Source organism: Schistocerca nitens, chromosome 12 (genome assembly GCF_023898315.1).
Source record: "Schistocerca nitens isolate TAMUIC-IGC-003100 chromosome 12, iqSchNite1.1, whole genome shotgun sequence".
Classification (NCBI taxonomy): Eukaryota; Metazoa; Arthropoda; class Insecta; order Orthoptera; family Acrididae; genus Schistocerca; species Schistocerca nitens.
The window spans coordinates 188,108,589-188,252,767 of NC_064625.1; the positions used below are offsets into that span (position 1 = coordinate 188,108,589).

The window sequence follows — 144,179 nt, forward strand, 5'->3', positions numbered from 1 at the left end:
GGGGGGACGAAGTGTATATCCACCTGTGTTCATACTATAGTAGTACAAAGTAATATGAATGGAGATAAAAAGAAATAGATATTAAGTCAGAAGTATTGAGTCAAATAAGTTTCTGATGAATAATAGAATTGTGCAGACTGAATAGCATGAAGAAATGAAGTTACAACCACGGACGAAACATATTTAGTTATTATGGCTATAGCCGGCCAGGGTGGCCGAGCGGTTCTAGGCGCTACAGTCTGGAACCGCGCGACCGGTACGGTCGCAGGCTCGAATCCTGGTTCGGGCATGGATGTGTGTCATGTCCTTAGGTTAGTTAGTTCTAAGTTCTAGGGGACTGATGACCTCAGATGTTAAGTCCCATAGTGCTCAGAGCCATTTGAACCATTTTTTTTATTAAGGCTATATAAGTGAGCTGTAAGCAATAAACAAGGGAAGAATTTAAGCAGGTAGGCTGAAGGACTCAGGAGGAGGAAAGGAGAGGTAGAGAGGCAGGTAGGCAGACCCAGAGGAGGCTGACCTATACTGAGCGGGCAGGGTCACCAAAAAGGGGATTGACCTGTACCATAGTTTAGTATAAATGGAAGGGGTGTAGCTACCCAGGGATGAGGAAGATGATGTTTTCATAGTATCAACCGTTATGTAGATTGGAGCCCAAAGCGAAAGGGTGCTATAGTGACTTGAGATTGTAGTGGAAAGTTTCTCCTTGTAAATTTGAATTCTAAAATTTTTTTAAATAGAAAAGTACACAACAGCGATCTCAGAAAGGTACCAGTTAGTTGAATGTAGTCAATTACAGTCACTGGAAAAGGAATGGAAAAGGAATGGACAAGGTACAGGGACACAGTACTAGAAGGGGCTAAAGAATGTCTTGGAACAGTAGTGTGTAAAGGTAGGATGAAGCAAACATCTTGGTGGAATGACACAGTCAAGGCAGCCTGTAAAAGGAAAAAGAAGGCGTATCAAAAATGGCTACATACTAGAACTCAGGTAGACAGAGAAAGTTATGTTCAAGAAAGAAACAAAGCCATACAGATAATTGCAGCATCCAAGAAGAAATCTTGGGAAGACTTTGGAAACAGGTTGGAGACTTTGGGTCAAGCTGCTGGAAAACCATTCTGGAGAGTAATTAGCAGTCTTCGAAAGGGAGGTAAGAAGGAAATGACAAGTATTTTGGACAGGTCGGGAAAACTGCTGGTGAATCCTGTGGATTCCTTGGTCAGATGGAGGGAATATTTTGAAGAGTTGCTCAATGTAGGTGAAAATACGATCAGTAAAGTTTCAGATTTCAAGGTACAATGGGATAGGAATGATGATGGAAATAGGATCACATTTGAGGAAGTGGAGAAAATGGTCAATAGATTGCAGTGCAATAAAGCGGCTGGGGTGGATGAAATTAAGTCGGAACTCATCAAATACAGTGGACTGTCAGGTCTTAAATGGCTACACAGGATAATTGAAATGGCCTGGGAGCTGGGACAGGTTCCATCAGACTGGACAAAAGCAGTAATCACACCAATCTTTAAACGTGGAAACAGAAAAGATTGTAACAACTACAGAGGTATCTCTTTAATCAGCGTTGTGGGTAAAATCTTCTCAGGTATTGTTGAAAGGAAAGTGCAAGTATTAGTTGAGGACCAATTGGATGAAAATCAGTGTGGGTTTAGGACTCTTAGAGGCTGTCAAGACAAGATCTTTAGCTTACGGCAAATAATGGAGAAGTGTTATGAGTGGAACAGGGAATTGTATCTATGCTTTATATATCTAGAAAAGGCATATGACCGGGTTCCTAGGAGGAAGTTATTGTCTGTTCTACGAGATTATGGAATAGGAGACAAACTTTTGCAAGCAATTAAAGGTCTTTACATGGATAGTCAGGCAGCAGTTAGAGTTGACGGTAAATTGAGTTCATGGTTCAGAGTAGTTTCAGGGGTAAGACAAAGCTGCAACCTGTCTCCACTGTTGTTCATATTATTTATGGATCATACGTTGAAAACAATAGACTGGCTGGGTGAGATTAAGATATGTGAACACAAAAAAGCAGTCTTGCATATGCGGATGACTTAGTTGTGATGGCAGATTCGATTAAAAGTTTGCAAACTAATATTTCATAGCTAGATCAGAAATGTGAGGACTATGGTATGAAGATTAGCATCTCCAAAACGAAAGTAATGTCAGTGGGAAAGAGATATAAACGGATTGAGTGCCAAATAGGAGGAACAAAGTTAGAACAAGTGGACGGTTTCAAGTACTTAGAATGCATATTCTCACAGGGTGGCAGCATAGTGAAAGAACTGGAAGCGAGGTGTAGCAAAGCTAATGCAGTGAGCGCTCAGCTACGATCTACTCTCTTCTGCAAGAAGGAAGTCAGTACCAAGACTAAGTTATCTGTGCACCTTTCAATCTTTCAACTGACTTCGTTGTATGGAAGCGAAAGCTGGGTAGATTCAGGTTACCTTATCAATAAGGTTGAGGTTACAGATATGAAAGTAGCTAGGATGATTGCAGGTACTAGTAGATGGGAACAATGGGAGGAGGGTGTCCACAATGAAGAAATCAAAGAAAAACTGGGAATGAACTCTATACATGTAGCAGTCAGGGCGAACAGGCTTAGATGGTGGGGTCATGTTACACGCATGGGAGAAGCAAGGTTACCCAAGAGACTCGTGGGTTCAGCAGTAGAGGGTAGGAGGAGTCGGGGCAGACCAAGAAGGTACCTGGATTCGGTTAAGAATGATTTTGAAGTAATAGGCTTAACATCAGAAGAGGCACCAATGTTAGTACTGAATAGGGGATGGTGGGGGAATTTTATAAGGGGGACTATGCTCCAGACTGAACGCTGAAAGGCATAATCAGTCTTAAATGATGATGATGAGAAAAGACGAGTCCTACGCGAGGAGATAGAAAAAAGAGAAAACCCCCAGCACACCAATTTTTTTTTTCAGACCTGGAAAACCAATGGTTATCATTGCAACAGCTTGTTAAACAAAAATTAAAGACTCTACTCAGAATAACGCCTGAACATTGAAACTGGCTAAGGGGAGGGATTTGTTTTGGCTCAATCCTGGAAGTAAGAGAAGGTAAATCTATTGGAAATAGCTAATACTTGTTGTACTATTAGTTTATCATACTACTATGTCTATGAAAGATATTACCAACAGCTTAATGACCGGAGATTGAAGAGTTTTTGTACCTAACGTTTTTATGTAGTAAAAAGTAACAAGATAAGTGTTAAGAAAAAAAAATTATTAAAATATATGTTGTGTGCAAATTAACGAGTGAGTGAGCTAAGGGGAGGGATATGTAGTGCCCCCAGAATTTTACAAAAGTTTGGAGACACTTGTGTTGCAGCCATTTTGAACACGCGTTATTTTAAAGCAGGGCGTAAGGATGAGCATGGGGTACTGCACTCATTTATTGTTTGTGCAGGCGAAACTGGAAGGGAGATAATTCGTCGGCACTGGCAAGTGTTCAGTGCGACCTGCCAAGAACAAGCAAATACGGCCCGGAAGCTCCGGAGCCGCCTGCAAAGAGTAATGTAGTATTTTATTGTTGAAAAACAAATGGAGAGACTCGAAATAGTGACTGTTTATTAGACATTGAACTGCTGTTGAGAGTACGTGCACTGGACGTGGATAGTCAGCCACGATAAAAGCTTATGTATTAATTGTGTTGAAAAACGTGTAATTAACTGATTCTGGGTTCCCGATAGTGTGTGGGCTTACATCATAAAGTTTAGTTGTTGTTTTTTTGTACAAAGTGGAAATAAATATGTTTTTGTGCGTTGAATGATATTCCAAGAGTAGCGTATTTTTTAAATAAGAAGAGAGAGAGAGCGAGAGAGTGAAAATTTCCCCTTCCTAGCAGTGAAATCTTTGGAGAAGCATCCCGTGCTAGCAGAAGACATTGGCGCTGCAAGAAAGCAGAAACAGCATTCTTGAAGTAAGTCCACAAAAACGCTTAAGCTGTATAGTGAGCTTAACTTTACACCGGGCCACCGCAGTATGCTGGGGCTTTCTTGAAGTTGTTAACAGCTCTCATTGACATTCTGTCTTTATGTACCTTTGGTTGATTGCAGAGTGTTGGTGCTTGTGGAATTTTCTGTGTTATGTAGTATTTTTGTTTGTCTCTGAGTGTGTGTTCAATGTTTTTCAGTGTTTGTTTCATGTCGGCCTGAAATCGTGTAGTTGGATCTGATTTCAGTTTTTGTTTGGTATTGGAATTTATGTGTTCCTTGGTTTTTTGTGATGTCTTGCTCTTTGCCCATGAGTACTGTTAAATTTACCTTGTCTGCTCTTGTTATTAATATTTTGTTGTTAGTTAACTTTTGTTTTAATCTTTTCATGGTGGCTGCTTCTGTTTGGTTATTCTTATTGCGTGTCTGCTGTGTTTGTTTTATTATGCCTTTTATTTCTTTTTTTTTTTTTACTAGTTCTCATGTCAGTTCTATGTTTATTTCAGAATTTTGTTGTTTTTCTTCACATGAAGAGCAATATACCACAAAAACCAAGGAATACATAAATACCAACACCACACAAAAACTGAAGTCAGATCCAACTACACGATTCAAGGCAAACCTGAAACAAACACTGAAAAACATTGAACACACACTCACAAACAATCAGAAATACTACGTAACACAGAAAAAACCCCAAGCACCAATACTCCTCAGACAACCAAAGGTACATAAAGATGGAATGCCAATGAGAGCTGTTAACAACTGTAAGAAAGCCCTAACATAGCCAAAAACCTCCAAAAGTTAATTACAAAATGCTGTAGAGTATGAACAACAGAACAGTGTTAAACACAGGAAAGCTAATAGAACAAACGATCCCCACAACCATAAACTTGCAGCACCAAGACAAATGTTACATGAATTAAACAGAATGCCACTCAACAAGAGAAACTATGAAAAAGAAATGAGTACAGTCATACAAATAGCTAGTAATAATGGGTATGACACATGTGTAGTACACAGGCTCAATCAAAAAATAAAAACATAAATACAAAACAAACACAACATTTTCAGAATACAAGAGAACTCACAAGCTGCAAACTTACAAACACACACAATGACAACACTGCACAGAAAAGAACCAGATGCTACACCATGACTTACACACACAAATTAACACACAGAGTTGCAAACATCCTAAAGAGACAGGGCTTCCAAATAGCATAGAAGACTGGGCAAACCCCAATCACACCTAAGCCAACCAGCTAGCAAGAGGGGCAAATTCCAGCAATCAGGAATATATAAACTTGAATGTCAAAGTTGTGATGCAGTATACATAGGTACGTAGGCATGACATGCAGGAATTTAAAAACATGATAAAAAGAACATATCAGGTATTGGTAGTACGAAACAAACCATCCCATATTTGCAGAGCATTTAAAACACCACAACCACCATTCTACAAACATGGAACAGGAAATGAAAATAATAAGAATAAGCAACGATGACAAACGTCTTATACAATCGCAAGAAAACTTCCACATTCAGAAAGCCATAGAAAAAAAAAAAAAAAAAAAAAAAAAATGAACAACACACATCAGCACAGGCTCCCTGCTACACTTCATAAAAGAAATGATAATATATATGTATTATCTCGGCCCCTTCGCCTTCTGAACACACACACACACACACACACACAAACAGCTCAAAAAAAAAAAAAAAAAAAAAAAAAAAAAAAAAAAAAAAAAAAAAAAAAAAAAAAAACATGCAAGTAGCATGTATAAGAGGAGGAACGACACCAAAACTGGAATAGTAGCGTAATATGTAGAGAATTGTCCATGCAGCCTGTAACTACAGTTCAAAATATTACTACATAATAGCAAAAACCAACCACCAGAATTGTTTATAATCCATAGGTACATTGACCAAAATGGAATCTAAATAGCAAAAATATGTACATATTCCAGGCCACTGAAGATGCCTTGCAGAGAATAAAGGCGAAACACATATGGCACGAAGGTTGTGTTTCATTCAGTTGTAGTCAGACGGTCCATAAAGTTAAAATTATCAATATACCATAATGCCACTACTCATTTGCTAAGCCAAAACATAACTGATTTTGTTTAAATAGCTCTTCCAGCTAAGCAGGCACGGTTCCACACTGAGCTCATAATAAACATATTTTAGTCTGCCTCAATCTGAAACTTTTCATCTGTTCAGAGGTCATACACCTGGGTTGTGAGACCATCCCTACTTGCAGTGCAGATATTCACAATTTACAAAACCTAGGGCAAAGCGATGCACACTGTGAGACATCCTACAGCAACCAGGTTTTAAACTTCTGGAATGAAACATGGATAAGGAAAAATAAACACAACAAATCATTAACTGGAGTCTAACTTTTAATAAAATAATTCGGTATATACAATGCCCAAAATAAGGTACATATCAAAATTTATGACCTTGCACTGCAACATTAGCTACCATACAAAGTAGATAGAACTGAGGAGGACAAATTATTTGTGCACACTGTATTTTCATTCCAGTTCAAATTAATAAATATATATATATTTACATCCTATAAAATGTAGCAGAATGGAACTTTGTCATCTTCTGTCCTCTGCTACTGCCCAAGACAGTCTCTCTTTCTTTTCCTCTGTAACTCAATTTGAGTCACAAATCATATTATGTATACATTAAGTCTCTAAATACGAAGTAACCTAGATACCACAACATGTTAATTACCATTGAGAGGTGGTCATTTACAACTACAACCAAATTAATACATAGAACTAAACATACCATACACAATATATAAGAATAACCAAATAATTTCAGTATTGTATTTTCAGTAATAGGTATCAATTACATCTAATCACCTATGCAGACACATGTGTAATAAAATATCACTTTCTATACTAATATTTGAGTGAGAGAGAGAGAGAGAGAGAGAGGGGGGGGGGGGGGGAGGTGGGAGCGAGGAGGCAGGGAAGAAGGGGCTAAGGAGAGAACATGTAAAACAACAAACACCTCTTAAAAATAATGGACATATGTTTATGCTCTCTCTCTCTCTCTCTCTCTCTCTCTCTCTCTCTCTCTCTCTCTCATAGATCACTCTTTCTCCATCCAAAATGTAACAAGTTATTATAATATTTCTTGTCTGCATAGCTATGGATACAAAACATAGTGCAAACAATATTTCAGGAACTATGCGTTAACAAAACTAAAACCATCTATAATGCAAGAGCTATGATCAGAAAACTAACGTTATCTTTCTTTAAGTCACATTTTTCACAGATACCTAAAAGCAGAAACCCTGAGCTTGCTGCAGCACAAACAGCAAACCAAGTAGTGGAAAACTGAAGTATCAGTATCACCCAAATAACACCAACAGAGAACAGAACTACAAATAGTTCATCGTCTTGCTTAAGATATTAATTTGCTAATTTACTTACTCCTAAGTAGTACTGGAGATACAAAAATTTTCCTTTAATAAGTGGAAAAAGAAAACCCTCTTGTAATAATAATACAAATACTTTCTTCTTCTGATATACACTACATGAAATGGAAGAACTGAGCCCACATTTTAGAAATATTTATCAGCATGGTGATTACATTTATGAACAAGTCTCCTGTGAAAGAATTTACACCAAAAATCTCAGTCAGTCAGTCTTTTATTCAATACCACATCTTACTATCATTGAAGTATTTCTCCCTCCCAGACATTAAATGAAGAGTGTATACAAGGTGACTAGCTTTATAAAGGAAAAATCACATCTGGAAGATGGCAATTGCAATGAAAGTTGTAATGGCAGTGGTAGTACAACCAACACATGAAGAGGATTGGGGGGGAGAAGAGCCACAATAAAGTAAAAAAGGCAGAGAGAAACACCACATAACACACGCTCCAAGTTTTCTGCAGACTTGTTATCTCCACATGCATCTGCAGGAAAAGTACAATTAGCACAACCCTGCCCAAATGTGTAAACTTACACTTTCTCAACATTTATACATTCTGTGTCTTAGTATACAGCTATAAAATTGAATAATGGTTTAACTTACTGTGTGCTGCAATCAACATCTCATGAAGACAAAAATGGGATCTGAATATGGCACTAATTAAATAACTGAGATACACGTGTTTAAAAAACATGGGAGACTGCCCCCTATGCAGTCAGAGAACAGAAAAATGTTTAATAGTTCCCTAATTTCACCCAGTGCCTTTTTACTCCTTGTGGCTGTTTCACACATTCCAAATGTCAGACGAAGTTTACTCAGTTATTTGTTCACAGAATGAAAATTATATAACGGCAGATATTGTCATCGAGCTTTAAAAACTGACCCAATTTTGTTATATATTATTGAAAGTATTATCAAAGGTCATACATGAACAGCATGAACACAGACTGGAAAGTAAGTTTACATGGTCAAACATTGACAATGTCCGGAAACTGGGCTTTTTAAGGGACAATATGGCTTAATACAATTTATATACTTACTCTATTATACGTGTGGCTAAGCTAAAATGTAGCAAGGAAAGTGCCTACGACATAACAAAAAAATAGCTGAAGAAACGAATTTTTTAAAAGAAACACTTGTCCTCAAGCATTTGAAACATAGAACCACCTCCTAAATGATGTACTTGAAATAACATAAAATAATAGGGGATGAGGAGGGAGGTGGGGGGAGGCGGGCGGGGGGGGGGGGGGGGGGGGAGATTGGAGTGTGTTGGTGAGGGATGAAGACATTATACATTAAAATGGGTGATTACTGGCATCATAGTACTCCTGCTACATTTGATGGAATGATGTCATGATCTGGCCACAACCTCTGCTTAGCTTACATACAGACCCTTCATAAACCAGCTATATAGTGGGTACTGCAGAGAACTGTATTTCTTGTAGCAAGCTGTTAGTTTCTTATTGCAATGCTCTCTAAATGCATCTGCTATACTATGACCTAATGTTTTGCTGGAAGCAGCCAGTCAACTGTGCCATTTTTCCATGAGTTTATCTTGTTCACATGTCTAGTAATGGTCTTTCTAATAATACAAATATTCAATTTTTCAAAATAAAAAAATAACAATGTACTAAGTGCTTCATATACTCTTGAGATTTCACAAAGACAGAAACTAGCCTCAGACAAGCTGCTCTGTCTACACAGCTCACAGCTGAGTTGTATGCCAGTGCTTAACTGCAGCATAAACTACTTATTGCTTAGAAATAAGGCACAGAACAAATCTCCAAACATTCTAAACTTCAATCATACAATATGTAACATGAGCTAGTTCACAATTAACCATCAATGAACCATGTAAACAATAAAGTATTTGCTGCCTACAAGGAAATATGTTTATTTTTAAAATGTCTTAGACACACAGTTTTAATAGGCAAGCCTTTTTTTATTGCTTTTAATACCCCTACTTTGCAAACATACTTGTAAATCTGCCATAAAAAATACAAACACACAACTGACTCTGAGGTGGCTTTTGTTACAGAAAAAGCACAGAAGGGGAAATCACCACTCATCCTCCAAAAAAGTAAAATGTTTTCTATTTGGAATTATTTAGAAACTTCTATCATGCTCACAGAATCAATATGCCATCACACTATTCTTGGAAAGGCAGGATGCTATTTTTATTTCAAGAATAGTCATAAACAATACTCGAAATATGCTACACAAAGCTAACCACTGAAAGAAAAGAAAAAGCAGAAGGAAAGGGAAAAGGTCAGAAAGAAGCAATAAACTGGCATCAGCAATCACATTTGGACAAACATTCAAAGTGATATTACACAGTTATTTTACTTATGACCCGCTAAAAATCACCTACAAATGTTCTATACTGATGCAAGTATTACTATTAACGGTTGGCTCTTACGTTTATCACATAATGCGTACATTGCAGCATCAACATTCCAGCCAGAGGAATGAATTGTGCAAGGACAAAAATTATGCATAGTGACACTCATTTCCTAAACACTATTTTACGACTGCTTGCTTACGAGGGGGGAGGGGGAATACATCACTTATACTACTGCTAAACATAAGTTGTTCAAATTCTACAATATGTTTTGATATTAGGACACACATCAACTTGCCCAGAAACTGATTTCTATCACAGGAGCAAGCACGTATGTATGTAATTAAGCATGCATGCATGCACTAGATACCATATACAATTGAAGCAATTTGTCTTCCCCTGTTGGTTATTTAAACTACAAGTTATTGAGATGAATGTATTTATTTACTTTACATTAGATTTTATATATTCCCTTATTCAATACTAGCAGTGGATACAACTTTAGTCTGAAGAGTCCCTTCTCACGATTTTCTAAAGCCAAAAGTAAGATTCCATTAAAGTCAAAACCATTATTCATTTTTATGTATCACACACTACACACTCAGTAAGGATACGCTGATTTCCAAAATTTGTTTGGCAGGGAGCAATTTTAATTCTGCAGGTTTGGTTCTTCTGTCATTTCTAAAACCTGGCATGTCTTCTGTTTTCTCCCTGTTCTCCTCTTGCCTCTTACAAATCCCTATGAACTGCAACCTCTTCCCCACCTCATTTCATTCGAACTGATTGCTACTCAGGGGGAGGGCACTTTCTATACTTTTTAACCTACCACTTCTGTGATGACCCAACGACCTCTCCCGAGGACACCGCATCTAAAATAGTTGACTTGTCAATCGCCACCTTCAATCTATCCCACTCCCAGCACATGAAGATGAGACTGCTCAGGATTTTCTATTTCTAAGTATTTGAGTTGACACAACCGAGATGAGTATAATCAAATTTAACAGTCCTTGTTCATGCTTAATCACTACAGCTTGTGCTTTTATTTCCTTTGAGTATAAGGAATAGTATGTGACTATGTGACTAGAGACGTAAATTTCACTTGTTTTTTGCAGCATTTTGTTCTGTTTTTAAAAAGTACAGATATTTCAGGGTTTCCATAAGAAGGCACTTTGTGTAGTTTTTCTTAATTAATAAACCTTACATATTATCGCTACAAGACAAAATGTGTGTGAATCAGATAATTATGTTTTCACCAAATGAGAGGAGAAAGTTTCAGATAGAGAACAAAGTTAAAGACAATTTTAAAATCTCAAGAATCATCTCCCAAAAATTGAGTTACTGTAGTATGACAGACACACGCATCGCATCCCATCACATCACATCACAGTTCCTAAACTGCAAAGTGCTGTCAATATCTACAGAAACCTTGCTTCAAAAACTACTTGTTCCTAAAAATGTGTTAAACTCCATATATACATATCAATAAACTGTGTTAATAGCTATGCGGAAGAACCCTACCGGCACTTACATACGAGACTTCGGGATCCCAGTGCGATAACTCGACTCGAGTCAACTGCGAATCATCCATTACCCATCAGTCACCATATCGAGATGAACTATATCAACACCTGAAACACATCTTTATGAACAAATAAGATCTCTGAAATATATTTTTTCACTGTGACCACAAATTAGCACAGCGAAAGTTGAATGCTCTCCCTTTTTTTACACCATTCGACAAATGTCTACTATACGATAAGGATCACCCTGGAAAAATTCTGCACCTAATACTGAATCAACAATCCATCAATCCCAGCTTAGCAACAGTAGTGTGCTGAGAAACACTACAATAATATGGTTGTAAAAATACACAAATAACAGAAAATAAAGGTAAGAGATAAAGTAAAAGTATCTGAGCTGTGGTTTACAGCACTGCTTACAAAATGTGTTCACAATTGCATAAAATTGACATAACAAGGGTCCTCAGCAGAACAAGTAAATCGAGTACGGCAGACGAGCTGCGCCGACGAGTGTCCCACCCGGCGAGACCGCGGCAGGACCGAGCGGCGCTAGGACGGGATGTCACCGACGAGCATTCCGTTGGGCTGCCGATCCTCCACCAGCAGTTTCCGCAGCTGACCCGGCTCGACAACCCCGCGCTCCGTCACTATCGCAGTTACGAGTTCCGCAGGGGTCACATCGAATGCCGGATTCCAGCAAGCTATACCTGCCGACAGAAAACGGGAGGAAAGGTGAGCCTCGTGCATCCGGTAAGGTATAGAAAATAAATACAGGTTGTTTATAAATGAATATAGGCGTTTTAACGCTTTATAATATTTATTACGTTAAATTTACAGTTATAAATTATGTGTCAAATGAAAGAGCACCTCAAATAGTTTTACCTGCCTATTCAGGCTGTTTTAGTTTTATTTCTAAGACCGTGCCCTCTTAGACAAATTATAGATTCAGGTATATCTTCTGAAGAAGGCTCAATTACGTGGGCTGAAACCTAGGCAAAGGTCGGTTTCGTTACCACAATTGAGGCTGATAGTTTCTTATACATTATAAATGTTCAATGTGTGCACCGTATGTCACACGGCACACATCAAGTCTACAGCCGAGTTCTTCCCAAACGTTGATAAGTGCGTCTTCAGTGATTGTAGCAACAGCTGCTGCAATCCGGTTTCTTAATTCAGGGAGGTCTGGGGTAGCGGAGGCACGTGCACACGATCCTCGATGGAGCCCCAAAGGAAAAAATCGTATGGCGTTCGGTCGGGTGAATGTGGAGGTCACGCAAAGCGAGCCTGTCACTGGGCCCCTTGTGGCCTATCCAGCGCTCGGCTACCCTCGATGTGTTCTGTGTGACAAATAGTGCTCACATTGAACATTTATAAGGTTCTTGGTAAAACTGTTTGAGTTGCTCTTTCATTTGACATATCATTTATACATGTAAGTTTAATAAATATTATAAAGCGTTAGAATCCCAATATTCATTTATAAACACCCTGTACAAAGCAACTGTCAGCTTTTCGAGGGTGAAAGTTTATAGTGCAAACAGTGTGTGACACCTCGGTCATTTGCAGCCGTGTCATGTCTTCTGTGAGACGAATAAAGACGAACTGCACTTATCTGCCCCTATGGGACTGGAAGCACGATTGGAATGCAAAATAGCTCTTTTATTGGCCCACGTCATCACACTACAGTGCAGTACAACTTAAATTTTCAGCTGAAAATACTGCCTGACATATTGTTTCATGCTACAAAAATTACACGAAGGTGTAATGTACAGCACAACTTGAGGTGTAAAATATGTCTGTATTGTATGGAAAGATATTGTTACTGTGAGTGAAAGTTTGGCATCTGTATATACTTTACCATAATACTGCATTGACACAAATGATTTGCACTCAACTGTTTAAATCACGCTAATCGCTAAATTGCTCAGCAGACAAAGACCTTCATTTTGCCGTGATGATGTGCCATTTTCTAATCCACAAAATACCTGCTAGAGTAGGCGTTAAGCTTTATTTGATGTATTGAAGGGCTATATAAAATGCATTTTTAGCATCAAACAACAAACAGGTAGGAATACCAATAATATAGGGAAAGGCGAATTCTTACTTACCATAAAGAATACACATTAAGCTGCAGACAGGCACACTTAAAAGACACTTACTGAAAGCTTTCAGCCACAGCCTTCATCAGCAAAAGAGAAACACACACAACTCATAAACACATCAAGCACACACGACTGCCAACTCCAGCACCTCAGGCCGGAATGCATTTGATACCGTTTCACCAACTCTCAACAGAGCTGTCACCTTTCAACCTAAACTAGGCCCCAGGCTATGCTACAGATCAGTTTGTTGCTACCTCTAAGATTTTGTCTTCACACCCATTGACACAACCAAATTGTCACCTTCCAACCCACCTTACAATTCCCTACACCTTTCACAACGGCCTACATTCAAAAAACTAAGAGAGGCCCAAAAGAAATAGTGTCAATGTTCTCACCGACCACACCGAGAATCGAACACAGAGCCTCTTGATTGAGGACTGGACTATTTACATTACGTACAGAGGCATTTAAGACTCATTCTTCCCACACACTATATGTGAATATGATAGGAAAAATCCCCAACAACTGCTACAACGGGAAGAGCCCTCTGCTACTTCACAGTGGTTTGCAGAGAATGGATGAAGAACACATGCCACATCATTATAGTATGGGACAAAGGAAACATCTGGTGTCAATAGGTTCAGTAGACCAAAATGTTTTACCAAATTGTCAAAGTCGCGAAAGACTTCATAACATCTTCAATTACTGCCAGTTAAAGAAGTGGTGCCAATTCTTTCATTACATAACAAACAACAAATTATTCTAATATTTACCTACTGTCTCACTCCCTGTCTAGCTCATATATGGTGCTGTGGCAACCACTATCTTACTTCCTTTTACAAAACTGAAGAAAGTGAGAATTTAAGTATGTCAAGTTCAATGTGTGTAAAATACTTGAGCATATCACAAGAGTATGACACATTTATATACTCTCTTCACCATAAGAATGATGTAAACAAATACATACATTACTGGTCAGAAGCCGTAGCACATGTATACTGGTTGTGTTATGTTCTTGGAAGTAGGTCCTATTATACAGGGTGGTCCATTGATAGTGACCCGGCCAAATATCTCACGAAATAAGCATCGAACAAAAAAACTACAAAGAACGAAACTTGTCTAGCTTGAAGGGGGAAACCAGATGGCGCTATCGTTGGCCCGCTAGATGGCGCTGCCATAGGTCAAACAGATAACTGCGTTTTTTTTTAAATAGGAACCCCCATTTTTATTACATATTCGTGTAGTACGTAGAGAAATATGAATGTTTCAGTTGGACCACTTTTTCAGTTTTTGATAGATGGCGCTGTAATAGTCACAAATGTATAAGTATGTGGTATCACGTAACATTCCACAAGTGCGGACGGTTTGCTTCATGATACATTACCCGTGTTAGAATGGACCGTTTACCAATTGCGGAAAAGGTCGATATCGTGTTGATGTATGGCTATTGTGATCAAAATGCCCAACGGGTGTGTGCTATGTATGCTGCTCGGTATTCTGGACATCATCCAAGTGTCCGAACCGTTCGCCGGATAGTTACGTTATTTAAGGAAACAGGAAGTGTTCAGCCACATGCGAAACGTCAAACACGACCTGCAACAAACAATGATGCCCAAGTAGGTGTTTTAGCTGCTGTCGCGGCTAATCCGCACATCAGTAACAGACAAATTGCGCGAGAATCGGGAATCTCAAAAACGTCGGTGTTGAGAATGCTACATCAACATCGATTGCACCCGTACCATATTTCTATGCACCAGGAATTACATGGCGACAACTTTGAACGTCGTGTGCAGTTCTGCCTCTGGGCACAAGAGAAATTACGGGACGATGACAGATTTTTTGCACGCGTTCTATTTAGCGACGAAGCATCATTCACCAACAGCGGTAACGTAAACAGGCATAATATGCACTATTGGGCAACGGAAAATCCACGATGGCTGCGACAAGTGGAACATCAGCGACCTTGGCGGGTTAATGTACGGTGCGGCATTATGGGAGGAAGAATAATTGGCCCCCATTTTATCGATGGCAATCTAAATGGTGCAATGTATGCTGACTTCCTTCGTAATGTTCTAACGGTGTCAGGCACTGCATGACAGAACGGTGATGTACTTCCAACATGATGGATGTCCAGCACATAGCTCGCGTGCGGTTGAAGCGGTATTGAATAGCATATTTCATAACACGTGGATTGGTCGTCGAAGAACCATACCACGGCCCGCACATTCATCGAGCTGACGTCCCCGGATTTCTTTCTGTGGGGAAAGTTAAAGGATATTTGCTATCATGATCCACCGACAACGCCTGACAACATGCGTCAGCACACTGTCGACGCATGTGCGAACATTACGGAAGGCGAACTACTCGCTGTTGAGAGGAATGTCGTTACACGTATTGCCAAATGCATTGAGATTGACGGATCATTTTGAGCATTTATTGCATTAATGTGGTATTTACAGGTAATCATGCTGTAACAGCATGCATTCTCAGAAATGATAAGTTCACAAAGGTACATGCATCACATTGGAACACCTGAAATAAAATGTTCAAACATACCTACGTTCTGTATTTTAGTTTAAAAAACCTACCTGTTACCAACTGTTCATCTAAAATTGTGAGCCATATGTTTGTGACTATTACAGTGCCATCTATCACAAAGCGAAAAAAGGGGTCCAACTAAAACATTCATATTTCTTTACATGCTACACGAATATGTGATAAAAAATGGGGGTTCCTATTTAAAAAAACGCAGTTGATATCCGTTTGACCTATGGCAGCGCCATCTATCGGGCCAACCATAGCGCCATCTGGTTTCGCCCTTCAAGCTCGACAAGTTTCATTCTTTGTAGTTTTTCGTTTGACGCTTATTTCATGAGATATTTGGCCCAGTCGCGATCAATGGACCACCCTGTATATTAGATATCTTCTTATAAGTTATGTCAAATGGAACTTTAAGATATTTAATGTATTAACAGTCATCAACATTTTTCTTAATCATGCTTTAGCTATGTAGTTTTTATTTCAAATATCATGTATAGTCACAGTCTCTGTACTGTTGTGCTCTCAATGTTGCGCTGTTAATACGCAGTATGAAAGTGGCTGAGCCTGCATGGTGCCCCAAAGTGAAACAAGTGTGTAACATGGTTAAAAAGTGCTGAGAAATAGGTCGTTCTTAATGTTTTTCATAAATTAACAGAAAAAGTCAGATTTGAAGTTTTCTGAGGGATTGTGTTTGATACAGTTGAAGAGCAAATACACATTGGATGTATAATAGAACCGGTAGCATAGTAAACTGATAATCTGTTGCAGTTTCTGGATCGACGGTTCAAGTCGTGCCTTGGTCATTCTTTTTTTTTTGTTCAATTTTAAATACCCACATCTCGTAATTGAAAAATTCATCATCATTTTTTATGAATAATGCATGTCTTTTTGTTTCTAATTACATATTGCATAAGAAATTTCTGTTCTCATTTGAAACATAAATTATTACTTAACGATATTTTATGAAAGAGTGTTAATAAAGGTTACTTAAATTAAGAAAACAATATAATTTTAGATCAAATATGAAAAACCAGAGACTCTTTATACCACAGAACTAGTCTCTCACGAACCAGAATGACAAGTGTCATAAGAACATGAGAAACAATCATTTTCACAGCATCGAGCACCCCATAAAAATGCTACACGTCTATATTTGCCACTGTACCATTACAATATGAAACCAAATGAACTGATCTGGAGCAAGTTAAGGATTCCATGAGAAGTAACATGACTGTTAAGCTGCCAGATGTACTGAAGCTAATTCATGCAGCTGTTTCACACATCACTGCCAAACACTGGCGGGCTATAGAACGGAACCTCGTGAAAGAAGAGGAGAAAATGTGTCAGCTGGGTGGCTTTGTCGATTCTGTTGTTGATTGACTAGTTATCAACATAGCAGATGACAGTTCCAGAACTGAAATGTATTTCTCAGATTCAGTTAAGGAAGGAGCTAAGAGATTATCGGACAACTGGCTGTAATTAACACTTTCAGTGGCTTCGGTATTCAACAATATCGTGAAATCCCTGCAGTATGCTTTTGAATCACTCATAGCAGCTCAGAAAAATTACCTTGGGTTTAAGCTAGAAATTTTCATAATTCTTGTTTGTAATTAGAATACTACGTTAGGTGAGAATGAGGGCATTTTATACTTTCCGTCTGGTCACCTAAGAAGCGTGCAGTAGTGCTGGAGTTTTGCCAAATACTATTTCATTCTCTTTAAACATTGAATTATATTCCAAGCTATATTGTTTATTTACTCTTTTCTTCTTACATCTGAAATGCAACTGCTGACATCATTGCAGGTTAATAGACCAGCTGGCTGGCCTGTGCTGTCCATGTTTAATGTGCCGGTAAAGCAGTTGTACAAAAAAATATCCTTACGATTAGTTGGCTGTACTGACTCCACGGAAACGAAATCCAATGAGAGACGAAATCCAATGAGATTCGAGCAAACACAAAAGAATACACGGTGTAATGTTTTCATTGGGTTTATTCTATGATGAACAGAATATAGAAGATGTGTATATTGTTCTGTTTCCAGACTGTTGTAGGATTTGAATCTGGCTGTAAAAACAACTTTCCTTTTGCCCTTTATCTGGTGCACAGAGTCGTGGAACTGACAGAAGAACTAGTTCCACTGTTGTTTCAGTTCCAACCTCAACTGAGAGGCAGTCCTCCAACTGGTCGGTCGGTCTCATTCTCAAGATGGACGAAGACAACACGAGCGACCTTCATGTCGGCTGCAGCTTGAGGTTTTCATATAATTGGCCTCTGCAACTGAAGATAATCTACACATAAAATTCTATTCCAGAACTTATTTCACATGTGGCAGTACTATTCCCTTCCTCAGTAAATTATCATCAAACACAGTGCACACAAGCAACAACAAACCTGAGATGATTTCAACGCCACAGTACAATATTACATAATATGCCACCACAGGAGGTGGTATGCATCTACTTCTGTTATGAACGGTACAGAAAGATTTTTAATAAAACTAGGTGAGATATTGTTGCAGCAATCAGTGACTTAATTTATTTAAAGCCCAGAATTTCTGCCACGAATTAGCACTGCCATTTGCGTAAGCATCTGTGATGATCAGTTAACAGCTAGAAGTTGTGTAAGAACTATGCAGATGACAAGGAAGATCAACATATCTACATTAAAAGTAAAACGTGTTTGGAAATAATTAATGTGGTTGACAACACTGTGCAAGAACATACAGCACTCTCTGTGGGTGCCATTAAATCGGTACAAGTTTGACCTCCCTGTAGTGCTAATACAAGTGCGAAGCAGTGTTTGTCAAGTACATTACTAATGTGGGCTGTACGAGTGAGATGCGCTGTCATCAAATTTTGTACAAAGCTCGGCAAAACCACTACTGTGATGCAATAAATGTCAGAAGGGACTTACTATAGAACAGTCACCATCCAGAGCACAAGTGCTCAGATGATACAAGTCCTTTTTAGCAAGTAGTAGAAACCAAAGCTTGTGTGGGAAGACTTTCCACCTTGAAGACAGGTGACAATGTGGAAAGAGTTAAGTGTCACATGAGGTCAGATTGTCGAATGACAACAACAGTTATTGGCAGCAGCAAAGGATGTAGTGAAACTGTTTCACTCCACGTTTATGTTGTAGGTGCCCCTTTGCAACTGGTTCATGGGTGTCATCTCAGCATACTGCACAAGAATTGCTTGTCATTGCAGATGGACTGTCCACGTCTGACCAGACTGTCTGATGGGCAGGGAGCAGAGGGCAGGGGGCACGGGCCCAAATGATCACTCCCGGTTGCTGGGCCATACGGTGGGTGACAGTCTCACTGCCGACGGGGGCATCACCTGATACACCTTTTCTGGTCACTGTGTCATTCAAAGTGAGACTAATCACTGAAGACAATTCTACTCCAGTCAACGAGGACGTGAAGACGAGTGGCAGCATATCGGACTGCATATGTGCCAATCCAAACAGGTAACCTACATAAATTAGTATGTTAAAAGCCCTAAATTAGTATGTTAGGAGCCCTCAATGATCATATATAGGACACTTGCTGACTGAAGTATAATAGTCTTCGGTGATGAGGCTCGCTTCAAACTGAGTCCCACTGACCGGTGAAGACCTGTCTGGGGATGACCAAAAGTGCAGTGGAATACCAACCTAACTGTCACCCGCCGAACACCCTGACAACCAGAAGTGACGGTCTGGGCCCCTTCGGTCGTCATCCACGGCACCCTAATGGCACGGCATTACGTCGACAACATTCTACACCTAATTTTGTTGCCCTTCGTGGCAAGCCATTCTGAGCTTACATTTCAGCAAGATAATGCCTCCCTATATGTTGTGAGAATTTCTACTGCTCGTCTTCGCACTTGCCAAATCCTATCTCGGTCAGCACGGGCTCGTCTCTCTTCCCAATTTAGAATCTTTGCATCGTTAATGGCAGGGTCCTCCAACCATCTCACGATTTTGACGATCTAATGTGCCAATTACACAGAATTTGGCACTAAATCTCCGAGGACAACATCTGACAAAACTATCAATTGATGCCGAGCCAAATAACTCCTTGCATAAGGTCAAAGGTGGGCCAATACATTACCGGACTGCTCAATTTAAGAAACACCCTCTCTCTTGAATAAATCATCCATTTTTTCTGAAATTTTGTATTTTGTAACATGTACAGCACATCTACCTATTTCCGACCCATTTGGATAATTCCTTCACGATGTGTCTTTTTTGTCTTATGAGTGTATTCAATTTGAAAGGTCTGGCAGTTGTGTCTGTAAGAAGCATTGGAAATGTGGAGGTCAATATCCAGGAAGGTTGCATGCTGGGCTACAGAGGAGCCACGGCAGTAGATGAGAGGCCAGGTATTGAGGCCATCCTGAAATGAGGGTGGAGTGTCTTCATCCTCGCTCCATATCATTAAATGAAGGGGTTCAGGAACCAGACAAGGGTTTTGGAATATTGGGTGACTAGGAAGGGTTCCCCTAGACAGCCCAATAACAAGTTGGTGCCCAAGGTCGTGCTGCAGATTCTTTTGTATATGTTCCTCTCAAAGATGAAATAATCACTTGTACGGAAACAGTTCATCAGAACATGTCGATCTGAAGGCTGTAGAATGTTGGGAGAGGTAGTGTTCCATGGTGGCGGGCTGTGTGCACTGGGTGTGGTGGCAATAAGGAGTTCTCACAGAAAAATTTTCAGCTCCTGTTGCCTAACAACTCCAACCAATTGCCCGCTGTCTACCTTCCCATATCAAAGAAGTGAACTCCTTCACTCCATCTCTCAACCTCCCCCGCCTGTATCCTGTCTTAGGCATGTCCAGGCCAACCAGAGGCACGACCACCTGTGAAAGCAGTCGTGTCATATACTAGCTCTGCTGTACCTGCAGTGCAAATGTATACCACCAATCAATTACCCACACAAGTGAATAAAGTGATTGGCTAGTGACCTAGAATACAGGCCGACTACTCTGTGGCGGAACTTCTGAGGACAACATTGTCAATTTCAATACATACTGACAACCTGTGCCACCTAACATCTACACTCCTGGAAATGGAAAAAAGAACACATTGACACCGGTGTGTCAGACCCAGCATACTTGCTCCGGACACTGCGAGAGGGCTGTACAAGCAATGATCACACGCACGGCACAGCGGACACACCAGGAACCGCAGTGTTGGCCGTCGAATGGCGCTAGCTGCGCAGCATTTGTGCACCGCCGCTGTCAGTGTCAGCCAGTTTCCCGTGGCATACGGAGCTCCATCGCAGTCTTTAACACTGGTAGCATGCCGCGACAGCGTCGTGGGCGTGAACCGTATGTGCAGTTGACGGACTTTGAGCGAGGGCGTATAGTGGGCATGCGGGAGGCCGGGTGGACGTACCGCCGAATTGCTCAACACGTGGGGCGTGAGGTCTCCACAGTACATCGATGTTGTCGCCAGTGGTCGGCGGAAGGTGCACGTGCCCGTCGACCTGGGACCGGACCGCAGCGACGCACGGATGCACGCCAAGACCGTAGGATCCTACGCAGTGCCGTAGGGGACCGCACCGCCACTTCCCAGCAAATTAGGGACACTGTTGCTCCTGGGGTATCGGCGAGGACCATTCGCAACCGTCTCCATGAAGCTGGGCTACGGTCCCGCACACCGTTAGGCCGTCTTCCGCTCACGCCCCAACATCGTGCAGCCCACCTCCAAAGGTGTCGCGACAGGCGTGAATGGAGGGACGAATGGAGACGTGTCGTCTTCAGCGATGAGAGTCGCTTCTGCCTTGGTGCCAATGATGGTCGTATGCGTGTTTGGCGCCGTGCAGGTGAGCGCCACAATCAGGACTGCATACGACCGAGGCACACAGGGCCAACACCCGGCATCATGGTGTGGGGAGCGATCTCCTACACTGGCCGTACACCACTGGTGATCGTCGAGGGGACACTGAATAGTGCACGGTACATCCAAACCGTCATCGAACCCATCGTTCTACCATTCCTAGACCGGCAAGGGAACTTGCTGTTCCAACAGGACAATGCACGTCCGCATGTATCCCGTGCCACCCAACGTGCTCTAGAAGGTGTAAGTCAACTACCCTGGCCAGCAAGATCTCCGGATCTGTCCCCCATTGAGCATGTTTGGGACTGGATGAAGCGTCGTCTCACGCGGTCTGCACGTCCAGCACGAACGCTGGTCCAACTGAGGCGCCAGGTGGAAATGGCATGGCAAGCCGTTCCACAGGACTACATCCAGCATCTCTACGATCGTCTCCATGGGAGAATAGCAGCCTGCATTGCTGCGAAAGGTGGATATACACTGTACTAGTGCCGACATTGTGCATGCTCTGTTGCCTGTGTCTATGTGCCTGTGGTTCTGTCAGTGTGATCATGTGATGTATCTGACCCCAGGAATGTGTCAATAAAGTTTCCCCTTCCTGGGACAATGAATTCACGGTGTTCTTATTTCAATTTCCAGGAGTGTACATCTACATCTACATCTACATCCATACTCCGCAAGCCACCTGACGGTGTGTGGCGGAGGGTACCTTGAGTACCTCTATCGGTTCTCCCTTCTATTCCAGTCTCGTATTGTTCATGGAAAGAAGGATTGTCGATATGCCTTTGTGTGGGCTCTAATCTATCTGATTTTATCCTCACGGTCTCTTCGCGATATATACGTAGGAGGGAGCAATATACTGCTCGACTCCTCGGTGAAGGGATGTTCTCGAAACTTCGACAAAAGCCCGTACAGAGCTACTGAGCATCTCTCCTGCAGAGTCTTCCACTGGAGTTTATCTATCATCTCCGTAACACTTTCGCGATTACTAAATGATCCTGTAGTGAAGCGCGCTGCTCTCCGTTGGATCTTCTCTATCTTCTCCATCAACCCCATCTGGTACAGATCCCACACAGCTGAGCAGTATTCAAGCAGTGGGCGAACAAGCGCACTGTAACCTACTTCCTTTGTTTTCCGATTGCATTTCCTTAGGATTCTTCCAATGAATCTCAGTCTCGCATCTGCCTTACTGACGATTAACTTTATATGATCATTCCATTTTAAATCACTTCTAATGTGTACTTCCAGATAATTTATGGAATTAACTGCTTCCAGTTGCTGACTTGCTATATTGTAGCTAAATGGTAAGGGAGCTTAGTTTCTATGTATTCGCAGCACATTACACTTGTCTACATTGAGATTCAATTGCCATTCCCTGCACCATGCGTCAATTCGCTGCAGATCCTCCTGAATTTCAGTACAATTTTCCATTGTTACAACCTCTCGATATACTACAGCATCATCCGCAAAAAGCCTCAGTGAACTTCCGATGTCATCCACAAGGTCATTTATGTATATTGTGAATCCCTGCCTCTTCTCCTTCCCACCTGTCAACTGCTCTTCCCAAGCACTCCCTCCCACTCACTCACTTCAACTGCTCTTCCCAAGCACTCCCTCCCACTCACTCACTGCAACTTCCTTCCCCTCTCATGCCATCCAACACCACCCGTTGTCCCAGTTGAGCTGTAATGTCAGAGTGATATATCTGTGTGGGTGTCTATGTATTTTATAGCTCTGAAGAAGGATTCACTCGAAAACTACCAACAATCTCAGTCTCGATCATGTGTCTAATGACGACTCTGTGCCTCAACTGTATGGTAAGTTACCTTTAGTCCTTCAGTTTTTTGTATTTGGCCCAAAATTTTTATTACAGAACCTTTCAAACATACAAGAAAAGGTTGCCAAATGTTCTATCAGATAATGCATGCACTTTGATACTGTATCATAACAATCCACCACGTCAATTTCGTACATTAAATTATAAGTATCTGGCATTCCTATGATTACTGCAGTGCAGTGGCTGAGGCACTGTAATGACAATCAACAGCACAATCAACTGAGAACGAACTCACAAACTGCAATTAGTGTTCCACAACAGCTATAGAATATGTCAGAACAAATTACAAGTTTGTTCTTAATTGAATGCGGATGTTGCTTGTCAACATGCAGTCTCAGACAGTGCTCTCCATTATTTCATGCCACAGCAAGGCAATAATGAGAGACAGCAGTGTCTCACCCCATGTGGGACACACGGTAATATAATACAAGCACAAGGGAGAGTAGACACCGGGGCAAATTGAGATTTGGGTCACTTCTAGCAGTGTGCTCAGATAGTCGAAGTGGTCAAGGCGATTGCTTGCACAAGCAGGAAATCCGTGTTCAAGTCCCGGTCCGGCACAAATTTTCAGTTGTGCTGAGATATTCTACAGCCGATGCAGAACCATAATCGCAATTTGCGAGTTTATTCTTAGTTCCTATGATTCTTCAGCACTCGTACTTTCCAAATCTCAGTCTCTGTGAGCTGTTTTTATCTGCTGGTTCAAAAACCATTGTAAGTGGTGTCACTTTACATGAAGCGTTGTGCCTGCTCTTTTGAACACTTAACTGATTCGCCTAGATGGGCAATGAATCCACCTCCTTCAGGAATCTCAGAGTAGCGAGCACAGAGGAAATGGAGAGGGACTACAGACAGGAGGCAGCCAGTGGGAATACGGGTCAGCTGTGGGGCGTACCAAGATAGTGCGTGCAGTTGCGATAACAATGTGTCTCGGATGGTGCAGTAGTTAACACACCTGCCTAGTAAGCGGGCATCCCGGGTTCAAAGCCTGGAGCAGTACACATTTTCGCCCATTGTCACTGATTCTGCATTACATCTCGATGTAGCTAGCATCACTAATCCTTTTCCTTTCTAGCCCCTCCACATGTTTGTATATGGTGTAACTCTGCTACTGTGTACAATATCCTGAGTTTAGCCAATGAGGTGAAATGCATTCACACATCAGCAATCCAGAACAGCAACAAAGCACGGAAAAAAATGCTTCCTTCACTGCATAACTGCCAAAGGGAATTATTGTAAAGGGGACAACTGTCAAAACTTGTTCATTATTCTTTTTTCTTGCCTTTATCCTGTATCTTCAAGGGGTCAGCATGTTGAGTTTTGGATTTGGCAAAGTTGGTGCCATCCCTGACACCATGTACTGCTCTGGGGACAGAATTTGTGTATCTCAACTGCCTGTGACTAGTTTTATCCCACTTTACAATGTGCAAATGTTTTCTACATGTTTGTAAACCGTGTAACTGAGGCCCAGTGCAATGAGGGAAATCGCCTAAAGGTCAGATCTGTCCTGGCTATAATACAGGCTGTCATCATTAATCTGCCGGGTGGATTCAATCTGGGGACCAATGTGACTCCTCAAATCCCAGAAGCAGCGTGCTAACATGCACGACAGTCTGAGCAGGTCCCAAAAGTAACTCATTACTTTTCTGCAACACATCTCACGTAAACTACTGTACAGAGCATGGCCGAGTGTTTGTTGACCTTTACTATGAAGGACACAAACCTGGTCTGGACGGGATAGATTCAGAATTGAGATAACACATTTTTCACAAAGGACATTGATTTCTTCAAGATAATGTCATAGGAAGATACTTTTAAATGGTACTGTCCATGCTTATATGGCACATTTCACAAGGGAACAGACCAAGAAGTATGAGTGACATTTGGTAATTTACATATCTCCAGATCTGACTCCTTCCAACCACCAGTTACTTTTGTTTTATCAAGCCTAGAATGTGAGGGAAGAGAAAGACAACATAAATAGAAATTACAAAAAACACTAAGAAACACACACACACACACACACGAGTTTTTTTTTTTTTTTTTTTTTTTTTTTTTTTTTTTGGCACAACAAGCCCTTGCATCATTATTAATCAGCAAAGTAGTGTGTGGAACTAGTGATGTGGAATTCTGAGGACAGTGAAGCAGATGTAGGAACCTGGAAAATGAGCACCACATTTCTTTAACATCTCTACACATTATCAATCTCTTCCTGTGAAGAGATCTGAAGATTCACTTATGCTGATGGCAGTGTTATCACAGGGCAAGAAGTTTCAGGTAGGTGAAAAGCAACGGAAGACTTGAAATAAAAAAGGCTGTACGTGCCACGATAAGGAATTTTGAGATTTTTTGTGAAATAGGATCTACATACCGAGCCCAATAACATTTAAAAGGCTCAAACTGCCACAAACAAAAATGTAATCAACGGATGGAGTGTGGTTTAATAGCTACTGATGTTTACATATGGAAGGCTATGTTCCATGTCCTTATTCCTTAGTGTTAGATAAAATAACAGAAGCAGCAGATGCTTGTAACAGTTTGTGTGGAAGGAAATGACAAATTGAAGGAGATGATACTGTGACAGCAATGAGGAAAAAATCTGAAAATGGAGAGAATGAATATGTAAGTTCAAGTAATAAATATATTCCAGCAAAAGCTTGTCCAGCACAGGTTTCATCACTGAATGCTAACCTACACTATAACTGCATTGAATATTCATTCTTGAATTACCAAATGTATTGTTCTAGAATTTGTAAAGGGCATGATATCGCAATCAAGTCAAATAAACCCATTTATGATCAGTAACATAAATGCATCTGACTTATTAAATGTTCAGCACAGCAGTGATTGTAATATACATACAGCAAATCTAAGCATTTCCAAAGTACAGTGGCTACGGTTGAACAAACATACGTTCATGTAGTTAACACCACGAGAAGCTTAAATGAAACCGAGACCTGAGAAGGTATCCCTATTTTGAGAAAAGGCGTACAGGTGCAACTACCTGCCCTGGATGTTACAAGAACCATCTTTGAAGAAGAGAAGATAGTTTTGATGGAAATGATACAGTACCTTTCAAATAATGACCCCACACAGTTTTACACAAACAGCATGAACTTTTACTATCTTTTTGCTGATAATTGAACCACAGTAATTCAGGCTTTTCACTGCTGCTTCTACTACACTTAACTTACAAATAAAACACATTAATAGTGCAATTATGACCATTAATTTACCTAGTATACTCAAAATTCATTTTCGCCAAACTCACGATTTTGGCACTTGGAGCCTTTTTTTCTTCAAGTCTTTGACTGTAGACAGGCTCCAACTCCCTCTCTCTACATACTTACACATACGTGTGGCTTTTGTCTGAGAAAGAGATGCAAAAATGAGACCTAACATCTGCCTGACCAAAAAACACTGCACAATTTTGAAGTACCTAAAACTTACACTATACTGCACGTTGACTTTTATGCAGCACAATCTAAACATCCTCTTGAAAGTGGGTGCCAGAAAATAATGTTGTGCATAAACTGACAGGAACAACTGGAGGAGACCAACCACAAAGTGTAAGGGCACGTGTACTCACTCTGTGCAGCACTACCGCTGAACACATCTTGTTCAGTACACATCCCACCATACCAACACAACAGTTCTGTAGTAGCTATCGACGAGATGTTGCATCGTTACATCGCAGTCTACAGTCCACAAAATCTCCTGAGAAGCAATGCAGTCTCATTGGGTTCCCTACTCCTGATATAACAAAATGTTGCAGCCAGAAAAAGAGGATACCAAAGCAGCAGAAGTCCGTCCTCCATTTAGTTACCAGCAATCATAGTCAGGAATGAAGCTGTGAAAGAGTTCCCTTAAGCTATCTCAAGAGCTAACTGCATCACAAGAGCAAACAGGCTACAAACTGTTTGTACCAGAAACCAGCATCTGGAAAGATGGGACCATATCTGAAGACTGGCTCCCTCCTGGTCACACAGACTAATGAGTCAGTGACTACAAAGCCAATTGAATCTGTTCTAGTAGTAGTAGTAGTAGTAGTAGTAGCAGCAGCAGTAGCTTTATTCATCCATAGATCTCTTTTTACAAGGATATAGGACATGTCAAAGTATTTGCAAATGTAAATTAATGATATGAATATAATAGAAGGAAACATTTCACGTGGGAAAAAAATACATCTAAAAACAAAGATGATGTGACTTACCAAACGTCGATAGACACACAAACACAAACATACACACAAAATTCAAGCTTTCGCAACAAACTGTTGTCTCATCAGGAAAGAGGGAAGGAGAGGGAAAGATGAAAGGATGATGGTTTTAAGGGAGAGGGTAAGAAGTCATTCCAATCCCGGGAGCGGAAAGACTTACTGTAGGGGGGAAAAAAGGACGGGTATACACTCACACTCACACACACATATCCATCCACACATATACAGACACAAACACCTAAGGTAAGTCTTTCCGCTCCCGGGATTGGAATGACTCCTTACCCTCTCCCTTAAAACCATCATCCTTTCGTCTTTCCCTCTCCTTCCCTCTTTCCTGATGAGGCAACAGTTTGTTGCGAAAGCTTGAATTTTGTGTGTATGTATGTGTTTGTTTGTGTGTCTATCGACGTTTGGTAAGTCACATCATCTTTGTTTTTAGATGTATTTACAAATTTAGATCAATTTAAAATAAGCTAATTCATATACACATATATTTACAGACTTCTAGTTAGAGACAATCTTTAGATTTATTCCTGGTATAAAGCACTTTGTTTACAAATAACTTATTAAATAATGTAATGCCACATTGTTCACTCATATCTCACTATCAGTCACTGCACACACTATACACACTGTTTCGTAACACTTCACTACACACACACACACACACACACACACACACACACACACACTGGCGATCTATGGGCCATTTTCTGTACCGCATGTTCTCATCTGCTTTCCCGAAAAATTGAGTCAGCAGTCCTCCATAATGAGTGAGGTGTTGAGCTCAGAAAGAGGAAGATGTGTTAGTACTGTGCTATGCATAGCTTGGGACTAAGTATTTCTAGAAAGGAAAAAAAAGAAGGAAGACAACAAAGTGAAGGTGTTATGTGGAATGCTGGATATTTTATAATCATTATTATTGTTATTATTATTTTCGATTATTCCCATTCAAAGAGAGCGTTTGAACTTGAATTCCTTTATGATGATTGTTTCTGTTTTTTCTGAGCCCAAATTTTCTTCATATGTTCACTGTGTCTTCATGTGTTCACTGTGTTGTTTCTTTCGCTCTGCTGTCCATTTGCATCCTGGTCTCTTCTGTGTTGTGGTGTCAAATTTATGTTTTTTGATGATGTTTCTGAATTCAGTTCTATTTTCTGCATCGTTTACTGTTATGTGTGCTTGTCTGAGGTCCTCTTCAACTTCTTTTATCCATTTTGTTTTTCACCTGCCTGAGTTTATGACTTTAAGAATTCACTTTGAAATTCTGTTTTCATTCATCCTGTGAATATGTCCGTATAACTGCATTCTTCTTTTCCTTATTGTATCCGTAATCTTGTCTGTGTATTTATATAATTCTGATGTTGGTCTCTTCTTCCAGATTTCTTGCTCTTATTATTATTATTATTTCTTTCTTTTCTCAGACGTTATGTCTGGTTAAAAATGGAAAGTGACACGGAACTTGATCAAGCGTGACTTCCTTTTAACTGTACAGTATATGTTATATTGCATTTAGGAACTTTCGGGTAATTGAACATGTATCAATAATTACGGATTTCTGTAGTTGTATATATAAGTTTGGATGTAGCTGTATTGCGTTGATGTACTGGTGGATGTTGTGTGGTATGACTCCTGTAGTTGATAGTATAATTGGTATAATGTCAACTTTATCCTGATGCCACATGTCCTTGACTTCCTCAGCCAGTTGGATGTATTTTTCAATTTTTTTCTCCGGTTTCTTTTGTATATTTGTTGTATTGGGTATGGATATTTCGATTAGTTGTGTTAATTTCTTCTTTTTATTGGTGAGTATGATGTCAGGTTTGTTATGTGGTGTTGTTTTATCTGTTATAATGGTTCTGTTCCAGTATAATTTGTATTCATCATTCTCCAGTACATTTTGTGGTGCATACTTGCATGTGGGAACGTGTTGTTTTATTAGTTTATGTTGTATGGCAAGTTGTTGATGTATTATTTTTGCTACATTGTCTTGTCTTCTGGGGTATTCTGTATTTGCTAGTATTGTACATCCACTTGTGATGTGATCTACTGTTTCTATTTGTTGTTTGCAAAGTCTGCATTTATCTGTTGTGGTATTGGGAGCTTTAATAATGTGCTTGCTGTAATATCTGGTGTTTATTGTTTGATCCTGTACTGCAATCATGAATCCTTCAGTCTCACTGTATATATTGCCTTTTCTTAGCCATGTGTTGGATGCGTCTTGATCGATGTGTGGCTGTGTTAGTTGATACGGGTGCTTGCCATGTAGTGTTTTCTTTTTCCAATTTACTTTCTTCATATCTGTTGTTGTTATGTGATCTAAAGGGTTGTAGAAGTGGTTATGAAATTGCAGTGGTGTAGCCGATGTATTTATATGAGTGATTGCTTTGTGTATTTTGCTAGTTCTATAAAGAATTTTCTTAAATTGTCTACCTGTCCATAATGTAGGTTTTTTATATCAATAAATCCCCTTCCTCCTTCCTTTCTGCTTAATGTGAATCTTTCTGTTGCTGAATATATGTGGTGTATTCTATATTTGTGGCATTGTGATCGTGTAAGTGTATTGAGTGCTTCTAGGTCTGTGTTACTCCATTTCACTACTCCAAATGAGTAGGTCAATATTGGTATAGCGTAAGTATTTATAGCTTTTGTCTTGTTTCTTGCTGTCAATTCTGTTTTCAGTATTTTTGTTAGTCTTTGTCTATGTTTTTCTTTTAGTTCTTCTTTAATATTTGTATTATCTATTCCTATTTTTTGTCTGTATCCTAGATATTTATAGGCATCTGTTTTTTCCATCGCTTCTATGCAGTTGCTGTGGTTATCCAATATGTAATCATCTTGTTTTGTGTGTTTTCCCTTGACTATGCTATTTTTCTTACATTTGTCTGTTCCAAAAGCCATATTTATATCACTGCTGAATACTTCTGTTATCTTTAGTAATTGGTTGAGTTGTTGATTTGTTGCTGCCAGTAGTTTTAGATCATCCATGTATAGCAAATGTGTGATTTTGTGTTGGTATGTTCCAGTAATATTATATCCATAATTTGTATTATTTAGCATGTTGGATAGTGGGTTCAGAGCAAGGCAGAACCAGAAAGGACTTAATGAGTCTCCTTGGTATATTCCACGCTTAATCTGTATTGGCTGTGATGTGATATTATTTGAATTGGTTTGGATAGTAAGTGTGGTTTTCCAATTTTTCATTACTATGTTTAGGAACTGTATCAATGTAGGATCTACTTTGTATATTTCCAATATTTGTAGTAACCATGAGTAGGGTACACTATCAAAAGCTTTTTGGTGATCAATGTATGCGTAGTGTAGCGACGTTTGTTTAGTTTTAGTTTGATATGTCACCTCTGCATCTATTATCAGTTGCTCTTTACATCCTCGTGCTCCTTTGCAACAGTCTTTTTGTTCTTCATTTATAATTTTGTTCTGTGTTGTATGTGTCATTAATTTCTGCATAATGACTAAAGTTAATATTTTGTATATTGTTGGTAGGCATGTTATGGGGCAATATTTAGCTGGGTTTGCTGTGTTTGCTTGATCTTTAGGTTTCAGATAAGTTATTCCATGTCTAAGTGTATCAGGCAATGTGTATGGGTCTGCAATGTAACTGTTAAATAATTTAGTTAGATGTGAATGTGTTGAGCTGAACTTCTTTAGCCAGAAATTTGCTATTTTATCTTTTCCAAGGGGCTTTCCAATTGTGAGTAGAATTAATTGCGTGGGTGACTTCATGTTGCAAAATTATCACTTCACGCATCTGCAGTATCATCTTGTATGTGTCTGTTTCTGCTTGTATCCACCGTGCATGCCTGTTATTTTGTACTGGGTTTGACCATATGTTGCTCCAGAAGTGTTCCATGTCTGTTATGCTTGGTGGATTGTCTATTTTAATGTGTGTGTTATCTATTGTCTGGTAAAATTTCTTTTGGTTTGTGTTGAATGTTTCGTTTTGTTTCCTTCTATTTTCACTTTTTTTGTATCTTCTAAGTAGTTTGGCCAATGCTTGTAATTTCTGCTTCTTTTCATATAATTGCTCTATCGCTTCTTGTTGTGAGGTTTTACCTAACCTTTTTCATTTTTTTTTCTGACATTTCATTTCCTATGAATTGTGTTAGCTGTCCGATGTCTTTTCTCAGTTTTTCTATTCTGATCTGTAGCCTGTGTTGCCATGCTGGTTTTGTGGGTTTATTCTGTGTGTTGGTTGGTTCTGATCTCTGCCTAGTGTGTATATTTAGTGTAGTGAGTGCTCCTATACAAACCAGTAGTTGTAACTCTTCCATAGTTGTATCTTCATTTATTTTGTTGTATATGATTGTGTTGATAGTTGTTATTGTTGTTTCGACTAGTGGGTTATTTGGCGGTCTATGCAAGAATGGTCTAATGTCTGTATTTGTGTCTTTGTATTCTAAATATGTCAGCTGAAATTTTTCTTCTATATCTAACATGTGTGTCACTTCGTGTTCTATTTGCGCTTGTTCTGGCGGCTGTCTTAAGATTTCGTTTTCCTCCAATTGTTTAATTGATGTGTGTTGTTCTTTGTTTGTTTGCTCAGGGATGTTTGAGTCCATTACTGTATTTTCTTCTTCTTCTGATTGCACATTATTTTGTTCCAGTATTTGTTGTACTTGTTGTTTGATGTTTTCTAATTCTGACTGGGGTATCCTGTTATTTTTTATTATTATTCACCGAACATAAACTTCCTTGAGAGCTTAATTTGCTTTCTCGGCAAGGAGTTCTCTTGTTTTCTCAGAGACTATAATATTGCTGTCAACAGCGAAGAGGATTTTTTCACCATGAGTAACACTACTGGGAAAGTGACTGATGTATACCAGGAACAGTATTGGTCCTAATATGCTACCTTGTGGAACCCCTATATTAATGTATTTTGGTTCTGATAAGTGTTTTACTAAATGTTTAAATCTATTTGAAGTACGTGTTATCTCTACTCATTGTACCCTATCTGTTAGGTTTGATCGAAACCAGTTGTTAGCTACCCCTCTTATTCCTAATGCTTCTAATTTATTTAATAGAATATTGTGGTCAACTGTATCAAACCCCTCAGAAAGATCCAAAAATATGCCTGTGACACACTCATCTTTATCAAGAGCATCAAGGACAACTTTTGCGAATTCTACTACGGCTGACTCCGTATTTTTGCCACTTCGGAAACCAAACTGTGATTCGCTTAAATGATTGTATTTATTCATGTAATTCATTAATCTGCCTCTCATAATTGCTTCTATTATTTTTGAGAATGCTGACAGCAGGGAAATGGGCCAGTAATTTTCTATGTCTTCTGCATTACCTTTCTTCAGCAAAGGTACAACTCCTGCCTGTTTTAACTGCTCTGGAAATGTCCCTGGTGTGAAGGATTCATTTATTATATTTATTATGGGGCCTTGTATAATCCCTATGCATTGTTTCAGTACACACATAGGTACTTCATCTAAGCCTACTGATTTTTATTGTTTGAACTGTTTTACTGACTTCATTCTCTGTGGTTGGAAGTAACATCATTTTATTTAATGCAACATTATTTACAGGTGTTATATTTGTTTGGGGGAATTTTTGCCGTAACTTCTCTGCAATACTTGAAAAATGCTCATTTACACAGTTTTCTAAGTGCTGTGGATCATTTATTACTTTATCCCCCTCCTTTAGTAATATGTTATTCTGCATTTGTTTGCCTCTCGCCGTTTCCTTTTTCATAAAATCCCAGACTGCTTTGCTTTTATTCTCTTCATCATATATTATTTTGTCATTAAATGACTTTTTTGCAGCGATCAGCACCTTCCTATAGATCTTTTTGTATCTACGATAGAAATTTAAGAATTCTGGATCACTGCAAATCTTTTTCATGGAACTGAGGTGTTTAAGTGTTTGGGAGGACTTCTTAATACCTGCTGTTATCCATCTGTTTTTGTTAGATGTTGATACAGACATGCATATGTTTGGAAATGCCTTTTCAAAGTTCAATTTAAACAATGTGGAGAATTTCATATTGACATTGGTTTCCTTATATACTTCATCCCAACTTTGTTTTTCTAGTTCTTTTGAAAAATGTTTTATTTTGATTTCTGATAGATGTCGTTTGTAGGCTCTTAGTTTAGGGAATGATTCGAAGCCTGACTTTACTGTTGTTATTTGACAGAGACGGTCTGATAGTCCGAGATCTTTTACAGCTACATCACATTTTTCCCTGTCCATATTTGTGGCCACACGGTCAATTACTGATGAAGTCGTCGTAGTAACCCTTGTTGCACTATTGACCAATAGGGATATGCCAAAACTTTGAAGAATGTTTATGAAGGTGCTGCTGGATTCATTTATGATATTAGTGTTGATGTTAATGTCCCCACACAGAATTATGTTGACCTTTGTGCTTGAGACTTTATCTAGAACTTATGTTCACTTACTGAAAAAAGTGTCCACACTACTACTGGGAGATCTACACACTGGGAGACCTAGTGTCACAAGAAGCTAAGCTAATCTCCATATGTGGGTTTCTGTGTGAACTCTGTGTTTTACTAATGTGGGGCCGTTAATCAGACATCCACCCCTTCTCGCAGTGTCACTTACTCCTTATCTCGTGCACCAAAGAAGACTCAGCAAAAGCTATTACCGACACAATTAAGGTTGCTTTTAGTCTGCAGTTCTTTGCTTTTGACATATAAATAAATAAGAACTATACTTTGCAAAATTTAGGATGAATAATGACCACATGAATTAGGACAGACTGCTACTTGTGATATAAAGCAGGCACTGAGCAGTACACAGGCATGTTGAAAAAACAGACTGTTGGACACTATTAAGCTATCAGACAAAAAGAGAAAAAGAAGTGTACACATCTGACTATACTATATGTCAAGTCTGGCTCCGGGGATAGAAATTAGAATTTAGCACCCACTGATGAGGTCATCAGAAATGGGGCAGAAGTCTGCACCAGGATGGGAACGGAAATTATTTGTGTTACTGTTCTAAAGAGCCATTCCCGCATTTTCCTTATTTGGTTCACGAAATCCACACACAAAACACCTGTATTGTTACGCAGGGATCACAACATCACTCCTGAATACCACAGTGAAATACGTATCCAAAAGCAGAGGATGTCTGACCACCCAAGCAGCGGTACTACAGTACTGCTGACACTGTGCCTGCAATGGTAGGATAAATTTTTTACAGTGTCGGTGAAGGTCAGAAATGGTGTCTAACCCAAAGAGAACATTCAGTTGGACTACTGGCATGTTATACCTGACAGATTTCCGGATTCAGGTGCAAACTCAAAAAAATTACGACAAACTAGGACAGAAAACTCTACGTAGTCACACTGCTACAAATTTATTTACTGAAGCTTCAGTGGTTGTAAAATCTCATAATGTAAACTAAATATAAAGTAAAATGTATTTGTAACTGGCTTATGATGTGCAGAAAAAGCTTCAATTATAATGAGCCATCCTAAAAAAGTTTATTTCTCCAACTACAAGAGATCATCCAAACAGATGAAGAGAGCAGCCCGATCCCTCATCACAGTATAATCGTAAATGATCCGCATGGTGCAAAGTGTCAAATGCAATCTGAATTAAACACAAGTAAGTACTTCAGCAACTTGAAAGTACCATATTTACTCAAGTATCACACAATCCTGATTATAAGCCGACCATGACAACCCCTCCCCTTTTTTTTTTTGCAAGAGGCTTCTTGACAATTTTTTTAAAACATTTTGTGACTAACCAAAATTACAACCTGTTTTACTGACTAAGTATGTGCCTAAAAAGTTAACATTATACCTATTCTAAATTTATAGCATTCCAAACATACGCAAATGGCTTGGAGCTAAGTCTGGTCTGTATGGCAGTTGTTCCAGCAATCTGAATCCCGACTCCTTTATTGTTTCGGCCGTCCATTTGGCAGAATGTGGCCCAGTGTTATTTTGTCATTAATGAATATCTTCATAGTCAGCTCCAAGCAATACTGAGTATCTTTGGTCGGAATTTAAAGGTATTGTCCACCACATGCTAGAGAAGTACGTGCCTAGTAAAAATATAGGCAAGGGAAAGGATCCACTTTGGTTTAACAAACATATTAGGAAGTTGCTCAGAAAGCAGAGAATTTTGCACAGTCGTTTTAAACGTAGTCACTGCCCCTCTGACAAACAGAAATTATGTGAAATGAAACCAGCTGTCAAAAGGTCAATGAGAGATTCTTTTAACAAATTTGAAAGCAATATTTTATTTGCAGATTCTTAAAATAACCCGAAAACATTATGGTCACGCGTAAAACCTATGAACGCTACAAGTAATTCGATACCTTCTCTTGCTGACAGTACGGGTAATGTAACTGATGGTGATAAACAGAAGGCAGAAATTCTAAACCTAGCTTTCAAAACCTCATTTACGATAGAGGACTGCAGTTCCATTCCCCTTTCAATTATCAAAAGGATGGCTGACAGTGTTTAGTGCATCTGGGATTGTAAACAGTTAAGATCCTTAGACGCCAGAAAGGCATCTGGCCCAGACGGTATCGCTGTAAGATTTTATGTTGGCTATGCTACAAATATAGCACCATTCTTATCCGTCATCTATCAGAGATCACTGGAACGGTGGAAAGTTCCACGGGACTGGAAGAAGGCCCGGGTTATAGCAATCTATAAAAAGGGTAGAAAATTGGATGCACATACAGGGTGTATACGTGGACAAGGAAAAAAAATACCCGGATTTGCCGGGTAAAAATCACTTTCAACCAGATGAAAATACACTTTTTTCGTGATAAGTAACACTATGCTTTTCCTCAGAACTGTAAAGTTTATCAATCCTTTCAATGGTTGTGGTTTTATAAACTGGCGTAGAATTTTCCAGCACTTTAGAAAATGAAACTCAGGGGGAAAAACACGTTTCTGAAAGATGTCTCATGTGCAGCAACATGTACACTGCATATTTTCGTATTATGAAAGTATAAATTCGAATTTCACCAAACACCGCACGTTTCTTTCCGAAGGATTGAAATTGAGATTGCAATGCGCTTTTGTAAGCCAGTCGTAGCTGATGTCAAGCGATCTCGCTAGCCGATGACAGCGGATATTCGGAGCATAGGAAACGTGATGTAGTCAGCCAATAGCAGCATCACCGTTAAGTAGCGCAAACACACAAATAGAAGAAGGTAATTGTTTAAATTAATATACACAGTGTCGCTACAAGAAACGCTAAGCTTCACACATAATGTCGATCTTTTTTGTGCATGTTACTCTTTAAGATACATCACTCAAATGTGCCAAAAACTTTTTAACAATGACATAAATGTCTGATCTTCTGGGCTCGAAAATATTCTAAATGGTCATCCTCAAAGAAATTATTTTTGAAGGAGAGTCAAATGCCCTGTTATTTAAGAAATTCACTGGACATTCACGCACAGAGTTCATCTTGCGTAAAAGTAAATTTACTTTGAAAGTAATGCTTTTCAAACTATCATTCAGAATATTTTCCCGTGACCTGTTAGAAATAGATTCGTTTCAGCAGTTGCCAGAGAGCACCAAATAACATGCGTCACCACACTTGCGCAGCTACAATGATGCAGGAAGCCCTTACGTATTTGTAAAATATTAAAACATCTTACATTACCAGCGAAGAAAAATTTCTACTCACCACATAGCGGAGATGCTGAGTCGCAATAGGCACAATAAAAAGATTCACACTATTATAACTTTCGGCCATTAAGGGCTTTGTCAGCAGTAGACACACAGGACACGCGTGCACACGCACTCGCACGCAACTTGCGCACCCGTCTGCAGTCTCAGAGAACTGAAACCACACTGCAAGCAGCAGCACCAGTGCATGACGGAATGATGGGAGAGGCGACTGGGTGGGGGTAAGAAGGAGGCTGGGGTGGGGAAGGGGAGGGATAGTGTGGTGGGAGTGGTAGACTGAAGAGTTGCAGTTTAGACGGAGGGCAGGAGAGAAGGTGTGCAGAGGGGGGAGGGGGTAAGTAGCGGAAAGGAGAGAAATAAAATGAAATTAAAAGACTGGGTGTGGCGGTGAAATGACGGCTGTATAGTGCTGGAATGGGAACAGGGAGGGGACTGGATGAGTGAGGACAGTGACTGACGAAGGTTGAGGACAGGAGGGTTACAGGAACGTAGGATGTATTGCAGGGAAAGTTCTCACCTGTGCAATACAGAAAAGCTGGTGTTGGTGGGAAGGATCCATATGGCACAGACTGTGAAGCAGTCACTGAAATGAGGGGTATCATATTTGGCAGCGTGTTCAGCAACAGGGTGGTCCACTCATTTTTTGGCCACAATTTGTCGGTGGCCATTCGTGCGGACGTACAGCTTGTCAGTTGTCGTGCCTACGTAGAATGCACCACAGTGTTTGCAGCTTAGCTTGTAAATCATGTGACTGGTATCACAGGTAGCCCCGCCTTTGATAGGATATGTGATGTTAGTGACCGGACTGGAGTAGGTGGTGGTAGGAGGATGTATGAGACAGGTCTTGCATCTAGGTCTATTACAGGGGTGTGAGCCATGCAGCAAGGGATTGGGAGCAGGCGTTGTGTAAGGATGGACGAGTATATTGTGTAGGTTCAGTGGACGGCAGAATACCACGGTAGGAGGGGTGGGAAGGATAGTGGGCGGGACATTTCTCATTTCAAGGCACGACGAGAGGTAATCGAAACCCTGGCGGAGAATTAATTCAGTTCCTCCGGTCCCAGATGGTACTGAGTTACAAGGGGAATGCTCCCCTGTGGCCAGACTGTGGGACTTTGGGAGGTGGTGGGAGACTGGGAAGAAAAGGCACGGGAGACTTGTTTTTGTAGAAGGATGGGAGGATAATTATAGTCAGTGAAGGCTTCAGTGAGATCCTTGGTATATATTGAGAGGGACTGCTGGTCACTGCAGATGCGACGACCACGGGTGGCTAGGTTGTACGGAAGGGACTTCTTGGTATGGAATGGGTGGCAGCTGTCGAACTGGAGGTGTTGCTGGTGGTTAGTAGGTTTGATATAGACGTAGGTACTGATGTAGCCATCTCTGAGGTGATGGTCAACATCTAGAAAGGTGGCTTATTGGGTTGAGTAGGACCAGGTGAAGCAAATGGGGGAGAGGTTGTTGAGGTTCTGGAGGAATGTGAATAAGGTGTCCTCATCTGCAATCCAGATAGCAAAGATGTCATCTATGAATCTGAACCAGGTGAGGGGTTTAGGATTCTGGGTTTTTAGGAAGGATTCCTCTAGATGGCTCATGAATAGGATAGCATAGGATGTTGCCATGTGGGAGCCCATAGCTGTACCGCAGATTTGTTTGTAGGTAATGCCTTCAAAGGAGAAGTAATTGTGGGTGAGGATATAGTTGGTCATGGAGACTAGGAAAGAGGTTGTCGAATTGGAATCCATAAGGTGTCTGGAAAGGTAGTGTTCGATAGCAGTAAGGCCATGGGCATTAGGAATGTTAAGTGTACAGGGAGGTGGCATCAAGAGTGACAAGCAGGACACCGTGTCGTGAAGGGACAGGAACTGTGGAGAGTCGGTCGAGGAAATGGTTGGTATCTTTTAAAGATTGAAGGTGTTGGTCCACGAGAGCAGAGATTCTCTCAGTGTGGGCACAGTAACAGGCCACAATGGGGTGTCCTGGGTGGTTGGGTTTATGGACTTTAGGAAGCATTTAGAAGGTGAGAGTGTGGGTAGTGGTAGAGGTAAGTGGAGAGATGGTCTCTGGGGAGAGGTTCTGGGATGGGCCTAAGGATTTGAATAGTGACTGGAGATCCTGCTGGATTACTGGAATGGGATCGATGTGGAAGTATCTGACAGCTGATGGAGTCCTTCTGCCATGTAATACTTGCGGTTCAAAACAACTGTGGTCGAGCCTCTGTCTGCAGGTAGGATTATAAGGTCGCGTTCAGTTTTTAGATGGTCCGCATGAATGGGCACCGACAAACTGTGGCCAAGAAACAAGTGGACCACCCTTTTGCTGAACAAGCTGCCAAACATGATATCCCTCATCTCAGTGACTGCTTCACAGCCTGTGCCATACGGATCCTTCCCACCGACACCAGCTTTTCTGAATTGCACAGGTGGGAACTTTCCCTGCAATACATCCTACGTTTCCATAACCCTCGTTAGTCACTGTCCTCACACATCCAGCCCACTCCCTGTTCCCATTCCAGCACTATACAGCCGTCATTTCACCGCCACATCCAGTCTTTTAATTTCGTTTTATTTCTCTCCTTTCCGCAACTTACCCCCTCCCCCCGCTGCACCTTCTCTCCTGCCCTCTGTCTAAGCTGCAACACTTCACTGTCCGCCACTCCCACCATACTATCCCTCCCCTCCCTGCCCCTGCCTCCTCCTCACCCCCACCCAGTTGCCACTCCCATCATGCACTGGTGCTGCTGTTCGCACTGTTGTTTCAGTTCTCTGAGACTGCAGTTGTGTGTGTGTGTGTGTGTGTGTGTGTGTGTGTGTGTGTGTGTGTGTACTGCTGACAAAGGCCATAATGGCCAAAAGCTATAATTGTTTGTATCTTTTTGTTGTGCCTATCGCGACTCAGCATCCCCGCTGTATGGTGAGCAGCAACTTTCCTTCTCTGGTATTGTTACATTCAATCCTGGATTTTCCATTGTTTGAAAGATCTTACATTATGTCATAAAAGAAACAAGACATTAGAGGATATTCCAAGAGCATGGGAATTTTGAGAACCATACTAAAATGCATAATATGGCTTAAAGTGCACATTTGTATGTTCAGATTCAGATGTAAATTTTCGTGGAGTACTGGCACTGTATTATCTCATGCTTGGTTCTTTACTATGGGATAATGTCATATGTGCTAGAAGATGAAAAGGTGAACATGAAACGCAGCAAACAGTTGAAACTAGCCAATAGTGTGAAATTAAACATTTCGTTTCAAATAAAATGACTGCCTCAACAGAAAAGATGAATAAAGGTCAAATTTCTTTAACAAACCGACAAAAATAACTTCATTGTTCTGCAAGGCGATTAACGTTTTACTGTCAGAAAAGTGGGAACAAAATAAAATCTGAAACTAATAACATTTTTAGCCTTCTGTAATTATGTGAATGTATTTTAATTCACTTGATAGCTCCCGACCACAGAAATCCATTTTGTTTTCATTTGAGATGAGAGCAATAAACGAAGAGGAAACAGCAAAATCACTTAACGTAAACATGGGTCGCGTGGAGATTGCCAACTCCCCACTACAACTCATACTGCTCTGTGCATCAGGTCCGGATCTACGATATTCCTGATCCGGGGCAATATTAGATAGTGGCGCTCCCCTTCCCTTGAGCGTTTGAGGTAGGACGCAAAAAATTAAAAAAAAATCGACTTTTCAAAAATATCTTCATTTTGTAATGCACATCTTTCTGAAGAGTCTGATACATAAAACACATGTTCGAGGGAACGTAAGACATGTTATTTGGTCTTAAGTGTGCCGAAGTGCACTGCCACGCCTCTTCACACAGCATTCTTCCATCACATGTCTCTGTATTTCGCTCGGTGGAATTCAAACGTGTAATATTTGGTAATGGGTGTCATCAAATTATATTCAGGCCAGTGGAAATTAAAATGTCCTGTGGTGCCTCTCCTGCTCCCAGTCAGCCATTTTGACATCTTGGCCCCCCTTTAAAAAAATCTTGCAATTAATACTGGATGGGATTACTTGTAACCAGCAGAACAAGAACTCTTCAGCAAATTTGCAGTCTTTACTGCCTATTAGCTAATAACTTGCTGTTTTGTGTGACAGACAATTAAATATAGGATACATGAAACGAGTAAAGACAAAAGACAAGCAAGACAGTACACACTTCTTCATTCCATAGAAGTCCTAGCTTTCTGGGGAAAAAATCTATTACCTCATCAAAGTTCGTCAACGTTTTGCTACATGATAAAACAAAATGTTGTTGTCTAATACTAGAAAAGCTATGAATACAAGTAGTAGTAAGAAATTTTCATTGGAATTGTCATATTCTTCTGTTATTTGAGTGACTCCTCATTTCTTCTCCTTCCTTGATATAACAAACAATCTTGTCATCACTAATTCTGTAACTATCCCTGCCAGTGTCAAAATTTATTCTCTGGTTAACTTCACTAACCCTGCCGCCATCACCAGTTTAGTTTTACTGCATTTATTCTCTGGTTAGACATTATTAAGTGTTCGTACAACGCATTTTCCACGCTACTCCCAGAATATAACATTAGCGGCTGCTAGCCAGGGACTGTATAAACTAGTCCTTCGTAGTGTAGCGATCTGGCAAAAAATTTTCTATCACAATTTCATTTTCTTGGATACACGGAGAAGACAATACGTAATCTTCGTTGCCTGCTATTCCTTTTAGTTGATTATTTCCATTCTATTAGTCTGAATCTATGGAATTCGCTAGTAATTATAACAACACTGATCATTTGCAAACCCAGTCAACCACATAAACAGAGACTGGCATTCACCCATTTGGCTTTATTCCCTTTTGTCTGCAGGACAGTTTATTTCTAGATGTGACGGGAATTCCCCCGACAGACATTACGTACACTATGCACATATTCAAACATCAACTTATGATTCAAAAATCAACTTATGATTCAAAAATCAACTTATGATTCAAAAATCAACTTATGATTCATACAGAAATCAACTTATGATTCATACAGAAATCAACTTATGATTCATACAGAAATCAACTTAGAATTTGAAACTTCCTGGCAGATTAAAACTGTGTGGCCGACCGAGACTCGACTCGGGACCTTTGCCTTTCGCGGGCAAGTGCTCTACCATCTGAGCTACCGAAGCACGACTCACGCCCGGTACTCACAGCTTTACTTCTGCCAGTACCTCGTCTCCTACCTTCCAAACTTTACAGAAGTTCTCCCGAGAACCTTGCAGAACTAGCACTCCTGAAAGAAAGGATACTGCGGAGACATGGCTTAGCCACAGACTGCCAGGAAGTTTCATATCAGTGCACACACCGCTGCAGAGTGAAAATCTCATTCTGGAAACATCCCCCATGGTTCCATTAGATTCACCTGGTCCTACTCCAAATCCCATGCCACTTTCCTTGACGTTGACCTCCATCCGTCCAATGGCCAGCTTCACACATCCGTCCACGTCAAACCCATCAACAAGCAACAGTACCTCCATTATGACAGCTGCCACCCATTCCGTATCAAACGGTCTCTTCCCTACAGCCTAGGTCTTCAGGGCAAACGAATCTGCTCCAGTCCGGAATCCCTGAAGCATTACACCAACAACCTGACAACAGCTTTCGCATCGCGCAACTACCCTCCCGACCTGGTACAGAAGCAAATAACCAGAGCCACTTCCTCATCCCCTCAAACCCAGAACCTCCGACAGAAGAACCACAAAAGTGCCCCACTTGTGACAGGATACTTTCCAGGACTGGATCAGACTCTGAATGTGGCTCTCCAGCAGGGATACGACTTCCTCAAATCCTGCCCTGAAATGAGATCCATCCTTCACGAAATCCTCCCCACTCCACCAAGAGTGTCTTTCCGCCGTCCACCTAACCTTCGTAACCACTTAGTTCATCCCTAAGAAATCCCCAAACCACCTTCCCTACCCTCTGGCTCCTACCCTTGTAACCGCCCCCGGTGTAAAACCTGTCCCATGCACCCTCCCACCACCACCACCTACTCCAGTCCTGTAACCCAGAAGGTGTACACAATCAAAGGCAGAGCCACGTGTGAAAGCACCCACGTGATTTACCAACTGACCTGCCTACACTGTGAAGCTTTCTATGTGGGAATGACCAGCAACAAACTGTCCATTCGCATGAATGGACACAGGCAGACAGTGTTTGTTGGTAATGAGGATCACCCTGTGGCTAAACATGCCTTGGTGCACGGCCAGCACATCTTGACAGTGTTACACCATCCGGGTTATCTGGATACTTCCCACTAACACCAACCTGTCAGAACTCCGGAGATGGGAACTTGCCCTTCAGTATATCTTCTCTTCTCGTTACCCGCCAGGCCTCAACCTCCGCTAATTTCAAGTTGCCACCGCTTATACCTCACCTGTCATTCGACAACATCTTTGCCTCTGTACTTCCGCCTCGACTGACATCTCTGCCCAAACTCTTTGCCTTTAAATATGTGGCATGGGATTTGGAGTAGGACCAGGTGAATCTGATGGAACCAAAGGAGTTGAGGTTGGAGAGGAAATTCTGGAGTTGTTCTTCACTGTAAGTCCAGATCATGTAGATGTCATCAATAAATCTGTACCAAACTTTGGGTTGGCAGGCTTGGGTAACCAAGAAGGCTTCCTCTAAGCGACCCATAAATAGGTTGGCATACGAGGGGGCCATCCTGGTACCCATGGCTGTTCCCTTTAATTGTTGGTATGTCTGGCCTTCAAAAGTGAAGAAGTTGTGAGTCAGGATGAAGCTGGCTAAGGTGATGAGGAAAGAGGATTTAGGTAGGGTGGCAGGTGATCGGCATGACAGGAAGTGCTGCATTGCAGCAAGGCCCTGGACGTGCGGGATATTTGTGTATAGGGAAGTGGCATCAATGGTTACAAGGATGGTTTCCGGGGGTAACAGACTGGGTAAGGTTTCCAGGCGTTCGAGAAAGTGGTTGGTGTCTTTGATGAAGGATGGGAGACTGCATGTAATGGGTTGAAGGTGTTGATCTACGTAGGCAGAGATACGTTCTGTGGGGGCTTGGTAACCAGCTACAATTGGGCGGCCGGGATGATTGGGTTTGTGAATTTTAGGAAGAAGGTAGAAGGTAGGGGTGCGGGGTGTCGGTGGGGTCAGGAGGTTGATGGAGTCAGGTGAAAGGTTTTGTAGGGGGCCTAAGGTTCTGAGGATTCCTTGAAGCTCCGCCTGGACATCAGGAATGGGATTACCTTGGCAAACTTTGTATGTGGTGTTGTCTGAAAGCTGACGCAGTCCCTCAGCCACATACTCCCGACGATCAAGTACCACGGTCGTGGAACCCTTGTCAGCCGTAAGAATGATGATGGACTGGTCAGCTTTCAGATCACGGATAGCCTGGGCTTCGGCTGTGGTGATGTTGGGAGTAGGATTAAGGTTTCTCAAGAAAGATTGAGAGGCAAGGCTGGAAGTGAGAAATTCCTGGAAGGTTTGGAGAGGGTGATTTTGAGGAAGAGGAGGTGGGTCCCGCTGTCATGGAGGACGGAACTGTTCCATGCAGGGTTCAATTTGGATAGTGTCTTGGGGAGTTTGATCATTAGGGGTGGGATCAGGATTATTTTTCTTCGTGGCAAAGTGATATTTCCAGCAGAGACTATGAGTGTAGGACAGTAAATCTTTGACAAGGGCAGTTTGGTTGAATCTGGGAGTGGGGCTGAAGGTGAGGCCTTTGGATAGGACAGAGGTTTCGGATTGGGAGAGAGGTTTGGAGGAAAGGTTAACTACTGAATTGGGGTGTTGTGGTTCCACATTGTGTTGGCTAGAATTTTGAGGTGTTGGGGGGGGAGTGGAGCTGGAAGCGGGAGACTGAGTAGATGGGAGAGACTGGGTTTGTGTGCAATGAGAGGAGGTTGAGGTTTGTTGGAAAGGTTGTGGAGGGTGAGTGAGTTGCCTTTCCGGAGGTGGGAAACCAGGAGATTGGATAGTTTTTTGAGGTGGAGGGTGGCATGCTGTTCTAATTTGCAGTTGGCCTGTAGGAGGATGCTATGAACAGCCGTTGTGGATGTGGGAGAGGAAAGACTGAGGACTTTGATTAGGGATAGGAGTTGACGGGTGTGTTCATTGGCTGAGTCGATGTATAGGTGAAGGATTAGGCGGGTGAGGGCTATGGATTGTGCAGTTTGGAACTGGTATAGGAACTGATGGAAAGAAGGATTACAGCCAGAGATGGGAACTTTAAGTGTGAGGCCTTTGGGGGTAATGCCAAATGTCAGACAAGCCTGAGTAAATAAAATATGGGAGCATAATCTGGCTAGGGTGAAGGCATGTTTGCGGCGGGAATGTAAATAAAATTTAATGGGGTCGTTGTAGGGATGGTGTGAGGTTGACATGGTATTAGAAGATGGAAAGGGTAACATGAGACATGGGTCGCTTAGTGGAAGCCTTCTTGGTTACCCAAGCCTGCCAACCCAAAGTTTGGTACAGATTTATTGATGACATCTTCATGATCTGGACTCACAGTGAAGAACTCCAGAACTTCCTCTCCAATCTCAACTCCTTTGGTTCCATCAGATTCACCTGGTCCTACTCCAAATCCCATGCCACTTTCCTTGACGTTGACCTCCATCTGACCAATGGCAAGCTTCACACATCCGTCCACATCAAACCGACCAACAAGCAACAGTACCTCCATTATGACAGCTGCCACCCATTCCAATGGAAACGGTCCCTTCCCTACAGCCTAGGCCTTCGTGGCAAACGAATCTGCTCCAGTCCTGAATCCCTGAACCATTACACCAACAACCTGAAAACAGCTTTCGCATCGCGCAACTACCCTCCCGACCTGGTACAGAAGCAAATCACCAGAGCCACTTCCTCATCCCTTCAAACCCAGAACCTCTCACAGACGAACCCCAAAAGTGCCCCACTTGTGACAGGATACTTCCCGGGACTGGATCAGACTCTGAATGTGGCTCTCCAGCAGGGATACGACTTCCTCAAATCCTGCCCTGAAATGAGATCCATCCTTCATGAAATCCTCTCCACTCCACCAAGAGTGCCTTTCCGCCGTCCACCTAACCTTCGTAACCTCTTGGTTCATCCCTATGAAATCCCCAAACCACCTTCCCTACCCTCTGGCTCCTACCCTTGTAACCGCCCCCGGTGTAAAACCTGTCCCATGCACCCTCCCACCACCACCTACTCCAGTCCTGTAACCCGGAAGGTGTACACGATCAAAGGCAGAGCCACGTGTGAAAGCACCCACGTGATTTACCAACTGACCTGCCTACACTGTGACGCTTTCTATGTGGGAATGACCAGCAACAAACTGTCCATTCGCATGAATGGACACAGGCAGACAGTGTTTGTTGGTAATGAGGATCACCCTGTGGCTAAACATGCCTTGGTGCACGGCCAGCACATCTTGACAGTGTTACACCATCCGGGTTATCTGGATACTTCCCACTAACACCAACCTATCCGAACTCCGGAGATGGGAACTTGCCCTTCAGTATATCCTCTCTTCCCGTTATCCACCAGGCCTCAATCTCCGCTAATTTCAAGTTGCCGCCACTCATACCTCACCTGTCATTCGACAACATCTTTGCTTCTGCACTTCCGCCTCAACTGACACCTCTGCCCAAACTCTTTGCCTTTAAATATGTCTGCTTGTGTCTCTGTATATGTGTGTGTGTGTGTGTGTGTGTGCATGTATACCTGTCCTTTTTTCCCCCTAAGGTAAGTCTTTCCGCTCCCGGGATTGGAATGACACCTTACCCCCTCCCTTAAAACCCAAATCCTTTCGTCTTTCCCTATATATATATATATATATATATATATATATATATATATATATATATATATATATATATAAAACAAAGATGATGTGACTTACCAAATGAAAGTGCTGGCAGGTCGACAGACACACAAGCGAACACAAACATACACACAAAATTCAAGCTTTCGCAACAAACTGTTGCCTCATCAGGAAAGAGGGCAGGAGAGGGAAAGACGAAAGGATGTGGGTTTTAAGGGAGAAGGTAAGGTGTCATTCCAATCCCGGGAGCGGAAAGACTTACCTTAGGGGGAAAAAAGGACAGGTATACATGCACACACACACACACACACACACACACACACACACACACACACACATATATATATATATATATATATATATATATATATATATATATATATATATATATATATAATTTGCTTTTACAGCCTAACTGGACCACTTTAGTCAATCATTTCCTGGTCCTCTTCTTCAGTAAACACATGTTTTGTTCTTTCTTAACTGCCCAGTATCTTTTCACTCGTTCTGATCTTTCTTGCCTTTCCTTATCTGTAAATATCCTTTTCTATGCGAGTTATTTGTCTACTTTTAGTTTAACCCTTTAATTGCTCTGGACGTGTTGACGCACACCTTTGTACCTGTCCGTGTGCTCTGAATGTGTTTATGCGTGCCACAAATCCTCCTACCTGGTACTCTGAACGTGTGTACGCCTTAGTGACTCCTGTGTCCTCCTGACATGTTGAGACACACTGCCACTTCTTCCCCTGTGGCCTCTGTATGTTCGTGCAGAGTGCCTAGTAGCTGTTCAGCATTCCGCCGGCACAGTTGAAGCCTCGTGAGTGTTTGCTGCTGTGTTCTCGTGTTGCAGTTTTCGTCTGTAGTTTAACTGACTGTTGACACCGTTAACGTTTTAAGAAGAAAATGAGATGCCGTCGTGGTTGTACAGACGACGAAATCGTTGAAATTTTCACTAGAATTCACAGAGAGAATAAAATTTTTGACAGTGATGGTAGTGATTATTCTTCAACTGAATCTCGAAGTAACAGTCCTGTGTTGTTTAGGGCAAGATGGAAGTGTTTTGTCATATTTCCTGATATTTTTAACGGAAGAACTGATGAAGTTTGTAGCAGATGAAACCAACAGATTGTTATATATATATATATATATATATATATATATATATATATATATATATATATATATATATATATAATAGAAGGATACATTCCACGTGGAAAAAAATATATCTAAAAACAAAGATGATGTGACTTACCAAACGAAAGTGCTGGCACGTCGATAGACACACAAACATACACAAAATTCTAGCTTTCGCAACCAACGGTTGCCTCGTCAGGAAAGAGGGAAGGAGAGGGAAAGACAAAAGGATTTAGGTTTTAAGGAAGAGGGTAAGGAGTCATTCCAATCCCGGGAGCGGAAAGACTTACCATAGGTGCTTGTGTCTGTATATGTGTGGATGGATATGTGTGTGTGTGCGAGTGTATACCCGTCCTTTTTTCCTCCTAAGGTAAGTCTTTCCGCTCCCGGGATTGGAATGACTCCTTACCCCCTCCCTTAAAACCCAAATCCTTTCGTCTTTCCCTCTCCTTCCCTCTTTCCTGTCGAGGCAACCGTTGGTTGCGAAAGCTAGAATTTTGTGTTTATGACAGCTGCCACCCATTCCACATCAAACAGTCCCTTCCCTACGGCCTAGGTCTTCGTGGCAAACGAATCTGCTCCAGTCCTGAATCCCTGAACCATTACACCAACAACCTGACAACAGCTTTCGCATCTCGCAATTACCCTCCCGACCTGGTACAGAAGCAAATAACCAGAGCCACTTCCTCATCCCCTCGAACCCAGAATCCCCCACAGAAGAACCACAAAAGTGCCCCACTTGTGAAAGGATACTTTCCGGGACTGGATCAGACTCTGAATGTGGCTCTCCAGCAGGGATACGACTTCCTCAAATCCTGCCCTGAAATGAGATCCATCCTTCACGAAATCCTCCCCACTCCACCAAGAGTGTCTTTCCGCCATCCACCTAACCTTCGTAACCTGTTAGTTCATCCCTATGAAATCCCCAAACCACCTTCCCTACCCTCTGGCTCCTATCCTTGTAACCGCCCCCGGTGTAAAACCTGTCCCATGCACCCTCCCACCACCACCTACTCCAGTCCTGTAACCCGGAAGGTGTACACGATCAAAGGCAGAGCCACATGTGAAGGCACCCACGTGATTTACCAACTGACCTGCCTACACTGTGATGCATTCTATGTAGGAATGACCAGCAACAAACTGTCCATTCACATGAATGGACACAGGCAGACAGTGTTTGTTGGTAATGAGGATCACCCTGTGGCTAAACATGCCTTGGTGCACGGCCAGCACATCTTGGCACAGTGTTACACCATCCGGGTTATCTGGATACTTCCCACCAACACGAACCTATCCGAACTCCGGAGATGGGAACTTGCTCTTCAATATATCCTCTCTTCCCGTTACCCACCAGGCCTCAATCTCCGCTAATTTAAAGTTGCCGCCACTCATACCTCACCTGTCATTCAACATCATCTTTGCCTCTTCACTTCCGCCTCGACTGACATCTCTGCCCAAACTCTTTGTCTTTAAATATGTCTGCTTGTGTCTGTATATGTGCGGATGGATATGTGTGTGTGTGTGTGTGTGTGTGTGTGTGTGTGTGTGTGTGTGTGTGTGTGTGTGTGCGCGCGCGCGCGTGCGCGCGAGTGTATACCTGTCCTTTTATATATATATATGATGTGACTTACCGAACGAAAGCGCTGGCAGGTCGATAGACACACAAAAACAAACACAAACACACACACAAAATTCAAGCTTTCGCAACAAACTGTTGCCTCATCAGGAAAGAGGGAAGGAGAGTGAAAGACGAAAGGATGTGGGTTTTAAGGGAGAGGGTAAGGAGTCATTCCAATCCCGGGAGCGGAAAGACTTACCTTAGGGGGAAAAAAGGACAGGTATACACTCGCACACACAAACATATCCATCCACACATATACAGACACAAGCAGATATATATATATATGAACGAAAATACGCCAGGATCAGAGCATTCTCGTTTGTCCAGATGGAAAGAAACAAGTTTCGAGGAACTGTATTCCTCAGTCACTGTATGCTAATAGCTCGTGATTTTGGAATTTAGTGAGCAGCCCCTTCCATTTAGCACGTCGTCTGTCTGCAAGTGCGGCACACTTCAAACTTTCTATGAGATTTGTAACGCTCTCGCTATTTGCTAAAGATGTAGAGCATATATCATTACCACCAACTTTCAAATCGCACAATGATCACCTTTCAGCTTTGTGACACGAGCCATGGCTAAATGCACCAGTCACGGATCTAAAGACAACATATTTGTATACATATAGCGGGCAGTTTTTTTGAAGTTTTCACCTCACTTACGGAACTGAAAACGACAAAAAAGACTGCCAGCCATACGTGTGCTAATGAAGAGAGGGAAAGCAGTGGTTTGCAAAGGATGTAAACATGAAGCAGGAAAACCTGTGAACACAAAAGATGCTTTGTAGCCACGTACGGCAAATGTGGAACCGGCAGAGGACAACTGATTCCCTGCGAGAGGCCTGCACGGTAGACTTCCAAACATTCACAGTCTCCTTAATGACGTGCAGTTTGTTGTGCGTGCTGTTATGCCATTCCGTCTCCCAAAGCTGGAAAACCCTGCCATGTAAGACAGAATACAGGTCAGCTTCGGAGATGCCTATCTCCAGACGCGGTTTCCACGTCGCCTGTTTGGCCAGCCTGTCGGCAAGTTCGTTGCCGGGGATTCCGACGTGTCCTGGGGTCCACACAAACACCACGGAATGGCGGGACTGTTCCAGGGCATAGATGGACTCCTGAATGGACCCTACCAGAGGGTGGCACGGGTAGCACTGGTCGATAGCTTGTAGGCTGCTCAATGAGTCGGTACACAGGAGAAATGACTCACCAGGGCATAAGTGGATGTACAAGATAAGGCCGCCAGCTCCGCAGTGAAAACACTGCAGCCAACTGGCAAGGAGTTCTGCTCAATATGTCCTCTGCGAACATATGCGAGGCCTACATGACCGTCAGCCATTGAACCGTCGGTGTAAACCGCTTCAGACCCCCCCGGAGCACGCCGAGAATCTAGAGGAAGTGACAGCGGAGAGCGGCGGGGTTAACAGAGTCCTTAGGGCCGTGCGAAAGGTCCAGACAAAGCGGCGGCCGAGGTGTACACCGTGGAGGTGTATGTAAACAGACCACAAATAAAGGTGGTAAAGGGAAGGATTCCAGTTCAGGGAGAAGGGACCGCACGGGAACCGCAATTGTTAGCCCCGACCTGGGACGCCAATGCAGGAGATGGACTGTCATGGGTGGGAAAAGGAGATGGTAATTCAGAAGCTCAGGGGAACTATGAATGTGCGCTGCGTAACTGGCGAGCAGTTGCGCACATCTGATCTGCAGTGGAGGGACCCCAACCTCCACCAGTACGCTGGTCACCGGACTCGTCCTAGAAGCTCCTGTCGCTAATCGAACCCCACAGTGGTGGACAGGGTCGAGTAAATGCAATGCTGAAGGCGCTGCCGAACCATGAACCAAACTCCCGTAGTCAATTTGGGAATGGACAAGGGCTCTGTAAAGCTGCAGCAGCGTACAGCGATCTGCACACCAATTGGTTGCTGCTCAGGCAACAGAGGGCATTGAGGTGCTGCCAGCACTACTGCTTAAGCTAACGAAGATGAGGGAACCGAGTCAATCGAGCACCGAAACCAGTCCTAGGAATTGATATGTCTCCACTACAGTGAGTGGATCGTCATTAAAGTGAAGTGCGGGTTCCGGATGAACAGTATGATGCCGACAGAAGTGCACGACACACGACTTTGCTGCTGAAAACTGGAAGCTGTGGGCTAGAGCCCGTGACTGCGCCTTGTGGATGGCTCCCTGGAGGCTCCGCTCAGCTACAACAGTACTGGAGCAGGAGTACGAAATGCAAAAGTCGTCTGTATACAGAGAAGGTGAGACAGATGGCCCGACAACTGCTGCTAGACCGTTAATGACCACTAAAAATAGAGACACTCAATACAGAGCCCTGTGCGACTCCATTCTCCTGGATACGAATGGAACTACGGGCGCCACCAACTTGGACACTGACAGTACGGAGCGACAGGAAGTTTTGGATAAAAATTGGGAGTGGTCCCCAGAGACCCCACTCGTACAATGTGGCAAGGATATGATGTCACCAAAGTCATGTCATATGCTTTACGTAAGTCAAAAGAGTCGGCAATCAGGTGTTGCTATCTGGAAAAGGATGTTCGGATCAGTGGTAGAGCGACCCTGGCAGAAGCCGCCCTGACACGGAGTCAGCAAGCCACGTGACTCCGGGACCCAACCCAACTGCCGACATACCGTATGTTCCAGCAGCTTACAAAGAATGTTGGTGAGGCTGAAGGAGCGATCGCTATCCACATCAAGCGGGTTGTTACCGGGTTTGAGCACCGCAGTGGTGGTGCTCTCCTGCCATTGCGACGGAAAGACGCCATTGCTCCAGAGCCGGTTGAAGATGACAAGAAGATGTCACTTGTAGTCAGACAAGAGATGTTTAAACATCTGGCTGTGGATGAGATCAGGTCCAGGAGCTGTGTCAGGGCAATGTGCAAGGAAACTGAGGAGCTCCCACTCTGTAAATGGGGCGTTATACGATTTGCTGCAGCATGTAGTTAATGAGAGGACATTCCCTTCCAGCTGCCGTTTGAGTGTGCGAAAGGCTGGGGGATAGTTCTCAGAAGTAGAGGCTCGAGCAAAGTGCTCGGCAATTGCGTTTGCGTCGGTACGTAACTCGGCATTTACCGTAACACAGGGGACAGCTGTTCTCGCCTGGTACCCGAAAAGACGTTAAGACATTTGATCTTTGCCCAGACTTGGGAAGGTGGCATGTGGCACTCAATCGTGGAGACATATCTCTCCCAACACTCCTCCTTCCGTTGTTTGATAAGGTAGCGAACACGGGCACAGAGCTGTTTAAAGGCTACGAGGTGCTCCAGGCAAGGGTGCCACTTATGCCGCAGTAGAGATCGCCGGCGCTACTTAATTTCTTCAGCAACTTCCGGTGACCACCGAGGGACTGCCTTATGCCTCGGGCACCCTAGAGAGTGAGGGATTGCGTTTTCTGCCACAGAAACAATTGTGCTAGTCACCTGCGCAACCATCACATCGACGTTACAGTGTGGGGGTGATGCAGCGGTGACAGCAGAGGTGAAAGTTCCTCAGTCCACCTCGTTCACAGCCCATCTGGGCAGGCGTCCACGCGCCTGACGCTGGGGCAGTGACAGGAAGATGGGGAAGTGGTCACTACCACACAGGTCATCATGTGCTCTCCAGTGGATAGATGGGAGAAGTCCTGGGCTGCAAATTTATAAATCAATGGCTGAGTAACTACCATGAGCCACACTGAAATGTGTGGTGGTCCCAGTACTTAAGAGGCAGAGGTCGAATTGCGACAGTAAAGTTTTGATCTCTCTGCCTTTGTCCTAAGCACGGTGCCACCCCACAAGGGGTTATGGGCATTAAAATCTCCCAGAAGTAGGAAAGGTTTAGGAAGTTGATCGATCAGTGCATCTAATACATTCAGGGGTACTGCACCATCTGGAGGGAGATATACTTTGCGGACAGTTATTTCCTGTGTTGTCCTTATTCTGACAGCGACAGCTTCTAGAGGGGTTTGAAGGGGCACACGTTCACTACAGACCGAGTTTAGGACATCAACGCAAACTCCACCTGACACACCATTATAGTCGCTACGGTTCCTGTAATATCCCTTATAGCCGCGGAGGGCAGGGGTCTGCATTGCTGGGAACCATGTTTCCTGGAGGGCAATGCAGATAGCAGGTGTAAAGCTCAACAGCTGCAGTAGCTCAGCCAGGTGGTGGAAAAAACCACCGTGATTCCACTTGAGAATGACATAGTGAGACTGGGAAGGCACGGAACATTCAATGAGGCAATTTACGTCTCAGAATCACCTGCTGCAACCGATTTATTGCCCGAGCAGTCTATATCCATTGTGTCTGAGGGTCTGGCGAGATTTAGGTCCTCAGTGGACAACAAAATCTCCATTCCATCCTCAGCTGCAGAGCTTGCAGGTGGCAGTGGTGTGGGTGTCACCGCAATTTCTTTCGTCTTAGGAGTTCTCTTTTTGGATTTCTCTCACTGCTCCTTGGGTTTCCCTGGCTGGGAGGACTTCACTGGCTCAGTCTCTGGGACTGAAGATGAGCATGAAGCCCTACGACCAGCTGCTTTCGGGCTCTTCAGCCACTGGCGGGTGTCATCTTTCCCACTGGAAGAAACCTGGGAAGGAAGTGACCCAAGAGACGTCTTCGTAGCGAGAGAAGCCGAAGACTTACGCCTTTCCGGCTTAGAAGTGGGGACAGACGTTCCCGATGGTTGGGGGTGTTGCCCCCAAAGTAGGTGGTGCAGGAGCAACAGGCAGCAAAGTGCCCCCCCCCCCCCCACCATCAAGGGGGCAGATGTAGTCCTCTGGCCCTGAGAGGTGACCTGGGTTGGCAGAGCTGATGGTGCCAGAACAGTTGTAGCGGCGGTGTAAGACAATGTCATACACACAGGATGCAGGCGTTCAAATTTTCTCTTAGCCTCAGTGTAGGTCAGTCTGTCCAGGGTCTTGTACTCCACGATTTTCCTTTCTTTCTGGAGAATTCTGCAGTCAGGCGAGCAAGGCGAATGGTGCTCTCCGCAGTTGACACAGATGGGAGGCGGGGCACACGGAGTTTTGGGACGCGATGGGCGTCGGCAATCTCAGCAAGTAACGCTGGAAGTACAGCGGGAAGACATATGGCTGAACTTCCAGCACTTAAAGCACCGCATTGGGGGAGGGATATAGGGCTTTACATCACACTGGTAGACCATCACCTTGACCTTCTCGGGCGATGTATCACCCTCAAAGGCCAAGATGAAGGCACCGGTGGCAACCTGATTATCCTTCGGACCCCAGTGGACACGCCGGACTAAAATTACACCTCGCCGCTCTGAATTATCACACAGATCATCGTCGGGCTGCAAAAGAAGGTCTCTGAGAAATTGATACCCTGGACCATATTTAAGCTCTTATGCGGCGTGATGGTTACAGAGAGATCCCCCAGCTTGTCAACAGCGAGTAACTCACATGACTGAGCAGAGAATGCTGTTTTGATCAAGACTGACCCAGATCTCATTTTGGACAAGCCCTCCACCTCCCCGAACTTGTCCTCTAAATGCTCAACAAAAAACTGAGACTTCATCGTCGTGACAGATTCCCCATCAGCTCTCTAACATACAAGGTACCGGGGCAAATAATATCCGCTGCCATCCTTAGCCTGACATTCCTCCCACGGTGTAGCCACGGAGAGGAACGATTTGGGGTCGTACGTATGTGCGCTCAATTGAGCTCGTTATCTCTTAGAGACTGCTGGTGTTTCACCACCAGCAAGAGATGATGGACTACGCTTCATTGCATGTCATCCGCCCTGATGCCACCCACTCCGACCAAGGGCCCTCCCCAAGGGCGCCACCCAGACGCAGCAAAGGCCACCTGGCAGGATGGCCAGTGGTGCGAGTCCCGATGCCCCAGGTGGATGGGCATCTACCACTTGGCATACGTGGGGAGTTAACGGTGCAGGCATCAACACAGTGATCCCTGTGTGATCAGGGGGGCTACAACCAACAGTGTACATGGTGGCCCCACCACAACAGACTGGCTACCGTGCTGGATATCAGGTGCAAAGAAGTCATCGGTCATCGTCGACACAGAAATCGACACTGCATAGTGCACGGTGGAAAACGCACCCAGGAAGATATCCTCGCCCAAGAGATGGAGAATGGGCAGGACTGCAATGCAACAACAAGAAATTGGGTTAAAGATCTCAATGCACCATGGACACGATGCACCTTGTAAGGCACCCTTCCCCAATTGGCTCGCTCTTCGGGAAAATTTTGAAGAATGGAGGTCAAACCCTACAGGGGAAACGTGTGAAACTCCTTTTAGTCGCCTCGTACGACAGGCAGGAATACCTCGGGCCTATTCTAAACCCCAGACCCGCCCGCAGGAGGGGGAGGGCTGGGGATGTATAAGATTTCACAACTCTTGTAAAATCCTCAGCTTTCTGAATCACAGCGATATTTGGTCTGGAAAGATTGTTTTGTAGTATGGTGCTTCAGCAGGCCTCCTACAACATTACAAGGCCCCTTCCCCTGACCAGTAGCATTGTACGAGGGCCGTTCAGAAAGTAACCTCCGGTTGATTTAAAAAAAAATACACCAAGTTAAATAAAAATATTTTAATATATACATCTTACAACTACATCTTTGCACTATTTTTCTACATAGTCTCCATAGCGATTGAGGCACTTATCGTATCTCTTCACAAGCTTTGAAATTCCTTCTGCATAAAAATCACCCGCTTGTGCCTGGAGCCAGCCTGTGACCGCATCTTTGAGCTCTTCGTCGTCATCAAACCGCTGTGACCCGAGCCATTTCTTCAAATGCATGAAGAGGTGATAATCACTTGGCGCCAGGTCTGGGCTGTAAGGTGGATGGTTGATAACGTTCCACTTGAAGGACTCAAGAAGGGCCGTTGTTCTGCGAGCAGAGTGAGGACGGGCGTTATCGTGCAAAAAAAACGATACCGGAAGTCAGCATACCACGGCGTTTGTTCTGTATAGCCCGTCGTAACTTTTTTATTGTTTCACAGTACACGTCTTGATTAATGGTCGTACCACATTCCATGAATTCAACCAACAACACCCCTTTCGCATCCCAAAACACCGTTGCCATCAGTTTTCTGGCAGAAAAATCTTGCGAGGCTTTTCTTGGTTTGGTAGGCGAATTTGAATGTGCCCACATCTTTGATTGTTCTTTTGTCTCAGGGTTCACGTACTTAATCCAGGTTTCGTCACCGGTCACGATTCTGTTTAACAATGGTTCTCCTTCGTCCTCATAACGTGACAGAAAGTCTAATGCAGAGGCCATTCTTTGAGTTTTGTGGTGGTCGGTAAGAATTCTGGGCACCCATCGTGCACAGAACTTACGGTAACCCAATCTCGCTGTCACTATCTCGTACAAGAGAGTCTTAGAAATCTGTGGAAAACCAGTAGACAACTCCGACATTGAGAAACGTCGATTTTCACGAACTTTTGCATCAACTGTCTGAACGAGTTCGTCAGTCACCAATGATGGTCTACCACTCCTCTCTTCATCACGAACGTTTTCTCGTCCACTTTTAAATAAACGTACCCATTCACGGACAACTCCTTCACTCATAACTCTTGGTCCGTACACGGCACAAAGCTCACGATGAATAGCTGCTGCAGAATATCCTTTGGCTGTAAAAAACCTTATGACAGCACGCACTTCACATTTGGCGGGGTTTTCTATTGCAGCACACATTTCAAACTGCCACAAAAACTAAACTAGCGCAGGTACGACGTTCACTCGACCACGGCTTGATGCCGACTGACCTGTTGAGTGCGTGAACGCACAGATGGCGTCGCTACTCCCCCCACAACCCGCACTGTGACCAATCGGAGGTTAGTTTCTGAACCGCCCTCGTATACCCAGTCAGTTGGCACAAGTGACTTAATTCAAACAGCTGGTAACAGTTTTTAAAATGACTAGGAGCACCATCAGAAATAATAATGATCTTCTCTGCCCCCATTTGCAGTTGAAGAATTTCACACATTGCTAGCAAAGCATGTGCTGAGTCATGTCCTGTGCCATCACTTATAACTGCAACACTTGTGGTCTTGTTGAGAAAATATGTCACTCCTGTAAAAATTCAAACCTGGTCATTACTCCAATGATACCCTTGTACTTCTTGTGGGAGAATTACCGACCAGTTCTCAGCAAAATCACAGTGAAGCACTAAACATAGTTCTTCAGCCTGTACAGACCCTTTCACTTCTACAATGTGGTCGTGTTGCAATTTCTTTAATGCTGGTATGTTACTGCTTTCACTGACCATTTACCAAGTTGATCAATGAAACTGTCAAAGGCAGCAGTTTTCTTAATTAGTTTATTTTTCTCCCATGTCACATATGTAATTTGTGCAGAGTTATCTGCTACATCTTCCAGGCAAAGTGTCTTTACAGGCAGTCCTCCCTTTCCAGGGCAGTCACCACATTCTTGAAACAAACAAATCTCTCGCTTTACGGCACAGACTACTATGACTTCAAACGCCCAACCGAGGTGTCATATGTCACGTGTTCCAGTAAGTTATTCAAAGGTAACGCACAAAGTTCAAAATTCGCACAGACATCTCTAGGTGGTTGTGGAACTACCCACTTAGGTCATAGTGCATAAAATTTTGATCTTCCAATATGTGAAGTTGTATAGTTGCTCTTATAAATTACAAAAGTTTCTTTAATACTGCCAGTCATGTGCATCTTCACTTTCACAACTTTTTGACCTTCGACTGTTACAGTTTAAGTGTCTTTTTTGTTGGCACTCTGGCAAGAACAGTTCAATTTCTCTTCCAGATAAAATGACTGCACTATTTGAACTTGAGCTGCTTCTACAGAATGACCATAATAGGGGTCTGGTCTTCCAAAGCCTCCTTTTACAGACCTCATATTTCTTGATTTGTTTACCATGTGCTTTGATACTGATGGAACATGGTTCAAAATTGTTTCCTTTGAAAATATTTCTGGAATAATAGTTAAAACTTGCGTCTTTTCACTCTAGGATGCTCAATATTCAACAGCTTACATGATAATTGTGAAAAATTCCTGGCAAGAGATGCAAGAGTGCTTTGGTTCATTTTCTTCTGAAGATGGAATTTCTACTTTGAAGAGTGTGGTCGGTTTTGCTGTAGTGTATTCATCCATAGCTTTAGTATTCTCTCTGCACTTTCTCGATTCACGAGAAGAAATGGTTTACATTAATTTGCCAGCCATTTTCTTTCCTACGTGCTCCACTTACTAATTCTATCATCTGTGGTATTCCTAATTTTAATTATCATCATAATAGAACAGCTGAGAAAGTTTAGTCTTTGTTGTTACAAATATTTGGCCGTTTCTTCCAAATACGTTGTGATTTCTGAGGTTGTGGTTATCATGGGACTTCAAAACGCAACTGTTTTTATTTGAATACATATCAGATTTCACTTCTATACTGACGTGAGAATTTTACAATGTCTCTTGCTTACAAAGACACTGTGTGCCTGCCGCTCTTTCATTGGTTGCATAGCACCCTTTCACTCGGGTCATGCGTCACAGCGAGCACCAACAACTCTGCAGCACGAAACATGTAAGTGAGCCACTGGGTCCATATCGAGACATTTACAGTCTTCTGCAGACATGACTACTATTGTTGAGTATTTGTCCAATTTTAAAGTCAATTCAGCTACTACTTCAGGCAATCTGCAGTTTACATGTGGCAGATGTTCCTATAAAGCCAAAGTATACAGTATAGATTCCAAACACTGGAAATATGACAATTTTTTGTCCACTCACTACTCTCCACTCATAGCAGTTCTAAGCCAAGCTGGTGTCACTGTTCCCCCTCCAACCCTTCGGCAGTGCTGTGCCTGAGCAGCCTCGAAACAAAAATTTTAATATTCTAGGGTGCAAGCCATCTGTAGCAACAGCAACTAATACATAAATAAAAAATCGCAGTCCAGTTTGCCAGTTTTCACTCGTTCTGTGAACTCGTGATGTCTGTTGATACTATCTCCACGACAGGTCTTAGTGCTGTAATTTATTCTCATGACAAGTAGTTTAATATGATTTATCTCATTTCTTAGACATTTCATTCTGGATTAATTTTCCTTATTGTTTCATCTGAGTGTCACCATCATGTTTATTATTCTGAATCCAGAATCAACTAATATTTTTTGCAGGACAACATTCCTGCTTTGGAATGTTACCTTTACTTAAAAAGCAGCATTAATGTTTGTGCACTTTTATTGCAAATCTGTTCAAATACAACAAGAGTTTGTAAATGATAGAATTTAGTGCTATTTACTCCTGTGTTTCACAAAATGTCAACGGTTAAGCAGAGCAACAGATTGTTACAGAGGCTAGCTCACAGTTTCTCACACATCCCTCACATTAGTGCTGCGCGAGTCAAATGTCAAGTGACCATTCAAGCTATGCTGATACTATTTCTGAGCGCTTCAGGAAATCTTCAGCCTGTTCGAATGAGAGTGTCATTTGCCCAACACTGACCTTCAATTCTTCAAAATAAATCCGCATGTGACCTCACTGACAAAGTTTCATCTGTAAGACAACCCCTACACACCATTAGACAACATAAAACTGCTAACTTCAGCAGCAACAGTTTAATCTGTGAATATACGATGACCCTGTGTTTTTTGAACGACGAATTTGGAAAAAACCTCATCTCACAATTAGGTAAATATGGTAGTTTTGCTGTATGAGGTGTAAAACACTGACAAGCAGGGCAACAGATATTTGCCCAACGATATTTGTGTAAAAGAACTTGCATTTACACATTGTATGCACGAGTTGACACGAGATTCCTTACGCTCCCAAGCACCACCAAAGAAGTGCATCTGATCTAGAAAAAATCCCAAGCAATTCTGATCTTAAAACTAGGTAAAAAGGAGACAATCTTAAAAGCTATCTCACAACTGTGACACTTATGCAAAGTTCTTGAAATAATGCTGCTACTCCTCAATCTTACAGAGATAATCTAGCCATCTCTGAACCGACAACAGGCCAGCTTGACGTACAATGAAAGCATTGAAATTAATGCGGCACATCGAGGATTGTTTCGAAAACTGACAACTCACAGGGGTCACCTTTCTCGACCTTTCAGCGGCATAAAATACAGTCAACTACTAACTACTCTTACAAGGGGACAGTGCCCACACCTCATCACCAATTTATCTAAAATTTATGGTGCACGCACGGCTTGGCCACAGATGAGAATGATAACAATGGAAGCTCCTGACACTAAGCGTTTAGACAAAAAATATCATTTTCGGCGTGGGTCAGGCGAGGCACGAGAGACTCCTGTCTGTGGTGAATGGAAAGTGTAATGAATGATAATCAGACGGCTGTGGCTTAAAGAGTCCCTATGGAGTAACTTTCTTTCCTTGTTTTATTTCCAATTTTATGTTACTTGCACTGCAAATAAATCAAAATAATGCTAAGTATATTGTATTTATAAGAGTTTCATGGAAGGCATGAAAAGGAAAAGCAAGGGAAAATTTGCAAACAGATTTTTAGGAAGGGATTGCAAAGTGTACATGAGAACTTACGTACTTTCTTAATTTTACAGCTGATGATTTACAAGAGCTGGGGTGATATTCACTGTAAAAACAGGGCACTGTAGCGAAGATGCAAAGATCTACCTATCGACTTTCGTGATCATTCAGTTCACAACGTGTTGTGAGAATGAGACATTCAAAACAATAACATTCGCCTCAATTAGAGAGAACTGGAGGATACAGTTTTCATTTACTGCAAAATACATTAATCTCAAAGTTATATTGGTATGGACTGTGCTGTGGGTAAGGAGAGATTAAAGTGTTTGCAAGAGTCCCGGAAAGAATTAATTTCAAAAATTACCACACTGAAAATGTATTCTAGTACGCCTTCACCCACCCCGAAAGTAAGACGTCCGAAAGACTGTCAAGCAAGAAACAAGCTGGAGCCAGTCAGTAATGAATCCAATAACTTATATATTCATCGGTGTTCATTAAGAAGTTTCAGCATCATAAGTTTATTTTTAGAATCTCTCACAATTAGTTGCAAGAGATGATCTATAACTAGTGACTGTGGACAGTCATTCTAGTGAACAATCTAAAGCAGTAGCTCATAGAACTTATGTCCCATGAATAAACACTGTTTCAAAACACCACCACACTGAGGGCTTCTTGAAATGCATCGGTATTGGCAGAATTTGTTGTAATAAAATGACAAAAATGTCATATTGGTGGTTGAAAATGCTCTTCAATTGAAGACCTTGTTGGCAAAAGAAGTGTCCCAAAAGAATTAGCTCATAAATTTGCTTTTATGTTTTATAGATGACAGAGATCAAGTTACCTTTCTTTCTTTGCAAATGTGTCAGTCTTTTATTATAGTGGTAGTTCGTGTTACCAGATGATCAATGTGTCTTGAATATTCAGTCCAATTCATGTCTGTTATAGAGAGAGAGAGAGAGAGAGAGAGAGAGAGAGAGAGAGAGAGAGAGATTTCTTATATGTACATAACATTGAATATCACACTTCCATTAAATTAATACAAGAGATAAAGCAAATGGATATAGCAAGACATGAAGCAGCTACTTCACACTTTTTAATTATACACTTTTAACCACTAGACCATGCTGAACTTTTGAAACTTTTGACTGTATCCTGTAACTTCGAAGTAACATAGGCTTTAGCTGCCAATATTTCATTAATCTACTTTTATTATAAGAAATCATATCAAGAAAAGGTTTTTGTAAATTTCCAATGTGTCTTTCATTATTTTATTATAACAAATTTTACCAACACAGATGTGTTTTTAAGAGATACTACTCTAAGTGTTGTGAAACAGCATTTACACACATAGGACTTAAGTTATTAAATAAACCCATCAAATAAAGGCTTCAACTAAACAGGACGAAATCCAATGTGACGTCTTCCTACCTCTGAACAATCACGAAAGTCGACAAACAGCTTCTGCCGTTTTTTATACAGCGTGTGGTGTCAACACGACATCTCATTTGCTTCAGATGCTGCGAGTTTGTGTTACCTACACTACTAGACGAACAGAATGTGAGAGACTGCCGACACCTGCAGACTACCACCCTACTCTCATTGTGTGAGCTGTGTCCAAACACCTACATAACGGAGGCCAGCACAAGCACATTACAGATAGCCAGATTTTGTTCCAAGATAATACGATTCAAAATAATGTACGGTTTTTAAATAAACCAACTAAGTTGCACAAAGAAGTTATTTTCATCAAACCCTAGTAACTATTAACAATGGTTTATTTAGTATCCCCACCGACAGAATCACAGCAGAGGCAGATGAGCTGGGACTGGTGGCCCAGCAGGCAGAGCGGAAGCCTGTCACACTCGACACACTGTACGGGCAGACCTGCTGGCGGAGGTGTTTACCTGCGGGTGTCAGTAGGCCAGACAGGCCATTGCTCACTCAGAGTTTGGCTACTGCGTCCCTGCCAGTCGTGCGGGGGACTGACGACCTCAGAAGTTAAGTCTCTTAGTGCTCAGAGCCAGTCGTACGCCGAGTTCTTCCCGTGCTCGTCTATACGTAGTTTGGACGCTCTCTTTCCCGTACGTTGACTCGTACAGAGAGTTCGCTTCCCCCCACACGGGGCTCCGAGCCACGGCTATTATTGAGCCACTATCGGCCCGTGTAAGTATCTGCGTCAACTGTGTAATGAAGTGGCACTCACTTTTCAGGAGGTACAAAAAAAACATTGCACTTCTTAAAATAATGCTGAAATTCTGTTTTTCGCCAGTTTCCATTATGATAAATGCAGAGAAAAGAATGCCAAAGTACTGTAGACAATCGTGATATGTTTTCTTGATGTTGGCCAACTGTATCTGCTATATAGTACACGTTCTGAAAGATTTCTTCTCATGGTAGGAACGGAAGAAAACACCTTAGGCCATGCATTTTCTTATCACTTACAGACATGTATCGATTATTTTCTCTGTTTAAAACATCTCTAATAACATAAAATGTTAAAAAAGCCCATATCTTTTGTACGTGTGGGAGTTTCTCTGATACAATGGCTGCATAACGACACAGAAAATGCCAGAACATGTAGTACTGTCATTTTATCTTAATTTTTTTAAAGTGGTAAGGCCCTATGAAAAATATATTTTTTCATGAATAATTCTTAAACAGTAGAGAACAAAAAAATATATCTAATAAACCAAAAGTACTGGAGACCTGGCAGACGTCTTGCATTAAAGCTCCCTCTTAATGTGTTGAAGTAAAATCAGCCACATCACAGAATACTGACACATTAGCTCTTCATATCAACTTTGCTAAGAACTGGTCTGTTGCTTTGCAGAACAAAATTCAAAGTTACCTTTGGCACAAATCACAGATATCAATATTCAATGAGTTGCTCACTTCCTTGAAACATCACACTGTTCTGCTAATGCCAGTGATGATCTCATTCACGACAGTGCACATGTGTGCTCTGCTATCAGTATGATAATTGATGACATACCATCTAGAGGCCATGTATTTGCTAAACATGTGTATGTAACTGATGGCGCAATATCTCATTTTAAAAACCACTTTCAGCTTTATGAGCTTGGTCAACTCTGTAGTACAGGAATTAAGATAAAAAAAAAACAGATATTTTCAGCAACAGGTCATGTAAAAAGGACATGTGATGGGTTCGGAGGTGTCTGTAAACATCTTGCAACAAGATCTAATCTCCATCATGAAGCTGTTGATGCTTACGAGATGATACTGGATTTGTACACACCATATTAACAGTAGTAACAAACATGAAACTCTTAATTCTAAATGAAAGTACATTAAGGGAATTCTGTAAAGAAAAAAAAAAAAAAAAAGAAAAAAAAAAAAAAGAGAGAGAGAGAGAGAGAGAGAGGAGTGGTCAGCTGTAAAGCCTGTGGTAGGAATTCAAACAAGTCACTACCGGGTTGCATCCCGGAGTGGCACATACATTGCAAGAATAGTTCTCCATGAAATGCAGCCTGTTACTGTGTGTGAAATGCAGAGACCACGGCATACATTACAAGACTTTGTAGTGAGCCACTTCATTTCTTGTGTGTATGACGATCAGTGGTGGGTAGGACAGATACCGGTAATAAGGGACTCTCATGAGCAGCAAAACTGTCTCCTTTATTACTCCTCATAATCCTATTAACACTTTCAATTGGCCCTCATCAAAAATCAGTGTGCAGTTCCCATTTCCCAAGAACTGCTCTTGTTGGATCAGCCTTGTCCGTGTGCAAATTCAGCTCGGCTTCAATGAGAAGCAGATGAAAAAACCAAAATAACTCTTTTCAATAGTGCAGTGTTGACTGTTACATTTTAGGCAATTTTAATTCATGGAAAGTTGTGAAGGAGTAAAATCATGACAAAAGACAATAATAATTTGTGAATAGTACCATAAAAAGAAAAATGGGTATACATATTCTATATTTCATTTCTGTTATAAAATGTTTTTGAACAAAATTATGAATTGTTTTCCCAGTCACTTATAATGTTGTGAAGTAATTATTCTGATTCAGAAACACCAGTTTTGCATGACATTTACTTAAAATCAGTGATCAATTTAAATATTTAAGTGTCCACGATTTTCTGACCTTTCAACCTTAAAAGTTTCCACATTTTGTTCAGACAAGTATTGCCCACTCTGATAGCACATTCCCTAAGTACAATGACCAACTACCACAACATGAAATTTTTAAACATTTAGGATGGGGGTTTGGAGAAAATAATTTCTAAATAACCAAAAAATTTCAGATTCTTTTCATCTGTATGTGCAAATATTTTTACAGTTTAAGAATTTTATGGATTAATGTCATAACTGACAGCAGTCCTTCCACTTTGTCATTTCTCAGAACAGTTAAAATACTATGACTATTCATATTTTCGAGACAATTTTGAAATTCACAAAAAAGCTACAAATTTTCATAGTTTAATTTTTTTTTAAAAAAGCTATGAAGGGGGTATGTATAAATCACGTCTCATAATATTGGGAACAAAGCATTTATTGAAAATAAATTCAGATCTCTACCACTTTTGGTTTCTTTATTACAATTTTTCCTTTCGTTACGACATTTTGACACATACTCTCATTTAGAGAGGTCTGTAGCATTTTAACAAATCATCAGAAAATCTCAATATTGTAGTTTTGGAGAGTCATCTTGTGGAACTTCAACATATATCTTTTTCAGCAAACTTTGAAGTAGTGATGTGACACATTCACTCTCGACCTGTGTGATCCGAGATTGCCCAACATGTTTAAAAAAAAAAAAAATCATAGGTAATGCAATTTCATCAAAAAAGGGACATGCGGGGTTTTCTCAAAATTCCCATTCATTTGTGGGGAGTACAGCTACGTAAACAACTACTATGTGTATTCCATCATGAGGGAGAGGCTTCAGGTTGTACACTACCTGGAAAAACTGCTTCTTGCAGGATACCTTTTTAAAGTATGCTAACAACAAATTACGACTAGTGCTAATCTACTCACATTAATAATTATATGTATTACTTCTAGATTATTTTATATAGTATATGTATTTGCAAGAAAGCATTCACTTTGAAAAAGAAACACCGCTTCTAATGCTACTACACTAATCAACTTTTATCTGTATGTAACTTTCAGCAGATCACTATTTGCTGTCTGTACAGGCTAACTGACAATTGTAGGTACAAACAAAAGGGAGGAGTAGAGAACAATGAAACTACTAAATAATCCTAATAAACTTGGGTCCAGAAACAAAATGCTACACACGGCCATGAAGGTAGGCTCTACATATTCAGAAATCCCAGGTGCATTCTGAATGCACCGACAGCATCCACAATGTGTTTCTGGAGTTCATCGACACTATCAACCGGTCGGAAAAATACCCAGGATTTCAAACATCTCCACCACCCTCCACACACTTGCACACAAACGCGCGCGCGCGCCTTACCTCCTGTGCCCCATTATTTGAACCCACTGGAATGTGTGTGTGTGTGTGTGTGTGTGTGTGTGTGTGTGTGTGTGTGTGGGCGCGCGCACACACACACACACACACACACACACACACACACACACACATTCCAGTGGGTTCAAATAATGGGGCACAGGAGGTAAGGTATTGATGAGTCACTGACGAACACGCTTCTTGTCAAAGATTAGTGCTACATATTCCCCAACAGCATCATAAAAGTGTCCCACGACACATTCTTTCACCACAACTATCATCATCCAATTAGCCCATTAGTTTGTGTTGTAGGAAACAGAGATACATGTGACTTCTAAGTCAGCCAAGAAGGAGATGTAGCCGTATCCAGGAAACTGTCACAGTTTCCGGACTTAAGCTTATTAGGATTATTTCCCATTTTCACTGTCATCAACTCATCTCTTTCACTTGTACCTATAATAGTCAAACCCATATATACCCAGACTCAATATCTGTTCGATACTAAAACTAGAAGTAAAATCCAATAACTGCTCGAGATTTAAATACGCAAAATACTTAAATATACTCACACTAACCTTGTGCCGCTATGCGAACATCTCCCACGTGTGTCATCTCCTTCTCTGGTCTTTCCTCTATAACAATTCGCTCACCACTAGGGATGCTGAAGTCGATGGACGTAAGAGGCGCTGCTACGAAAAAAGGCACGCCGTGGTACTTTGCTACCACAGCTATCTGAAACAGTTTTGCAATGAACGTAGTGCTAAATAGTGCTGTAAAATATTATGCTTGTATTTTATATGTGGGAAATGGTATAGGGTGATAACGAAGAATAATTTACAAAAATGGGACAAAGCATTTAAGATTTGTATTTCCAGACTGGGTATTTGTTACTTATGGTCTTCAGTCTGAAGACTGGTTTGATGCAGTGCGCTCGCTCGCGCTCTCTCTCTCTCTCTCTCTCTCTCTCTCTCTCTCTCTCTCTCTCTCTCTCTCTCTCCCCCCCCCCCCCCCCCCCCACAACTGTTTACGACCACACTTACTTCCATTACAAGATTCACACTTCCTTGATGTCTCGCGATGTGTGCTATAAACCAATCCCTTTTTTTTGCTCAACTTTTTCCTCAGTATCACCAAATTTCAGAAGCTTCTAGTCTCCTCATGTCTAAACAGTTCAGCACCCACGTTTCACTTCAGTAAAAGGCTACATTTCGTACAAATATTGTCAGAAAAAGACTTCATAACACAATTTTTTTCTAGATGTTAACAAATTTCACTTTCTACTTGCACGTATGGATGGATCGACATTAATGGCAATTGGCAGCTGTGGAGTATCACCTCCTACCTCATCTTAGGAGGCTGCCTACTTTTCAGCGTCCTCCTATAGCAGCACACCTCAAACAAGCACATGTGAAAGGCTGCATGCCTCTCCTACACCTTTCATAGCTTGGGCACTTCGTTCTTGGTGTTCCATTCTTATTTATCCTCTCTTAGTTCTTCTAAATGTGCCACATTATCCACCTTTCCCCACAGTTACACCTATTTTCCCAAAAATTTCGAATACTTTGACCCATTTAACACTGCTGAACACTTTTTCTATAGTCTGATTAAAATTACTTGATAGCTGACACATCACACGTTGTTGCTGCTATCCTCCAATCAGAGCGCTCAACGTCATGCCCAAACTGTTCACCATTGCCAAACGGCCATAACAATTAGTTCGCTTCCAATTTCTTCTCCAGCTTTCCTTCTTGACCTGCTTGTATTTCAAATCCCGGATCTGGCCCTTTTATCACACACACACACACACACACACACACACACACACACACAATGGCAATGAAATGAAACACTATTGGATCCTTCTGCACAAATACACGATTCAGCATCATTTATACAGTTATTACATTCAATCAAAGAGATCAGCTCACATTACATAAGCTTCGCACGACATTGCGTGATGCCGAATGTTTGAAGGCTGTCAATCATTGCAACTGGGGCACCAAACTCAAACACAACGGTATTTTGCAGTTTAATGGCATAGCTTAATGGTTAACGTATAAACCTGGATGTAGAAAGTAAAAGGTTCAAATTTCGTCAAAACAGAATTTTTTAAATCTAATCGAGAGACTGATTATAATTTTTTTCATTTCTAATACTCTGCCATGTCATTTTCATCATCATGTTGACTTTTTTATCTGCTTTTCTTTTTCTTCCTACTGTTTCTCTCTCTCTCTCTCTCTCTCTCTCCCCCCCCCCCTCCTTTATCTCCTTGTGTCGCCTATAATCTGCAATCAAATGCCAACCAGGACTGCTCATCCGTTGCTAACGCGGAATCCCATGTAGCAGCGAAAGTGTAGTTTCAGGTAACCAATGACAATGAGAGATAACAGTCTGCTTTTACCACAAAGACTCAAACTTCACTGCAGAAGACTGTTATCGAAACAAACATTATGAAATATTTCTGTCTCGAGTTTGCTAGCAGAGGTTAGCTGTGAACAAAGCAATCTTAATTTTAACAGATTGTCGATCGTCGTCTTCTCGGATACATTACACATCATGGGGATGTGGTTAGGTTAGGACACAAGTTTAAATTCAGGGCTACAAGACAAGTTGCCTCCCACAGTTCAGTCACTGGTCAATTAAAATCAGACTGACAAATCATTTTTCATTTCTGTCATACATTGCGGCAACCACTTCAATCATTCTCCTGCTTTACACATTAATAGCATTTGTGAAGTAGCCCACCGCGTTCGTACGTCACCTATACTTGAGCAGTAGATGTGGCAACACTGTATCGGCAAGTGACAGACATCAAATATAAAGTAATTTTAATCTGACTGTAGACTGACAAATCCTACGAATGTGTCTCGATTTTTCTTAACTGGCCACTATGACATGTGAAATTGCCCTTGCCTGGCTCCATATAGGGCATTTTCTTAATGTGGCGTATCCATACTTCAACACCACATTTTAAATGATTTGAGAGGGGGGGGGGGGGGGCATCTGCTGTCTTTTAGAGACATGTATGGGCTGCATTGAGTCTAGTTTTCTTTCTAAACTCGTAGGCAAATAATTTTACAGCAATGGCTCATTCATTTATAGTCCAGTGATAAGCAAGAATATGCACTGACTTCGGCTGAAATGTTATAACAACTGATTATCCCATATGACGTGTGTTTTGAAACTGAATGTTGAAACTTTAGGGTGTACCTCTGTATAAGCATTCTGAAAGAATGACTTTATGAAATGAGTCAGAGAGAGTAATCTAGGTTTGTTATTTGGACAGCAAAATAAATGACAATGTCTGAAGTAAAGCATATAAAGTCTGTACAGTCAATAATAAAAGCATTTCTGAGAAAGTGAAATTTATTCAAAATAAATTCACTGAATACCTTGGCATCAGCTGTGTTAGGTATAACTATACTGCCCATTAGTGACATCAAAATTTGTGCCAGACTAGGTCTTCGACCCAGATTTCCCACTTATCACGAACGGTCACCTCAACCACTTCGGTTATCGGTGAACGCCTCCTGGACAGACTCAAACTTCCACATGTCACACTGTCTACATCCTTATACCATAGCCTCCTACATTTATCATTTAATGCTCACAGTTTTACTCTGTATTCCCGTACCGGTCAAAACGAGACTACGAGGAATTGTAAGTTGTTTGATTATCTGTTATCTGAAATTAGAGACACCAACCCAAGATCATTCCCAACCCTACTCAAGTGTCGGCGAGTTATCCGACCGACCTTCACAACATCCTTGTCCCTCCCTGTATCACTTCCAATCCCTACGGAAGACTCAGGTGCAAAACGTGCCCAATCCACCACGTTGCAGTTCCTACTCCAGTCCCGTCGCAGGCTCGCCCTACCCCATCAGATGCCGGACCACCTGCGAAAGCAGCCATATCGAGTACCAGCTCTGCTGCAACCGTCGCTCAGCTTTCTGTATCGGTGCGACTACCGACCGGCTGTCCGCCAGTACGGACGACCGCCGCCAAACGGTGGCCGAGAGCAGAGTGGACCACCCTGTGGCACGACACGAAGCCGTACGTAACGTGCTCGATATCGGTGGCTGCTTCACAGCCTGGGGCATCTGGATCCTCCCCTCCACCACCAGCTTTTCTGAACTGTGCAATGGGAGTTCACATTCTCTGCTTCCAAAGTCATCCTGGCCTCAACTGACAGTAACCTACTGTCCACACAGTTGTCGCTGCCTCTGTCCCGTCACCTCCTCCCTATTCACATCCTCTCACCCCCACTGTGTGCCACTCTCCTGTCTTTCCCCTTCCCTGCTCCTCTCTCATCTCCTTTCTGATCTCCCCCCCCCCCTCCAACACCCACTTTCCCGCCCCCACAGCCTCCTGGTGCTGCACCTGGCAGCCGTGTCCTGCCACCTGCAGGCACCACTTTGCAGTGCAAATTCTTCTTCCCCAATCCGTACCCTGCTATCCTCTCACCTTCCCCACTACACTCCAGATTGCTGCTCCCATTTGATGTGTTTCTGTATCAGCCTGATCGGTGTGGCCAGAGATGGAGGTCCCGTGTGTGAGGCGTGCTCGCTTGTGTCAACGCGTGTGCATTTTTCTTTTCTGAAGGAAGCACTGCCCGTCTGCAACTCGACGTGTCTCTTTACGGTGAGCAGCAATCTGATCTTTTCGTAATATTGTCGATATTCCAACCTAGACTTTCCACTGTTTGTATAAAAACTTAAATCAGTTAAAATAAAACATGGTGCCAAAGTATGCATATGCCCCATCAGAAAAATGCCCTATGTAGAGCTGGGCATGTGAAATTTTTCATATCTTAGTAAACACTTAAGAGAAATCGATACACATTTAGAGGATTTGGCAAACTAGAATAAGCATCTGACAATGTAAAATTCTCCGGAAAATAGGCGTAAGCCACAGGCAAAGACATATAATATAGAGTATATACAAGAACCGAGAGAGGAAAAATAAGATTGGAACACCGCGAATGAAGTGCTTCGATTACAAACAGTGTAAGACACGAGTGCAGTCTTTCACCTTTACTGTGTTTGAGATGTGGTGCTATAGAAGGATGTTCAGAATTATGTGGCCTCCCAAGATGAGAAATGAAATAGTTCTCCAACGAGTTGGCACGGAGAGGAACCTGTGGAAATCACTAACAAGAAGAAGGGATGGATGATAAGACATATATTAAGACACTAAGGCATAATTTCAATGGTACTAGAGGGAGTTGCAGAAGATAAAAGCTATAGAGGGTAAAAACTGTGGAGACAGACGGAGACCTTGATATATCCAATGTTGAGTGCAAGTGCTACTCCGGTTTGCGAAGTTTTGCACAGGAGAGGAATTCTTGGTGGGCCGCACATGAAACTCATCAGAGCACTGCTGTTGAGTTTTTATTTTTTTACCGGTGTCAGAGGAGGGAGAAGAAAGAAAGAAAAAGGCCAGGTGTAAGAAGGCCACACCTGGGCAATGGATTCACTGTTTCTTGTTGTCCTGCAATCTGGGGTATACTTCCCCATCCATATTCCCTGGATCTTTCTTATGGGTGAAACAAACTGGAGCGTGAGTAGGGGAGGGGGGGGGGGGGGTTAGAACAGAAATACTGATAAACTAAAGTTGTGTGGGCAAGCAATGAACCACATTTAGGCAACTTTAAAAAATAAATAGATAAAATAAATAAATAAATAAATAATAAATTCGTCGCCAAAGGATAGCATTCAAATTACAATCTATGAGTGATTTCAAGTTACTTAAGCCTTTAAACTGTGCTCATTCTTGGGGATAAAAAGAAACTACATTTATATCACTGAGCACAAGAAGGTAGCCTACTTAATTATTTCTCAGTACAAAAATACGTAGTTTTATTTTTCTTATCAAACTGTGCACTGTATCACCCACACCTGAAGAACAGGTGGGATTAACCTCATTTTGATCATAGCTAAGGAGCTATTCTCATGCTGGAGAACCTCTGCGATACTGGTGCAAGTGTGAATGGGGAACAGCAGTGGGCTGACGTGTGAGCTGGAATTTATATTAGTGATGGAGATTTACTAGGGTATTCTGTGCAGCTGTGGTTGCAGCAGTACCAGTGCGGTGAAGCGGATGGATTATTTTCCTAGTAAGCAGAAGATCCAGTTTTGAATCCCACTGCTGGTTATAAATTTTAATTCACTGCTTCTGCCTACATCATTACTGTAAATCTATAACTGTCTATTCTTCTTCTTCTTCTTCTCCTCTCTCTCTCTCTCTCTCTCTCTCTCTCTCTCTCTCTCTCTTTTTTTTTTTTTTTACAACAGCACATTTAACAGTAGAGATTGTCATCCAGCGAAATAAGAAAATTCTGGGAACTTGATCAGATTTTTTGATTCACTATTAGGAGAACAAGGGCATAAGAAATAGAAACAAGCGAGAGTACTACGAGCAGAGACATCGTGTCATCTCCTCTCCCCCATTGTAAGTAAATTTGCTGCTTCATTAGGGATTTCATTTCTGTTTACATCTCTTGAGGTATCTGATTTTAACAACCTTATTCTGCCACTTATTTGGGGAGCAAAATAACTGATGATGGTCGAAGTAGAGAGGATATAAAATGTAGACTGGCAATGGCATGGAAAGCGTTTCTCAAGAAGAGAAATTTGTTAACATCGAGTATAGATTTAAGTGTCAGGAAGTCGTTTCTGAAAGTATTTATATGGAGTGTAGCCATGTATGGCAGTGAAACATGGACGATAAATAGTTTGGACAGGAACAGAATAGAAGCTTTCGAAATGTGATGCTACAGAAGAATGCTGAAGATTAGATGGGTAGATCACGTAACTAATGAGGAGGTATTGAATAGAATTGGGGAGAAGAGGACTTTCTGGCATAACTTGACGAGAAGAAGGGACCGGTTGGTAGGACATGTTCTGAGGCATCAAGGGATCACCAATTTAGTATTGGAGGGCAGCATAGAGGGTAAAAATCTTAGAGGGAGACCAAGAGATGAATACACCAAGCAGATTCAGAAGGATGTAGGTTGCAGTAGGTACTGGGAGATAAAGAAGCTTGCACAGGATAGAGTAGCATGGAGAGCTGCATCAAACCCGTCTCAGGACTGAAGACAACAACAACAACAACATTTTGCCACTTTATTACCAACACAACATGACGGGACTTCAGACACATGACTGTTGTAGTAATCATATAAAAGACTGTTACAGTGTTTCAAAATGTGAGCTAGTTTTAAGTATTCTTATTATCACATAAAACTGGTGTGACAGTTTCACATTTTGAAGAAGTGACATTTTCAAATTTTGGAGAGCCCCTTTCAACCAGCACATATCAGTAGCTGCTTATTCCAATTATTGATCTCTATCTCTCTCCCGCTGAAGACGCTTTTAAAAATTCAGTGAACTATAGAATCTACCTAATGGGGTTCTATTTCAGATTAGAAATTGTTCATCTTCAGCAATACGGAAGTTTTGTGCTATGATCTGTATTTACTCAATTATAAGATGAGGTCGTTTCCCAAATTCGTCATTAAAAAATACAAGGTCATCTTACATTTTCACATTACACTTTTAGTGCAGAGGTTAACATTTTTACATATAGCAGTCATATTACATTTACAAATGGAGTTTTGCCTCTTGAGGTCAGGTGCTGACTTATTTTGAAGAATTCAGAAAGGCAGGACTGGACAAATAAAACTCACGTTTGAACAGGGTCAAGATTTCCCAAAATGTCGAACTGCTTGATAGAACATTGATGTTGCACGAACTAACGTGATATTCGACTCTTGTGGTGCTAGTGCAAGGGATATGTGAGAAACTATTAACTAGCCACAACAACAATCTATTGCTCTGCGTAAAAAATGGACAAATTTGTGAAACACAGGAGGAAATAGCAGTGTAGAAACTGTGGGCGGTCACGATCAGCTCGCACCTGACAGCTAGCGATCAGCTGATTGTGAAACGTCAGTTGGACAAGGAGCTCTAGGCAATTGATTGCTATTTGCTGAGATGCAGACGACCCATGCAATGAATTTTTCTTTGCTTCTTAGTTTTACTCTGCTGTGGACAGAGACTGTACGGTTAATACTGACTGCTTAATTGAATATTACTTTTTTTCCTTTTACTATGTCATATATACGCCACACTACATGTCATCAGAAACAAAGTGTCGAATTTAATTGTGCACGCAGTCTTCTTCCATATACGGACACGATATCGGTTCGCTAGTGTGTCAGTTCAAACGTAGGCAAGTGACACCGGATTAGCGCCGTTACACGGGCAGTCGACTCAATGCAAATGGCCAAAGGCTAAGAATCCGACACCGAGCTTCGTGATTGTCCGGGTGATGCTGCATCATACTTACAGCTCAAGCACGAACTTCCATGCTCAGATTTTTATCGTGAGGTATCTCGAGGCAAAACCAGCCCGTTTGTGCCAGCATCGCTCCACAGACAAATATTTTAAACTATGCATAGCCTGTGCCACCCTGGAGTTAAGGTGAAGGTGAAATCAGTCTGCAGCCTTTACATCTAACCTGGAGAGGAGATGAAATTCCGACAGTTGAGCCGCATGTGTACAGTGTCAGTGTATACACACTCACCAGTACGCAGCTTCCCCAACACAACAGTAAGATTTACACACACACACACACACACACACACACACACACACTGACACGGTCAGACCATTCCCTCAGGGTAAAAATCTTACCAGTGTTTAATAAGCTTGAGAACAGGACGGTGACACTCAGATGAAACAAGAAGTAAAATTAATCGACACTGAAATGTCTAACAAATGATATAAACCGACTAACTGTTTTCACGAGAATAAATTACAGCGACAAGATCCATTGTGGTAACAGTACCAATACATGTCACTAATCGCGGGATGGAGCAGAAATTCAAGAATTGCACTGAATCGTGATGCAAGCTTTTATTTATGGATTAATTGCTGTTATTACATAGGACTTGCACCCTAAAAGATACTGCAGTCAGAGTTTCAAAGCTGCTTAGGCACAGAACTACAAGAAGTTTAGCTGAGAACTATAGTCTGATCTACAAACAATGGCGGTTCGCCTGTGTCGAGGCACGGATGGGGACTGCACTGTGAAGATACCGAGCGACAGTTGCGGTACGCGCATGCACGAGCTTTCTGCTCGAAGAAAGCGTACATCCTGCACATTACGTCTCTCGCTCGCCTTTGAAGAACGGATCACTTAACACAACTCGCAACAAGTGGAATCGAAATTCACTAAACAATTCGCTACGACCACATTTAATGCTCGCATTAGCTATACCATTCACAGCACAGCACTCAGAACATACTGAAAGCTCGTTAGCTGTCCGAGCATACATGACGTAGGTGCGCAGAGCAAGCCTAAATTCGACTAACGTCGTTCGTGACTCCGACTATAGGACGAGTGCGGGGAAGGAAGTAGTGAGTGGACAGCAAATTACATACTACCAACCGTGGGAATCTATACTGCATACTTTGGCTTTTTAGGAACATCAAACCACGTTTAAAATGCAGTTTGTAGGAATCCATTCATTGTAGAAATAACTATAAAATTGGACAAATACCCAACAATAGTATTCATTTCTGCAGGAGACTGTAACAGTCTCAATACGGCCCAGCGGCGTACCCACGCGGTTAGTGCTGCACTCGTTCACACTCACCGCGACGTATGAAGAATGAAAGGAGGTGTGTCAGCTGCTGGCTCTAAGGTGCCAATGAGAGAGTGACGGGCAGATGGTATGTTCGGAAACAAGACACACTGTAATATTCTCACATCAGTAGAACGTAATCAGATACGCATTTAGATAAAAACAGTTGTGTTCTCTCGTCTCACGGTATCCGTAACCCCAGAAATGGCAACATATTCAAAAGAAATGATGCAAGATAGGAATGGATGGTGGTGTTCACGAGCCAACTGACGATGAGCAAGCAGAGACATATATGGCTACATGCTTATTTTTGTGACTTTTGGCTTAAAGCATGCTGTAACCGTAAACCAGATTTTTGAACCTTCCCCACTCCCTGTAAATGTCACATAATGGTAGAGTGATCACAGTCGACCACATTTGCCAGTTCTAAAATACGCTGCCGCGTATCACAGCGGATTAACGCATTTAAACTATCTCCGTCAAATCTCGAAGGTCTTCCTGAACGTGGAGAGTCACTAATGTCAAAACAATCATCCTTAAAATGAGAAAACCATTTTCTTGCCACGCTCTGTGCAACGGCATTATCCCCATACAATGATTCTGGCTGCCTCCACTGCTGTCACCCCTCTATTGAGCTCAAACAGAAGAACACGTAGGAATGTTCCGATTTCTAGTGTTTACAGTTCCACTATCTATCACCAAATTATAGAATGGCTATATGTAAACTCAAATAGCAATAGTCAATTACAAATAAAAAATGACAATCGATAAATAAGCCCATACCAACTGAGATACCAACACACAAAAAACAAAACAAAACCATACAAACTAATGTACCAGCCTAATACTTGGTGCATTCAGTGAGTAACTTTTTGGTGCTTGAACTGCCAATGAACACACAGTCCCCAAATCCCACACTATCTCTCACCTGGTATGTACCAATTTTGTTGGCAGTGTCACCGTTGGCAGCCACACGGTCGGCGCCCACAACGACAGCCGAGATGGAACGCACCTTCATCAGAGCGGCAACCATGCTGTCACACACCAACGTCGCCGGGATCTGCTCGTGTACGAGTTCGTATGCGGTGAGGCGGGCACCCTGGTTGTATGGGCGAGTTTCGGTGCAGTATACGTGGTCTGTTGGGGAAACAAGAGAAACAATGTAAAATATATCCTCAGTCGATGTAGATGAACTGCATTTCTTGTTAGCCAACTCAGCTGACTGTTGAATATGATAAGCAGTTATTCGAAACTTGTATCTAAACTATGCTTTACACATACGCCCATGTAACATTATTTTTGTTTTACATCCAACTATATAGTACTATTTTCTTTTTGCATCCAAGTGGGACTTTTAAGTTGAAGTTACACCAAACTGTGGGACAATCACACCTCTCCTGATAACCCTAAAAATACAAGACACATACAGCACACTATTTTTCTGTCAATTTTCAAGTCTCCATAAACACATTTGAATGTTAAATTAATGGCCCAACTGCCTTTCGCGTAACTTATTCCTAGGCAATGTAGTCAATGAGATACAATATAATCTGAGCATAACTGTAATTTTAGCATAAAGTGCTGCAATTTCTATACATTTATTAAATGCTTCAAGCTAATGAAAGAACAGAGCACCACAATCTAGTGACTCCAACCAAACATTTTAATCTAGAAAACAGAGTACTGCACAAATAAACTTTGAAATACATCCCTTTCACCATAATTTTTGTATTCTAGTTATTCTTTATGCCATATCTATATTTCCATACCTATTTATTTCTCAGTTATCATGGATCTATATGACAATTACTCAGTTATGAAATGGGTCACTATCTGTAGCAGGACATAGATTACAAATCATACAAAAAAAAAAATCAGAACTACAATGCAGCATCATGTTCTGAACTAAATAACTAGGAAGAACTGTTTTAGCAATTAAAGAGACTTTAAAATAGGTCCAGTTTAAGTTTGTGAACTGCCATTGCAAATATTTCTGAGTTGTCTAGCTAAGAATGCTTCTATGGAATACCATAACACCCCTGAAGAGGATCACACATACTCTCTTATCCTCACATTTTGCCTCCTCTTAGAGTGTCGTTACAATACCAAGGAGAAAAATTGCTTAAGAAGCCTATAAAATTATGGGACAAATTGGCTGGCCAAGTGTACTTCCAAGGAAGAAATTATTAGTACTGCCAAGAGACACACAAAAAATTGTAACTATGTCATCTTATTGATTAATTATTCGACAAAAGCTACTTTATAGTAGGATTTCATTTCACCAGACTAGTTTCATGCATTGCAATCTCATAAGCAATATCTGTATTACACAAAATACACATACTTCTAACTTTACGTTGCTTACAGTGCATTTTGTTCTATTTTATGCACATATGGTTTTTCAGTTCTTTTTACAGGTGACGATATCTAGCGTATCCCGATGACAATATTTTGTAATGTTCATGTAATCACATGATTACATTATTTACATATATGTAACCAGCATATGGATTTTCTTTTTGTAAAATATATGCAGTTGTCATTGCCAATTGGTGTACATGCAAAGATTACTTTTGGTACACATCGTAGAATATATACAATATAATGCTGCTTCTAACATGTATTATCTCTGTTAGCAGAAAAAAGAGATGTGTTTTCACTGAAGTATACTAGCAAAATGTTCGATGATTTTTTTATTTTTTTTTTATTTATTTATTTATTTATTTATTTTTTTTAGTGGGCAGTTCGTTTTAATAATGTTAGCATGGATGACGATTTCTTCGGTCTCCAGCCGGGTTGTAGCATTGATAGCTTCTTGCGACGTTTCGGGAAGTGTCATACTACCCATCTTCTGGCGAAGATGGGTAGTATGACACTTCCCGAAACGTTGCGAGATATCAGCGCTACCAGCCGGTTAGAGACCCGAGAAATCTTAATCAATAGTTTACGCCGGGAAAGCCTACAGCCGCATATAATGTCAGCATGTTTCGTTGTATATGTGAAAAATTTATTTCTTTCTTCCAAAATATTTAGTGAGCTATCTTTCTTCACCAATATGTAGGACTGACAGGCATTGTATTGTGTCACTGGTTGGGTGGTTTGTTGTTCTAAGTGTGTACTGAATAAAGAGAGGTTCATGCCACTTACACAGATATGTTCTTCAAATCGTGATTTGAAATTTCATTCAGCTTTTCCTGTGTAAATTTTTACTGTTACTTATATGTTAAAATGCGATAACTGTGGGAAAATGTTCATAGGACAAAATTTCAAGACAAGATTTAAAGAACATCTGGATGCAACTGACACGAGACTGTCTTCGTTTAGTACACCTTCAAAATAACAAAATCATGCAACCAGTACCAACACAGTGACTACCAGTCTTACATATTGCTGAAAAATGCAACTTACTCAATATCTTGAAAGAAATAAAAATTTTCACATACATAACGAAACATGCTGACATTATTATAAATGAACTGAAACATCTAAAAATTCATCAAAAATTTTTCTAGTACACCTCAACAAAAACACATTTCTTTTTTCTGCTAACAGAGACAATACATATTAGACCTAGTATTATATATGTTCTATGAAGTATACTGAAAGCAATCTTTGCATGTACACCAACTGGCAATGACAACTGCATATATTTCATAAGAAATTCCATATTGTGATTACATATATCTATATACAGTCAAGTAACAATATTATGAAAAGGATAGTTGCTTCTTACCATATAGCAGAGATAATGAGTTGCAGATAGGCATAACAAAAAGACTGTCAGAAAGTGGGCTTTTGGCCAATAAGGCCTTTGATGAAAATAACAAACACCTCACACACACACACACACACACACACACACACACACACACACACACACACAAAAAACCACAGTCTCTGGCCACTTGGCCAGACTGGCTTCAGCAGCTAGAGACTGTGTGTGTGTGTGTGTGTGTGTGTGTGTGTGTGTGTGTGTTTTCGATGAAGGCCTTGTTGGCAAAAAGCTCACATTCTGACAATATTTTTGCTATGCCTACGTGCGACTCAGCGTCTCCACTATGTGGTGAATGGCAACTACCCTTCTCATAATATTGTTACGTTCTGTCCCGGATTTTCCATTGTTATATACAACCAAGTACCAGTATGATTACATGAACATCACGAAGGGGAATGAAATGAGCATATGGCATCATCGGCTGGGAGGCCTCATCCAGGGAAGTTTGGCCACCAAGTGCAAGTCACATTTCAGTTGACGCCACACTGGGTGACTTGCGCGCTGGTGATGATGATGAAATGCTGACGAGAGCAACACAACACCCAGTCCCCGAGACAAGAAAATCTCCAACAAGGTCAGGAATCGAACCCGGGCCCGCTTGCATGGGAGGCGAGCACGTTACCACCCTGCTAAGCAGGTGGACATCATGAAGGAGAATATCACATATAAGGCAAATTTAACAAAAAACTTAAAAATGATATGCATAAATCACTAAAATCTGCACTGTAAGTACCTTGTAAGAAGTAAGACTGTATTGCTTTTGTGTTATACAGATAGTACTGATGATGGGAAATGTCCAAACGTAGTCCTGTGAAATAAAATACAATGGAGATTTTGTTGGACAGTTATATATTATAATATGCCATTCTTACAATTCCTACAAGCTGTGGAGCTCCACATGCACAAGCCATATAAAATTACAAAAATTGTCTTAATTTTTGGGGCTGTTAGTTCCTTCCTCTGAGAAGAAAAAGAGGGACAGAATGGGGAAATAAACCAATTGAGAGTCCAAGATAAAGTAACCAGTGGAAGAATGCTCCTATTTTAGCACAAAAGAGGCAAATATGCTCCTGTTTTAAAGACTGACTGGAAAGTGGGGTACCAGCTGCCTCTTTCTACATTCCTCAGAGCCCTTAAATTTTTTCCCAAATATCTGGGTGTGCGAACATACTTGTGCTCTTTCTAACATGCAACTCACTTCTCACTCCCACGAGCTAAACTCTCCTAACCGTAACTCACTCACAACCACTAGTCCATTGTCTAAGTCACTCATACCCATCCACTTCCACTCGCCCATTCTCTCTCAGTCAGTCAGCCGAACTCGTTGTCACTACAACTTTGTGGCTCTCCAACTATCATTGTCACAGTCTCCTTCGTTCTGTTCTACTAGTACCGTTTCCCCTCACTGCCACTGACTCCCTTTTCCTTGTCATCATTGTCATATTCTCTGTCTCTCATTACCACTGGCAGTCACAGGCTTCCACTTTCTCTATCCCTTTATTCCTCTCTCACTGGCACTGTCTACTTCACTCTTTTCCTAACACTGTCAGCTATGTTCCACTGCCACATCTTTCTTTCTCTCATACTGCCACTGCCTCCTTCACTCTTTCTATACCACAACCACTGTCTACTACCTTCTGGTATTTGTTACTTTTTGATCTCTTTCCCACTGCCACTGTCTCCTCCTCTTTGAGCATAAGAAGCACACACATGTTTGCATGCCACAAGTTGGTAGAAATTTTTTTAGAGGTGCTGAGGAAGGTAGAATAAGGCAGCAGGTATCTCTTTTTCAGGCAGAGTCTTTTAAACAGGAGCATATTTGCCTTTTTGGTGCTCAGATAGGGGCACTTTTATGCTACCCCTTCTTTTCCCTGACACAGAAGGGCATGTCACTCCTTCAGTACAACAACATGGGGTTCCCAGAACCCTTATGATAACAACAGAGATATTTTACAAGATATTTACCCGATACATATTACTTTATAAACTACATTTTTAGCCTAACGCCATATTTTACATGTACAAGTAGGGTAACTTCGAGCCGCTGTATATTGGAAACAGGAAAAGATACCAAGAAAATTTCTAAGATTGTTCAACGTTGGGCTCTTAGGAATATATTGCAAGGATTTTACTCATTTCCTGCACATCGCTCTCTCGAAATCCGTGATCTGTTTTGGTACGAAAAAATAGTAACAAAAATCCTTTTTTTTGTGGGTTTCTAACGAGCCGTTTGTGAGCTAATGGGGCCTCCTTAAGACCCTTAGACGCCAACTGCTGGCCACGTGGAAAAAGAACCAACCAATTTGCTAAGTTTGCCTATGCAGGAACTAGTGTGTACTATTCCTACTTTGACTTGTACTGTAGAATAGTGACACCAAGAGGATCCTTCTGCTGCATATACAAATGGTCTCTTGCCCAAGGTGTATCAAAAACACTTGATCCCCACCTTTCCATCAGCAACAGAGCCCAAGGTACGAGCCCCAGATCTCCCCATTTTCACGTGCCGTTTTGGAACATTTTACGTAGTACATCCTGTTGCATGCATATCAGTAGTAATATGAAAACGACAGATTTTCTGCTCTCCACAGGGGAGGAACACGTTGCAGACACGCACATTGAAAATAAGCTATCAGACCAAGTACATCAGAGTCCTGTCATATCTGGATGCTACGGCCTGACTACCACCGTGCCTGAGGTGAGCAGAAGTGTCGCTGAGGTGGATAGTGGGGATATGGAAGAGGGATGGGGAGAGTGGAGTGACAGCGCGAAAGGAATGTGCGGAGATGCTAGTGCTGCCAGTGGGAATGGGGAGAGATGTGATAGGGACCGGAAAGGCTACTCTGCGCGCGCGCGCAGACTGGACTGGAAACACTACATATGTTGCGTTCAAGAGATCATTTTTTTTTATATTTGTATCTCATCCAGTGAACGAGTGCTCTAGTTGTGCCGCATCTCGTACACGTGAATACTACGGCAATCGTGCACTCGGTTTAAGAAAAAGAGCACAAATATAATGAAAGTGATTGTACAAACTATTCCACATCCTTCACAAATTCACACTTCTGCTGGAGAGAGAGCTACCCTACCGAGCTTGCCTATGGCGTGCAGCGCCCGGATGATGCCGAGGGCCGTGCCGTAGCCCGCAGTGGCCAGCGAACCCGTGTTGCAGTGCGTCAGCACCCGCAGCTTGTCCGAGCTCCCGCACACCTGTGCCGAAACCACCGCCTGTGCTCCCAGCTCCCCGATGCGTCTGTTGTCCGAGATGTCGCGAGCCAGCATCGCCTCGATAGCGTCGACAAACCTGCAGTGGTTCACCCAAACCACTTTAAAAAGGAAAATACAGTTGCACAGCATAGTTAAAAATAATTGAGTCCACTGTCTCGATTTACAAATGGTGAAACAAAAGCCGCAAACAAACAAAACTAATATCTTTACGCACATTCTGCTCACTGTTGCCACAGTTGCCAACAGTTTAAGGTGTACACAAGTCGTCACCTCGGCTGCCGTTAGTGGTGCGTATGCGAGGAGGGGCGAAGAGCAGTCGTCAGGAGTGGGGTATCGCGTGATACTCCAACCGACGGTGTCATTCAACTGCACCAGTCTGTATCTCGCTAATTGGGGTGCGCATACAAAATTTACTGTCAATTTTGTGTTATTTTAGCTACAGAGAGGATACTTAGTTGCAGTAGCATTCAGTACGGGGGACACAATATAAACATTATAAGTGTTACATTAAGAAGTGACAGCGACAGTACCGAGAATATAAACTTTTCTATGGAGAGTCAGAAGAAGAAACACTGGCCCCGTGTGGTGTTTAATGCAGCATTGCCATTACGAGAATCGGCAGCAGTCCGAGTGTGTGGTACAGGACAGAGGCAGAGAGCACTGTAGTGATGGCACATAGTACTCAAAAATCCCTCTCCCCGCATCACACAGCCATCTTCTTAGTTGCACATCACTGTAACAGCAGTTGAGGTGGTGATTTTCATGTATCTTAAAAATAATAAACTTCTTACTACTATCCAAAACACACACACACACACACACACACACACACACACACACACACACACACACACACCGGAATATGTAATATAATTGATACCTGGTTTCAAATGAAAAGGTGAGCAGCACGCAGGAAAAAATAGCATCATCCATCCGCTGTAGCTTAGGAACAGAAATTTATGATGCTACAAAGAGCATGCACAGATTTATGTATGAAGGTGATGCACAAGGTCACAGTGTTATTGTTTTGCATATTGGTGTTCTGGCTGCTGTGGGTTTATTTGTCGATTGTCATTATTTATTTTTAGTTCACTATTGCTATTACGAGTTTCCATATTGTCATTTGGAGATAGTGAGCGGAACAGTGGACACTAGAAAATGGAGTGCCAAGTGGAGAAATCTTAACATTTTTGACACAGTCTTCTGTTTTGAGTTCAACAGAGGGGTGACAGATGTGGAAGCAGCCAACAAAATTTGCATCTCGTATGGTGATAATGCAACTGGACAGCACACAGCAAGAAAATGGTTTCCTCATTTTAAGGAGAATTATTTTGATGTTAGTGACTCTCCACATTGAGGAAGACCTTCACGGTTTGATAAAGATCGTTTAAACACATCAATCTGCAAAGACCCACATCAGTGTATTCGAGAACTGGCAAATGTGGCGAACTGTAATCATTCCACCACAGTGTGACATTTGTGTGCAGTGGGGAAGGATAAAAAATTGGGGTGCACAGGTGCCGCACGCTCTATGCGAAATCACAAAAATCAGCACGTGACCGTACATGGATCTCTGCTTGCTCATCATCAATTGGCTCGTGAACAATACTGACCCTTCCTATCTCGTATCGTTACTGGCGATGAGAAATGGTCCGTTTATGTCAATATAAGGAAAGGGGAAAGGAAAGGAATGGCTGATCCCAAACAAAGCAGCAACTCCCCTTATAAGGAACTAGGTGCATCCACAAGAGATAATGTTCTGCATCTGGTGGAACAGTGACAGTGTGGTGTACTACGAAGTGTTTCCCAAGGTGTAACCATTACTGCTGAAATTTATTGTTAACATCTGCGAGAACAGTGACCGAGTGCGAGAACAGTGACCGAGAAGACCGTGTGAAGTGGCGCTATTCCACAGTAACACCCCATTCGCTTTCTGCTAGACTGACAAAACACATTATAAAGGAGTGGGGCCGGGAAGTCGTCGTGCACCCACTTTACTCCCTGACCTCACGCCCTCATAATTTCATCTTCTCTGCTCTCTATTAAATAACCTGCGAGGAACTTCCTTTCCGCACGAAAATGCTCTCCAAACACGGCTCGACGAATTCTTCGACTCGAAACCACTCGATTTCTACAGTCGCTCAATCAAAAAGTTACCCCAGCATTGGCATATTATTGATAAATAAAGTCTCTGTTATGTTCATCTGCCGTTTTAATTAAACTTACAGCAAAATGCTATAAACTTATGCACCTAACCCATATACATGTGGGACAAACTGGGTGAGAATTATCCACAGTTTTATAGTAAATACTGAATGAAGAATTTTTAGTAGTACAGAAAACTGTCAACACACATTTATGTACAACTGCAACCGACTGTCTACCGAATGGAGTGAGAAGGGTGAGGATCAAAAAACTCTAAACATACCTTTACAGGCACAAAAACAAGAGCTCTCTTACATTTTTCTAGGAAGTGACCAAAAAATGAGGACAATCCTACAGATAGGGTTCAGTGTGGCCGAGCAGTCTGCACAGCCGACCGTCCTTCGCGGGATCCGAGTTTGACCCCAAAAACTGCCGGGAATTTTTTCACGGCGGAAAGACCGGAACGTGGTGCACTCAGCTTCACGATGTCAACTGAGGAGCCACCAGGTCTGCTAAGACGACAACGGTCGGGGCAGGGGCAGCAGTGCAGAGACCCCGCCGTACATCTCGGCGACACCCTCAGTCGAGGACGACACGGCGGTCGATCGAGCTGGTGTAACGGTACTTTAACTATCGCGCCTCCGCCGATACAAAGATACGATTTACGATCGCGCATCCACAAGAGCGCTGCGCCAGCGACCGATTTTTTCAATAATGTTTGATTTTTTTTGTTTTACTTTTGCGTAGGTGTTTGTTTTTAACAACTAATTGATTACTCTCTCTCCCTTGTCTTCATACGAAAGACGTGTATTTTTCGGTGCTGTGTTAAATATGCTTTTAAGTGGAAATTAAAACTATATTACGAAACCAAGTTATTTCAATAGTGATTCGAAATAGTTATTGCCAAATTTATAAATTAATCCTGACAGTGACAACTTAAAGAAATTTTCAACAGACGGAGAACAATGAAAACAGGTCATCCTACAAGAAAATTAAGAAGACAGCCATGAAGACTATATTATAATTAATACGTTTCTAACAAAATTATAACTAAAAACAAAGATGATGTGACTTACCGAACGAAAGCGCTGGCAGGTCGATAGACACACAAACAAACACAAACACACACACAAAATTCAAGCTTTCGCAACAAACTGTTGCCTTATCAGGAAAGAGGGAATAAGGTAAACTTCAATTAATTTCTGATGCTATTTCCGTACAGTCGCTTTTTGTAGTGTTGCCGACCCAGTCTGCCATGCACAGTCAAATTACAGCACCATCTCAATTAGTAATACGAAGTCCGCCTTATCCGTAATGTATTCCATCAAAATTCAAAACCCAATCAGATTTTCTATTTTATACTTTCACGGCAGAATCCCGAGGAGGAGGAGGAGGAGGAGGGGGGGGGGGGGGGGGGACACTACACTGGAAAGACCCGTCTGTAGCTAGAACAGTGCTTTCTCTTTCTTTTTTCTCTAGATAGAAAGCACTACAAATTATCGAGCATAAACCTTCCAGAGACTGTGGACTCTGGTACCCCACGTTGCACACATATTCAACAATGATTTGCATTTTTAGTGTGAAACACTGCCCTATCATGCAAAAATAGGAGGGAGACTGGAGTCCCCAGGAACGTTCAACAAGGGAAAACCTCTTAGCCTTTTAATTAGTAACAGGCACTGAACTAGTAACAAAATTCTCGTGTGTGTGTGTGTGTGTGTGTGTGTGTGTGTGTGTGTGTGTGTCAGAGAGAGAGAGAGAGAGAGAGAGAGAGAGAGAGAGAGAGACCTACTAGCCATTTAACTAAAATATCAAAAACTGTTCAAAGTATTCAAAATTGTCTAATGTGGCACAATAATGAACAGAGAGATTTAAAGTAGCATTCGCCTAAAATATGTGAGGTTTCTTATTTTCTCAATTGTGAGCATGGAGGAAAATGTACACATTTTTTCAAGAAATGTTATCAATTTCATTCAAGATAACACCTGCTGCGGTTATCAGTAAGAGGATTATATTACATTGAGATAACTCACCACGATAAAAGAAATGTACGTCGGGAGGACAACGTATTACGTGACGACAAAATTTTTGCACGACACTGTACGATGCAACAACTACCTGTCTAGTAGGACAGTTAAAAGTATTGTGTTCTGCTGCTGCCTTTACTTAATAATTGCTGATTACATCTTATATAGCCAGCTGAACATCTGCACTGACACTCAGAATTTTCTTGGCTGATCAGGTGTGCAGTACACTAAAAATGTTGAAATAGATATTGCACACACTGCACCCTGTCTATTAACAAGTCATTCAGTTGCATACAAGCTCAACGAGAAACTCTAATTTTGTAAAAAAACTTTACTTTTTCATATTGCAACTTAACGGGGGCCGTAATGAAGGGGCTAATCGTGGTGCGCCGGAAGCAGAATAGGGCAGCCGTGAAATCTGTCATTTGTGTGGACAACTGACTGCTCTTTGGCACAAGTCCCACAAGGTGCCACATGCCAACCAAAACTTTCTACTTTAAGATCAGTAGTGTATCACATGACAGACAACATGTAAAAAGGTAAAGTAAGGCACTGAACATTTTTGTTCCAAGAACATAGTTACCCATTATGTAGCAATAATCCACACAATTTTTAATGCCTCAGTAGAGGAACTCAACATTAAAATAATCTATATCAAATGCATACTTATTTACCTGAACATTGACATTGAAACAAAAGAGAACCATTACCTGCCACAACAGAAGCTCTTTTCATGCGCAAAAAGATACTTTCCTTTATGAATCAGGCCCTTACCTTCTTTGAAAAAATCTAAGATGAAAACATGGCTTATCATAATCATGACTTCTGTTTTACATGTAAATCACATTTAATTTTTGTTCATCACATCTCAAACCACAGATGTCTTCTCTCCCTCTTTTTCCCAGTAACTACACGAACGCCAATGAGGTGGTGGGGCAAACTGTATCCAGCAGCACAGAACTCATACCATCTGCTGCTTTGAATTCTTTACACGTATTTTCATACAGCAAAACAGATGATCTGACCAATACTTTGAAGAAAGAAAGTGTACAGGTAAAGGGGGGGGGGGGGGGGGAGGGAGAGGAAGGATGTGGGAAGGAAAGATATGTATAAAGGCACCATGAGGAAAAGGAAACTTTAATACATCTTGTGATTAGGTATCTTTATAAGCAAAGCTTCTAAGAGGAAGCACTTCACAGTCAGATATTCTGCAGACTTTCAATATGACTAATTCAAATTCACAAACATAAAAAGTCATTTCAATGGCAATGGACAAATTTGAGTACAGGCCAACAGATTTTTCTCCGAGTGGTTTTAAAATTTCAATATTCGATTTTCCTCAACTCATAAATTAAACCAGTGATCTGGCTTCTTTTAATAAAGAGGACGGAGGAAACACTGATGATACATTATTATAACTGCGCGCACGCACGCACACACGCGCGCGCGCACACACACACACACACACACACACACACACACACACACACACACAAAGAGAGAGAGAGAGAGAGAGAGAGAGAGAGAGAGAACTGTACACATCCAAAACAACCCCTCCCCACCATGTGTCTTCAATTATTCAATTACAGATACACCAGTGATATAGACCAAGCATTAGGTTTCCTTGTAGCAGCCTATTCTTCAACAGTTCACTTCACTTCACAATCGGGTTTACTTTACAAAATTAGCACCAGCACAGCCCAACGACTAGAGTGTCAAGTGCTACACTAGTGATGATGTTGAGGGGTAGCGAGACAAAGGAAGAAACTGCTAAAGTTATACTCAGTGACCATCTATATCGAACTTACAGAACATTAGAATTTCTGAACCACCAGCACATACAATAAACAACAACAGACATGCTGCAGCTGCAGCAGCACGCCTACTGCGTGACTTTTCACTAGAGTACCTCGCTTTCATCTCCTCAGGCCCGATGCTGTCGTCTGCACCCAGGCTGTTTATGAGCGCTATCAGCTCCTCGGCAGCGAGCTTCATGTTGACGGCCGTGGGCCGCGCCGAGACCAAGTAGTTGAGCTTCCCCTCCACTTCCTGACGAAGAACCTTCTTGTCGTCGAAGGTCTCGCCCAGCAGCTCGACGGCCAGGCTGAGGCAGCCCACGATCGCTATAGCCGGTGCTCCCCGCACCTACACCCACACCATTTATGTTCAGACCACACGAGGTAGAGAGAGACTGTGTGTGTGTGTGTGTGTGTGTGTGTGTGTGTGCGCGTGTGTGCACATGTTAACAGTACATGTAAGAGGCACCAACCATATAAAAAAGGAGAAAGAAAGAAAGGTAAGGTTAAATTCAATACATCCCACCATCCGTTTCTTACATCAATATTCCTCCCTAAGGGTAAGACTGACTTTTTGAAACCGCCTAAACAGTTGTTTAAGATAGGGTCCAGGTATGAAATCTTCTACATCTTTTGTGCACAGTGCGAGAAGAATTTATGCTTTAAATATTTGTACAACTATCATTACCCAATAGACTATCTAAATATAATTTTTTACACCATGGCTTAGCCAATAAAAACAGATATCATCATCTTTTCTTTTTATAATCACTGTATGGACATTTTTAAGATTTAAGTATTAAAATAGATAAATAAAAATAATTAAAATTGCATGGATGAACATTAAAAATAAGAAGAAGAAGAAAGAGAGGAAGTAAAGAAAAAATGAAAACAAATTTAAAAAGTTAATACAATGATTAAAATGATGCCACAAAATGATAGAAATAAATAAAATTATATTTAATTAACTGAACAAAAATAATGATCACAGTTATTTTCATCAGGGTAAAAAATACAAACATGTAATACCACATCAATACAGTGCACAAAAGCATATTTTCAACCCGACCATCTCAGATTTCTTTCATATTTAGTGCATTCAATGATCAAGTTAAGAGACAGAAAACTACTAATTTGCAGAGGTACACGACACTTGTGAAGAAAAGGTAAGAGATGGGAAACTACTAATTTTTGAGATGTATGACAATTGTGAAGAAAGTTACAAGTCTGTAAATTTACATACATCTGTCTCAACATAAAGGACAATTATTCTGGTTCTAATTGAGGTACAACAATGAAACTTCTATCATTGAAAAGAGTAAAGGTTTACACTAATGTCCAACATGACGAGTTTCTATGAATTTTTATAATGAATGCTTGACCTTAAATTTCTCAAATCACTCCATGTTCAACTTGTATTGCCCAATGTGCTGTTATAAACATGGTATACAGCAAGATGGTACACTAACAGTTTCATCCCAAAAAATTTACTTTATCAGTATTAGTACCTTATCAAAATTCAAAGGTAGTACATAAACATGAAAAGCAAATTTTTAAAAAGTGTAGCCTAGTCCGTAAGTAACGTCGTAGAAAAATACAGTTTATATTATTTAGTAGTATTACGAGCCATTTACAATGCAGCTTGTATGAAGAGGTAATAAAATGTTGTAAAATCTTGTCTCACAAGTCTCCAGCTTACTAAACAAGCAGAATATGTCTTTTTTCTATACCTTTGTTATTAGGTATTATACAATGGAGCTTCTGTGTACCTGGAATTGTCCTTGTATTCCTGAAACATTGCTTCAGTTTGGCAATGATGGGAAGCCAATGCATTGTTGAAGACACATGAAGGAATATTTTCTTTGCACCAATGACATTTTAAGAAATTGATGAAATTGCACTGGAAAGAATCTGCACACACTGTATGATCCAGAAGGCATTCAGATATTTTCGTGCAGGACCCATGGTGTATTTCAATAGAATTTGTGTCTCTGTAGTAAGCAATAAATGCATGAACTGTAACCTGTGAATTATTCTGACAAAATCCTCGTACTTCATCCTGAATTGTGAAGGAATAATTCTCCGCAAAATCAAAACAACAAGATATTCATTTATTTCGAATTATCCTTTTGTGATTTTCAGGAACTGTGACTGCTGCTTGGTGATAAACCAGTGTGATAAGAGCTGTTGTAAGCTTTATGGAAACACCTCAATGATATCATCTATTGATCTTGTTACAGTCTCTAGAACTATCCTGTCTGTTGTTAACGAACACTTATATGTAATTTCTTCAAAGCGATTCATACCATACAGTCAAACAGATTATCAGTCTTAAGACTTTGTGGGTGTGCACCTAAGAAACAAGCTGGAAGTGGAGGATTGCACGTAACAAATGCTACACTGTGTTTCAATATTATGAGAAGGAAAGTTGCTACTCAACATATAGCAGAGATGCTGAGTCGCAGATAGGCACAACAAAAAGATTTTCGCACTTAAAGCTTTTGGCCAATGGCCTTTGTCAACAATCCATCCTGGATTTTCCATTGTTCGATTTTTGCTACACAGTGTTTGTATGATAGTAAAGTGTGTGCTTCACACTAGTTCTTTCAGTTTACACCCTTCAAATATTAACTTAAAGTTCTGGTGTGAAACACAAAAACAGCACGAGTCCCGCTGACATTGGCAAGAATACAGTGTTTTGGTCGCAACTCACAAAATTTTGAGAATCCAATATTTACATCTGAATCAGTCATTTTAGAAATAGTGTAACACCATAAATGCACATTTTTCAAGAAGAAAAACAACTATTTTTAAAAGATGTTCAGCACACCTCAGAAGTTGCTTCACCCTTTTTAACGAGTATAGTTAGGTGAGTAATTTAAAACGCAATATAATCTCCAGATCCTATCAGACCAATTCAAAACAGTGATCAATGTGATTCGGAGTGCCTGTGAAAATCATTGAAACATGCTATCGTAATCAACTTATAAATAATTTAACTTTCAAAAGTTATGAAATACAGACACACTGATTTACACAGAGAACTTACGCGTATCTACTCACCAAGCGGCAGCAGAACACACACATAAAAGAAGGTTGTAATCTCGTCTGATACAGTCCCCAAGAACCAGTGTTCCTTTTCCTTCATCCCTCTTCTTCCCTTTCAACCCTTCTGCTGAAGAAGGAGCCACTGGCCGTGAAAGTTTGTCTAATTACAACCTTCCTTTACATGTGTGCTCTGCCACTGCTTAGTAAATAGGTTTTTTTATCTAACCAATAAAATTATTTGTTGGGTTCAAATTAATGATATGAATATAATAGAGGGAAACATTCCACGTGGGAAAAATATATCTAAAAACAAGGATTATGAGACTTACCAAACAAAAGCACTGGCAGGTCGATAGACACACAAACAAACACAAACATACACACAAAATTCAAGCTATTGCAACAAACGGTTGTTTCATCAGGAAAGAGGGAAGGAGAGGGTAAAGACGAAAGGATGTGGGTTTTAAGGGAGAGGGTAAGGAGTCATTCCAATCCCGGGAGCGGAAAGACTTACCTTAGTGGGGAAAAAAGGACAGGTACACACACACACACACACACACACACACACACACACACACACACACACACACACACATCCATCCGCACATACACAGACACAAGCAGACAAATGTGTGGATGGTTTTTGTGTGTGTGTGTGTGTGTGTGTGTGTGTGTGTGTGTGTGTGTGTGTGCGCGCACCCTTTTTTCCCCCCTAAGGTAAGTCTTTCCGCTCCCGGGATTGGAATGACTCCTTACCCTCTCCCTTAAAACCCACATCCTTTCGTCTTTACCCTCTCCTTCCCTCTCTCCTGATGAAGCAACCGTTTGTTGCGAAAGCTTGAATTTTGTGTGTATGTTTGTGTGTCTATCGACCTGCCAGCGCTTTTGTTTGGTAGGTCTCATCATCTTTGTTTTTAGATATAATTAAATTATTTTGTTGAAAATTGATTGTTTTCGTTGTTATTAACTTACAGAAATGTATGACATTAGTAATATATTGTCTTAACATAAGCATTACTCTGAGGCATCTAACATTTTTTTTTAATTATGCAAGAAAAATAATTTGTAATGTTATGACCTGGCAATGGAAATGTAAGGCTGAAAACAATTACTTCAAATTATCAATGATTGTCCAAAATTTCAAGGTAAAATTGTTGATATTTTACAGGAATATACTGCAAGATCTTCTTCAGGTCAGCACGTTTTGCTTCAGAGGTTGACAGCTCTCTGTTGTACGCCCTTATTTGCAGTAAATACACATTTCACTTCCAAGTACACCACAGGATGACTGTATGTTCCACAACTCTGTTGATGAATGGTGACGCAACTAATGCCTTTGGATGCCGAGATGAGTACTTGAAACGCTTATTTGTGACAATACGAGAGAAAGAAAGTTGCTACTCACCATATAGCGGAGATACTAAGTCGCGATAGGCACAATAAAAAAGATTCACACACTCATATCTTTCGGCCATTAAGCCTTTGTCAGCAGCAGACACACATACACACACGCGCACACACACGCGCACACACACACACACACACACACACACACACACACACACACACACACACACACGCACACACACACAAACTCAACTTGCACACACATCCACAGTCTCAGAGAGCTGAAACTACACTGCGAGCAGCATCACCAGTGCATGATGGGAGTGGTGACTTGGTGGGGGTACGGAAGAGGCTGGGGCGGGGAGGGGGAGGGGTAGTATGGTGGGAGTGGTGCACAGTGAAGTGTTGCAGTTTAGACGGAGGGCACGATAGAAGGTGCAGAGGGGGGAGGGAGTAAGTAGCGGATAGGAGAGAAATAAAACAAAATTAAAAGACTGGGTGTGGTGGTGAAATGACGGCGGTATAGTGCTGGAATGGGAACAGGTAGGGGGCTGGATGTGTGAGGACAGTGACTTGTACAAAAACAAATCTCCCGTGCCTTAGCTTTCCTGTCTCCCATCACCTCCCATAGTCCAACAGTCCGGCCACAGACCGGCAATGGAGGGTGAAGCTTTGACAATGCCAGCCACTCGTGCTGGCGAAACGTCAGAAAAATCATTAGATGAACGTCGGCCGAAGAACCCGAGACAGAAGCCAATAGGCAGTTTGTCAACAAGTGGCCTCGAAAGCCTTAACAATTTTGTATTCCCCTACTAACTCAGTACCATCCGGGACTGGAGCAACTGAATTACATTCTCCACCAGGGCTACAATTACCTCTCGTCGTGCCTTGAAATGAGAAATGTCCTACCCACTATCCTTCCCACCCCTCCTACCGTGGTATTCTGCCGTCCACTGAACCTACACAATATACTCGTCCATCCTTACACAACGCCTGCTCCCAATCCCTTGTTGCATGGCTCACACCCCTGTAATAGACCTAGATGCAAGACCTGTCCCATACATCCTCCTACCACCACCTACTCCAGTCCGGTCACTAACATCACATATCCCATCAAAGGCGGGGCTACCTGTGATACCAGTCACATGATTTACAAGCTAAGCTGCAAACACTGTGGTGCATTCTACGTAGGCACGACAACTGACAAGCTGTACGTCCGCACGAACGGCCACCGACAAATTGTGGCCAAAAAAACGAGTGGACCACCCTGTTGCTGAACAAGCTGCCAAATATGATATCCCTCATTTCAGTGACTGCTTCACAGCCTGTGCCATATGGATCCTTCCCACCAACACCAGCTTTTCTGAATTGCGCAGGTGGGGACTTTCCCTGCAATACATCCTACGTTCCCGTAACCCTCCTGTCCTCAACCTTCGTTAGTCACTGTCCTCACCCATCCAGCCCCCTCCCTGTTCCCATTCCAGCACTACACAGCCGTCATTTCACCGCCACACCCAGTCTTTTAATTTCATTTTATTTCTCTCCTATCCGCTACTTACTCCCTCCCCCCACTGCACCTTCTCTCCTGCCCTCCGTCTAAGCTGCAACACTTCACTGTCCGCCACTCCCACCATACTATCCCTCCCCTCCCTGCCCCAGCCTCCTCCTTACCCCCACCCAATCGCCACTCCCATCATGCACTGGTGCTGCTGCTCACAGTGTAGTTTCAGCTCTCTGAGACTGCAGATGTGCGTGCAAGTTGCGCGCGCGCACGTGTGTGTGTGTGTGTGTGTGTGTGTGTGTGTGTGTGTGTGTGTGTGTGTGTGTGTGTGTGTGTGTGTGTACTCCTGACAAAGGCTTAATGGCTGAAAGCTATGAGTGTGTGAATCTTCTTATTGTGCCTATCACGACTCAGCTTCTCCGCTATATGGTGAGGAGCAACTTTCCTTCTCTTGTATTCTTACATTCCATCCTGGATTCTCCATTGTTTGAAATGCTTATTTGTTCACTTTCCAGTGAATTTACTGCTTTCTTATATATAGAGGAGGCCACCAGTCCCTGAAGTCAAAGACCACCTTAGTAACCATGAACTTCCCAGGGAGCCTTCACTTTACTATTTTGCCATGAACTTCTTTTGGAAAATAAATTTGATCATGCTTTGACAAAAGCCTCTTCACCACACCAAAATTATGGACACTGGGGAGAGCAAAATATCCACTCCGGGAGTAGAAGTGCTGAATCTTATCAAAACCTCTGTTTTTACAAGGGCCATTAAAAACCTTATTATGGTGTGATTTTGGTTTGACCACTAAAGTGGTGTAGTTCCTTTACATCCTTCAGACTGCAGGTCCTTTATTACACTGGGTTTCATCATAGAGGTAAAAATAACCACCTAATTTTTCATCATGAATTTCAAAAACATCAACGGTCAACTGATGCAGATAAAAACAACAACTGCACCATAATATTAAGCAGTGAAATATTGTGTGTGTTATAACAATCCGATTCTCCCTTTCTTTGCACAGATTCACTGAAGCTTGAAGAGTACTGTCAAAATTTTTAGCTCTTCTTTTGTGGATCATTAATTCTGCTTCAGCAACATTCTTTGCTTCTCATTACAAAATTGGGACTTCAATTTCTATTCCAAAACTTCACATGTACAGTGGGTATCTACTTGAGCCCTCCCAAAATTGAAAATTGAAGTGAAAATGTTCTTTGAAGTATTTAGCATAGTACTCATACGTAATGTCTACATCAGGTTCCCCCCCCCCCCCCTTAACATCTGAAACATGATTTCCACATTTAACTTTGCAACAAGGTAATGTTTCACCCTGGAAGAATAATAAGCCAGTTTTCCTGGAAAATAATCAATGTGTTGATGAATGAGCATCCCACTTTCGGCTGGCTTTGAATTTGCTGTGGTTTTCTTCCCCTCTTAAATCTACTGGAGACTTACTGGCTATCAACAATTCTCTTAGACGATGGAGTCTACTGACATCCTTAAGACTGTGGAAAGCTATAAATGAATTCTGCAGACCACTTTCCTTTTATCACTGTATATAATGAAATACTTAAAGCTGTGACTACGCTTAATGGATAACAAAACAATTTTTAGATCGATGAGGTCTTGGTACATTGTTACAGTTGATGAAACCTTGTAATTATATATATCTTGTTCCTCGAGACCTTGTAAGTATATATCTTGTTCTTCTTTGATCTTGAAATTATTAAATCTAACATATGTCTGCTGATGATATATCAACATTAGCAAAACATGCTTTCTTACAATTACATTTCTCACCCGTTTTTCTTTCCGGAACTGTTTTTTCTGCATTAGTTTTTGTATTCACTTCTTTGAACAACTGCCTCTTTTAATTACAGCACTCTTATATTCAGCTTTAATCCTCACCCCTCTCTTAAGTTTTGTAGAATTTTCCATTACCAAAGAACTTTAAAATAAAACTGCTATCAACTTGCACCTTATAATCACACGAGATAACCAAGACCAAGAACGTTCTCTCCCATATAAAAGATAACCAACTCTTCAACAATGACAAATCTTCTTATACTAGAATAAAACGATCATACACTACTGCCAACAGAATCAACAGTGCTGCCACATTATGATTAGAAACACCAGAACTCCAGGAGTTACATTGTTTCTAAAACTAACACAGACTTACCAGACACAAAAATATACACAGATGCAACGTTGGTTCTACATCTACATACATACTCCGCCTGGTTCTCTAAATTTCCTCAGTAGCGATTCACGAAAAGGACATCTCCTTTCCTCCAGAGACTCCCACCCGAGTTCCTGAAGCATTTCTGTAACACTCGCATGATGATCAAACCTACCAGTAACAAATCTAGCAGCCCGCCTCTGAATTGCTTCTATGTCCTCCCCCAATCCGACCTGATAGGGATCCCAAACGCTCGAGCAGTACTCAAGAATAGGTCGTATTAGTGTTTTATAAGCGGTCTCCTTTACAGATGAACCACACCTTCCCAAAATTCTACCAATGAACCGAAGATGACTATTACATATTTGTAAAAATGAAGTCCTAACAAAATGTCAGTTTAATTTTCAGAAAGGCTTCTCAACAGAAAATGCCAAAGATGCCTTCATTGATCAAGTATTAAATGGAGTAACCGAACATCAACCACTTGGATATTTTGTGATCTCACAAAAGGCTTTTGCCTGTGTGAATCATGAAATTCTTCTAGATAAGATTAAGTATTGTGGTGCGAGTGGGGAAGTACACAAATGATTTAATTCATATTTACCTGGAAGAATGCAGAGGGTTGAAATTCACCATTAAGAGAAAAAGTATTCACTGCACAAAAGCGTGTAATCAGAATAATAGCTGGCGCTCACCCAAGATCACCCTGCAGACATTTGTTTAATGAACTCGGGATATTCACAATACTTTCACAGTACATATATCAACTTATGACATTTGTTATTAATAACCCATCCCAGTTCAAAAATAATAGTGAAGTGCATAGCGACAACACTAAAAGAAAGCTTGATCTTCACTACTCTGGGTCAAATATTACTTTGGCACAGAAAAGGGTGAATTATGGAGCCACAAAAATATCTGATCATTTGCCAAATAGCATTAAAAGTCTGACAGACAGCCAACCAACTTTTAAAAACAAATTCAAAGAATTTCTGAATGACTGTTCCTTCTAGTCAACAGATGAATTTTTAGATATGAGGTAGTAACTAAAAATAAATAAATAAATAAATAAATAAATAAATAAATAAATACAAAATTAATTAACTATATTGTGTAAAGAAAACTCATGTTACACTGGCACATACCACATCATTATGAAATGTCATATTCATGATCTATTGAACAATTATTAATGTAATGTAACAAGCCCCTACACGAAGCAGACCCAACCACGGCCTTTCAAGCTACAGTGGTCGAATATCCCATTTCGAGAGGATTTGCACACAGTCACTATCCTCCACACCTGGTTCTAAAACTAACACAGACTTACCGCGCGCGCGCACACACACACACACACACACACACACACACACACACACACACACACACACAGAGGTCATATCCTGTCATATCATCTCAGCCACAACCAATCCACAAGGAAAAAGAAAAAAATCAATCTCTGCCTCTGCTAAAGATTTCACTACTTTCTATCAAATCCTACCACGATAAATATTCTTCTCCAAATGAATGGATAAGTGGGAAAACTATTCTTGTGAAGATGGTTCACACTTTTCTTCGTATTAATCTGTGGTTTAGATTTTCCACAATTTTTCTTCTCTGAGCATTCAGACTTTCTCTCTACACCTTTTCTGCATGCCATCCACTCACAAATGGCACTCTAGCTGCTGTAACAGATGGAATAGTTTGGATTGTTATATGACATGTCTTCCTACCTTGAAGAGCTTGTTTAATGTCACAGTCAAATACAGAATGTCAAAACACATTTAACAGCACAGTTCCATTCCTCCTGAAATGGGTTAGGTATGAACGACACACTCGTACTTCCTGGTGCTCATGTGGTCTCCTAAGGCATCTGACACCAATCCTATTGATCACTTTTGGGTCCTGACAAACGAAAAGTGTCCATGGGCAGCAGCTGGGGCAGCCATGGGCAAGGCAAGGACGGCTCATTATGCTTTCGATATCTCATCAGGTCTGCACCGGGACGTATCACTGCCATCATCCAGATTAAAGGGAATGTTATACACTGCTATGTACACTTCAGCATCCCTCTTCACTTTGTACAATTGGGGAAACAAATAGTTGCCTTACAGTATAGCTGCTCTCGAGCTGACAAAAAGCAGTGTTGTCAATATTGCATTGCATTTGTTCAGTTGTAAAGGGGACAAAGTTACACACCAGAGTGATTAGTGGCACATGTCCACATACAGGAAGGTAATAGCAGATATAGTGATTACATTCAGAGGTCACTTTGGTAAAGCCCTACCTCATTACAGCTCACCTCCTTGATAGGGAATAAAGCACATTTCTTTCAGGCAGGGTGAATGACAGAATGCATACTGGATGGAAGAACATTTATAAAGAAACACGTGGTACCATCACTTTGACTGAGCTGCCATGAAATTCATTCATAAAAGAGCAGCAGAACTTTAAGCACTGCAGCCAACAATGCATAAATACACCAAAGAAAGATTTTAAAATGAATGGAGTTGGACTGATATTTGTGAATGAATTATCTGACAGTGAAACAGAGCATTAAGTCGCAGCCTGCATTGGTTTCTTGGCACAATTTCCAAATGGTGTGTCTCACTCTTGAGTGTTATTTTATGACGAATGTATGAAATATTGCTGTTCACATAGAAATGTTGGTTTCTGGTCAAAGTAAAAAACCTTATGTGCAAACAGCTGGAAAGGAACCAACCGTAAATTAAGATATAGGCTAGGCGGTCAGCAGAATACCTCTTTTGACTGTATTTTTTTAAGGGTGTGCACAAAGAAATTCTTTATTGGGCATGCTGCAAACATGGTTAATACCCCACCCTGAAGGCAAGGAAGTTGTGGATCATGTGGCGTTAGAGCTGAGTGAGTCTCCAGCACACTTTGATATTCTCGACGAGTAATATTGAGGCAGTTGAACTACTACGGTTCAGCAACATCTCCAGTCATAATGAAATGGGCACAACAAAAGCTGGACCTCATTATGGGTAATAATCAAGTCCCATATGGCTCAATGTCAATTCAAGATTAATAACAAAGTACGCCAACACTGAATACTTTATACATAGGGTGACAATTATTGATCTGTATGGGGAAAAAAGAACGTAAATTAGTTACTATCAGTTTAAAGACAAAGATCTTTAAATATGTCTGCTTGTGAGATGTCTGCTTGTGTCTGTATATGTGTGGATGGATATGTGTGGATGGATATGTGTGGATGGATATGTGTGCGCGCGCGAGTGTATACCCGTCCTTTTTTCCCCCCAAGGTAAGTCTTTCCGCTCCCGGGACTGGAATGACTCCTTACCCTCTCCCTTAAAACCCACATCCTTTCGTCTTTCCCTCTCCTTCCCTCTTTCCTGATGAGGCAACAGTTTGTTGCGAAAGCTTGAATTTTGTGTGTGTGTTTGTTTGTGTGTCTATCGACCTGCCAGCGCTTTCGTTCGGTAAGTCGCATCATCTTTGTTTTTAGATATAAATGTAAACAAATTTAGACACCCACCCCCATACAAAACCACGCAAAACGACGAAAAAACTGACATCACAAAACTCCCCAAATACCACTAAACACAATATCATCTGCAATCGGACACTTCCCTTGACCTATATAGCTCAACAGCAGCTCCCGATCCCATAAATTAGGACCTAACACTTCCCTTGACCTATATAGCTCAAAAACATCTCCCGATACCAATACCAACATTCACAGCCACACATTGGGATCAAACACTTCCCTTGACCTGTTATCCTTACGACATCTCCACATACAGCCGTCCATGGTCCGAGACGCCGGAACTTTAAGTAAGCCTCATTTCTTCACGACATACTGAACACTTCATGACTTCATCCAAAACTCCGAATAGTTGAAGAAATTTTATTAGAGACAACGCACTGTCCCCCATCATAGCCGACAACAGAAAACTGTTGACCCTGCCAGTCATAGCCATACCTACCAAAGACATAAAAGAAAAGCAATTTACCAAAATTCACACACACGACGCCACACTCTCAAAATAAACCAAAAACATGACCTAGCACACCATCAGAGAGCACCACCAATCGCATCAAAACGACACCTACAAACACGCCACTCTCACAAACTAAATTCCGCGCCGTCGTGATGTCACACACCACGACAGCCTTAAGTCATGGGTCAAAGCCGATGGGTGGGATCGGACGCTTCGGTCGACCCCCAAAATGTGCCAATTTTGCTTATTGATGAACCCATCCAAATGAAAGTGGGCTTCATCACTAAACCAAACAGCCATTCGCATACTAATTCCCATCGTGCCCTGCGGCCAACTGTGCAGTTTGAACACCTTGACACAAACCGTTCAGAAGTTAGATGATTTTATTTCATACAGTTCAATAATTGTCACGCTGTATAAAAAACTGTATATTTAATGGATCTGTATGTACACCATCACACATTACACAGAGCTCTATTAGACATGTCTCCATGTCCTTGACATCTTGTGGAGCATGTCAAAAGTTATGCTTCAAACACACATTCAACCCTCAAACTGCCATCCACAGGCCTATCAGGGTGTACGTAAGTTTCAGTTACACTCCCGTAAGTATATGATAAATGAATTATGTCACTTTGCTATGCTAGGGTATGTGTGAGTATGTGAACAGTTCACAATTGACATTATCTTTTGCTGAGCAACAATTTCACCCTATGAATAAGTGTGTGTTAAACATTTATCTATCACTGAAATGCAATGACAGAAATTCAATAATTTCAAGAAAAAGTAATTAGTCTTTCATAAAAACCATAATCACTAGGGTCTAACAGCAACAAAGTAACAAATGATAGAAATTAACGCTTTTTTTCCACCGAGTACTAGCTCACGCTGGGCTGTTAGGATATGAGACCACCTCATCCCAAAGTAAAAGTCCAGTATTGTATACCCTGTGCACCAAGCCCAGAGAGTATGAAAATAATTGATGACGTCACCAGTGTAGTCTTTTTTTCTCAAGTCGTCCAAGCATTTACCTGAAAATTCTTTTGTGGTGGTGGTGTTGTGGGGGAAAAGGGGGGGGGGGGCAGAAGCTTAAATGAGGCTGTATAGTTTGAGGTCTTAACACCATTCCCCACTTCACAATTCTGGCAGTCAAATTTTACTCAAATATACCCCAAGTTCTAAATGAGCACTATTTGAATTGAAGATTGTGGCCATTTTTATGTACCCCTTCACAGCCAAACATGTGGCACAGCCACAAATTGCAGAAAATTTTGGATACACTAATTTAAACAAGAATACCCATCAGTAACTTCATGTGTATCCTCATTGAGCAACCAAATTATTACATTATATAAACAATATATGTGCTCAGGCAACACATACGGAAAATTACCTCTGCCGATTCTGTGCAAAAGACATTGAGACAAACACTAAAATAGTTTCTATACACAAAGTGGGAGCATTAGGCGATGGTTGACTAGAACAGTGGAAATGAATACAGTACAAGACGAATGGGTGGCTTTAAGACATAACACAGTGAATGCAGCTGAGGATGAAACAGGTAAAAAGACAAGGGCTAGTGGAAATCCTTGGATAACCCAAGGGGTATTGAATTTTACTGATGAAAGGAGGAAAATTAAAAATGTAGCAAATGAAGCAGGTGAAAGGGAATACAAATGTTTAAAAAATGAGGTAGGCAGGAAGTGTGGAATGCTAAATAGAAATGGCTAGAGAGGAAAAATGTGAGGCTTTAAGGGGAAAGATTGATACCACCTACAGCAAAATTCAAGAGGCCTTTTGGGGAGAGGAGAAGCAGCTGTATGAATGTCAAGAGCTCGGATGGTAAACCAATCTTAAGCAAAGAAGGGAAAGCTGAAAGGTAGATGGCGTATACTGAGTGCCTATACAAGGGAGATGAACTCGAAATCTGTATTATAGAAAGGGAAGTGGATGTAGATGACAATCAGATGGGGCATAAGATATTGCAAGAGATTCTGATGAAGCTTTGAAAGGTCTTAAGACAAAAAAAGACCTGCCCCAGGAGTAGACCATATTCTGACAGAATCCAGTCATCCATCTGGTGTGCATGATGTACAAGACAGGCAAAATACCCTCAGACTTCACAAAGAATGTAGTAATTCAATTTCCAAAGAAATCAGTTGACGACAGGTGTGAAAATTACCAAACTATCAGTTTCATAAGCCACGACTGCAAAATACTGACACAAATTCTTTACAGGAGGATGGGAATACTGGAAGAAGCTGACCTCAGGGAAGATAAGTTTGGATTCCAAAGAAATGTAGGAACACACGAGGTAATATTAAGCTTTCGACTTATCATAGAAGATAGGTCAAGGAAAGGCCAACACATATATTTATAGTATTTGTAGTCTTAGAGAAAACTTTCCACAATGTTGACTGGAATACTCTCTTTGAAATTCTGAAGATAGCATGGGTAAAATACAGGGAGTGAAGGGCTGTTTACAACTTTTAGAGACACCAGACGGGAGTTATAACAGTTGAGGAGCATGAAAGACAAGCAGTTGTTGAAAAGGTAGTGACATATGGTTATAGCCTATACCCCATGTTATTCATTATGTACATTGAACAAGCAGTACAAGAAACCAAAGAAAAATTTGGAGAAGGAATTACATCTCAGGGAGAAGAAATAAAAACATTTAGGTTTGCCAATGACATTGCAGAAGAGAAGTTGAACAGAATGGAAACTGTCTTGAAAGGAGGGCGTAAGACGAAGAACAACAAAAGCAAAACAAGGATAACGGATTATAGTCGAATTCAATGAGGTGACGCTAAGAGAATCAGGTTAGACAATGGAGCACATGAAGTAGTAAATGAGTTTTGCTAGGTGGGCAGGAAAATAACTGATGACGGCCGAAGTAGAGAGAATACAAAATATAGAAAGAAATTTACTAACATCAAATGTAGATTTAAGTGTTAGTAAGTCTTTTCTGAAGGTTTTTGTCTGAAATGTAGCCATGTGTGGAAGTGAAACACGGACGATAAACAGTTTCGATAAAAGAGAATAGAAGCTTACGAAATGTGGTGCTACAGAAGAATGCCACAGATCAGATGGGACAATCACGTAACCAATGTGGAAGTAAACAGAACTGGGGAGACAAGATATTTGTGACGTAACTTGACCAAAAGAAGGGACTTGTTGATAGAACACGTTCTGGGACATCCATAGCTGACCAACTTAGTACTCGAGAGAGAGAGAGAGAGAGAGAGAGAGAGAGAGAGAGAGAGAGAGAGAGAGGGGGGGGGGGGGGGGGTTAATATCGAAGAGGCAGACAAAGAGATGAATACCGCAAGCAGAATCAGAAAGCTGTAGGCTGCAGTAATTATTCGGAAATAAAGAGGCTCGCACAGGATAGTGTAGCATGGAGATCTGCAACAAACCAGTCTTCGGACTGAAGGCCATAAAAACAACAAAACAAAAATATTACAGATATCGTTATTATTATTAAAAATATTATTTTGTGAACACTGACTTCGGATAGATCATCGTATGCTATTTCTTTAAATTATGAAGGCTGAAGCTATCATATCGCCATCGCTCATTATCGTTAACTGAAGCAATGTCAACACCCAAAAAATTAAGCTGTTTAGACAGCTATGGCGTACAAATGATGTACGAGTCTACTAAATCGTGAGTAAATACATGGAACACTTCCCGGCATCATTCAACTCGCGTCTAACTCTCAAATTTAGACTGCCTGTAGCCTACAGTTATTTAATGAAGTCAGTCATTTTAATGTTGCAAAAACTGCAGTGACGTCTATAAAACTACTTTTGAAGCGAATTTTCACCCTGCAATTATATAGAAAGCACTGTCATCAATTCTTACTCTACCTTATCTGACGATGGTTCAGTTTACTAATCTCGCCTTACCGGGCTGAGACAACTTTACCTGCATCTTATTGATCGCCCGCCAACCATCTTCCACACCACAGAGCATCACATATTTGGATTCCCGTGGTAGCAACAACTGATCGAGTATTTCCAGTTTTCCCGCATTATATCGTATAGATTCTAACGCCATTTCCACCCTCCCCAATAACAGAAGTAATACTGACAAAACAGTTAAATACGGCACTGATTCGAAGAAAGGAATTAGTACCGCGTGTTGTACAATGCTGCCAACAGGTATTCAAAAATAGACGATCGACGTGTAACCGCAAGTACCGTTGTATCTCCAATACAGCAACCACACCTTTATTTTTAAATATCCTTGATATTTAAATCGAAAATATAAGCTAATTCGAAAAAGCCACTGCCCAAGTGATAAAAATCTATTCTAGACGTGCGGCTTATCAGATGGGTGGAGTCGTTTTGTAAGTACGGGTCAAGTCAACTGTGAGTACGCTAAGTTCATAATTTCCGAGAAAAAGAAGATAAAGATACTACTGAGGGCGTTGTGGAACTGCTGCTTATGTTTCTTAGAATAGTTAGACCATACGTATACACGTAAGTTCTAGATAATTCTGCGACACGTTAGATAAACCAGTATTCGTTCTGAAAGATCTGCTTTTTGTTACCTACTACCAATTTGATAATGTGTTTTAGGATAACTGTTTATGGGACTGAGACCCAATGAGAAAACAATGTTTGTAAATATGCAGCGGGAATAAAAGTAATTTACACCATCAATCTGTTAAAAATTTTATTTTCTTGTTGTATAAAAATAATACTAAGACCTTTGAATTTGTCGTCATTCATCTCTCGGTTACTGGCAATAGTTGTATGTGGTAACGTTATTCCGTGTCTATCAATGTAGCAGATGCTGTTTGTTATTGCAGGCAAATTGAAATGACAACTGTATTTCCATAATTTACAATCTAAATATCTTGTGAATATAATAAATAAATCATTGCATTATTTGACATACTGAATTTGTCCGGGTCTATATATCATATGGCTTATTTTGGCTGTAGTTGGATGTCAACAACTCTGCAGTACTGGTACATTACAGGGATGAGTAACAGACTGAAAATAAGAGGGCACTTGTAACTAATGTTCAGCACAGCTGCTGATGTATGTTGTATTTATACTTCAGGTTTTATTTTGACCTGATGTTATGGCTGAACATGTTTTATGGAAGAATACACATTGCCATTCAAACAAATTCTGAGTTAAATTTAGATATCTTAAGCATGAATAGAATCAAACAGTAAAGAGATAATTTGTTATGATACAAGTTAGGTTTCTCTTATTTCGTTGTCTTCTTTTTAATGTACACCCTGACTTGTTCCATTCCCAGAATATTCTTCTTGATGGAAGCTACAGGACATAATGGATGGATAAAGTGCCAACATTGACTGTCAGTTTCTGTTAGGATCTTCTTTCTTATGTAGCGAGTCTTGGTCTTATGCACTTCTGCTTCAGACGTATTGGTTAATTCTTGAACTTTAAAGCTTCAGCAACGCCCATATGTTTAGAAAATGTCTTCTTCAGTTTTATACACCACCTACTAAAGGTGACAAATAACAGCTATTTTTGTGTGTGTGTGTGTGTGTGTGTGTGTGTGTGTGTGTGTTTTTTAGAGAGAGAGAGAGAGAGAGAGGGGTGGGGGAGATTATGTCAGTAGGCTACATAATAGTACTAAACTGTTCTTATTACTCTGCATCTACATACACAACTCCACAAGCCACCATAAGCGACATTTCAGCGGGTACCCTGTACTACTACAAGTCATTTTCTTTCTTGTTCAACTTGCAAGTGAAGTGAGAGGAAAGTGAGGTCTATAAGCCTTAATATCTCTTTATCATTTTGGTCCCTACACAGTATGTACATAAGCAGCAGTAGAATCTTCCTGCAGTCAGCCACAAATGATGGTCCTCTAAACTTTCTCTGCAGGGTTTCACGAAAAGAATGTCTTCTTCTCTCCAGGAATTCCATTTTCAGTTCACAGACCATTAATGTCTTGTGACTTAAAGTATGAAATGGATGTTTATGTTTATCTCTAATAGGTCACAATGGCAAAATGAACATTGGAATCTAAACTGCCTGATTTTCAAGTGCACAGCATAAATATCTGTTCAATGCATCATTAAAACTGTGAATTCTCCTCCATAAGCATTGGCGGTTGAGAAATAGCAATCGATTGTTACAGTCACAAATAAAATTTATGCACTTACAACTTAGATCATGCGACCCATTAAAAATATATATTTGTGATTATATATCAACACAAATGTTCATATAAACAAAGCAAATTAATTTTTGGTAACAAAAAGTGGATCTGAAATTGGCCTCTAATTTTTCTTCACCACTGTTGTTAAAATAGAGTTAATTTCCATTTCAAGCTTATCACAATTTGTGCTATTTTTTTTTTTCCTCCCTCGTAAGTATACCTTTAGTGGGCTCAGTATCAGCTATGAGAGCAAGGGACAGATACAGTTCATATGATGAATCTTCTGCATAAGGTGTAGAATAATCTTCAAATGCAGCAACTCTAAGTGATTTTTTTCTGTCATTCTGTTCTACAGCCTGTTATCTACAGATCTTACACTTTTCTGTTCCTAAGATTAATCATACAGTAATGAAATGGTTAAAAAATATGCTGACTGCATTCAGTTTCATGGCCATGTGTCCTTTAAAAAGTCATCCATTCAGTCAGTCATTGTGTTCTATGAACTCAACAAAGGAGAACCTTGAGGAATGTGAAATGAGTGGAATATGCATTAATGAAAACTGTGCAAATCAAAGAAAATATTTACATGCCATTACAAATACGCCCTCACTGTAGTGCTTGATGCTATCTGTGCATACACCAGATAAATATAACTTGGTAGATTAAATAGAAAGCTGATGCTTTAAAGAAGAAGGAAAAAGCTACTTTTTCATTACATTAAATAGCTGCTGTTTTATCTTCTACTAAATGGTTGCTATTATTTACTTGATTACAATGTTTTTTTATGGATATATTATCTCCAAGTGAAAATTCAGAGTCAAGTTTACAACACAACTCGTGGCTCCACAGTGAACCCTTAATGTGAAACAGCTATCACAGATTTTCAGTCTTCAAATCTTGATGGATAATTTGTAGGAGGAGAGGCAAATGAAATATGTTTTTCATTTCTTTTGAATTGGTAGAAGTTTCTAATTGTTTAGATGTACATTACGTGGGAGCTAGTTGGGGTGGGGTTGGGTTGTTTGGGGGAGGAGACCAGACAGCGAGGTCATTGGTCTCATCGGATTAGGGAAGGAAGTCGGCCACGCCCTTCCAAAGGAACCATCCCGGCATTTGCCTGGAGCAATTTAGGGAAATCACGGAAAACCTAAATCAGGATGGCCAGACATGGGATTGAACCGTCGTCCTCCCGAATGAGAGTCCAGTGTGGAGCTTGTTGAATACACTTGCAGCATAGCACCGTAACTACCCTCGACCTTAGAAACCACATATACAAAACGCATAAAACAGAAACTTGTGTGGGGCAGAGTTCCATCGACATGATAACTTCGTGAAGGATCACAAAGTCGGGTTTTTTCCACATATAATTAAAAAAAAAGGTTCCCTACAACTTCAAATAAAATATCAGTATTAAAGTGGTTGATGCTAGTCAGCCTGGAGATTGGTAATTGTCTGTGCTGAACCAGTATCTATTGGAAGATTAAGGCAAGATATAGCATTACTCCAATGTAGTGAATACAGATAACTATGAGTGCATGTCTTATTTGTAAGCTGCTAAAGGAACTTTAAAAATAAAATAAAAAGGTTTTTTTTATATGATAAATGAAAATCAGAGGGCTTAGTAGTTGGATACCTTGTCTAGCAATCCATAGATGTCGACCTTATAATAAGCTAGTGCATTCAGCTTTAATCAGCTTCTTTCTATGGCTTTTAAAGTTATTCAAAATACAGTTGAGTCAGATTCACCTTTGAAGTTCTTTTACTGTACACTAAAATGGGTATGTTATTGTTACTCTCTCTCTCTCTCTCTCTCTCTCTCTCTCTCTCTCTCTATACACACACACACACACACACACACACACACACACACACATTAATACTCACTCAAATACTTATTTGCATCCAACATTTTTATCAAAACTCTTAGCAGAACAGGAAACTACCTGTGGTTTGCGTTGAGAAACCACTGGAGCTATTCAGGTTCTAAGCCCAACTACACAAGACACCTCAATACCTACAAGCATCTGGCATGAAAATAATGCAGTGCTCAGGTTATTATTATCACGTAAATGGTTAAACACTGCCAAGTCCCTAAATAGACCAACACAAGAAGGGGTCCAGATTTGGCCATACTGTGCTAGCACATCTGGGCACAAAGTGATGCACTGTAAAACTAAACCAGGAAACATATTACAATGTAAGCCACAAATTCATATAAAAATATACTTTAGAAAAAAAACACCTATAAAATAGAATTCAACAGGTAAAATAAAAAACCATATGCAATGCACAACTGGCATTGAATTAAGAAAATAATAACATTCAATGACTCAGAGCCACTATTGGAGCAGTGTAAACTTACCAGCTCAGTTACTCAATATTCAAAACTTGCTTACTATAAGCATATACCTCTGAATAGTATTCACTGTTACTATGTAACCATTTCACTGTCCTTGTAGGCCACCTTTGGTGTGCCTGGAATTTTATTTTATACAGTTTTTATTATTCTGTTCATCAAATTCTGTTTTTGACTTCATCGTGTCGTACCAAAACAATACAAGTGAGGTTTTGCAATATGAGTATTCCAGTGGATAAGTAGCAGTATGCTGCCAGATATGTTTGAAGTGTTCATATATGCACTTATTGATGAGATCAAGCTGATCCTATACAGAAAGAAGAATACCAGACAGTTTTTCTCAAGGAGGATAGTTTTGCAATATGAGTATTCCAGTGGATAAGTAGCAGTATGCTGCCAGATATGTTTGAAGCGTTCATATATGCACTTATTGATGAGATCAAGCTGATCCTATACAGAAAGAAGAATACCAGACAGTTTTTCTCAAGGAGGATAGTTTATTGGTGGTACATACCAATTGGCCACGAGGAGAACTTCTGTTGCTTTATTGAAGTGAAATGATTCCAAGAGATTCGGAGAAGTAATTTCAGTCGAGAGAGATTTCTGAGCACAGATTATCCTCGAACATTAATTGGCTCTGAGCACTATGGGACTTAACATCTTAGGTCATCAGTCCCCTAGAACTTAGAACTACTTAAACCTAACTAACCTAAGGATATCACACACATCCGTGCCCGAGGCAGGATTCGAACCTGCGACCGTAGCAGTCCCACGGTTCCGGACTGCAGCACCTAGAACCACAAGACCATCGCAGCCGGTGAACATTAATTACTGAAGAGAATGTTGCTACAGCATGAAGGCTAATAGTGTCATACTGCAAGAGAGAGGAATCTTACTGCATTACATTCTCATAAAATGAGAAAAGCTTCTGTGTGATACAGGAGGAAATGATACATAATGTATTGTAGTGCAAAGAAATGACAAAAACACTGAGATACGTATTTCACTTCATGAACACCACTTTTACAACTGACAAAAATTAGCTAGAGCCACTTGGAAAGCTCTAGTCTAGATGACTAGAAAAATTTAAGAAAAGTGAACAGTAGTGTCACCTCACCTTATTTACTGTCACCATAATGCACGTCAGAAGACAGCACAATTTTCAAACTCTTCCTCTCCTAGCTGCCAGCAACCTGCTAGATTTAATCTTCCTCCCAACACCTTCCAATGAGTGATACCCTCTACTTCAAACTGTGACACGGCCACACTTCAGTTCATTGTTGCTGTAACCACACTTTGTAATGTTTGATAACATGGACGCTATCTGCCATCATGCGTAAACAAGTTCCCAGAGCAATTGCAATTGGCAGTCTCCTTCCACCGGTTCAATGAAATCGGACAAATTTTCTTTACGATAAAAGTCAGTACAGACACCTGACGTTAGAAAAATGAGTTTCATACTAAGAAAGCAGCTGAACCACCTGGCAAACCTACCGACACTGTCCGTATATACTGGAAAGGACTACATAATTGTAATTTTGGAGGCCGCGATTGATGTAATTTTTTCTTCTATTACCTAATGAAAATCCCACGCTTCACTTATACTATTACCGGTTTCTCTCGTAATCGACAGTCACCCTCAGACCTAGTGTTACCGAGATTCTTAAGCATTCCATTGGCTCTTAAGATGACTCGATTACAGCTGAAACTGCTAATAGAATGACTGCACCTTTAATCGACATGTGGTTATATAAAGGATTTGCACACAAGTCTTCACATTGGGGAGCTTTGCAGTCAGTCGATGGCACGCAATCTGTCACAAGAATGGGAGACTTCCAGCTGAGTACTACGTCAACAGAGACTCTGTGTCGGTAGTTACGCTGCTCGGTCACGAGCATCCACATAGTAAGCAGGTGAAACAACTCTGTAGCACCTTATTACAGTGTAACTGGAAATCGTTCATTTTTTAAATACCCAGGGTAACACTACAATGTGATACAAAAGTAGTAAGGCAAATAGAGAACTTAGTAACTGCAGTGCATCTGTTAATGAAACAACACACAATACTGTTCTAGTACACGGCTTTAGTATCCGAGATCTTTATCAGTGGGCCAAACAGAAGATGTTGAGGTAATTCAGACGTGCCCTTCTAAGATTGTAGCACATCGTACAAATATGTAACAGAAATGAGAGTAATTGGAATGTAGGCAATACTGTAGTTGCAAAACCGTGAGAACCTGTATTTGAAGTAGACAGTGTAACCATTCCACTGCCTGTCGTGTAGCTCACACATACTCCCTGTACGAATGGAACAGGACAAAGCACACACTAGCACGCACCGTACGGTAGCTGGAGAGTATCAGTGGTACACGTATCTGTGAACGAGCGTGGCTGTACCAGTTTGATGGAGGCAGACAGCACATTTATCTTCCTCAGCGAAGATGCAGATGAGTAAGGCCGAAACAATTGTCTACTCTTTCTCATCTGCAAGTGGGCACTTAACATCCACAATGTTAGACTGGACGTTAACTTGGCCAGAAATTTTTTATGAGAATCTAGAACAAATGGTGAACATTATTTTGTCAGTCCATAGTGACAATGTGTCCATTCACATGGTGGAAATAATGCAAGAATTTCTTGAGGAATTCACCATTCAACCCAGAAACTGTTTTTTCACATTTTCTTCCCTGCTAAAATTTGGAGTTACACACGGTTATTTTTTACAAACCAATAAAATACTTTTCTAGCTGGCAAGTCAGGGAACGCTTATCAGCAGCCCCTGGCTACTGAAGGCTAGGAGGGAAATAAATCACTCCCACAGACCAAAAAAGCCAGAGAGGAAACTTGCACAGTAAATCCAGCTGTGATCGGTCTGCCATTATATGGTTGCAAGCATGGAACAAGCTTTGGAAGTAATGGGAAACAAGGGCTTTTTGGTACACTGAATATATAGACACTGACAGGGAAGATGTAGCAAGTGGTGGACATGACGAATACATCTACATGTATACTCCACAAGCCACATCGTTGTGTGTGGCAGAGAATACTTTGTGTACCATGCCGTTTTTATATAGGAGAAAACAATATATTGGTTGCCTCTTCCAGGAACGTATGCTTTCTGGACTTCTGACGGTAACCCATACCGTGATGCAAAATGCATCTCTTGCAGCATCTTCCACTGCAGTTGACTGAGCATCTCCATGACACTTTTGCACTTACTAAATGGACTTTTAACAAAATGTGCTACTTTTCTTGGGATCTCCTATCATTCAGATCTGTTAGAGATCGCAGACTGACTGGCAATATTTGAGTGTTGGTCGAACTAGTGTTTCAGAAGCTACCTCCTTGGTTAAAGTACTACATTTGCTGAAGACACTGGATATTCTAGGATTGTCAGAAACCTGATGGAAAGGTTAGAGGCCAGAAATGAGTTCCATTCATCTGTAAAGAATTCGCGTTAGTATTTTGCAGCTGTGACTTATTAAACTGATAGTTCGGTAATTTTCACATCTGGCAACACTTGCTTTCTTTGGGATTGGAATTATTATATTCTTCTTGCAGTCTGAGGTTATTTCGCCTGTCTCATACATCTTGCTCACCAGATGGTAGAGTTTTGTCATGACTGGCAGTTTTGTCATGACTGGCTCTCCCTAGGCCGTCAGCAGTTCTAATGGAATGTTGTCTACTCCCGGGGCCTTGTTTCTACTCAGGTCTTTCAGTACTCTGTCAAACTCTTCATGCAGTATCGTATCTCCCATTTCATCTTCATCTACATCCTCTTCCATTTCCATAATATTGTCCTCAAGTACATCGCCCTTGTATAGACCCTCTACATACTCCTTCCACCTTTCTGCTTTCCCTTCTTTGCTTAGAACTGGGTTTCCACCTGAGCTCTTGATATTCATACAAGTGGTTCTCTTTTCTCCAAAGGTCTCTTTAATTTTCCTGTAGGCAGTTCAACCTGGTTATTGCTACAGTTTACCGATCACCATCCGGGAATTTTGAACTTTTCTTAAACAAAATGGAGTCATTGCTAAATAAAGTAAATAAAATGGAGTGTGATTTTTTTAATCTGTGGTGACTTCAATATGATTTCCTCACAAATAGTGGAAATAGGGAGACCATTTTGAACCTTGCAACATCCTACAATTTAAAGGCTGAAGTAAAAGCAGCTACCCGAGTAACAGAAACTTGCCAAACAGCTCTTGATCAGTTTCTAGTCAAGAAGAGTTTACACAACACCTCACTAAAAATTTTCAATGCAGGTTTTAGTGACCATCTTGCTCAAATATTAAGCATAAAAGTACAAGGCAGTATTATTAACAACATGTCTTTCAGAACAGCATATCGAAGTTATAATCAGCATAATGTAAACTACTTCAACAACTTATTACTGGAAGAAAAATGGCTAGGAGTGTACAAACTGAACGATACAAATGAAAAATTCAACACTTTAATTGATACATTAACCCATTTCTTTGAACTTGCATTTCCACTGAAAACATTAACCATACGGGGGAACTCAAGAACAAACAGCTGGATCACAAAGGGAATAAGGGTTTCGTGCCAGAAGAAAAGACTGCTTCATGAAATATGTAACTAAAAAAATTTCTCACCTGAAGTATGCGCATACTATAAAAAATACTCCAAAATATTAAGAAAAGTAATAAAAGCAGCAAAAATAATGCATAATGATGAAATCATTTATAATTCAGCTTACAAATCAAAGGCTATCTGGAGGGTTATAAAAAAAGAATGTGGAGAATTGCAAAAATATAACACTATCACATAAAAATAAAAAAAAAGTAACAAACCCCTTAGAAGCAGCCAACACATTTAACACCTTTTTCACAGGTGTTGCTAATAATATGTTACAATTAAACTTTAAGAGCACCCAGGCAAACGAGTATAAAATAAGTGCATGTAGAGGATCAATGTACATCAGTTCTGTTTCACAAGATGAAGTAGCTAAAGCAATAAAAGGACTAAAAAATTCCAAATCGGCAGGTATTGATGGTATACCTGCAACAATGTTAAAGAAGAGCGCATCAAACCTAATTGAAGTACTCACACACTTATGTGACTGCTCACTTCAGGCAGGCACTTTCCCAGATGTGTTGAAAACATCAAAAGTTATCCCTGTGTATAAAAAAAGGGGATAAAGACAATGTAACTAACTACAGACCCATCACAATTTCCTCCTGCATCTCTAAAGTACTGGAAAAAGTTATGTATGACAAATGTATGAAATTTATAAATAAAAACAGCATCCTATGTAATGAATAACGTGGATTCAGAAATAAGAGGTCAATGACAACTGCATCAATTCCATCCTAAACCTGATGGACAAAAAACAGGAAACAATGGGAGTATTTATTGACTTGTCAAAAGCTTTTGACATGGTGGACCATAAAATTCTGCTATCAAAGCTTGAAAGATATGGTATTCGAGGTCTGTCCAATAAGTGGATCAGTTCCTTCCTGACTAATCGTAAACAGGCAGTCTGCATCAAGCACACAAATATTGAACTAAAATATGTATTTAATCACTTATCTGACTATAAACAAATTAAACGCGGTGTACCCCAAGGATCAGTAATGGGGTTCCTTCTGTACATAAATGATCTAAGCTTAAATGTTGATGCACACAAAACAATCATATTTGCAGATGACACCACGATTCTACTAAAAGGTGACGACGATGAACAGTTACAGCAGACAGTAAACACGGTCACGAAACAACTTAGCAGCTGGGCACAGAGTAATCAGCTTGTAATGAACAGTAAGAAAACCATTGCTCGAAAATTCCACAATGTTCCTAACGAGGACACGTTTATCCCATCAGTCTCTATCAATGACGGACCAGTTAGTAACAATACTGAAACCAAATTCTTAGTACTTTGGCTGCAGAGTAACATCAGATGGAATAAGCATATTGAATATCTCAATGCAGAACTTAGCAAAACATGTTACCTTCTATGTTCATTAAAAATGTAGTGAGAAAACAGTATTGAATGCATATCATGCGTACTTTTCATTCTCGTCTTGGATATGGGGTCACCTTCTGGGGAAACTCTAAAACAGCTAATAGCACTTTTAAACTACAAAAAAGGGCCATTAGAATCTTGTTTGGGTGCAACCCTAGAGACTCTTGTAAACCCCTGTTTAAGAAATCTGCTATTCCTCCATTACCATGTGTATACGTTATGGAAACCCTTCTGTTCTTTAAATTAAATGTAATAGGTAAGGACTGGATACTACAAAAAAAACTGTGATATACATGATCACTTTACCAGACAAAACAGAAACTTACATATGACTCGCATCAGCACAGCACTGTGCCAAAAAGGTACTTTTCACATGGGAGTTAAGCTTTATAACAAACTTCCTGAAAACATGAAAGCTATCACAGAGGTCAATACATTTGGAAAATCTCTAAAGTCATATTTACAGCATCACTGCTTTTACTCCATTGAAGAATATTTAAATTTATGAAATATGTTATATAAATACTTATGTGTAAAGTGTATATTGTAACCTTAAATATGTATGCCTTGAAATGACTTTCAGCCTGTGTATTTATAACTTGACTTGTCCAATGTCTTATGCATAAGCTGCTATGTAGACAACAGGACCAATAAAAAGTACAATACAATACAATACAATACCCCTAGTGGGATAAGCCTCTACATCCTTACATTTGTCCTCTAGCCATCCCTTCTTAGCCATTTTGCACTTCCTGTCGATCTCATTTTTGAGACGTTTGTATTCCTTTTTGCCTGCTTCATTTACTGCATTTTTATATTTTCTCCTTTCATCAATTAAATTCAATATTTCTTCTGTTACCCAAGGATTTCTACCAGCCCTCATCTTTTTACCTACTTGATTGTCTGCTGCCTTCACTACTTCATCCGTCAGAGCTAACCATTCTTCTTCTACTGTATTTCTTTCCCCCATTCCTGTCAATTGTTCTTATGCTCTCCCTGAAACTCTGTACAACCTCTGGTTTAGTCAGTTTTGCAGTTTCTTCAGTTTTGTGTTCCTCCTGCCACTGAACTTCACTAATTCCCACTATATCTAACTTTAACCTATCCATTTCCCTTTTTAGATTTTCTAACCTACCTGCCCGATTAAGGGATCTGACAATTCACACTCCAATCCGTAGAACGCCAGTTTTCTTTCTCCTGATAACAACATCCTCTTGAGTAGTCCCACCCGGAGATCCGAATGGGGGACTATTTTACCTCTGGAATATTTTATCCAAGAGGACGCCATCATCATTTAACCATACAGTGAAGCTGCATGTCCTCGGGAAAAATTACGGCCGTAGTTTCCCCTTGCTTTCAGCCGTTCGCAGTACCAGCAGAGCAAGGCCGTTTTGGTTAGTGTTACAAGGCCAGATCAGTCGATCATCCAGACTGTTGCCCCTGCAACTACTGAAAAGGCTGCTGCCCCTCTTCAGGAACCACACGTTTGTTTGGCCTCTCAACAGATACCCCTCCGTTGTGGTCGCACCCACGGTACGGCCATCTGTAGTGCTGAGGCACGCAGGCATGCCCACCAACGGCAAGGTCCATGGATGGTTCATGGGAGGATTAAATTTATAACAGTCTTTAAAAAAGTTACAGAAATAAATAATGAGCTACACAACTCGCTTTTAGCCCATAAAAATAAGTTACCATGACGAGAACACCACACACACAGTGTGCTATTTGGTCGCATTGTGATAACAGTGACATTGCTCTGTGCCCAGTTTTCATATGACACAGCACATGTTTTTCCTCAGTGTAGGTGAAATAAACAAGACTACAACAGTTTAGTTTGCATTGGACAAAATTTGTACATTTTCGTCTGAAGTATAGATTAAAGCGTGGAACTTATAAACATCACTCTTCCTCCAATGAATACATTCACAATTGTTACACTTCTTTGCATAATTTTTGTTCTGCAGCCTCCACTTTCTCACAAAACACAGCTTCGTTGAAGGCTATCTGATCCCAAAAATGTATCATTTTTGCCCTGCGAGTACTACTGTAAAACACTCAACTTCTGTACTAAGTCACGACTAGCCTTGCACTCCTGCATACTTCAGTAAGAGAGAACAAGTAGCAAGCAACTGCAGCCACCATTCACAAACTCGTCATAGTGGCAGAAATGCAGCAGGAAGGAAGGACCTATATGATGTGACAGTGGTGACTCAATTTGTTAAGTATGCAACCTCCAACATTAGACTCATACTTGCTCTGTTTCTGATCTCTAGGAAGGAGGGAAATTGAGGAGTGGATATAGACTGTACTGGAGTGGGAATGAGGAGGAAAAAAGACATCTAGGAGGAGGGTTGAAAGAGTTAGAATGATTATCGTCAAGAGTGAAACTGAAAGGGTAGGATCTGGAAATTATGTGCATATGTACACTACAGGTTGTATGTTCTGCTAAAGAGGGAGGAGGACTTTAAAAAAGAAATGCAGAGACACTTAACTGAACAGAAGATTATGACAATGGAAGAACTAAATGCATACAAGAGCATGCAAAAAGAACTGTATAGGGAAATAGAAGAGAGCAAATTGTTAGACTTTTTACAAGGAATGGTTTAGCAGTCACCAACATCTGGTTTAAGAAGAAAAAGTCCTGCTGATTTTTTGTGAAAGGCAGAATTTGAGCAGGTATACTTTCACATCTACATCTGTACTCCACAAACACCGTCAGATGCATGGCGAAGGATACGTCCCATTGTACCAGTTACTATGGTTTCTTCCTGTTCCATTCATGTATGGACTGTGGGAAGAATGAATGCCTCTATGTGTGCAGTAATTATTGCAATCTTATACTCATGATCTGTGTATGAGCAAAATGTAGAGGGTTGTAGTATATGCCTAGAGCAATCATGTTAAGCCAGTTCTTGAAACTTTGTTAATACACTTTCTTGAGCTAGTGTACCTCTGTCTTCGAGAGAGTGCCAGTTCAGTTCCTCCAGTATCTCTGTGACATTCTCCCATGGATTAAACAAACCTGTGACCATTCGTGCTGCCCTACTTTGTATATTTTCAAAATCCCCTTTTAGTACTATCAAGTACTGGTCCCACACACTTGAGCAATATTCTACAATACACCACAGTCTATCACCTGCTTTACAGACAAATGAACCTATCTTATCATTCCATCCAATGACATACAGACCATGTACACCTTCATACCCTCTGCAGACACAATGAAACTAATTGAAGAAAACTAACTAACATACAACGAACTACCTGCAGACAATATTAATAAAATAACTAAAACCCTCAAAGGAATAACATTCCAAAATTACTTCCAATTTGCAAAGGAATTTTACTCACAAGAAGACAGGCTTCCAATGGAATCCCCAATTTCAGGAACACTTATAAAAATACTCATCAACCACATACAAAACACAATCTTTGATACAATTATCACAAAGAAACGATACAAAATTGTCTACTGGTACAGATATGTGGACAGTATAATCTATATCGTAGATGAACCGACAGAGAAAATTGGTAAACTTCATACAGATATAAACAACATACATAAAAGTATTCAGTTCACAATGGGAAAAGAAAGACACAAAAGCAAATACATTTCTTGAATATAACAATAAACACACATTTGACATCTTCAGAAAGCCAATGTTGTTGTTGTTGTGGTCTTCAGTCATGAGACTGGTTTGAAGCAGCTCTCCATGCTACTCTATCCTGTGCGAGCTTCTTCATCTCCCAGTACCTACGGCGACCTACATCCTACTGTATCTGTTTAGTGTATTCATCTCTTGGTCTCCCTCTACTATTTTTACCCTCCACGCTGCCCTCCAGCACCAAATTGGTGATCCCTTGATGCCTCAGAACATATCCTACCAACCGATCCCTTCTTCTGGTCAAGTTGTGCCACAAACTCCTCTTCTCCCCAATTCTATTCAATACCTCCTCATTAGTTATGTGATCTACCCATCTAATCTTCAGAATTCTTCTGTAGCACCACATTTTGAAAGTTTCTATTCCCTTCTTGTCTAAACTGTTTATCATCCATGTTTCACTTTCATACATGGCTACACTCCATACAAATACTTTCAGAAACGACTTCCTGACACTTAAATCAATACTTGATGTTAACAAATTTCTCTTCTTCAGAACGCTTTCCTTGCCATTGCCAGTCTACATTTTATATCCTCTCTACTTCGACCATCATCAGTTCTTTTGCTCCCCAAATAGCAAAACTCCTTTACTGTTTTAAGTGTCTCATTTCCTAATCTAATTCCCTCAGCATCACCCGATTTTATTCGACTACATTCCATTATCCTCATTTTGCTTTTGTTGATGTTCATCTTATATCCTCCTTACAAGACACTGTCCATTCCGTTCAACTGCTCTTCCAAGTCCTTTGCTGTCTCTGACAGAATTACAATGTCATTGGCAAACCTCAAAATTTTTATTTCTTCTCCATAGATTTTAATACCTACTCCAAACTTTTCTTTTGTTTCCTTTACTGCTTGCTCAGTATACAGATTAAATAGCATCGGGGAGAGGCTACAACCCTGTCTCACTCCCTTCCCAACCACTGCTTCCCTTGCATGTCCCTCGACTCTTATAACTGCCATCTGGTTTCTGTACAAATTGTAAATAGCCTTTTGCTCCCTGTATTTTACCCCTGCCACCTTCAGAGTTTGAAATAGAATATTCCAGTCAACATTGTCAAAAGCTTTCTCTATGTCTACAAATGCTACAAACGTAGGTTTGCCTTTCCTTAATCTTTCTTCTAAGATAAGTCGTAAGGTCAGTATTGCCTCACGTGTTCCAACATTTCTACGGAATCCAAACTGATCTTCCCCGAGGTTGGTTTCTACCAGTTTTTCCATTCGTCTGTAAGGAATTCGCATTAGTATTTTGCAGCTGTGATTTATTAAACTGATAGTTCGGTAATTTTCACATCTGTCAACACCTGCTTTCTTTGGGATTGGAATTAATATATTCTTCTGGAAGTCTGAGCGAATTTCACCTGTCTCATACATCTTGCTCACCAGATGGTAGAGTTTTGTCAGGACTGGCTCTCCCAAGACTGTTAGTAGTTCTAATGGAATGTTGTCTACTCCTGGGGCCTTGTTTCGACTTTGGTCTTTCACAGCTCTGTCAAACTCTTCACGCAGTATCATATCTCCCATTTCATCTTCATCTACCTCCTCTTCCATTTTCATAATATTGTCCTCAAGAACATCGCCCCTGTATAGACCCTCTATACAGGCTGTTACAAAAAGGTACGGCCAAACTTTCAGGAAACATTCCTCACACACAAAGAAAGAAAATATGTTATGTGGACATGTGTCCAGAAACGCTTACTTTCCATGTTAGAGCTCATTTTATTACTTCTCTTCAAATCACATTAATCATGGAATGGAAACACACAGCAACAGAACGTACCAGCGTGACTTCAAACACTTTGTTATAGGAAATGTTCAAAATGTCCTCCGTTAGCGAGGATACATGCATCAACCCTCCGTCGCACAGAATCCCTGATGCGCTGATGCAGCCCTGGAGAATGACGTATTGTATCACAGCCGTCCACAATACGAGCATGAAGAGTCTCTACATTTGGTACCAGGGTTGCGTAGACAAGAGATTTCAAATGCCCCCATAAATGAAAGTCAAGGGGGTTGAGGTCAGGAGAGCGTGGAGGCCACGGAATTGGTTCACCTCTACCAATCCATCAGTCACCGAATCTGTTGTTGAGAAGCGTACGAACACTTCGACTGAAATGTGCAGGAGCTCCATCGTGCACGAACCACATGTTGTATCGTACTTGTAAAGGCACATGTTCTAGCAGCACAGGTAGATTATCCCGTATGAAATCGTGATGACGTGCTCCACTGAGTGTAGGTGGAAGAACATGGGGCCCAATCAAGACATCATCAACAATGCCTGCGCAAACATTCACAGAAAATCTGTGTCGATGACGTGACTGCACAATTGCGTGCGGATTCTCGTCAGCCCACACATGTCGATTGTGAAAATTTACAATTTGATCACGTTGGAAGAAGCCTCGTCCGTAAAGAGAACATTTGCACTGAAATGAGGATTGACACATTGTTGGATGAACCATTCGCAGAAGTGTACCCGTGGAGGCCAATCAGCTGCTGATAGTGCCTGCACACGCTGTACATGGTACAGAAACAACTGGTTCTCCCGTAGCAATCTCCATACAGTGACGTGGTCAACGTTACCTTGTACAGCAGCAACGTCTCTCATGCTGACATTAGGGTTATCGTCAACTGCACGAAGAATTGCCTCGTCCATTGCAGGTGTCCTCGTCGTTCTACGTCTTCCCCAGTCACGAGTCATAGGCCAGAATGTTCCGTGCTCCCTAAGACGCCATCAATTGCTTCGAACGTCTTCCTGTTGGGACACCTTCGTTCTGGAAATCTGTCTCGATACAAACGTACCGCGCCACGGCTATTGCCCCGTGCTAATCCGTACATCAAATGGGCATCTGCCAACTCCGGATTTCTAAACATTGCACTGACTGCAAAACCATGTTCATGATGGACACTAATCTGTTGATGCTACGTACTGATGTGCTCGATGCTAGTACTGTAGAGCAATGAGTCGCATGTCAACACAAGCACCAAAGTCAACATTACCTTCCTTCAATTGGGCGAACTGGCGGTGAATCGAGGAAGTACAGTACATACTGACTAAACTAAAATGAGCTCTAACATGGAAATTAAGTGTTTCCGGACACATGTCCACATAACATATTTTCTTTATTTGTGTGTGAGGAATGTTTCCTGAAAGTTTGGCCGTACCTTTTTGTAACACCCTGTATACTCCTTCCACTTTTCTGCTTTCCCTTCTTTGCTTAGAACTGGGTTACCCTCTGAGCTCTGGTTCTCTTTTCTCCAAAGGTCTCTTTAATTTTCCTGTAGGCAATATCTATCTTACCCCTCGTGAGATAAGCCTCTACATCCTTACATTTGTCCTCTAGCCATCCCTGCTTAGCCATTTTGCACTTCCTGTAGATCTCATTTTTGAGACGTTTGTATTCCTTTTTGCCTGTTTAACTTACTGCATTTTTGTATTTTCTCCTTCCATCAATTAAATTCAGTATCTCTTCTGTTACCCAAGGATTTCTACTAGCCCTCGTCTTTTTACCTACTTGATCCTCTGCTGCCTTCACTACATCATCCCTCAAATCTACCCATTCTTCTTGTACTGTATTTCTTTCCCCCATTCCTGTCAATTGTTCCCTCATGCTCTCCCTGAAACTCTGTACAACCTCTGGTTCTTTCAGTTTATCCAGGTCCCATCTCCTTAAATTTCCACCTTTTTGCAGTTTCTTCAGTTTTGATCTACAGTTCATAACCAATAGATTGTGGTCAGAGTCCACATCTGCCCCTGGAAATGTCTTACAATTTAAAATATGGTTCCTAAATCTCTGTCTTACCATTATATAATCTATCTGAAACCTTTTAGTATCTCCAGGGTTCTTCCATGTATACAAACTTCTTTCATGATTCCTGAACCAAGTGTTAGCTATGATTAAGTTATGCTCTGCGCAGAATTCTCCCAGACGGCTTCCTCTTTCATTTCTTAGCCCCAATCCATATTCACCTACTACATTTCCTTCTCTTCCTTTTCCTACTGTCAAATTCCAGTCACCCATGACTATTAAATTTTCGTCTCCCTTCACTATCTGAATAATTTCTTTTATCTCATCATACATTTCTTCAATTTCTTCGTCATCTGCCAAGGTAGTTGTCATATAAACTTGTACTACTGTAGTAGGCATGGGCTTCATGTCTATCTTGGCCACAATAATGTGTTCACTATGTTGTTTGTAGTAGCTTACCCGCACTCCTAGTTTTTTTTATTCATTATTAAACCTTCTCCTGCATTACCCCTATTTGATTTTGTATTTATAACCCTGTATTCACCTGACCAAAAGTCTTGTTCCTCCTGCTACCGAACTTCACTAATTCCCACTATATCTAACTTTAACCTATCCATTTCCCTTTTTAAATTTTCTAACCTACCTGCCCGATTAAGGGATCTGACATTCCATGCTCCGATCCGTAGAACGCCAGTTTTCTTTCTCTTGATAACGACATCCTCTTGAGTAGTCCCCGCAAAATCAAAAATTAGCGGCCCTATGACACATGTTGCAGAGTGTAAATAACATCCCACTCAGCAAAGAAAACTACGAAACAGAATAACAATAGTACTACTCATAGCCACAAATAATGGATACAACACCCTTATAATACAAAACCTCAACCAAAAAATTAAAACATAACTAAAGAAAAATCAAAACAAGCAGAGAACACATACACCGAAGAACCCCACAGACACTACAGCACACACAGAAACACAAAACAACACTCATGACATGAATAACAGGAAAAAGGTACAAACACAAAGTAATGCACAAGATAGCAAATATACTAAAGGAACAGCGATTACACTTAGCATACAGAACAAGAAAAACACTCCAATCACATTTACAAACAAGAGACAAACTAGATAAATACCAAGGAGCATGTATTTACCAGCTAGAGTGCCAAGAATGTAAATTAGTATATCTGGGGATGACAAGCAGGAACTTCAAAACTAGATATAAAGAACGTATAAGAAGTTGGAACTATGAAAATAACCAATCCACATTCACCAAACATGTGATAAAACATGAACGTGACACGACTGTTATCAGATTGAATAATCACAATGAAAAGCTCCTGACATTGCAAGAAAACTTTCACATACAAAGACCCATTGCAATGGAAAAGAAGGTACTCAATGGCCAAATCCATATAAGCAATAACTCTCTGGTCATGCTAGCCATCAAAACAATAACAAACAGAAATATACCCAGGATAAATAATTAATGAATCTCATTCTCTCCTTCCCCCCCCCCCCCCGCACACACACACACATTTATATATAAAAAAAAAACCACCACACACACACACACACACACACACACACACACACACACACACACACACACAAAACAAATGAAAAATATCAAACCACAACACAAACGAAAGACAAACACCACAACAACAGTTGGCAACACTACACACGAGGACACACACATGTTGATAACAAAATGGAAAATGCAAGTGACATATGCAGTGTGACAAATGTGGGTCAAAGAATGCCAGAAATCGGCCAGCTGGAGTACGGAAGTTAACGAATACATCTCCAGGACCACACACGAGTTAACAACGCTGGAAATCATAACAAACATCAAACGATTTTAACCTAAAAATACAAGAGAAAGACACAACAAAACGTAATATAGCAGCATATTATATCTCCCACATAATACATTTATTCTATGTATGAAAGGAAATGTGTATTACAGTCCACTGATGATGCTTTCCAAATACATGGAGCAAAACACATATGGCAATAAACAAACTGCCTTCAGTTAGTTGCATAGACAGTACTTACCTCCACGAATGTAAAGCAACTAAAGGAAAGGTGGAAAATAGAAAAAAATGATAGTTTAGTTGAATATTTATGCATCTTCTTTGAGACAGTACTTCATTACAGATAACTCCATCATTTGCAAAAAGGCTGATGTTACTATTAATATTGTGGGCAAGATCATTAATATACAACATCAACAGCTAGGGTCCCAACACACTTCCCTGGGGCACACCCAAAGTTACTTCTACATCCGACATTGACTCTCCATCCAGGATAACATGCCGTGCCCTCCCTACCAAAATGTCCTCGATCCAGTCACAAATTTCACTCGATATCTAATACGATCGTACTTTTGACAAGAAGCGTAGGTGCAGTACTGCATCGTATGCCTTTTGGAAATTGAGAAACACTGCTTCTACCTAGTTGCCTTCGTCCAAAGCTTTCAGTGCGTCACATGAGAAAAGTGCAAGTTGGGTTTCACAAGATCAATGTTTTCTAAATCCATACTGGTTGGTATTGAGGAGGTCATTATGTTCAAGATACTGTATTATGTTTGAGCTCAGAATATGTTCTAAGATTCTACAACAAATTGATGTTAGTGATAATGGACGTTTGTTTTGTGGATCACTTCTTGTAGACGGGTGTGACTTACGCCTTTTTCCAAGAGCCGGGCAAGGTTTTTTGTTCAAGGGATAGATTATAATTAGAAGAGGGACTAACTTAGCCACAAATTCAGTATAGAATCTGACGGAAATTCCATCAGGGCCTGGAACTTTGTTCAGTTTTACAAATTTCAGCTGCTTCTCAACACCACTGATAGTAATACTGAGCTCCTGCTCCGTGTGTCTCATTTGGAACTGTATAACAGTTTCATGAGAATTGAGCGAGGGCACGAGTGCAGCTTGCTCTAAATGTGGAAAGATATGACTTAACGCATACGAATAGGAAACAAAAGTTCTGTAATGTTTGAACACAGTTTTAGTGGTGCTATGCTCGACACCATCACAATGTCAAACATCTAGCTGTAATGTTGCAAAGTGAAGGGAAATGCAACAAGTAGATAAGGTCAGTTGTAGAGAAGATGAAAGGTTGACTCTGGTTTATTGGAAGAACTACTGTAAAGTGTAGGTCATTCTCGAGTACAGCTTTCTTTTTGTGTGTGTGTGTGTGTGTGTGTGTGTGTGTGTGTGTGTGTGTGTGTGTTTTGTTTGGGGCTTACAGGCACTCAATTCAATGGTGAGGTTATCAGCATCTTTACACTCGTCAAAACAAACTAATGTTGATGAAAATATCAAAAATTGCATACCACACAATCACTCTATCTCACATGCGTTAAAATAAGAGAGAAAGATAAATGTAGCTATACGTGAAATTAAAGACACAAGTATAACAACAAAGGAGCTAAAAGAAAGGCACAAGGAAATGTTACTGGTCGACCACTTACAAGAAAAATGGGTGAGCCAGTCATACTGGTAACACATTAAAACTATCTCCCTGAAATCTTGGGAAAATTTTTGGACAGTTCACAAAACTTTAAACTCGGACCACATTTGTCTGAATGTTACTTAAAATAGAGGGCCGATCCGCAGCATGCTGGCCGGAAAATATAACACGGTCCAATAAAATGTGGCAAACAGTGGTCTGTACACCACAAGTGCCACACATCAGAGGATCCTCTCACCGGAACGAGAAGCCACACTCTGCAGGGCTGTGGCATATCTGAAATCGAGGAGGAGGACCTCGTCCCATCGATGTGGCTGGAAGGAGCTATGCTGCGGCCACTTTGTGGGATTTTCTAGACGGAGCTTACTGTCTGCCACTGGGGGACAAGGAAGGAGCCTCCACACGTGCATTATCTGAGAGAATCATCTGTCAGATAATGCCGGCGTCCCCCGGAAACGTTGCAATAAAATACAACGGGCAATCCTTCCGACACCGGAAAAGCAAAAAGAATGGGCCCTTCTCAGAGCCAACTCTGACGGTTGCAAGCCTAAACGTAGAGGGTATCACCAAAAACAAACAACAAATCATATCACAACTTTGCCGCACGCACAAATGGGACGTACTGCGTATACAAGAAACACACAAGAAAGAAGGGGCAATAATACCAGAACTAGAAGGAATGAAATTAGCCATAGAAAATCCACATCCTAAATATGGCAGCGCTGTCTTCACAAAACCTGAGATGGCCATAATATCAACTAACAGAACTACACACAATAACATGGAATTACTGACTGTCGAGTGTAGCACCTTCACCGTAACGTCAGTATACGAGCCACCCGGAGAGAAGTTCAACTTGACTTTGCCGCCAAACTTCAACAACCAGAAAACACAGTTCATCTTAGGAGACTTCAACTGCCACAGCACATCATGGGGCTACAGACGTACAGATGACAACGGACATAAATTAGAGCAGTGGGCGGAAATAAATAACTTATCTCTGATCCGTGATCCGAAGCTACCATGCTCGTTCAGCAGCAAAATCTGCAAGCGCGAATACAACCCTGATATTTGTTTTGTAAGCGCAAACGTGGAAGACTGATGCTTAAAAACTGCATACGCACCTCTTCCTAAAACACAACACCGACCTATCGGAATCCAAATATACACTGCTTTGAGAACAACGAAAATACCATTCCGCAGACACTTCAACTTTAAAAAAGCTAAATGGACAGAATATGCTGTGGAACTGAATGCAGAAATAAAAAATCTACACCCAATTCCAGAAAATTATCAAACTTTCGTAGAGACCCTCCAAAAGATTTCTCGAAGACACATACCCCGAGTTCAATGTGGAGAAACACTAATGGGAATGATTAGTGAATCGAGACGAAAGAAATGGGTCGAAACTCTGGAAAGAATGGATATGGCCCACAGTAGCAAAGTTGCTTGGAACTTAATAAAAAAGCTTAATTGTGACTTTGGGACAGCTAAACAATGCTCTTCAGTAACACCCATCAACTCCTACTAAATGGAAAACCCAACAAGAAATGTCAGAAAATAAAAATCAGCAGAATTCAGAGTCAAGAGTGAAGAATGTTCAAAATACCATTTACCACGAAAGATCTTAATCATGGAATGAACTCAATGAAAAACGGGAAAGCAGCCGGAGTCGACGATATATGCGTGGAACAGATCAAACAGCTCGGACCTAGTGCCAAGCAATGGATCCTGCAGCTCTTTAATCATTGCTTAAAAACGTGTAAGATCCCAAAGATGTGGAGGAAATGAAAGGTAGTGGCGCTACTAAAACCTGGGAAAGACGCAGGTCAACCGAAGAACTACCGCCCAATAGCACTCCTGTGCCATCTGTACAAACTGTACGAACGAACAATCCTAAACCGCATAGCAAATATCGCAGACCAAAAGCTCATTCCCCAACAGGCTGGATTCAGACCCGGGAAATCGTGCACCAGTCAAATCCTAGCATTCACAGAACACATAGAGGAAGGGTTTGAAAACAAACAAATAACAGGTGTAGCATTGGTGGACTTAAGTTCTGCATAAGACACTGTAAACCACAGAAAGCTCATGGAAAAACTGTACTGTACATTTAAGGATCATCAGTTCACAAAAATCATTGAATCTCTGCTGCAAAACGGACAGTTCTATGTAATGCTGGACGGAAAAAAAAGCCGATGGCGTCGATAAAAGAACGGTCTCGCCCAGGGCAGTGTGCTGGCCCCCCTACTATTTAACCTGTACACCAACGATCAACCAACACCGGAACATACTACCCATTTCTTGTATGACGACGATTTGGCCATTACAGCGCAAGGAAATAGCTTCGAGGAAGTAGAAGGGAAATTAGAAAGCTCGCTACACGTAATGTCTGAATACTATAAAGAGAACTCCCTCGAACCAAATCCATCTAAGACAGGTTAGCGCTTTCCACCTCCGCACAAAACAGGCAAACAGGAAGCTGAACGTCACCTGGAATGGCAACAAACTGGACCGTACGGACAAACCGACATACCTCGGTGTCGTGCTGGATAGATCACTGACGTACAGATATCTCTGTGATTAAACCTGCCAAAAAGTTGCTGCCAGGAACAATATTTTAAGAAAACTGACGAATAGTAAACGGGGAGCTAGTCCGACTGTATTACGAACAACTGCTCAAGCACTTTGCTTCTCCACGGCAGAATATGCACGCCCTGTATGGTCTCGATCCACACATGCCAAAAAAGTCACTACAGTCTAACAACAGGATGCACGAAACCCACTCCACTTGGGAAAATATGCAAAGCAGCTGGATTCTCATCTCCCGAATCCCGAAGAATTGCGCACGAACATACAGAAAAATTTACACAGATTTTCGACGAGCGTGCCACCCGCTGCACGGTTCTTCGTGTAGACGTAGCAGACTTCAATCCCACAAGAGATTTCTCACTAGTGAATTGAACGAGCCTCTGAAGGACTACCCTGCCTCACGAGAAATACCCATCAGCAGTACATCAAGCTGGAAGGTTTGGAGAACACTGAACCGCATCAGAACAGGCGAAGCACCAGTTAAAGCAAACCTAGTCAAATGGGGTTTCAAGGACGAAGGAGACAACAAATGCGACTGTGGTGAAGTTCAGGATACGGAACACCTTCTACAGTGTTCCATCTGCCCCACAAGGTGTACCCTCGGCGAACTATGGCTTGGGCTCGAGAAGAGAGAAACATTGGAATTGGCCCGACATTGGGCTGAAAGGCTTTGAAACAAATCTCCGGACACGAAAAAGTAAGTAAGTCTGTCACTTGCAGCCACTCACCTTCCCACTGACGCAAGGCTCTGAATCTCAACAGTGAGGGTATAACATGCGAGATGGCACACTGAAATAGCTGAGGGTGACTACACGCCTCCTCGGCTGCTAGATCCACCCTTTCATTCCCCACGATACCCGTGTGCCCCGGTACCCGGCAGAAAGATACCTCCTTCCTCAGTCGTCGTAGTTGCAGGAGGACGTCCCAGGTATTCTGGACTACTTTATCTGTGGGCACAAAATCTGTAGAGAGTGAAGGGCACTCGGAGAGTCAGGACAGACAAGAAATTTAGCACTGGAAGAATGTCTCATCTACTCCAGTGCCCGCAAGATTGCATTTAATTCTGCACCGAAGACAGTAAAGTCTCGAGGAAGTCGGACCTCGAGGCCGCGATCCGGGAAAACGACAGAACGACTAGTGGTGTCCCCTTCATTTAGACCTGTCCGTAAAGACAGCTACACACTTGTGGTGCTCATATAAAATGCCAGAAAATATCACAAAAACAGATGCAGGCGTGCAATCTCTCCTGTACTGCCCTTAATAGAAAATCACCCTGGGCCTCTGCAGTAACCGTAGCAGTAGGTGGTTCGAACCACCGATTAGTGGCCGTACGTTCTCCTACCGTACGACTCCGGCACCCGCTGCACGTGGATTGCAAGTGGCACTGTTGCTCACGGACAATTGGAGACGAGGCATTCCAAAAGTGGACGAGCAACAGTGCGGTATGTAGGTGAATTCGGATCTGTCAGGAACTTACACGCACGATGCACCCCGAGGCGCTGCCGCCGGATGGTGAGTGGTGGTTCCCCGGACTGGGTAGCGGGCTGGTCCTGTAAGCACCCGTGGGGAGCCTAGTCCCCTCACGGTGGACAGCGTCAGACGGCCTTGCCGACCCCTCTACGGTCTAGCCACGAATGCACAAAATCCCTATAAAACTGGAGCAGACACGCCCTGTCCGCTCCCCGAGACCTGAGGCTCAGGCACTCGACGATATTCGGTGGCTTCGAGAATCTGGCTTTCCGGTCTCGCAGGTGCAGTAGCCGCGACAGTTCGAAGTCAAAAATGAGGCCCAGAAACCTCACTCACTCCTTAAAATGTAATTGTAATAATAATAATAATAATAATAATGGTTTATTTGTCCATAATAACTTTTACAGTCGTGGACATAGTCAGTCAGTACATACATGAACAATAATAATAGTTTAGTAGTAGAAATAAAGTACATACAACATTAAAAATCCTTGATGGAGTACAAACATTTAGCAATTAACAGCTGCTTTAATTTTATTTTAAATGTTTCCTTTTAACATTTTAATGGTATTTGGCAGTCTGTTGTAAAAAAATCTTCCAGCAGAAAATGGATTATGATTGGTTGCTTTTTTATTTCTGAATTTTATGTGGTAATCCTCTTTCTTCCTTGTATTATAACTATGGATATCACTATTTATTATACTGTGCTCCATATTTTCTTTTACAAACAGTGTAGTCCTTAGAACATATGAATACACTGTTAGTATATTATACTTAATGAAGTATTCTCCACAGGATTGACGTTTGCTAATATTCGCTATTATCCTAATTGCTCCCTCCTGGGCTCTAAAAGCCCTATCTACATCTACATCTACATTCATACTCCGCAAGCCACCCAACGGTGTGTGGCGGAGGGCACTTTACGTGCCACTGTCATTACCTCCCTTTCCTGTTCCAGTCGCGTATGGTTCGCGGGAAGAACGACTGTCGGAAAGCCTCCGTGCGCGCTCTAATCTCTCTAATTTTACATTCGTGATCTCCTCGGGAGGTATAAGTAGGGGGAAGCAATATACTCGATACCTCATCCAGAAACGCACCCTCTCGAAACCTGGCGAGCAAGCTACACCGCGATGCAGAGCGCCTCTCTTGCAGAGTCTGCCACTTGAGTTTACTAAACATCTCCGTAACGCTATCACGGTTACCAAATAACCCTGTGACGAAACGCGCCGCTCTTCTTTGGATCTTCTCTATCTCCTCCGTCAACCCGATCTGGTACGGATCCCACACTGATGAGCAATACTCAAGTATAGGTCGAACGAGTGTTTTGTAAGCCACCTCCTTTGTTGATGGACTACATTTTCTAAGCACTCTCCCAATGAATCTCAACCTGGTACCCGCCTTACCAACAATTAATTTTATATGATCATTCCACTTCAAATCGTTCCGCACGCATACTCCCAGATATTTTACAGAAGTAACTGCTACCAGTGTTTGTTCCGCTATCATATAATCATACAATAAAGGGTCCTTCTTTCTATGAATTCGCAATACATTACATTTGTCTATGTTAAGGGACAGTTGCCACTCCCTGCACCAAGTGCCTATCCGCTGCAGATCTTCCTGCATTTCGCTACAATTTTCTAATGCTGCAACTTCTCTGTATACTACAGCATCATCCGCGAAAAGCCGCATGGAACTTCCGACACTATCTACTAGGTCATTTATATATATATTGTGAAAAGCAATGGTCCCATAACACTTCCCTGTGGCACGCCAGAGGTTACCTTAACGTCTGTAGACGTCTCTCCATTGATAACAACATGCTGTGTTCTGTTTGCTAAAAAATCTTCAATCCAGCCACACAGCTGGTCTGATATTCCGTAGGCTCTTACTTTGTTTATCAGGCGACAGTGCGGAACTGTATCGAACGCCTTCCGGAAGTCAAGAGAAATAGCATCTACCTGGGAGCCTGTATCTAATATTTTCTGGGTCTCATGAACAAATAACGCGAGTTGGGTCTCACACGATCGCTGTTTCCGGAATCCATGTTGATTCCTACATAGTAGATTCTGGGTTTCCAAACACGACATGATACTCGAGCAAAAAACATGTTCTAAAATTCTACAACAGATCGACGTCAGAGATATAGGTCTATAGTTTTGCGCATCTTCTCGACGACCCTTCTTGAAGACTGGGACTACCTGTGCTCTTTTCCAATCATTTGGAACCCTCCGTTCCTCTAGAGACTTGCGGTACACGGCTGTTAGAAGGGGGGCAAGTTCTTTCGCGTACTCTGTGTAGAATCGAATTGGTATCCCGTCAGGTCCAGTGGACTTTCCTCTGTTGAGTGATTCCAGTTGCTTTTCTATTCCTTGGACACTTATTTCGATGTCAGCCATTTTTTCGTTTGTGCGAGGATTTAGAGAAGGAACTGCAGTGCGGTCTTCCTCTGTGAAACAGCTTTGGAAAAAGGTGTTTAGTATTTCAGCTTTACGCGTGTCATCCTCTGTTTCAATGCCATCATCATCCCGGAGTGTCTGGATATGCTGTTTCGAGCCACTTACTGATTTAACGTAAGACCAGAACTTCCTAGGATTTTCTGTCAAGTCTGTACATAGAATTTTACTTTCGAATTCACTGAACGCTTCTCGCATAGCCCTCCTTACGCTAACTTTGACATCGCTTAGCTTCTGTTTGTCTGAGAGGTTTTGGCTGCGTTTAAACTTGGAGTGAAGTTCTCTTTGCTTTCGCAGTAGTTTCCTAACTGTTGTTGTACCACGGTGGGTTTTTCCCGTCCCTCACAGTTTTACTCGGCACGTACCTGTCTAAAACGCATTTTACGATTGCCTTGAACTTTTTCCATAAACACTCAACATTGTCAGTGTCGGAACAGAAATTTTCGTTTTGATCTGTTAGGTAGTCTGAAATCTGCCTTCTATTACTCTTGCTAAACAGATAAACCTTCCTCCTTTTTTTATATTCCTATTAACTTCCATATTCAGGGATGCTACAACGGCCTTATGATCACTGATTCCCTGTTCTGCACTTACAGAGTCGAAAAGTTCGGGTCTGTTTGTTATCAGTAGGTCCAAGATGTTATCTCCACGAGTCGGTTCTCTGTTTAATTGCTCGAGGTAATTTTCGGATAGTGCACTCAGTATAATGTCACTCGATGCTCTGTCCCTACCACCCGTCCTAAACATCTGAGTGTCCCAGTCTATATCTGGTAAATTGAAATCTCCACCTAAGACTATAACATGCTGAGGAAATTTATGCGAAATGTATTCCAAATTTTCTCTCAGTTGTTCTGCCACTATCGCTGCTGAGTCGGGAGGTCGGTAAAAGGAGCCAATTATTAACCCAGCTCGGTTGTTGAGTGTAACCTCCACCCATAATAATTCACAGGAACTATCCACTTCTACTTCACTACAGGATAAACTACTACTAACAGCGACAAACACTCCACCACCGGTTGCATGCAATCTATCCTTCCTAAACACCGTCTGTACCTCTGTAAAAATTTCGGCAGAATTTATCTCTGGCTTAAGCCAGCTCTCTGTACCTATAACGATTTCAGCTTCGGTGCTTTCTATCAGCGCTTGAAGTTCCGGTACTTTACCAACGCAGCTTCGACAGTTTACAATTACAATACCGATTGCTGCTTGGTCCCCGCATGTCCTGACTTTGCTCCGCACCCTTTGAGGCTGTTGCCCTTTCTGTACTTGCCCGAGGCCATCTAACCTAAAAAACCGCCCAGTCCACGCCACACAACCCCTGCTACCCGTGTAGCCGCTTGCTGCGTGTAGTGGACTCCTGACCTATCCAGCGGAACCCGAAACCCCACCACCCTATGGCGCAAGTCGAGGAATCTGCAGCCCACACTGTCGCAGAACCGTCTCAGCCTCTGATTCAGACCCTCCACTCGGCTCTGTACCAAAGGTCCGCAGTCAGTCCTGTCGACGATGCTGCAGATGGTGAGCTCTGCTTTCATCCCGCTAGCGAGACTGGCAGTCTTCACCAAATCAGATAGCCGTCGGAAGCCAGAGAGGATTTCCTCCGATCCATAGCGACACACATCATTGGTGCCGACATGTATACCGTTGGTGCCCCGCCCCAAATCTCAACACCGTATTGTAGGTGGGGGTGTATAATATCAAAATAGATTTGTCTTAAGACTGGTGACACTATTATGCTAGAAAGGTGTTTTAGCAGGTAGGTATTACACGAGATTTTTTTACACGTGTAGCTGATGTGCTCCTTCCGTGTAAGATGTTCATCAACTATAATACCCAGGAATTTATGTTTATCAATTGTTTCAATTGATAACTCTGGCTCAGTATCCACTTGTCTTGATTTGTAATTTAGCATAAACTCCATTAGAATTGTCTTTTCCTTATTTAATGCCAATTTATTTTTAGTCATATATTCTGTGATGAGGCTAGTGTTCTTCATATTATTTTGCACTGCTAGCTGTTTTGTAGGCACCCAGCTTATGAAGGAGGTGCCCACTTTCGCACACATAGCAGTGTTTATCCACAGTTCCACACTCTCTCTAGTGCAGCAGATTATATACAAAAGCCTTCCTCAAGAACTCTCAGTACTGACGAAAAATATATCAAAAAATCTCTACAGCAGACAGAAAAACGTGGCACAGGCCTATAGTAATATGTATAGATTACGTCCACAAAGGATGAAATTTGTGGACTGAACAGTTGAGCAAATCAGTCACTCAGTCGTCACATTCTGTAAATCCCATCACGATGGGGAGCCTTCGGACATGTGGAACGAGAAGTTACACGAGCAGCCACTGCAGGCTACTTCTGTTCTGTATACAGACAAATAATTACAGCTAATACTAATTTACTCACATTGTCACCTGCAGGAATTACCTCTAGGTTTCTTTATAATGTAACTCTATAGATAAAAAAAAATCTACTCACCAAGTGGTGGCAGGAGAAAACGTGTTAAGGTTCAACAGGTGTGCAAGCTTTCAGAGGTTGTGGCCCTTTCTTCTGATAGAAGGGTTGAAAAGGAGGTAAGAAGAAAAGGACTGGCAAGGTTTAGGAAATTGGGAGAGTTCGGAAAAGTCGCTCGGAACCCCAGGTTACGGGAGACTTACCGAGCAGGATGAGAAGGAAAGACAGACTGTTGGGGACCGTATCCGACAAGATTTCAAATACTGAGAGCTCAAAGCTGGAAGATAGAGTAATGACCGTACAGAGATTGCTGACCAAACATCGTGCACGAGTTGATAAGAGTGGAAAGCTATGTCCATTGTACGTGATAGATACGGGAGGGGGGATCGAAGCTGCAAAAAACAGACGTGTCAGATAATAAAAGATTTAGAAAACTAAAAGGGAGTGAAGAAAGGAATAGTTATGATAAGAAATGCTGAGACTGAAGAAATTAACGTAAATTAAGACCGGGTGGGCAGCGAGAACCGAGGACACGTAATGCCAGTTCCCACCTGTGGAGTTCTGAGAATCTCGAGTCCGAGGGAAGAATCCGGCTCAGTTCGTGACTGTCACGTCGTAGAGAACGCTCTGCGACAGGATATCGTGTGTTGCCAGCGTACACTTACCGTGTATGCACAATCGTCCTAACTGATAACTTGGTGGTACTCGTACCAATGTGAAAGACCCGACAGCATTTACAAAATATCTGGTATACGACACGTGTCGTATCACAGGTGGCTCTTCCTTCGACAGTTTACGGTTTGCCAGTTACAGGGCTAATACAGTATATGTGATGCCAGAGGGTGCACGGGGCAAGTTTTACAGTGGGGTCGGTCGCAGGGACAGGAGCCACGGGATAGGGAAACGGTTGCAGACGCACCGTAGGATCCGATAAGGATATTGCAGAGATTGGGAGGGCGACAAAAAGCTGCTCTAGGTGTGGTGGACCAAATGTTGGACAGAATGTTCCTCATTTCAGGGCACAATTTAAGAAAGTCACAGCCTTGCCTTTCTCTAGTACCTGATTAATACATTTAAGTCCAGGATAATACTACGTAATAGATGTACTTCTTAGCTGTCTTTCATACGGATCAGATGAGACGGTGCAGCAAATCTGCATTTGAACTAGGCTAATGGGGTAACTATATCTAGTGGTAATGGTAATGGTGGTGTACTGCTGTAAAGAGAGTTTGTCGGAACAAATACATTTGCCTCAAATGCCGAGGTCGTACGGGAGGGAAAGTACGACACAGAAAAGATCGCAGCTATCACAGTGTAAGTACTGTTGTTAGTACATTTAATGTGAACAGAAGTTTGTAGCGTACCCGTGGTGAGGCTGAGGTGGACATCAAGGAGAGTGGCATCGCATTTGAAATAGGGCCATATGAAATTTAGTTGCAAAAATGTATTTAGAGATTCCAAAAAGATTAACAGGTTAGCACCACAGTCAGTCCATATTGCAACCATATTATTAATGTAGATAAACTAAAGCAGTGGCTGAAGGTTTATATAAAAACAAAGATGATGTAACTTACCAAACGAAAGCGTTGGTATGTTGATAGACACGCAAACAAACACAAACACAAAATTCAAGCTTTCGCAACCCACGGTTGCTTCATCAGGAAAGAGGGAAGGAGAGGGTAAAGACGAAAGGATGTGGGTTTTAAGGGAGAGGGTAAGGAGTCATTCCAATACCGGGAGCGGAAAGACTTACCTTAGGGGGAAAAAAAGGACAGGTATACACTCTCACTCTCGCGCGCGCGCACACACACACACACACACACACACACACACACACACACACACACACACACACACACACAGACATTTGTAAAGGCAAAGAGTTTGGGCAGAGATGTCAGTCGAGGCGGAAGTACAGAGGCAAAGATGTTGTCGAATGACAGATGAGGTATGAGAAGCGGCAACTTGAAATTAGCGGAGGTTGAGGCCGGGCGGATAACGGGAAGAGAGGATATACTGAAGGGCAAGTTCCCATCTCCGGAGCTCTGACAGGTTGGTGTTAGTGGGAAGTATCCAGACGGTGTAACACTGTGCCGAGATGTGCTGGCCGTGCACCGAGGCATGTTTAGCCACAGGGTGATCCTCATTGCCAACAAACACTGTCTGCCTGTGTCCATTCATGCGAATGGACAGTTTGTTGCCGGTCATTCCCACATAGAAAGCTTCACAGTGTAGGCAGGTCAGTTGGTAAATCACATGGGTGCTTTCACACGTGGCTCTGCCTTTGATCGTGTACACCTCCCGGGTTACAGGACTGGAGTAGGTGGTGGTGGGAGGGTGCACGGGACAGGTTTTACACCGGGGGCGGTTACAAGGATAGGAGCCAGAGGGTAGGGAAGGTGGTTTGGGGATTTCATAGGGATGAAGCGAGAGGTTACGAAGGTTAGGTGGACGGCGGAAAGACACTCTTGGTGGAGTGGGGAGGATTTTGTGAAGGATGGATCTCATTTCAGGGCCGGATTTGAGGAAGTCGTATCCCTGCTGGAGAGCACATTCAGAGTCTGGTCCAGTCCCAGAAAGTATCCTGTCACAAGTGGGGCACTTTTGGGGTTCTTCTGTGGGGGATTCTGGGTTTGAGGGGGTGAGGAACTGGCTCTGGTTATTTGCTTCTGCACCAGGTCAGGAGGGTAGTTGCGGGATGCAAAAGCTGTTTTCAGGTTGTTGGTGTGTAATGGTTCAGGGAGTCCGGACTGGAGCAGATTCGTTTGCAACTTGTGTGTATGTGCGTGCCATCAGAAGGTTGGCATAGGAAGGAGCCATCCAGGTTCTCATAGTCAGACCGCTCATCTGTTTGTATGTCTGCCCCTCAAAAGATAAAGCACTTGTTGGTAAGTATATAGTTGATTAAGGTCAGCAGGATGGACCCCATAAGTTTGGAATCGTGGGGCTGATTGTACAGAGGGAGTTGGCATCAATGCTGACAAAGCTGTACTTTTTTGTCTGTCTTCAGTCCAAAGACTGGTTTGAGGCGGCTCTCCACCCTACAGTAGAGCTGCATGCTATTCACAGTACCATAACAGATACGCTCCACTGTGACTCCAGCTGCAATACGGCTATCTGTATTACTGAGGCACATAAGCCACTCCACCACAAGGCCCCTGTCCTTTGTCCTCATGCTGCTGAACTGCTGTTTTCATTCAGTATTTCAACCTATGCATGCATGTGACATATACAGGCTATTGGTACATTTAAGTCTGTTTGAAATGAACATTACTCTTACCTGGAATTTACATTCCACAGTCCAAATATTCTAGTAATTATAGAAGGAGTGGCTAGGAGTGTACTGTTTTACTTTGCTTTTGAATATCTGGAAACTTCTAATTTGCTATATGAAGCAGGCCGGCAAGCTATTAAAGTCTTTCATGCCAAAACATCAATCTACATTCTGAGCCCTAAAAACGCAACTTAAATGGAATTTATTTTTACATGTAATATTTACTTCTAAATTTCTCAGTTCCTCCTAATTTCACAAATGGAATTTATTTTTACAAGTAATATTTACTTCTAAATTTCTCAGTTCCTCCTAATTTCACTCTTGTTATTAATCACAAATACCATTACAAAGTAAACATATAGGCACAAATGAATTCCAAGGCTTCTGCAGGACGTTCAGTTATGAGCTTTAGACAGTACTCTTTAACAGCACACTTCAGTAAAATAATATTTTATTGGCAAGATGATAATGCCACAAGACAGAAATAATTGCTGGGTCCAATTTCTTTGAATGTTTATATTGTCTCTTAATTTTTTCTCCAAATTTAGTTATTTTTATCCATCCTTGATGGGACAGCTCTGAAACAAACTTCACAAAAAGTCAAAGACACAGAATAAAAGTAAAAGATGGATACAAGAAAGCAAAACACTAGTACTATGCAGCACCAAACAATTACGAGCTAATAACCGAGATCGTGGTCACGGTGACATTCACAGATAAATACCAGGTGTTTCAAAATCAATATAGGGGTTATAAGGCATTGTTGCGTTTATTCCTTTCAACTTACAATTATAAATAACACATAAAATGAAAGAGCAGCTTAAAAAGTGTTTCTTATAAGCGTCCGATGTGAGCACCCTCCGTCACACCACACACGTCGGGACAATAGACGAGTTCTTCTCAAACCTCGATCGGTGAGTCTGGAGTAATTGTTGCAAAATTGTTTTAGTCTCAAATTAGGTAGGTCAGCCAGTAGCAGAGGCATACGCACGTGATCCTTTACGAACTTCCAAAGGTAAAAATCGTACGGCATTAGGTCGGGTGAATGTGGAGGACACGTAAGATAAGCTCCGCCATCTGGCCCCTCGCAGCCAATCGAGCGTGCGGGTACGACACTGTTTAATCGATCGTGTACCGAGTTGAGCCAGGATGGTGGCATGCCATCTTGCTGCCAGAGAAATTGCTGTGGTTCACCTCCCTCCAATCGAGGAAAGAGCTGTGGTTCTAGAGCAGTAAGATAAGAAAATTGCTTCACTGAATAAGTAAGGTCCATTCCCTTTAAGCCGGGATACGGCACAATAAACACAATTTAAGGGAGTCTAGTTGAAACTGTACCATCTTGTGGGGATTTGCTGACCCCCAGATGCAGACACTGCACATGTTCACATTAGCACTTAGGTGATACGTCAATTCATCACAGATTCAGAAAATCATCGTATTTGTTCACTTGCCATCTTTTCTACTACCAGTTTCTACCAGAAGACAAAGGAAACAGGACATGCACATGTACGCAAACAAACAAAACTGTTGGAGTAGCTCTTTCATTTGATTAGCCACGTCAGATTTGTACGTAAACTCGAACTTTTGATAACTTCCTCTGTTGTCATCATCCGTAGTTGTCTTGGGGCTATGTGGCACTGTATATCTATTAATTTTACTGTTCATTTAAGAGTCCCAAAATTTGTATCCCTAGGCATTTCAAACAAAATGTCTCATTGCATCTTTGGACAAGAGGATATGACTATTAAACCTATTTGCTAGTTCAGAATCTCACTTTAATTTATGGACTGGCAAATCAATTCTCCAACTTAATACTGAAAGAACACTTACAACGAGTTGATGCTTAACTTGGTATGTGAGAAGAGCAACTTCGGTTTTCTCTCTATATCCTCCACACTGTCATTTATATTTCTAAGACTCTTCACTTCGAGCACATCTAACTCTGTAATCTTAGAGCACTAAACAGATAACCTTTCGGCATAAAATTGTAAACTGTGAAATTATTAGGAGCATTTATTGTGTACAGTATTTTGTATCCTTACATTATATTCACATTAGTGATTAATGGAGTACTTTCGATTTACAGAACTCGTTTTTGTCCACACACTGGTTTGATGCAGCTCTCCAAACTATTCTCGAAGATAGACCTAAACTATCCCGAGAGTGTCTACTGACAAACTTTCGAGTACCAGCTTTGAATGACGATTCTAGGAATAAACTACAACCCCCTACGTATCACTCACGTAAGGACTGTGAGGACGAGATAAGAACAATCGCAGTATGCACTGAGATATTCGGACAATCATTCTTCCCACATTCCATAGGTGAGTGGAATGGGAGGAAACCCTAATAACTCACACAATGGTACGTACCCACTGCCTGCGATGAAGCAAGCTGGGATATTTTTACTTCCCCTCTTGTTTTGTCATTTGCCTCCATAAAATTCATTTCTTCAATTTTAACTAATTACCATTAACATACATGAATATTATCTGCATTTCCATAGAAGAGAAAGGTTGGCCCTCAGTTTTAAAGAATATATTACCAGATCTAACTTTGTGCTCAGTTTTATGTACGTAATTGATTATCTTATTTATTTTAACTATTCCGAGTTAGTATCTTTTGTTACAGTGTAAAATCAGTAATTGTTTCGTAATATAAATTCTATTGTTGACATATAAACAAATATAAATACTATAAAACAATTGTAAACATTGGGAAGGCGAAATACTAGTAATCTTAAAGTATCTATTTGGCTCTCTTTGAAAACATGTTATCAAAGCCAGCCCTTAATTAATTCACAGGTAATTAACAGTTTTGTCAAAAGTCAAAAGTATTGTTTGTGTAACTATACAGGGTGTTACAAAAAGGTACAGCCAAACTTTCAGGAAACATTCCTCACACACAAAGAAAATATGTTATGTGGACATGTGCCCGGAAATGCTTACTTTCCATGTTAGAGCTCATTTTGTTACTTCCCTTCAAATCACATTAATCATGGAATGGAAACACACTGTAACAGAAGGTACCAGTGTGACTTCAAACACTTTGTTACAGGAAATGTTCAAAATGTCCTCCGTTAGCGAGGATACATGCATCCACCCTCCGTCGCAGGGAATCCCTGATGCGCTGATGCAGCCCTGGAGAATGGCGTATTGTATCACAGCCGTCCACAATACGAGCACGAAGAGTCTCTACATTTGGTACCGGGGTTGCGTAGACGAGAGCTTTCAAATGCCCCCATAAATGAAAGTCAACAGGGTTGAGGTCAGGAGAGCGTGGAGGCCACGGAATTGGTCCGCCTCTACATAATCCATCGGTCACCGAATTTGTTGTTGAGAAGCGTACGAACACTTTGATTGAAATGTGTGGGAGCTCCATCGTGCACGAACCTCATGTTGTGTCGTACTTGTAAAGGCACATGTTCTAGCAGCACAGGTAGAGTATCCCGTATAAAAACATGATAACGTGCTCCATTGAGCGTAGGTGGAAGAACATACTGACGAAACTGAAATGAGCTCTAACATGGAAATTAAGCATTTCCGGACACATGTCCACATAACATCTTTTCTTTATTTGTGTGTGAGGAATGTTTCCTGAAAGTTTGGCCGTACCTTTTTTGTAACACCCTGTATATGTTAATTTCACGATTTAAACAAATAATTCGGACTAACTCTGGGAGTAGAAGAAACTTTTAAAAATAACCTATTTTTTGACGTATTCAGTTAATCGAACGAGTTAAGTTTCAATTGTAGTTTCCGTAAATTAAACTTCAAACAATGTGCGGTTTCAGCACCCATTACTGTGATGATATATAAGGGCCCAGTTTTCGGTCCTGAGACAGTCAGTCCACGGCCGAGTTTCAGACGAGGAACCCGTGTCGGTTAGAACGACAACAGTGCGTCAACAGTGTAGTAAGTGTTACACAATTAGGCAGTGTGTTAAAACAGTGACAGTGTCTGTTCCATACGTACCTTTCTATTCTTCAAGAATTGTGAACTGTGTAGTTAGGCTTTCACTGCTCGTAGATGTGCAACAGTAAACTATTGCAGCAGTATGTGGTTTTTTGGCTGTTAACTATTGAGGCTTACGGGAAGTTAGAACAATAGTGCACTGACTGTACATAACTGTATTATTGGCAGGTTGTGAAAAGTGAAAGTAAAAGACTGTGAAATGCACCTGTGCATCATTTACAGTAAACACTACCGTACGTCCACCCCCTATTTTTTTCAGCCAGTAGGTCGACACCGAGAACGACAGACGAAGAAAGAAAGTAGGCGAACTGCGCTACGTGCCGTGCTCTTTGTGGTGTACGCAGAGTACGGATGTAGATGTAGGTGCAGGTGTAGTCTATCCTACGAAAGTCCCTTCATCTCTGCATGACTACTTCAGCCTACACAGCCATTTCAAAAAGCTTACCGTATTGGAGCCTCGATCTTCCTCTTACCGAACTGCCGATTCCTCGACGTCTCGGGATGTGTCCCACAAACTGATCTCCGGTTTTAGTCAGCTCGTGCCATAAATTTCTTCTTTCCCTAATCTCATCAGCTCGTCAAACTGCCCACCTAATTTTCAGCATCCTTATCTAGTTCTCTTCTCGTCTGGACTGTTTACCGTCCACATTTCAGTTCCGTACAATGCTACCCTCCGGGCAAATACATCCAGAAAAGACTTCGACATTTAAATTTATTTTCCACGTAAACATATTTCCCCTTCTGAGAAATGATCTTCTCGCCATTGCCAGTCTCGCAATTTATTTCGACTACTGTCGGCAATCTCGTTACCCGAATAACTAAACTCTTCTACTACTTTAAGTGTCTCATTTGCTAATCTAATTATCTCGGCAGCTCCTGATATAATGTACGTACATTCCACTACCCCATTTTACTTTTGCTACTGTTCATCTCACAATCTCTTTTCGAGGCGCTATCCGTTCTGTTCAACTGCTGTTTCAAATCCGTAGACACCTATTGTGTAA

The 144,179-nt window shown here is 41.3% G+C and overlaps 1 protein-coding gene across 6 annotated transcripts; it reads right to left on the reverse strand.

Annotated features, from left to right (window-relative positions):
- Positions 1 to 6,339: 6,339 nt before the first annotated feature.
- On the reverse strand, positions 6,340 to 105,731 carry LOC126215153 (methylthioribose-1-phosphate isomerase). 6 transcript variants are annotated; one of them, XM_049941814.1, is made up of 6 exons: positions 105,492 to 105,731; positions 89,611 to 89,846; positions 83,391 to 83,605; positions 77,458 to 77,666; positions 67,456 to 67,612; positions 6,340 to 11,982 (listed from the first exon to the last, which is right to left on the reverse strand). In XM_049941814.1, exons 1-6 carry the CDS (start codon positions 105,621 to 105,623, stop codon positions 11,825 to 11,827), a joined length of 1,107 nt encoding a protein of 368 aa, XP_049797771.1. In that variant the 5' UTR covers positions 105,624 to 105,731; the 3' UTR covers positions 6,340 to 11,824. The 6 variants fall into 6 exon arrangements, with proteins under 6 accessions (XP_049797771.1, XP_049797774.1, XP_049797772.1 ...); XM_049941817.1 differs by having other exon boundaries at positions 11,846 to 11,982; positions 67,450 to 67,612; XM_049941815.1 differs by lacking the exon at positions 6,340 to 11,982 and adding an exon at positions 17,899 to 18,193.
- Positions 105,732 to 144,179: the final 38,448 nt, after the last annotated feature.

Coding starts and splice junctions, on each gene's coding strand:
- LOC126215153 (XM_049941814.1), bottom strand. CDS start 105,623: ATGGCGTTAGAATCTATACGATATAATGCGGGAAAACTGGAAATACTC. Junction 67,613..77,457: donor ACAAAATTGGTACATACCAG/GTGAGAGATAGT, acceptor AAACTGTTTCAG/ATAGCTGTGGTAGCAAAGTA. Junction 11,983..67,455: donor TGTTCGCATAGCGGCACAAG/GTTAGTGTGAGT, acceptor TTCTGTCGGCAG/GTATAGCTTGCTGGAATCCG.